General features: G+C 46.8%; 2 protein-coding genes and 1 long non-coding RNA gene across 4 annotated transcripts; 2 read left to right on the plus strand and 1 right to left on the minus strand.

Moving 5' to 3' along the window:
• The first annotated feature begins 11,229 nt into the window (after positions 1-11,229).
• BBC3 (BCL2 binding component 3) lies at positions 11,230-18,278 on the plus strand. 2 transcript variants are annotated; one of them, XM_059904127.1, is made up of 4 exons: positions 11,230-11,317; positions 14,060-14,348; positions 15,751-15,941; positions 18,061-18,278. In XM_059904127.1, exons 2-4 carry the CDS (start codon positions 14,075-14,077, stop codon positions 18,175-18,177), a joined length of 582 nt encoding a protein of 193 aa, XP_059760110.1. In that variant the 5' UTR covers positions 11,230-11,317; positions 14,060-14,074; the 3' UTR covers positions 18,178-18,278. The 2 variants fall into 2 exon arrangements, with proteins under 2 accessions (XP_059760110.1, XP_059760111.1); XM_059904128.1 differs by lacking the exon at positions 11,230-11,317 and adding an exon at positions 13,366-13,656.
• Positions 18,279-24,434: 6,156 nt separating this feature from the next.
• Positions 24,435-94,627, minus strand: SAE1 (SUMO1 activating enzyme subunit 1). The gene is made up of 9 exons (XM_059904801.1): positions 94,428-94,627; positions 81,443-81,554; positions 76,805-76,978; positions 74,485-74,627; positions 73,126-73,225; positions 62,260-62,365; positions 36,443-36,587; positions 29,074-29,143; positions 24,435-25,453 (listed from the first exon to the last, which is right to left on the minus strand). Exons 1-9 carry the CDS (start codon positions 94,523-94,525, stop codon positions 25,361-25,363), a joined length of 1,041 nt encoding a protein of 346 aa, XP_059760784.1. The 5' UTR covers positions 94,526-94,627; the 3' UTR covers positions 24,435-25,360.
• A 146-nt stretch (positions 94,628-94,773) lies between these two features.
• Positions 94,774-113,658, plus strand: LOC132353743 (uncharacterized). The gene is made up of 3 exons (XR_009499081.1): positions 94,774-94,838; positions 109,255-109,535; positions 113,562-113,658. It is a non-coding gene; the product is annotated as an uncharacterized LOC132353743 (long non-coding RNA).
• Positions 113,659-117,540: the final 3,882 nt, after the last annotated feature.

The raw sequence follows: 117,540 nt of genomic DNA on the forward strand, positions 1-117,540 counted from the left end.
AGGGAAGGTCCTAGGGAGCTTGTAAGGTCTGTTTCTTAGACCACCACCCCCCGCCCCACGCCCTCAGCCCAGGTAAGCAGTGATTACCTGGAGCTTTACATTTGGGATTTCTGGGTCTTACAAAAGTATGGAAGTTATGCCTCAGGTGAAACAACGTTTTAAAGTATTTTAAAAGTAAAATTTGAAAGTTCAAAAAATAATCGTAAACAATACTTTGTGTTTAATGTGAAATGGAGTTCAGTTCTAGCATTAGTACATAGGTAATATCGGGCTACCCGAAGATAATGTACGAAATTTGCTAGCCGTGCAGGCGACTTTCGCGGTGCGAGTTTCCCACTCGCCACCAGGGGGCGGTGTAGCGCACTCCCTGCCGCTTGAGACCCCAGACGCATTCATTCAACAAATAGTCCTTGAACCATGAAACCTGCTTTGCAGAGCCTTGGTCTGGTTTTTCACTGTGTGAAATGGGGATTAGAAGGTACCGCTATGCTGGAGGCATGTCCCTGCCGCCATGGAGCTCACTTTCAACAAAAGGAAACAGACAGTAAGTAGCTAAACAAATGAATATGTAAAAGGAGCGCTGTGGAGCAAAATTAGGCAGAGTGAGGGGACAGAGATGGTCCTAGAAGCCTTCTCTGAGGAGGTGACATTTCAGCAGAGACCGGAGTGAAACATGGGGGCAAGCTAGGTGAATACAGGCGTGTCCCAGGTGGAGAAAGGGAATATGGTGGCTCCATTCCCCAGCTGTAAGACAGAAAGGGAGGCTGAGGCAGGCCCAGCCAGGCCCAATAGGAGGCAAAGGGCGGCACATTCCCTGACACAAGCAGTGCAGGCTGAGGTGCAGACAAGATGAGCTCCTATGAGCCTGGGGAGGCAGGGAGGCAATCAGGGGGTCCTGCCTGGAGGAGTCATCACAAGACTCAAACCTTGTAGGCCCTCTGAAGTGACTGACTGAATATTTGTTTTATCATGATTGTTTTCAGGTCCTGCCTATCTCAGTAGCCCCAGCCCTTAAAGAGAGTCTGTACTAACATTTAAAGAGCATTTTCTACTTCTGGGGTTCACTTTTTTTTTTTTCATGGCTGCGTTGGGTCTTCGTTTCTGTGCAAGAGCTTTCTCCAGTTGCGGCGAGCGGGGGCCACTCTTCATCGCGGTGCGCGGGCCTCTCACTGTCGCGGCCTCTCCCTTAGCGGAGCACAGGCTCCAGACAAGCAGGCTCAGTAGTTGTGGCTCACGGGCTTAGTTGCTCCGCGGCATGTGGGATCTTCCCAGACCAGGGCTCGAACCCGTGTCCCCTACATTGGCAGGCAGATTCTTAACCACTGCGCCACCAGGGAAGCCCCCTGGGGTTCACTTTTGTTCTTCATGAACTCATCACAAAAGCCCAGTGTCAACAGTACTCCTGCAATCTCCATTTTACAAAGCGGGATACCAAAGCCCAGAGTCCCTGTAAGCTGTCCAAGGTCACATGTCCAGCCGGGATTTGAACCCAGAGAGATCCTTCTGACTCCTGGAGCCCACTCTACCACCTCTATAGTAAATTATTGTAATTATTAATTGCATTGTGCTTAGGCAAGGGACTTAATCTTTCTTGCCTCGGTTTCCCCCTGTGTAAAATTCTGCTAATCATGGCAGGCTGCGAGGATTAAATAAGATGATATAGTTAAAGCGCTGTGAGAACATGCCAGACACACACTCTATTTGTAGGTTATTATTGTTATTATCCATGAAAGCCACACATAGTTACTGAGAAAATCATGTAGACTCTACTTGCAAAATAAAATCTCAGTAAATCCAGAATCCTACATCACCCACCTCCAGCTCTGGCCTCTCGGGATGGTTGTAAGGATTTAACGACGTCAGGTGTGTAAAGCAGTGAGTTGGCACAGAGCTTGGCACATAGGTGCACAGAATGTGAGAACTGCCATTATTATTACCATCATCATCGTCCTGGCCCTTTTATCTTTCCAGCTGCTCAGGCGGAAACCGGGAAACCCCTAAACTCCTCTCTTTCGCACACGTCCGCACCCAATGCCTCAGCCAATCCCATCGGCTCCACGTTCAACCTGACCCCACAGTATCCACTCTGGTCCAGTCTCCAGCACCTCAACCTATGTTATTAAAATCGCCTCCTCCCTGGGTTCACAGCTCTCTCTGCCCACGACCTGTTTCCCACTTGGCCGCCAGGGGGCGCCTTAAGAACTAGGTCAGCTCACGTCCCCTCTTCTGCTCAGAACTCTCCAGTGGCTCCCACCTGACTCAGAGTAAAAAGTAAAGTCCTCACCACGATCTAATCCTGTATCGGAGTTCACCTCCCCCCCGCCTTGCTCACTCCCTTCCAGCCCTTCCAGCCTCCAAAGGGCTCCATTCATCAGCAATGAGACCTCAGACGGCCGACCTCAAGTCTCTGACCTCAGTTTCCCAGTTGTAAGTGGGATTTAAAATCATCTCTATCTCATGGGGTTGTCGTGAGGGTGAAATGGGTTCGTATTTGCAGCGCTCGTGAGCTGGTGACATCGTGAACTGCAGAGGTGGGATTTTTACGCGGCGCCTGCGCTTCCTCCTTTCGCCGCTGGGCGGCAGCAGGCTCCCGGCGGATTCGTCCGCTCGGCCCGCGCGGGATGAGGAGCGGGGGCAACTCCGGCAGAGGAAGCTGATGAAATCCAAGCCAACTTACAGTGAGCTCATCCCGCTCGGGCGCCTCCGGAAGCCACGGGGCCTCCGGGGCTCCGCCTGGCCCAAGCGATAAAACTCCGGTGCTGAACCAGGGCGGGAAGTCCTTCCTGAAGTCTGACCTGCGTGAGGCCTGCTGGCAGAAGCCTGGGCGTGCGGGGAGGGGCGAGGGTGAAGTAGCGAATGGTCCCCTGGCTGTCTCCACAGAATGAAAAGTGAATTCTGAGCTTGGCTGTGGGAGTGAGAGAGAGAGGGGACGGGGAAGGGAGGGAGACAGAGCCAAGAAGCGGAAAGACACAAAGATGGGGAGACTGAGGCAGAGGAGGGGGAGACAGAGACAGAGCGACGGAGAGAAAGCCCGAGAAAGTCTCTAGAGGGACAGAGGTGGAGAGACAGAGAAAAGAAGAGAGAGATGGGTAGAGAGATCAAGGAGAGACAGAGATGGTGGAGGGACAGGGAGAGACAGAGCTGGGACGCGGGAGACAGAGACAAGAGAAAGAGAGAGGCAGGGACACAGAGATAGGGAGAGACAAACAGGGGTGACACAGAGGCGGAGAGAGAGTGCTAGCGAGTGCAGAGATGGGGAAGCAGAAGCCGAGAGGCAGAGGTGAGGGAGAAGGAGTCAGGGCTGTAGAGACGGAGGTGAGGTTGGGGAGCCGGTGGGGTGAGGGGGATCCGGGAGGGGCACTCGGGGTTAGGGTCGCCTGCAGGGGCGGGCCCTGCGGGATATGGGCGGGGCCCCTCGGCGGGGCCCCTCCCAACCACCCCATCCCAGCGGCGGCGGCGGCGGCGGCGGCGGCGGCGGCCGAGTTACCGAGTTACCAAGTTACCGCAGGATTCGGAAGCTTTTCACTGGCGAGGCCGCAGCCAATCAGAGAGCAGCGTCGCTGTTCTCGGGCAGGAGGCCTGGAGATGCACCTTCCCCCGACACCCAGTGAAGCACGCTGCCACACAGTCACAGTGGCTCACACACACTGTCCCAGGGACACGCAGCATCACCTCACACACACACACAATCACAGTGACACACACAGTGTCATACACAGTCCCAGGAACACACAGAGACACACAGCATCACACAGACACACAACATCTCGGGGCACAGACGTTGTTCCAGGACACACAGCACTGCCCAGACCCACAATCACAATGACACACAGCATTACCCTAACACACAACCACAATGACACCCAGTGTCGCCCAGACCCATGCAATCTCCATGCGTTAGTCCCTAAGACACACAATATTAGTGACACACACAGTCTCAGTGACACCTCATAATCCCACAGCCAGTTGGTCCTGACACACTATCACGGTGGCACACACAATCACAACAATGGCTCAATCACAGTGACACACAACATTGCACAAACACAATCTCATTAACATACAGTCCCATGGACACACAACATCACACTGACAAACACAATCACAGTGACACACAATTACAATGACACACACAATCACAAGGACACATAGCACTGCACTGACGCACATACCCTCAGTAACACAGTCCCACAGACACACAACATTTGAGATACAATGACAGTGTTACACACACAATCCCACTATACACAGCATTGTCCAGACACAATCATAGTGACACAACCACATTGACACAGTGTTACACTGATACATACAACCACACTAACCCAACAGTAAGACACAGCATGTCCACAAACATTTCTGCTAACACACAACATCATTCCAACCCTGTCACACAAACACAATCACATGGACACACATCATCTCACCCATGCACACAAGCACATTGCACAAAACAGCACATGGACACTAACACACAGATACACCATCACACTCACACACAGCATGCCCAACTATCATACATTAGCACACTGACACACAATCACATAGTCACAGCCATCCCATGGGACAAATGCTGACACACAACATCATCCCACTGACACAACCAACTGATACACAACAGTACACTGACACAACCACACATCGCACCCTGACACAACCACAACTCTCATAAGTCAACCCCCGACACACAGCACACTGGCCCAGCAGACTTAGAGAACTCTCCAGCACACACACAGTCACACAAACACCCACACACACATCCCTGCCCTTGCCCCAGTCAGATGTGTGTGATGTGGGGTGCTGCAGGGGGAAGGGGGAGATGCTGAGTGGGCTTGTGTGTGTGTGTGTGCTTATGCCTCCCTCTCCCGGCCCTTGGGGGGGGGGGCAGGGCCGTGCGGCAGCCGCTGTTACCGGGTAAACTTCCCCGCCCCCCCCAGCGCGGCCGTTAGTCAACCCCCCCCCAAGGATGATGTCATCGTCTCATTCTGGAGGCTGAGTAATCCTTGACTCCGCCCCCCCACCCCCCCAGGTACCAGGGTAGGGGCGGGCCGCACCTGGATTCAACCAGGGTCTGGAGCTGGGGGCTCCGCTGCCTGGGTCTCCCGGGGGTGGGGACTGAGGAATCTGAGCCTCTCTGGAGTGGCCGGGGAGCTCACATCAGGGCCCCTTGAGGCTGGAGGCTCCCAGTCCTGGATCCCCGGTGGCCAACTGAAGGCACTGGGAGACTGGATCTACCAGATCTAGGGTCTTGGGCATCCCAGGGCCCCAGGACGGGGAAGGGGCCCCCTGCACACGGTGAGGGGCTGGGTCACCTCGCCAGGTGTCTGGATGGGGCGTCTGAGACACTTGGGGCTTAGACTCCTGGGTCTTTGGCATGTGTGTGGGCAGGGGGAGGGGTGTAGGTTGAGTACTAGGGAGGAGAGGGAGTGGCTGTGGGGTCAGATGCCTGTTTCCTGGGAGATCAACAAGCTAGACCCTGGGGGAAATGACTCAGAGGGGAGGGGAGCTGGAAGTCCACACCTTGGGGCTAGGCAGGTGGTCCTCTGGATGAACTGGACACCTGAGGGTCTGGTAACTGGTGTATGTGTGGGGTCTTCCAGTATCAATACGGTGAGGGACCAGGATGCCCAGAGGCTCTGAGGCATCTTATGCTTTGGGGCCCAAAGGCTTGAGCCCCTGTTTCCTGTGGGGGTGGAGTGCTTAGTTCTAACTTTCCCAAAATCAGACCTGCTTGGGTCCCCTTCTGGGGGCATCCTCAACCCTTCTTTCCAGGGACTGGGAAACTAGCATCCCCTTGGGGGGAGATGGTTCATATCTCTGTTGTCACAAGACAGGGCACCCTGAGTCCTTTGGGGGGGACCCCTATTTTTATGGGCTCAGGACACCTGAGTCCTTTTCTGGTGGGGGATCCTCAGCCCGTTTTTAAAAGTCACGATGCCTGAATCCTGTTTGGAGCGCGTGGTGGGGGGCATGTTGTGCGGACAACCAGCCCCTGTCTTCACGAGGTCAGGATGCCCAGGACTCCTTCTGGGAGGGGAACACTTGCTCCCTGTTTTCACAAGGCCATCTCTAGCGTACCTTGCTGGGGAGGGATGGGAGGCGCAGCCTCTCTTTCCAGCCCATCCCAAGTGCCCATCCTCGCCCGAGAGTGCGAGTATGGGGCGGGGTGGGGGGAGGGTGGACAGTGCCCAGTCCGGGCCTCACCCCAGCCGGCCGCAGGCTTGCAGGCAGTGAGCCTGGCAGCTCCCCGGGGCCCGGCTCCCCGCCCCCCGCGCCGAGGGCTCCCCCAGATTCGGGCGGGCGGGCGCTGCGGCGGCCAATGAGCGCGCTCGCCGTCTCCGGGAGCCGGGCCGGCTCTGCCCGCCTGGCATTGGGCACGCGGTGGGCAGCGGCGGGCGGGGCCTGGGGGGTCCTCGCGCCTGGTTGGGCCAGGCTTGTTGCTGGGTAACGGGGCGGCGAGTTTCCCCTGGCAACGGCGGCGGGTACCGCTCACTGGCTGGCCGGGAAGGAGGGGGGGCGCGGGCGCAGGCAGGCCCCGCAGACCCCAGCAACAGCGCGCGGCCCCCGCCCCGCCAGGGAACGGTAACCTTCACACGCGCCGGCCGCTCGGACCCCGCGGACACCGGCGCCCCCGCCCAGCTCCCACCAGGCTCCCGTCCAGCCTCCGGGCCTGGGAGGCCGGCTGCACTGAGGGGACCCAGGAGGCCCCCTCCCCACCGCGGAAAGCCAGGACTCAGAGCCTGCAGTGAAAAGTTAAGTCCTTCCCAACTCCCTCTGCCGTGCTGAGAAATCTACTTCCCCGGAACAGCATTCAAGACATTAGGGAAGGTTATGGGGCTACAGTAAACTAGCTGGGACATTTCTTTTCTCTAAGCAGGACTTCACATGGAGCCAGTTGCTGCCGGACACTCTTCTACGTGCGTTACGAATAGGGACTCATTTAATCTTCACGTTTCATTTGGGGGTCCAACAGTGATCCCCTTTGTACACCTGTGGAAACTGAGGCTCAGAGAGAGGAAGCTACTTCCTCACGTTCATCATTTGAACCCACGCGTCCTGGCTCCGAAGTCTGGAAGCTCTATCTCTTCACTGTGTTGAATGTCCCTTTGAGAGGCATTAATATTCAAAATGAGAAACTGTGCCGGCCCAGAGAAACACCTTAGTGGCTGGCCTGCGGGCCCGGTTTGAAACCCCTGCCCCAACCTGAGGGTCTTAGCTTGAAGACCTTGATTGTATTCTCAGAGAGTCAATAGCCCCCCACACTGGTAGTAGTAATGATGGGTAACATGTATTAAAGACCCACGAGGCCCCAGTGCTTTATTTTTACTGACTTTCTTACTCTGCAAAATCCTATGAGTTAGGGACCTGTGCTGTCCCAACTCACAGGTGAGGAAATTGAGGCACAGAGACGTGACCACTTGCCCAATGTCACACAGCCAGAAGGTGGCCGAGCTGGGGATTCTAGGTCAGACCCTCAAGTCCCCAGAGCTCCGGCTCTTGGGTGAGCTTTTGTGTAGGCTTTGGGGGGGTTGAGACACAGTTATGGAGACCCTGACGGATTTCTTTTAGCCAATGGTTCTCAACCTGGGGTGATTTTGCCTCCCCCAGGGCACATCTGGCAGTGTTTGGAGACATTTTGGATTGTCACAGAGGGAGGGGGTGCTACTGGCATCTAGTGGATAGAGGTCAGGGTGACTGCTGAACATCCTACAAAGCACAAGACAACAGGGAATCATCCGGCCTCAAATGTCAGTAGACAAGAGATTAAGAAACTGCCCTAGGGACTTCCCTGGTGGTCCAGTGGTTAGGACTTCGTGCTTCCACTGCAAGGGGCTCGGGTTCAATCCCTGGTCAGGGAACTAAGATCCTGCATGCCAGCAGCCCAAAACAACAACAACAAAAACAGAAACAACCAAAAAAACAACCTCCGCTCTCTGCCAAGCCTGACTGCCAACTTCAGCCAAGCCATCCCTCCATCCCTGACCCCTCTCATTTTCTCTCCATCTGGTCTCTCCCTCTCTCTTTCTGACTCCCTCCGCTCCCCTCATCTGACTCCTCCTCTGTCTGTTTGTACCTCTATTCGCCTCTGTTTCTCACCCTCTATCAGAGGTATTGGTGCCCCCTCAGATCTTCAGAGCCTCTCGTCCCCTCTCCAGGGGAGCAGGGACCAGAGGCAGGGTTGGAGGGAGGCCCAGAATGCTCCTCCAAGAACTTAGAGGAGGAAGTCCCTTGGTCCCTCAGGAGACCTGCTGGTGTAGGGGTGGAGGGGAATTTAGTCTGGAAGACAGAGGCTGGGGCTTCTCCTTCCTTGGGCGCCTAGGGTAGGGGGTCTCAAAAAGGCAGCCCTTCAGCCAGTCACAATATAGTTTTTAATTTTGACTTTGTATGCCTCTAGGAGGCACACGCTTTCTCTACTTATCCACAGTCCCCACCATGCCCTTTTGTCTTACACTGGACTCACTTCTCTCATTTATTTCATATTGGCTCTTGAGTTTGAGATCCCTGGTCTGGGGGTGAGAGGATGCCAGAATTTGGAACAGGGTCTGGACTACATAGTGGGGAGGATCTTGACTGGTGCCAATGCTTATGGCCTGGTAGATTCTTGGCCCTCTCCTCTCCCACTCCTACCCACCAAAGCCAGATTCCTTCACACTCATTTTCTTCTCAGAAGAACATTCCAGCACATCTGGCCTCCTGGTGTCCAGTCCTAAACTAGGCAGCTTTAGGGCACTGATCAGTGAGTAAGGGGTACAGGCTGGTCCGTGAGCCTCTCTCCCACCGTGATCACTGCCAGGCACAGAGCAAACACTGACAATAATTAGTTATACTAGTGATAGTAGCCAACATTTATTAGGCACTTATACATGTAAGACACTGTATTCAGTGGCTTCCATGAATGATCTCATTTAATAAATGTCTAAAGCAGCATCCCTCAAGCGCCGTTAACTTCGATCTACAGTCAGCAATACATCCATTTTCTTTGTGGCTTGGTATTTATCCACTACACATAAAATTTTCAGGAAACAGTATTTCCTCTGACTACATAATTTTTTTAAATGATATTCTGTTTTGTTTTGTTTTGTTTTAAGTCGGGTCAAGAGCCGCTAAAGTTGCAGGTAGAAGGGACTGACTATAAAGAGGCACACGGGAAGTTTTGGGGGATGATAGAAATGGTCCAAATCTCAATTGTGGTGGTGTACAGTAGCGTACATTTGTCCCAACTCACCAAACTATACACCTAAAAAGAGTGAATTTTATGGCATGTAACTATATCTCAATGAACTTCAATAAAACAGAGTAAGATCCACACAAGTGATTTCACAGTCCATGGTTTGCTCGTGTGGGTCATGACCCATAGTTTGAAAAACACCAGACGGGGAATTCCCCAGTGGTCCAGTGGTTAGGACTCCGCGCTTTCACTGCTGAGAACTCAGGTTCAATCCCTTAGTCAGGGAACTAAGATCCTACAAGCTGGAAAGTGCAGCCAAAAAAGTTAAAATAAATATTTTAAAAGATTAAAAAAAAAAACACTGGAGGGAAGGAAGGAAGGGGAAATGAATGAATGAGGGAAGGAAAGGGAAGGAGAGAGGGAGGCTGAATTAGTCCCCAGTATTTAAAGTAGGGAGATTACCCGTGAGATCTGTGTTTTCTGCTCTTCAGAAATCGAAGGGTCTGGCCCTGGAGGGAGCCAAATTTGAGAACCTGGACACGCCCACCTTTGCTGGGGTCTGGCACCCCTTCTCGGCTAGCCCAGAGCTGGGCACTCAGAGGCTACTTGCCCTGTGATGACACAGTTTGGTTTGCGGTGTGACATAGAGGAAATGGAAAGTGGAAGGTGCAGGGGAGACAGAACCCCAGAGTCTTTAGGGGAGGGCAGGACACCACCTAGTGACCGCATCAGAGTGGGGGAAGGAGTGACAATGGGAAACTGAGAAAGGAAAGGGAACTGAAAGGCAGAAAACCCGGGTGAGAGTCACTGCAGGGACTGCCCGGGCATGTCCCGTGCCAGGTGCCCGGGGCTTTCTTATAGCCCTCGTTCCCCCGCCAGACTCGTGGCGAGTGTGGTCAGATGTGCACGCTTCTGGAGTGTCCCATCAGTGGGCCAGTTAGCAGGAACCTGTCACAGATGTGACTTTGTGACTGTCTGTTGGTGGGGGGAGTCAGTCTTTTTATGTCTGACTTGATCTGTGTCTGTGAGGGTCAATTTCTGACAATTTTAATGTGTCAGCTGTGAGCTGGGGTGGGTGTGTTTGTGTGTGTGTGTGTCTCTGTAGGAGTTTCATCGAGATCAAGCTGTGTGTCCAAGTGTCCCTGTGACAGGTGTTGTGTGTGTGTTCAGCTGAGCCTATCAGGAAGTTTCTATTTCCTGAGAAGCTCTCAGCCTGTGTCTATGTGGGCCCGCGACTGTGTGTGTGTTGTGGGTACCTGCTCAGTGGGCATGCTTGTGAACCTGATAGGTTTGTGGGTCTACGTGTGCTCAGCAGTGTGGGTGTTTGTGCAACTGTGTGTGTCCCTGACATTATGTCAGTCTGTGCGTCCCAGTGACCCTGTTAGCAAGTCAGGTTATGTATTTGTGTCTGGATGTGTGAGTGCTCCGTCAGCGTGTGAGTTTGTGCGTCCACGCCTCTGTCCAGGGTGTGCATTTGTGTGTCTGCGAGTCGGCTTGTCCCCGAGGCCCTGTCAGCACGTGACTTTGTGTACCCTGGAGCGCCAGACGGTCAGTCTGCGTACACGTCTCTGGGTGTGTGTGTCTGTGGGTCCCAGTCAGTGTGTCAATGTGTGTGTCCGGCTGTCCCGCTGTCTGGGCGGCCGATCAGCGCGCCTCCGAGCCCCAGGCCAGGCCCTGCCCCGCCCCCGGCTGCAGGGAAACCCCCCGCGCCGAGGTTGGGGGCGCGGCGCGCGCCAGCAAGTCCCGACTTGTCCGCGGCTGGCGGGCGGGGCAGTGGCGTCACGCGGGGGCGGGGCGTGGGACCCGCCAGGCGGGGGCGGGGCGGGGCGGGGCGGGGCTGCCGCCGAGCGGGCCCGGGATCCGCCGGGCGGCCTGAGACGCGGCGCGAGCCACATGCGAGCGGGTGCCTGGTGGCGGCGGCGGCAGCGAAACCAGCAGCAGCGGCGGCCAGGACGCGGACGCGCCTGCGGCCCGAGGAGCAGCCGAGGCAGCAACAGCAACGGCAACAGCGGCAGCCACTGCAGTTAGAGCAGCAGCAGCAGCAGCCACAGCAGCAGCCGCAGCGAGCGGCGCTCGGCGGGCGCGCCCTCCTGAAGGAAGCCGCCCGCCCCCCATCACCGTCCCCTCCGGCGTGTTCATGCCCCCGGGGTGAGTGTGCGCGCCCCAAGTCCCAGCCAGCGGCGATTGGCCAGGCCGGGTGGGCTCCCTGGAGGAGGTGGCGGGAGTGCACTCGGAGAGCAGTGGGGGGGCGCTGAGTCCCTACACCGTGCCTCCCTCTCTCCCTGCCCTCCCCACCCCCCATGAGGCTGGTGTCGCTGGGCGGGAGGCACTGAGGGTCCGAGAGCGCAGGTGCCTCAGCGGTCTGACGGGTTTGTTTACAAACAATGGGGTGCGGGCTCGGCAGCGCCCCCTGGCGGCCAGTGCGGCCCCGGGGAAGTGAGTCGACCCCGACTGCCCCGGCCCCTGCAGTCCGGGAGGGGCGGGGGGTAGGGGGGGACGGCGTGGAGGGGCGGCCACACCCCGGGCGCGCGCGCCCGCCGGGGGCGGCGACAGGGGGCGGCTCGCGGGCCGTGAAGTCTGCGGCTCCTGCGGGCGGGGGCTGCGCCCCAGCAACAGCCTGTTATTGGCCCCGCGCTCGCCTGGCGGGCGGGGCGGGCGCACGTGGCGGCGGCGGGGTTGGGGGGGGGGGTTGTGACAGCGCAGGGGGGCTTCTGGGCCCGCCGTGGGAGCGCGCGTGTGCGGGGTTGTGGATCTGCAGGTGTCTCGCCTGGGTGTGTGCGTGTGTCTGGCTCCGAGTTTGTGCTGGGGTCTGCAGGGAGTGCTTGTGTCAGTCCCGGGGAATGGTGGGGCTGTGGCCCGTCGTGGTGTGCGCGCCGTCCCCATGCGTGTTTGTGTGGGGTTCTGTCTGTGTACGCCGCGCCTGAAGGCGGGTGCTCTGTTTATGTGTGGTGTACCTGTGTTGTGTCCTCTGTGAGAGTTGTCTGTGTGTGCTGTTTGGGGGTGATTCTGTGGGTCTGTATTGCCTGCCTGTGTTATAGTGTGTGGTTGTAGTGTGTTGGTGTGTTGCTTGAGTGAGCTGTTTGTGTTTACATGTGTGTGTCTTGCCCGATGTGCTGTGTTTGTGTATGCTTGTGTGTCTTGCCTGTGTGTACTGTCTGTGACTGTCTGTGTATATCTCCAGGGCATGTGGCTCAGCTAAGCGTTTGTGATGGTGTGCCTGCCCAGTGCCGATGTCTGTTTTCTCTCCAGGTGTCTGTGTGAGTTCTGCGTGGTGTGTGTGTCTGTGTGTGTGTGTGCTGGGGGTTGTCTGGTCTGTGTTTGCCTTGTGTGTCTGGCATCGGCGTCTGGGAATTGAGGAGCTGGGCTCTGGGGGGTCTGAGCAGAGCAGTCAGTGGATGTTGCTGGCAGCCTCTTGTATGGGGCTGTGTCTGAGCCCGTGTGTGTGTGTGTGTGTGTGTGTGTGTGTGTGTGTGTTGGGTCTGAGGGGCTTGTCTCTGATCGGCTGGCTCATGTGTGTCATGTGGGCTGCGTGTGTGTAGTGTTTATGTCAGTCACGTGAGACCAGTGTTTTCTGTGGGTGCTTTAGGTGTGCGCGCTGCCAGGGCAGTGTAGGATTAGAGTTAGCTGTAGTGTGTGTGTGTGTGTGTGTGTGTGTGCGCGCGCGCACGCGTGCATTTGCGCGTGTGTCCGGGGCTGACAGTTGGTGATGGTGTTTGCAGGTTGGGGGAGGAGGGAGGGTTGACGTCTGCTGTTCTGTTGCGTCTCTGTGTTGTTGCCGGCATGTGGTGATGCATCTGGGTCTGATGACATGTGTCTGTGTGTGCCAGCTTTACATGTGTCCTGGGGTCTGAGAGTTGGTGACAAGTGGGTGTGTTTCGGTTGTGTCGGTCCGTGTGTGTGTCCATGGAGGTCTGTTTTGTGTTGATATGTGTGTGAGTCCTGAGGTGTGTAGGTCTTATCTATTGCGTGTGTGTTGTCGGGAGGGGCATGTGTGTTTGAGAAGTGTGGCAGTGCCTATTTGGTGTGTGTTTCTGTCTGTGCTTCTGATGGCTGCATAGTGTGTACGTGTGTGTCTGTGGGCCTATTAACAGTGGCTCAGCGGGTGAGATCCTGACAGTTTGTATATGTGTGTGTATGGGGTGGAGGGGATGGGTTGTGCCGGCCAGTACGCCTTGTGTGGATAGTTCTTCCTGTGGTCTGTGTGTATGTGTGTGTCCACGTTTTGGTCAGTGTTTGTATGTGTGTGTCCTGGGACATCTCAATGTTTTTGTGCAAATGGGAGACGAGGTGGGAGGTCTGGCTGGCCAGTCCTGCGTTGGCCTTTGTGTGTGTGTTGTGTACCCTCCACACACACCCCTTTGGGTCCTGTGTGAGTCCCCGTGTGTGTTGCGAGGCATCACAGTGCCTGGCTGCCCTCCCTGTGTGCCCATCACTGTGTTCCGGAAGTTAATCCCACCAGCCCAGGCCCTGTGTGAGTCCCACGTTGGGTGAGTTTGTGTTGCGGGGCTGTCAGCCCTCATACACACACACACGCCTGACAGACCCACAAGTCTGGGTCCTGCCTGAGCCCTTGTCCTTGCTGTGACAGCCATCCTGTGCCTCCTTGTCCCTCATGTGTGCCCATCACCATGTGCACGGGAGGCTATTCCGGCCAGCCCCGGCCTCGGGTCAGCCCCTGCGGAAGGGTGTGTCTTGAGGGGCCATCACGCACACCTACGGTCCCCTCCGTCTGGGCCCTGCGTGTGTTGTGGGCGCCAGCCCTGGGCTGCCTGGCCTGCCATGCGTACAGGAGTGGGGTGCCCTGTGTACCCCGGGTGGGGTGGGTGCGTCGTGGGGCCCTGCGCCCCCTGCACTTCCCGGCTGACCGCACCCCTCTGCCCTGTCCTGCAGGCCCCAGGGAGCGCCATGGCCCGAGCACGCCAGGAGGGCAGCTCTCCCGAGCCCGTAGAGGGCCTGGCCCGCGACGGCCCGCGTCCCTTCCCCCTCAGCCGCCTGGTGCCCTCGGCCGTATCCTGCGGCCTCTGCGAACCCGGCCTGCCTGCCGCCCCCGCCGCCCCCGCCCTGCTGCCCGCCGCCTACCTCTGCGCCCCCACCGCCCCGCCCGCCGTCACCGCCGCCCTGGGGGCCCCCCGCTGGCCTGGGGGTCCTCGCAGCCGGCCCCGAGGCCCGCGCCCCGACGGTGAGTGCCCGCCCCGCACCAGGGATGCTGGGAGCCGGGAAAGAGAGACACGGAGGAACCGGAAAAGTGGGAGCGAGTGGGGGGGAGGTGGCGAGCCGGCCGGGCCACGGGGAGGGTGTGGCCAGTGTGGTCTTTGTGTTGCAAGAAGCAGGAAGACTGAGTGGGAGGCAGGGGGTGGGGGGAGGCCGAATGGGAAGTCCCTCCTGGAATCTGACTGCAGTCCCCGAGTTGCAGCCCACGGTCTTTTCCGGGCCTGGGGCAACAGCTGTTTCCAAGCCCCCTTCTCCCGGTCTGGGTCCCCTGAAGCCCCCTGAGGGCTGTAGCTGGAGAGAGTGGGCAGAGATGACTGTCACTTCTGGACAGTGGGGAGGGGTCGAGTGTGGCCTTTTGCCTTTTATCTGCATCTCTTTGGCCAGGGCCCGCCCTCTCTGCAGTCCGGCCGGAGGAAGGAGAGGGGGAGGGGCAATGGTATGGGGAAAGGGTGGGAGACGGGTCTTGGGGAGGGAAGGGTTAAAGGTCCCCTGCCTGATGGGCTGTTAACTCCGTGGTGCCCGGCTAGCCCCATCCCAGCCGGCACACTCGGTGGCAATGGAAAGATTGTCCCGGTTTCCCTCCCTACCCCGTCCCCGGACCCCAGAGAGATCAGGAGAGAGAAAACTTCCCCGGCTCTGTTCCCTGGCAGCAGAGGCAAGAGGAGACCCGATTTCTAGACCAGAGTCACAGGTGTGGAAACTGAGGCCCTGATTTTAGGTCTCAGGGATCCCTCGTGCCAGGACCTGGCGTGACAGAAGGGAGGAAGAGACGCCAGGGGAGCTCAGAATGTGCCTGTGGGGAGGAGGCAGGAAGGCATCTCCCGCATCCCAGCCCCCAGGCCCCTGCTCAGAGGCAGCCACAGTCTGGCCTTCTGGTTTCCAGGCCTCGGCCACATCCGGGGGTGTGGCTTCACTGTGGTTGGACACTAGAGGGCAGGAGACCTGAGGCTTGTGACTCTGGGTGTAGTCAGTCACCGTAGCCCTGTGTGACCTTGGGCCACTTCTTAGGGTGAGCCTCAGTTTCCCCATCTGTTGAGTGGAGCAGTCAAAATTTGGCACCGTTTTGGAAGGGAAGTATTTAGGTAGGATAAGAGGAAGCACTTCCAGACTCACACGGGTAGTGAGGTGGTAGCTGGCTAGACAGGTGACCCCAGGAAGGCCTCCCCAGGACTTCTTTTTTGCCTGGGGAGTAGGAGCTGAGAAATCTGGCTCTTAAAGGGGAAAACAGAATCTCTAAAATGAGGTGGGGAGCAGGAGAGAAATCAGGCGGCTGGAAAAGGGAGAAGTAGGCCCTGGATAACTGGTTCCCCCGGGACACCTCAGGGCCTAGAGGGGTGGTGGGTGTGACCACGGCCCTCGGCTTTTCCCAGGTCCTCAGCCCTCACTCTCGCCCGCGGAGCAGCACCTGGAATCGCCAGTGCCCAGCGCCCCGGGGGCCCTGGCGGGCGGCCCCACCCAAGCGGCCCCGGGAGTCCGGGGGGAGGAGGAGCAGTGGGCCCGAGAGATCGGGGCCCAGCTGCGGCGGATGGCGGACGATCTCAACGCGCTGTACGAGCGGCGGGTGAGTGCTGGGGGAGGGGTAGACGGCAGGTGGGACTTCCCGCCGGGGAGGGGGCTGCGGCAGCCCAGCCAGATGTGCGGCAGCTGCCGCCCTGCGCGGCGGGGTCGCGCTGGGGACAGGCAGGTGGGAGGGACGGCGTGTCCGCGGAGCCGCCGTAGGGCTAGGGCCCGCGCCGCGGCTGTCATGGCCCGGGGGAGGGCCGGGGCCGGGGTATCCGCGAGCCCTGCTGCGCGCCCGGGGTCCGCGGCCGCGGGGACTGAGGGCGGCGCTCGACTGAGCGGCTCATATATCCCGGGCTATTTATAGCCGGTGAGTCAGCAGCGGCGGCGCGGCCGCGCCCGCCCCTCCCACCCGCCCGCGCTGCTGCGGCGCGCCACCCCGCTTCCCGGGCGGGCCGGGGGCGGGCCCGGGAGCCCCGCCCCGCCGGAAGCCCCGCCCCGTTGGAGGCCCCGCCCCCAAGGCCCACAGCCAGGCCTCTCATTAAAGCAAAATATTTGAAGCCTGCAGCAGTGAACAGAGAATAACAAACACCAGGGCGCCCACCACCCAGATCTGTCCAACCTGAACATTACACCCACACTGCTTGCTTATTCAAAGAAAAAACAAAAACCGGATGTTGTGAAGCTCCTTGTTTCCCTCCCTGACCCTCTTCCCCTCACCCCTTCCAAAGGAAACCTCTCAAACCTCTCAAATTGGCCTGTCCATTCCTCTGCAGGTGTTGATTCTTTTACTACATATTTACCAGGTCACAAACAATGCTTAGGATTGTGGGGCGTTTCAGACTTAATATACGTGATATAGTATGTGTTCCTCTCCAAACTCCCCGCTTCTCAGTGTTATGCTTGAGATTCATCCATATGGGCAAAGGAGCTTTAATTCATTCGTTTTCACGGCCATGTAGCATTTTATTGGATCGACATGTAGTATCCTTGTTCATTTTCTCATTGGTGGGTATTTAGGACTTTCCAGAAATGTCTCAAAATTTTATTTACTTATTTATTTATTTTTGTTGGTTGGTTGGTTTGGGTTTTTTTTTTTTTTTTTTTTTTTTTTTGGCTCTTCCAAAAAATACACATCTCCAGGTGCACGCATGTGTCTCCAGAGCAGATACCTGGCTGGTCTGCCGGCCCTCAGCCTTAGTAAATGATAGCCTGCTCACCAAGGTGACTGTGCCAGGTGGCACTCCACAGCAGTGAAACAGCGGCAGGCTTTTAAATTTCTGCCAATCTGATGTGCCCCCTTGGCCACCTTCTCCTGGCTGCAGAGTTTAGTGGGGAGTGATACGGAGGCAGGCTGGTACCAGGCAGCCCACCCCCAGCCACCCATTAGGATCATTAGGATGGTTTATCTGACCTTCTTGTTCACATCTATAAAATGGGTTTCTCCTTCCCACCTTGTGGGGATGAGATTAGGTGGGCCCTGCTAACTAGCACCGGATTTAGCCCTGCATTCAGTACAGGGAGTGGAGAGTACTATAGATATTCATAAGTTTTTTAGTATTGTTAATCTTTATTGGTGGGAAGTCTTTTCTTGTATCTAGCTTCCTTCGTTTCTAACACTGTGGAACTGAGATGGTCCTAGAGGCTACCCCCAGCCTTCATCCTGCCACTGAGGAAAGGTTAGCTTTACCTCGACATACTTCCGTGCAGCTTCAGTGCAGATGGTGAACCATTCCCAGTTCTTCCACGGATTGTTCTAGAATTGCTGATACTATGGGCTCCCTGCTCCCTTCTGTGTGGCTCACCAGCCTTTTATAGGAGGGCAGATGGGCTGCAATCCAGCCCCACCCCTCAGCCCCGTGTGACTTTGGTTGGGTAACTTTCTCATCTGGAGACCAGGGACTAGGAGACCACAGCTAATATGTGCAGGCCCTGTGCTGAAGACGCTGTCTGCATCCCTTCCGTCCTAGTCTCATGTTCCAGAGGCCCTTGGCCCAAGGTGGGCAGAGAAATGTATCTGGACCCGATGAACAATAATGATAGTACCGACCTCAGAGGGTTGGTTGAGGGCGTAGCTCACTCTTAGAACCGTGCCTCGTTCCTCGCTGCCCTTCGACCCGACCACCTAGGCGCCCCAATCTCAAGCCCACTCTAACTTGGTCTTCGCTCTCTTTCCCTAGAGACAAGAGGAGCAGCAGCGACACCGCCCCTCCCCCTGGAGGGTCCTGTACAATCTCATCATGGGACTCCTGCCCTTACCCAGGGGCCGCGGAGCCCCGGAGATGGAGCCCAATTAGGTGCCTGCACCCGCCCGGTGGACGTCGGGGACGTGGGGGGCAGGACCCTCCCACCTCCTGACGCCCTGGCCAGTGCGGGGGACTTTTTCTGCACCATGTAGCATACTGGACTACCAGCCCTGCCTGTCCCAGGGGCGGGCCAGGGCAGCCACTCCAGACCCAGCCCCGGCCTAGCCTGGGGGGCACTGACGGAGATGTGGACTCCTGGGTCCCTGGCTTAGGAGCCAGGGGAGAGAGGGCTGACGGACTCAGAGTCTGAAGGCGGCGGTGACCGAGGCGGTGGGGACTGAGCCGCCCGCCTCTGCCGCCCATCACCATCTCAGGAAAGGCTGCTGGTGCTGGCTGCCCGTTCCAGCTGCAGGGGTGACACTGGTGGGGGGGGGGTCTCTCTCTCTCTCTCCCAGTGCTCCTTCACTTTGGGCCTGGCCTCAGGCCCCTGGTGCTTCCCCCCCTCCTCCCGGGGAGGGGGCCCGTGAAGAGCAAATGAGCCAAACGTGACCACTAGCCTCCTGGAGCCAGAGAGTGGGGTGCGTGTGACGGCCGCCCCAGCCCAGCGCCCAGCCATCTTCCCTGAGCCAGCCGGCGGGTGGTGGGCATGCCCGCCTCACCTTCATCTGGGGGTGGCCAGGAGGGGCCCAGACTGTGAATCCTGTGCTCTGCCCGAGACCACCCCCCGCCCCCCCCATCAATCCCATTGCATAGGTTTAGAAGAGAGCACGTGTGACCACTGGCATTCATTTGGGGGGTGGGATATTTTGGCGGAAACCGCCCCAGCCTTAGTCCCCAGGGCGAAGCGCTGGGGGGAAACGGGGAGTCAGGGAGGGGGGGAATCTCAGAAGAGGGAGGAGTCTGGGAGCGGGGAGGGATGGCCCAGCCTGTAAGATACTGTATATGCGCTGCTGTAGATACCGGAATGAATTTTCTGTACATGTTTGGTTAATTTTTTTTGTACATGATTTTTGTATGTTTCCTTTTCAATAAAATCAGATTGGAACAGTGGATACTCTTCCTGCTCTCCTTCCCTGCAGAGGGGCCTGCGCAGAATCTGTGAGCCCTGTCTCGGAGGAGGTGCGGGGCAGTGCGCAGATCCCCCTGAGGTGTGTGTCCTTGTGTTTAAAGGACGGCTCCGGGGGACTTCCCTGGTGGCGCAGGGGTTAAGAATCCACCTGCCAATGCAGGGGACACGGGTTCAAGCCCTGGTCCAGGAAGATCCCACATGCCACGGAGCTACTAAGCCCGTGCGCCACAACTACTGAGCCCGAGTGCCACAATTACTGAAGCCCGCGAGCCTAGAGCCCGTGCTCCGCAACAAGAGAAGCCACCGCAATGAGAAGCCCGCACACCGCAACGAAAAGAGTAGCCCCCGCTCACCGCAACTAGAGAAAGCCCACGCGCAGCAACGAAGCCCCAGTGCAGCCAAAAATAAATAAATAAAAATTAAAAAAAAAGGACAGCCCCGGTGCCACTGTGTGCACCCAGCCTTCATGCACCCCTCGTCAGCTCCCACTAAAAGCTAAGCCCCTGAGGACAGGGCCTTTTTGGGTGTTTTCTCCTCACTTTATCCCCACTGGATAAAGTATGTCAGGGGGGCTTGATATTTACGGAATAAATGAATGACCTATAACTTACTCAGAAGTCCCACTGGGAGGAGTCCTGGGGAACTGTCGGTCATGAGACGGACCTGGTCCCTGCCCTCAGGGAGACAGAGGTGACATCTGGGATCAAGGTGAAACTTCACCCACGTAGCCACCCGAGCATACTCTTAACCGTAAGGCCTAGCATTAAAAACCTGTGTTGAATTAATACAAGAAGGGGAGGGAATTCCCTGGAGGTCCAGGGGTTAGGACTTAGTGCTTTCACTGTCAAGGGCCCAGTTTCAATCCCTGGTGGGGGAACTAAAATCCTACAAGCCACGCGGCGTGGCCAAAAAATTAGAACACCAAACAAGAAGGGGAGCTTCTACCATGATCTTCGGGAAAATAGGGCAACCAGCCGAATGCTTCCCCTGTGTTGTCTTCCATACAGGACTGCCCCAGACAGAGGTTCAGACCCAGCTCTGCCCCTTCTCCTGGCTGTCCTCACTGGTAAAGGGGCAGTTCAGAGGCAATGGCCCTTCTAAAAGGCCAGGCCGAGGGAAACGGGAACCATCATTTTGGAGAGGAATTTGGCAAAACTTTGAGGATGTACATACCTATGGCAGCAAGTGCCTTCCTGGCTGTGTCTCCCTTAGAAGTGAACGTGCACAGGTGTCCAAGAGTTGGCAACGCGCAAAGCCACCACCTAAGTACCAACAGCGGTTGGAAGGGTAAATCAAGTCTGCTGTTGTACAACAGGACAATAGAGAGTAGTGAACTGGAATGAACTAGAACTTTATCCCTATGAATAAACAACAAATAATAGCAAGAACAGCAAGTAGCAAAATGATGGTGGGTACTGGGTGTATATCCTATGGTATTATTCCATATTTTCGTCATGCTTACATACTTGTGCATGGGGCCCAAGGCCCTGAGGTGGGGTGGGAGGTGGTGTGCCCACCCAACCGTCTGGCAGGGAAGCTCTACTTGGTCCTCACTGCTCCCCTGGCAAAGAATGCACCCTCCTCCTGCCACCAACAGCCTCCCCTGTCCAGGAGCAGTTTGCTGAACTAATTTTTTTTTTCTTTTGGCCGTGCCACACAGCTTGTGGGATCCCGATTCCCGGACCAGGGATTAAACCCAGGCCCCCTGCAGTGGAAGCCCTGAGTCCTAACTACTGAACTGCCAGGGAATTCCTGTCGCTGAATCATTGATCTGGTTGGATTAGGTCACGATTTTATTGTTTTCTCTTCGTCAGATTTTTGTTTCTGCTTCCTCTCTCCTGCCTTCTCTTGGATTATTTGAATACTTTTTAAGAATTCTTTTAAATGTATCTTTTGGTGTTTCAGCATTTTTTTAGGACTGCTCTAGGGATTACAAACTCATCTTTAACCTATCTGCTATGTGTCTATTGTACCACATCACTTAAAATACAGAAGCTCTGCCACTGCACATCCCTGCTGACCCTCTACTTCTCCATGAAATGATGGATTTCATGCTATAGTTGTCATACGGATCACATCTGCACACCTTAACTTCCGCAAGACATGTATTAACTTTTGCTTTATTTATTTATGTATTTATTTTTGGCTGCTCTGTGCACGTGGGATCTTCCCAGACCAGGGCTCGCACCCGTGTCCCCTGCATTGGCAGGCGGATTCTTAACCACTGTGCCACAAGGGAAGCCCTGTATTTTCTTTTTAATAGAACCAAACCTACCATTTTTAAGGACTGAAAGTGGGGAATTCCACCCTATCATCCAGGTTGGAGGGAAAGAAGCAGAGACCCAGGGATAATCGAGGCCAAGAGAAGGCCACATTTTGTTAGCAAAGTCCAAAGGGCTCCCAGAAAAACAAAGGAGGGATCAGTCGTTCAGAGGGAAACACCTGAAGTCATCTGTGTGGCCTTCGCTCTCGGAACCCAGGTGCCGAGTGGTTCTGCAACGTAGCAGAGTCGAGGCTCAGAGGACCTGGCAATGAAGCCCTCAGCTAATACACTGCCACCTGCAAACCGTGCAGCCTCCAGCAAGGTAATCCCAAACTTGAACTGACAAGGCTTCCAAGACACAGTGAGGAAAAGCAAAATGCAGAAAAATCGTTATTTTGTGAATCTGCGTAATAGCAGCTAACACGGAGCGATTTCTACTCAAAGAATATATTCAGTCATTTAATCCCAACATATCAGAGGAATGTTCTACTATTACCATCTTACAGATGGGGCGACTGAGGTACAAAAACGTCACTTGCCCAAGGTCATGTGGCTAGGTGGTAGAGTCCAGGTTTGAACCTGACAGTCTGGAAGGATTCACTCTCAGTGGCTGCCAGGGTGCCCTCTGGGAGGTAAATATGAAAAGGGATACAGCTAACATCTACAAAAAGCATCTCACATTTCTCTCCAAAATCAAGTTTAGCTGTTAAGTCAGCTGCTCCTGCTATGTGGCCAACGCTGAGCTGACAGGCATGGGAAGAGGAATCTTTTGACTCTTAGACTTGTACAAATATTGCTTGAATGTTTATTACTAGAAGCTTAAAAACAAAAGCCACTCTCTTCTGGACTCAGCTGAAGGCTGAGCACCTGGGCCTGACTGATGGTTTTCAGGGGTGACTCCTAGGTCTCAGGACCTTGGGAAGGAAAAGCCAGAGTTTTCTTGTCTTCACCAAGATCACAAGAAGCTGAGCCACTAAATGAATGTTTACTAGGTGTCCTGTACAGAAGCCTTCCCCCTCTGCCCACATTCCACCCTTGATTTGTTGGGTGAGGCTCTTTCTTCACCTGCAATATGGGCACGACAGTATCTACCCTCATGGAGTTGCTGTGAGGATTCAAACCATTTAGCTAAAGTACAAGTATTTTGAAAGGTATCAGGCAAGCAGTGTGAGCATGTAAGCTATTATTTTAAACTCTTTTGCTTGCCAACTACAACCTAAACTTCCGTTTCCCCACCTGTAAAGGGGCAAATAGGTGATACCTCAATAGATATACATTTATACTTACCAAAAAGAAAAAAAAAGCAAGAAACTGACAAAAAGTGTCTGCACTGCAAAGGGAAATCATGGAACGTGGGGCTGCGATGGGACCAAGAGCGTTTTTTTTCGTTTTGAGTAGCACCTGTTCACTAGAACGTTCTGTCTGAAACTTCAACCATTGAGCACCTAATGAAGTTTGGCTGCTACACATACCAGAGACAAGAGAAGTGGGGTACAGAGTAGAGAAGGCTGGCAGCCCCAAAGAGAACCCATTTCCTTTCATTTAATAACTCCAGCACACCCAAAATATTTGCTACCTTCTCAGCTCAGATCCCCTTTCTCAAGTGGGCTACATTATCTCCTGAGGTGCTAGAAAGCACAGGATAATCACTGTGGACTTCCTGGAGACTTAGGGAAATCCATTCTTATGATAACACCAACATGTAATATGGGAAAATATGAAATTTGGAGCAAAGAGAATAAAGACATTTCCTGCCCAGGGCTGGCAGCTTCCAGCACCACCCCCCAGGTTCCCAAGGGGTCCTTTTGGGATCACTCAATCTCTGCCATTACAGGTACAGGGGTGGAAAAGTTTGAAAGAATCTTCAGAGAAGATTCAACAATTTTGTTTTTAATCCATGCAGACCCGCCTGCTCCCCCTTGTGACCAAGGCCCCACATTGCAAAGTAAAGGGTGTAATTAGCTCAAATTTTCTGAGACCCTGCAAGATTCATGCAAGGATTCCCTGACTCAACACTAATAGGGCCCAGAAAGGGGCAGCTCCAAAAATGCAGCCCTAGCTTCACCTAGGGTGGGAGCAGAGGTGACCAGGAGGGTTGGGGGAATTGAGTTCTTCCTCTCAGAGGAGATCAGTTTTTTTTTCACTGACTGCAACAGGGCTGAAATAGGAAAGGAGCTGATTTAGTCATTCAAACCAGCCAGACGATTTACATCGTGGAAAAGCCAAGTGAGGGTAAGGAGACTTGGAACGTGCTGCTGAGTCAAGACAAACCTGGCGCTCCAACGACAGCTCTGACCCGTCCAGCTGTGGGACTTGGGGCATTTTACTTAAGTGTCACTTAACCGTTATGAGAACATCGCTCACTTTTTTTTTTTAATTAAATTTGTATTATTTATTTTTGGCTGCGTTGGGTCCTCGTTCCTGCGCGCGGGCTTTCTCCAGTCACGGTGAGCGGGAGCTACTCTTTGCCGCGGTGTGCGGGCTTCTCATTGTGGTGGATTCTCTTCTTGCGGAGCACGAGCTCTAGAGTGCGGGGGCTTCACTAGTTGCAGCACGTGGGCTCAGCAGTTGCGGCGCGTGGGCTCAGTAGTTGTGGCACACAGGCTTAGTTGCTCCAAAGCACGTGGAATCTTAGCGGTCCAGGGCTCGAACCCACGTCACCTGCACTGGCAGGCAGATTCTTAACTATCACTCACTTTTACTCCTTTTCCACTATTATTACAATTGCTATCCCTGAGAACAGCCACTACTTAACTGAATTATTCAACAGACAATAAGAATCAGAAGCTTCTGCATGCTAGAATATGAGCACTCTCTTGCTGCATTGCCCAGAAAAACGGTGGCAGGAATGGCGACGGAGGGGAGGATCTTTGTGTCATGTTAAAGCATCCAGGGACATTTCTTCAGGTTTAGGCAATTGTTGGATCGCTCCCTGTCAGAGGAAGAAGTTTCTAATGTGGAAGAAAAACAAACAAATCCTAAAGCAAATAACTTTATTTCAATCATTCCTTTTTAAAGAACCAAGGAAATATAGAAAATATTAAAAAAACACGAACAGCTGCAATTCAGGGGGGTAAATGAAGGGCCGATACAGCCCTTAACACGCGACAGCCTCCAGAGCGAGGGTCGGTACGGCATCGGCATGGGGCTCCGTGGGAAGGGCGGTCTCCTCTGTCCCAGCTCGCGGCCAAGGAGTCAGAATCCCCAGGGGGTGGGACCAGGGAATCTGTCTTTTTAAAATGAGCTTTCCCGCTAATATTCCATTTGCAAGGTCTCACCCTCATACCCAAGAGGACTTGGTGATATTTCCTCTCGTCCAAAATCCAGGCTGGAACTCAACTAATCCTAAACTAAAACTCAAGAATAGCACACCAGATGCCACCTGTTGTTTTTCAGAGTCTCAAACTTTGGAGGAAATACATTCCGCCTGCCATGTTTTTTCCTCTCTAAGGGCACCTGTCGGCATTTGGAACTGTGGTTCCACTAGTGTTTCATCGGTCCTAGGCCTTATTCCCCACCTGAAGTCATGCTCCTCTCTGTGTGACAACAGGCGGAGACTAAGGCCGAGAAGGTGGCAAGAGGCTCCTAAGCAACAAGGCGTGCTGGCTCGTGGCCGGGGGGACTGGCGACGCCGTGACGAGGAGTCAGAGGAGGCTGTCAGGTGCTGGCCGCGCAGGCCTGGGACGGGAACGGCGACAGCCAGGACCTACGCCCCTTGCTTAGCAGCCCCGGGCGCTGAGAAGCAGCACATCTGTACGACCTCACTGCTCACAGGAAACGGTTTGCATGGGTTCAGTGACTTCACTCTCCCTCGCCTGGAGAGGGCCGTCACGGGGGAAGGGGACAAGGATCACATGTGAGCAAGCCGCGGGCAGCATCGCCGCGGCTGCCAAGTCTTGGGTTCACTTGGGGCCGAGGCACTCCACAATCCCGTTCCCCTTCATGCCATCAAAGAAGAAGAAGTTGTTGTGAGGAGGGTCCCTTTGAGACAGGGCCTGGGGAGTGAAACAAGAAGAGGGTTCAGCTCAAGTGCTTTAAAAGGGATAAAATGGAGAAAAGAGAATAAACCCCCAAGCTGAAATCTTCTAAAAGCAACGTGGGCAGTGGGTCGCAAGAGACGTTGATTTTGCTCCCCAGGGGCTATTTGGCTATGTTGGGAAACACTTCTGATTGTAATTGTCATGTCCCTTTGCTCTGTCCCTTACCAGCTGTGTGTCCTTGAGCAGATCATTTAGCCTCTCTGACCTTTACTTTCCCCATGTAAAAGGAAAATAACAAATGTTTTCTCCTAGGGATTAAAAAAGATGCTGTACCTCAAATGTCTAAAACAATGCCTAACATGGAGAAGCACCGCTTGGCTAACGGCAGCAATAATTATTTATGACTATTCAACTGAGAAAGGCACTGATTCAGTCCAACACGTCTGAGGCTGCAGCCTCCGTCACCTGGAGGGACGCTCACTGATGCAGAAGCGGCGCTTCCACGAGAAGGCGGTGCTGCCTGCCCTCCACGGGACAGGCCAGGGCTGGGGTCCAGAGGGCCTGGGACATGCCAGTCAGCCATGAAAATGATGATTATCTCGTGGGGTTAACAGAAGTTCACAGCACTGTTAGAGATGGAGTTAAGGGTCCCTGAAATTACATGCTGAACCATGTGTGTACCTGTGTGTACTGGGGAAAGGTCCATAGGCGATAGTGGACATTTTCAACGCAAGAAGGGTTACTGTTTAAAGAGGAAGACATCACCCACGCAGACTGCTAGGCAGGCTGTCACGGTTTCCGGGAGCACCGTGCTGTCGTCCCTAAGGCAGGACCTCTTTACAAGGTTGGGAGTGTGCTCTAAACATCCCGAACCTCTCCTCCTTGCACTGAGTGCCAATCCCAATCCACTTTCTCATCTGTAAAATGGAGACAATTATACCTATTCCGAGTGGTTATTCCGTAAATAACCATTCTTCTGAGGAAAATGTATTGAGCATCTACTCTGTGTCAGGTATTGTGCTAGATATTAAGGATTCTGAAGTCCCTCCCTGCCTGGGGCTTGGATCAGAGGTTTGCTTCTCTGGGCTGGCATATGAAATGGCAAATAAATGGCCCCTGCCTGCTAGGGCCCCTGGTGAGTATGAAATGCGATCAAGCTTGTAATGTGTCGGGCATGTAGTAAATTCTCAATAAATGGGAGCTGCTATGACTAACGGGGGCCAGAGGTCCTTTCCCAATATCTGAGGCCCCAAGCACTCAGCCAGGTGGAAGGGCCCAAGAGCCCACAGGTGGATCTTAGACCTGAGAACCCAAGTTCCAGGAGGTGACACAAGGCGTTTTCACGTGGAGCTTGATAAGGCTGCTGCTGTCACTCTCACCTCTAGTACTCTAGGTGGGGAGACCGACCGCGGACAGTGGGGAGAGAAAAGAAGGATGATTAAACCCAAGGAAGCGGGACATGACAGAGGACATGGATAGAACATGTGGTGTCTGGAATGATGCAAGGAAGGAGGGAAACAAAGATGATTCCAAGGGAACAGACTTATACATTTGCCCCCCTCATCTCCCGATGTTTACTTTTTACGGGTGGTCAGATGGTCCCACCAGGGAAAAGGGGGAGGTCTACGGCCCTCAGATTGTAGGCCTTTACCGCCAGCTGGCCGAAGCTGGAACGGTGTTAAGTAAGGGGGAGTGGCGGGGACAAGACAGCAGGGCATGGGGTGAACATGGGGCAAAAGGTAAAGTGCTTCCCAAGCAAGATGGGGGTAGGAGGAGATTCCAAACACACCCAGCAACCAAGAATGCAGAGTACTCTGGCTATCTGGGATAAACAGAAACAAGATGCTGGGCGACAGCTGTCCCCTGCAGGCAGGAAGGAGGGGGCTGCACTAGAGGTTAGGCCTGGGACGCAGAGAAGCCCCTGCACACAGTGGGGTCAAGGCCGCCTGCCTGACCCACCGTCTCCAGCCCACGTGAAAAACGCAGGGAGCAGCTTCTCAGTGGGAGGTATGGAGGTGAGGCTAAGGGCGCAAGGACGGTGGCCCCGGGTCCACACAGAGCCCCGCCGGACGGGAGGGCCTTTAGGGAGGGCACCTGAGGCCTGATGGCAGAGCACAGGCTCAGAAACCAGATGGCACGGGCTCCAGTCCCGGCTCCGCCGCTTCCCTGCACCTCAGTGCCCCCTTCACACAGCAGGGATCACCAGCTCCTACCTCTTGGGTTGTCGTAAGGATCAAATGAGTCTATCCACGTAGGGAACACGGTCTCTGTGCGGTAGGTACGCACTGAGCTTTCAATAAATGTTATCTACTATTGTCGTCGTCACTGTAGGCTACAAAAAATATATGATGTTCCCATTGCCCCCCTTATTGTTCCATCACTGTTCTCTTTCCTGCCTCAGAATCCTTCTCAACACAGTCCTCTGGGCAGCCAACTTCTCAGACTGGGGACATAGCTGAACCTTTTTATCAGCCTGGGTTAAGCAGAAGGCAAGAGCAAGAAAGCAGGCACGGCATCCCATGCTTCTCCTCTTCTCCCACGGCACCTCCTCGGTGCTCACCCCTGCTGCCTAGGACATAGAAAGTTAGATTTAGGGAAAGAACAGATCCAGAGAGAAGGAGCAGGAAAGAAGAGAGAAAAAAAAGGCCTTGAGAGGATGGTGGGACCATCAAATTGAGTCAAATGTTTCCAGAGCAGGACAAAGTAGTGAGAGCTGGTCTCCAAATCGTCCTCCTAAGCTCAAACCTGACGTGTAAATGGACGTGGAGAATTATTTGACCAGGCACGACTCTGCTCCATGAAAGAAAAGGACACCCCATCACTGCAAGTCCACTAAAGCAGTTAAGAACCTGCAAAAGGCAAATTCAATATCTTTGGGCAAATATCAAAGTCCCCAAAGAAAGTAAAATACATCTGGGGGTATGCTATAGTTCTGGCAACTCAAACGTTCCAGAAGAGACTCAAAAGGCTGTGCTAGTTACTTGGTTACCTCATGACCCTACATGAAATGCTTCCCTTCTGAGAGGGACAACGGCACCTGCCTAACGTGGGCACAGGTCACCCTGGATAGAGCCTTGTGGGGCTCCTGGCACAGTGCACGGGCCCCACTGGTACTGATCTCCCCCTGCTCTATACACGCCCATGGTGTGTGCAGTAACGAGAGGGTGCTTTGACGCCATGGCCATGGGTGGAGAGAAACTGTGAAGCAGAGGTGGAGAAGTACAGGTCGTGGAATCCCTTCTCTGGGCCTCGGTGTCCACCCCCTAAATGGGGGTCAGGACAGTGCCCATTTCATAGAGCTGTAAGAGGCAGAATACCTGACAAATATCATAAGCACCAGATAACTGGTTGGTATAGTTAGGGGACGGTGCACAGCACCTCACAAGCTCTTTGTCTAGCTCTGAGTAGGCAGGCACTCAAAGACCATTTGCTGCAGGCCCACCTGGATGGGCTGGAGAGAAGAGGATGGGGTGGAAAAAGGAAGGAAGGAAGGCAATGGGGAGGGCAGGAGACAGGGTGAGTGGAGTCAGAGAAGCCAGGCAGCTCTCTAAGACAGTCCTGGGTTCCCTCTGTTGGCACATCCAAGGTCATGGTGCACAGGGTCAACGATCTTCTATGCCACAGTGACTTTTTACCTTCACAATTTCCTGGGCCAGGATCCCTCCAACCACTGCACACACTGGGGCCATCTCAGAGAAGCAGTACCTAAAAGAGAAGACAAATGAAATGGAGCACCGAGGAACAGGAAGGCTGGTAAGGACATCTGGAAAAGGTCAGTAGTGGGTTCACCTGAATGAAAACATCTCCTACCAGGAGGAGTCAATTCAGACAGCAATGCTAATGCTGGCAACTAGGCGTGAAAATTAAATCTGATCCAGGTTAGTAGGTGGCTGGGAATGACCTCTGAACCTTGGCAGGCAAGAATTGTTTCACAACTTTTTTTTTTTTTTAAGTTAAAGGAAAGGCTATATCTGTGCGTCCTAAAAATAAAGTCCTACAAATATCAGATGTTTCAGTGCCCTGGTCACATTCTCGCAATTCTCTCCTGACCCACAATGGGCAGTGGGTTCTATATGCTATTCCCAGACAAATGTCAGGAGTAGGCCTGTGTTAACATGCAGGAGGCATGGGAAAGTCGGGGCCTGAGATTAAAGCACGGGAGCAGAAAAAAGCCTTCACTACCCACGTAGATACCAACCCTTCCGGGCCAGGATGGCCATCCAGAGGACAAATTTTAGCTAATATTGTCACCTGCCCCAATCACCCATCCTGGACAGCCAAACGCTTTCTCCCCCCACCTCCCCAGAGGAACCATGCCTCGCCAGTTCCCATCCCTGAACACAAAAGGGTTTTTTAAATGAGCAAATTGAGGTGCAGGCAAGTTAAAAGGAAAGCTTCCCTACGGAACCCTACCACGAGGAGACCACCTCCCGTCTTCTTGGTTTGGTACATACCCTTCTAGACATTTTTAAAAGGGCACATATCTAAATATATATAATTTAAAACCCAAGTCATAGCAGCTATTATTCATTGTGCCCTGTAACCTACTGATGGATATTTAAGCTGTTCAACATTGTGACCATACATCTTGGCAGTGGTGTCCAAACAATTCCTTATGGCAAATTCCCAAATATAGAATTGTTGAGTCCTGATATATTTTGCCAAAATGCCCTCCAGAAAGGCTATACCCATTCAGCTCGCATCAACTGTGCTTGGGGATGCCCATCTCCTCACCCCCTGGCCGGGCCCAGCACTCCCATCTGTCCATCCACAGAGGCAGCTCTTCCTCCCGCGTACCAAGGTTCACTGCAGAACTATAAAATACGCAGAGAACTATACCAAAGAGAAACTAGTCACCATAATTCTACTACTCAAAGACAGTCAAATGTGGGAATATTTTTCCTTTAAAAAAAATTCACCTACATTCTATGTGATCGTACAATACAAATTTAACATTCTGCTTTTTTTTATCATCTCAACAAAATGCTAGCAAACCAAACCAGCAACATATAGACACATGATCACTTCAACAGACACAGAAAAAGCATGAGACAAAATCCAGCACCTCTTCAAGATAAAAACACTCAACAAACTGGGAAGAGAAGGAAATTTCTTTAAACTGATAAAGGGCATCTACGAAAAATCCACAGCTAACATCTTACTTAACGGCAAAAGACTGAAAGATCAGGAACAAAACAAGGATGTCTGCTATCACCACTTCTATTCAACATTGTACTGGAGGCTCTAGCCAGGGCATTTAAGGAAGGAAGGAAAAAGAAATAAGGGGCATCCAGACTGGAAAGAAGAAGTAATACATATATTCATAGATGACATGATCTGGTATATAGAAAATTCTAAGGAAACCACAGAAAAATTATTTGAACTATTAAATTCAGCAAGGCTGCAGAAGACAAGATTAACATACAAAAATCAATCTACTTCTATACATGCGCAATGAACATCCTTAAAATGAAATTAAGAATTTGACTTACAATAGCATCCAACAGAATAAAATATTTCAGAATAAATTTAACAATAAATGTGTAAAACTTATACTCTGAAGACCACAAAACATTGTTGAAAGAAATAAAAGACTTAGGGCTTCCCTGGTGGAGCAGTGGTTAAGAATCCGCCTGCCAATGCAGGGAACACGGGTTCGATTCCTGGCCTGGGAAGATCCCGCATGCCGCGGAGCAACTAAGCCCGTGTGCCACAACTACTGAGCCTGCGCTCTAGAGCCCGCGAGCCACAACTCCTGAAGCCCGCGCGCCTAGAGCCCGTGCTCCACAACAAGAGAAGCCACCGCAATGAGAAGCCCATGAACCGCAACGAAGAGTAGCCCCCGCTCGCCACAACTAGAGAAAGCCCACGCACAGCAATGAAGACCCAAAACAGCCAAAAATAAATAAAATAAATAAATTAAAAAAAAAAAAAAAAAGAAATAAAAGACTTAAATAAATGGAAAGATATCCCCAAGTTCATGGATCAGAAGACTTAATATTGTTAAGATGGCGATACTCTCCAAATGTTACTCGGACAACTGGGTCTCTAAAGGCAAAAGAATTAATGTGGACCCCTACTTCACATCATGTACAAAAGTTAATTCAAAAATGGATCACAGACCTAAATGCAAAAGCTAAAACTGTAAAACTCTTCAGACGAGAACATACATGTAAAAACGGGGGAAAAAAAGATAAATTATATTTCATAAAAGTTAAACATTTCTACTTCAAAGGATACTATCAGGAAAGTGAAAAGACAACCCACAGAATCGGAGAAAATTTTTACAAATCATGTATCTGACAAAAGGACTTGTATCCAGGGACCCCTTACAATTTAACAATAAAAAGATAACCCAATTTAAGAATGGGCAAATGATCTAAATAGACATTTCTCTAAGAACATATACAAATGGCCAGTAGGCACATGAAAAGATGCTCTACATCATTAGTCATCAGGGAAATGCAAATCAAAACCACAGTGAGATGCAACTCATTACCCACTAACACTGAAACAGACAGACAATAACACTTGTCGGCAAGGATGTGGAGAAATTGGAACCTGGATAAAGTGCTGGTGGGATGGTAAAGTGGTGTGCCCACTGTGAAAGAGAGTTCAAATTGTTAAACAGAGTTACCATATGAGCCATCAATTCCACCCTTTGGTATACATATCCAAGAGAAATGAAAACTTATGTTCACACAAAAACACATGAATGTTTATACTGGCTTTAGTCACAATTGCCAAAAACTGGGAACAACCCAAATGTCCTTCATCTGGTGCATAAACTGTGGTACGTCCATACAGTGGACTACTACTCGCAATAAGAAGAAATGAGCTATCGATTCACACAATATGGATGAATCTCAAAGGTATTAGGCTAAGGGAAAGAAGCCAGACTCGAAAAGACTACACATGCTGTATGATTCCATTTATATTACATTATTGAAAAAGGCAGAACTACAGGGACAGAGAACAGGTCAGTGGTTGCAGGTACGGAAGGGGCTGATTACTCCAAGGCAGCATGAGGGAATTTGGGGGGTGGGGGGGTGTGTGACAAAACTTTTCCATATCTTGTTTGTGGTGGTAGTTTCACAACTCTGTGTCTTCGTAAAATTTTACGGAACTTTAAAACAAAACACACAAACAACTCACAGTACCGCATAACAAAAAAGAATAAATTTGACTGTATGTAAATTTAAAAAAAAAAAACACCATGAGGAAACAAGAACAAATTTCACTGTATAAGTCTAAGTAATAAAAACTAAACAAGACAAAAACAAGCATCATCTCAAGACATAATCAGACAAGTCCAGAATATGGGATATTCTACAATATAACTGGCCTGAACTCCTAAAAAAAAAGGCAGTAAACTGTTCTAGATCAGGAGTTGGAAAACTTTCTTTGTAAAGAACCAGACATTGACATTCTGCTTTAAAGCCAAATAATTTTTTGGCTTTATAGGCCATATGGTCTCTGTTTAAACTCTTTGTAAAAACTCTACAAAAGCTGTCACAAATAATACACAAATGAGTAGGTGTGGAATAAAACTTTATTTACAAAAGCAGGTGGCAAGGAACAGTTTGCCAACTCCCAGATTAAAAGAAGCACAGAACCAAACGCAACAGATGAACTCTGATGCATTCTTAAGCATCATGTCATCATTCTGCCCCCCTCCCCAAAATAAAAAAGCAAAATATTAACAACTGAATCTAACTGAGTGGTATATAGATGTTTACTACTGTTCACTATTCTTGCCATTTTTCTGTATGCTTGACGTTTTTCATATCATTTTTAATCTGTGTATTTGCATTTGCTCTGTAGTATTAACTCTCTAATGCCTTTCCAATTTCTCTTTCTTATAAATATGATAATGAATATCTTCTGTACATAAGTATTTGCTCACATTATTTCTTTCGGGTATATTCTCATTATCAAGGAGCAGAATTACTGGGCTAAAGAGGGAACACTTAAATGACTCTCGATACTTATTTCCAAACCGCCTCCTTAAAAGGTTGTACCTTTTCCCATCATGCTTACTAACAGTGAATTTTTTTTTTTTAATCTACAAAGGATTTTTGTTGATTTTACATAATCTCTGATAAAAAATATAATAACAAATGCAGTGATTTTCTCTGGTTTACGGAATTATGAGTAATTTTCATTTTCCTCTTTCTAAATTGTTTAAATTTTTTATACAATTTTTAAAAGTTACTTTCCATTCAGTTATTACAAAATATTAGCTATACATGGTGCAGCCAAAATAAATAAATAAATATTGGTTCTATTCCCTGTGTTGTACAATACATCCTTGAGCCTATCTTACACCCAATAGTCTGTGCCTCCCACTCCTCCTCATTTTCATCTTTGAATTTATTCCACACTATCTGATTTTTCCATAAGATATATATTATCTCTGAAACTTAAAAACCAGTAAGTTCACCAAAGGACAAATATTGTATAATTCCACTTATACAAGATACGTAGAACAATCAAATTCATAGAGACAGAAAGTAGAATAGAGGTTATCAGGGGCTGGGGCAACACAATGGGAAGTTAGTGTTTGACAGGGACAGAGTTTCAGTTTGGGATGATGAAAAAGTACTGGAGATGGATAATAGTGACAGGTGCACAACAATGTGAATGTACTTAATGCCACTGACCTGTCCATTTATGAATGGTTAAAATGGCATAATTTATGTTGTGTGTATTTCACCACAATAAAAAAATTTTTTTGAAACAGTAAAAGTTATATTACACATACAAATTATGAATGTTCATCACAAGTGTTTATAATAGTGAAAAACTATAAATAACTCACATACCCACCAATAAGGTAATGGCTAAATAAATAACCATATGGCAGACAATGAAACATTATGCAGCACAAGTGAAGTTATGGATCTGTATTTGTGACACAAACAAGTCCATGATATGCTGGAAAAAGAAGGCTATCACATGAAAGGTACAATCTCATTTTGATATTTAAAAAGAGAAAAAACATGAATAAATACACATACTGATGTCTGTGAGGCTAAACCCCCAAATTAAACCCCAAGTTAGCAGTGGCTACTTCTCACTGGGAGGACTATGGATGATCCTTTTCTTCCCTTTTATATTTGCTGGCAATGGGCATCTGTTACTTTCATAATCAGAAAAGCAATAAAGCTCTCTGTAAAGAGAATAAATAACATAACGTGAAGGGACAGGACAAGCAGATCACAGACAGATGAGGGAAATGGAGACTTGGGCACAGCTTTCCCTACTCAAGCAAGCACACCCTGCTCGGAGATGGCAGTGGGTAATTTGTGAGGGTAGCTCAGCTGCCAGACGGCGGCTCATTTCCTCGCCGCATCCTTATCCCATCTCCACCAGCCTCATCTCCACCAGCCACAGACGGACTTCGAGAGGCCGTCAACCACCTCTTACTTAAAAGGCAATAGAGAGGGAGCGCCTGAGCACATGAGGCGTAGTCACGGGAAAGCGGTTTCTGCAAAGGGGTAGGGGGGACACTTTGGAGAGGAAACTAGCCGGCAGCTCGTCCGGCTGTTAGCAGTTAGGCTGTGGCTTTCTCCTTCTGGGAAGCGGGGCCTCTGCCACTGGCTGGCGATGCAGAGGCAGGCCGTTCATCACTCTAAACACCCAAATCAGTCACTCGGCGGCTTCTCAGGCCCGGCACGCGGCACTGGGTGTGCTCGGCGGCCCTGCGGCCTGGCTACGTCCACTGAAGCTGGAGCCCTGCAGAGCCTGCCCGCCTCCTGCCATGAAGCGCAGAGCAGGCACCACTTGCTCCTCCACCAAGAGAAGTGTGCCCGCTGTTAGCCCGAAACAGGGACCCCGTCCCAGCCTGCAGTGTCATCAGCCCCGACCTCCCACTGCTAATTTACAAAAGCACCTTGTAGACAGCTGCCTCTTTCTGGCTGAGGGCCCGGCAGGGGATTCAAAGCCCACTGCTGGTCTTAAATCGGCTGAGGTTTGCTGGTGTCTAAGCGAGGCTCCCAGCCACGAGTGAACAAGGAAAGGACTAGGGAATGAAGGGACTCCGATTTACTTTACTGCTGAAAAGGAACCAAGGTACTGTGCTGTTACCAGCGATTAGCAGTGTGGTGAGATCTTGGTTGGCTACTTACTAAAACCTTGGACAAGTGACTATCTTTCTGAGCCTCAGTTTCTTCACTTAACTCATGGGAAAATAATAATACACACTTTGAGGATTATTGTAACAATTAAACGTGGCTGTGTTGGTAAAGCACAGAAAGTCTTCAATACGTGGTGCTGTTGTTATTAGCTGTATAACCCCATACTAGTCACTGAACTTCTCTGAGCTCTAAATTAACTTTCCCTCTCCTATAAAATGGGCTGTTGTCAAGAGAGAGCATGTACAGAAAGCAACTACCACAATGCCTGGTGTTATAACAGCTGCTCAGTAAATTCTAGCCATCATTATTACTGCTACAAGCTGGAGCACAGCAAAGCAGTTTAGGGAGCCCCCCAAATACAGCAAAAGAGAGTGAGAGTAATGAGATGACCCCAGAACTGCTTGGAAGGGGTTCCTGACCCAGTCTCCCTTTGGACCGATCCAATCAAATCCTAAACCTGATTGTGTATAAGAGCAAAAGACTGGTCGCCTAAGGTGAAAGCATCCCAGCGCCTAAGGGCGAGGACGCGGGGAACAGGGATGCCTTTGCTGCTGAGGGTATAAACTGGTAGGTCATCAGTGGGGGCAATGGGGCGATGTCTACCAAATGATTAACCCGTTCTCCTGACCCCGCCACTCCATTTATCGTGCAGTTATACCTGCACACATACAAGGTCACCTCGATTTTTCATATACTGCTGTTGTACCAACAGAAGGACAGAGGGCCACAGGAGGTGGCAGAACGTGGCAAAGGAGGCTCTCCTCAGGGTTTTTGGTCTTAATAAAGCATCTCCCCAAATTAAGGCAAATACTGAAAACAGACATTTATCAATCCAGGCTAAACTGTGATAAGTACTGAGACCAACCTGACAAAGTCTTCGGGAAGCAGGTCAGGATTAACACCCAGGGAGTCAAGCACATCGTTTCGAATCTGAAGCAACAACTCAGAATCTTCCCCAAAGGTATCAGAACTAGGATCTCTTCCTTTATCTGTGCGGAACTTCAGGAGCACTGGGAAAGGAAGAAGACAGGTTAAAAAGCAAGTCTTTTCACAATCTACAGACTGGGAGAAAATATTTGCAAATAATGTGACCAAAAACGGCTTAATTTCCAAAATATACAAACAGCTCATACAACTCAACAACGAAAAAACAAACAACCCAATTGAAAAATGGGCAGAAGACCTAAATAGACATTTCTCCAGACAAGACATAAAGATGGCCAACAGGCTCATGAAAAGATGCTCAATATCGCTAATTATTAGAGAAATGCAAATCAAAACTACAATGAGGTACCACCTCACACGGGTCAGAATGGCCATCATAAAAAAAATCTACAAATAACAAATGCTGAAGAGGGCGTGGAGAAAAGGGAATCCTCCTACACTGTTGGTGGGAATGTAAACTGGTGCAGCCATTATGGAGAACAATATGAAGGTTCCTCAAAAAACTAAAAACAGAGTTGCCATATGATCCGGCAATCCTACTCCTAGGCATATATCCAGACAAAACTATAATTCAAAAAGATACACGCATCCCTATGTTCACAGCAGCACTATTCACAATAGCCAAGACATGGGAACAACCTAAATGTCCATCGACAGATGAATGGATAAAGAAGAGGTGGTATATATATACAATGGAATACTACTCAGCCATAAAAAGAATGAAATAGGTGGTGCAGTGGTTAAGAATCTGCCTGCTGATGTGGGGGACACAGGTTCGAGCCCTGGTGCAGGAAGATCCCACATGCTGTGGAGCAACTAAGCCTGTGCGCCACAACTACTGAGCACACGCGCCACAACTACTGAAGCCCACGCACCTAGGGCCCGTGCTCCACAACAAGAGAAGCCACCACAATGAGAAGCCCGCGTACTGCAACCAAGAATAGCCCCCGCTCGCCGCAACTAGAGAAAGCCTGCGCACAGCAACGAAGACCCAACGCAGCCATAAATAAATAAGTAAATAAGTAAATAAATTTATTTTAAAAAAATGAAATAAAGCCATTTGCAGCAACATGGATGGACCTAGAGATTATCATACTGAGTGAAGTCAGAAAGAGAAAGACAAATACCATATGATATCACTTATATGTGGAATCTAAAATATGACACAAATGAACTTATCTATGAAATAGAAACAGACTCACAGACATAGAGAACAGACTTGTGGTTGCCAAGGTGTTTGGGGGAGGGAAGGATTGGGAGTTTGGGATTAATAGATGCCAACTATTATATATAGGATGGATAAACAACAAGGTCCTACTGTATAGCACAAGAGAACTATATTCAACACCCTGTGATAAACCATAATGGAAAAGAATATGAAAAAGAATGTCTATATATGTATAACTGAATCACTTTGCTGTACAGCAGAAATTAAGACTTTTTTTTTGGCATCACATCTCTCTTTATTGGTGAATTCTATTTTAAAGACTAGAACTATCTGCAAACACAATATCAAGACAGCAACTAAACATAGACTAGTGGAAAGTATTAGAATTGAGGCTGACATAAATTAGCAATGATTATGGTACTATCATTTTATTTATTTATTTATTTATTTATTTAAAAAATTTTTTTAACATCTTTATTGGAGTATAATTGCTTTACATTGTTGTGTTAGTTTCTGCTGTGTAACAAAGTGAATCAGCTATATGTATACATGTATCCCCATATCCCCTCCCTCTCACCCTCCCTATCCCACCCCTCTAGGTGGTCACAAAGCACAAAGCTGAGCTCCCTGTGGGATGCAGCCGCTTCCCACTAGCCATCTATTTTACATTTGGTAGTGTATATATGTCACTTCATCCCAGCTTACCCTTCCCCCTTCCCGTGTCCTCAAGTCCATTCTCTACGTCTGTGTCTTTATTCCTGCCCTGCTCCTCGGTTCATCAGAACCATTTCTTTTTTTTTAGATTCCATACATATCTAACACAACATTTTAAATCAACTATACTTCATTCAATAAAATAAATTTTTTAAAAAGCAAGCCTTTTCATAATAAATAAATCCTTATAGATGTTGATAATTAAACACATTTTTTTCATTCTACAGGAAGTAGTACATTAATTAAAATGTGGGGGCTTCCCTGGTGGCTCAGTGCTTAAGAATCTGCCTGCCAACGCAGGGGACACGGGTTCGAGCCCTGGTCCGGGAAGATCCCACATGCCGCGGAGCAACTAAGCCCATGCGCGACAACTACTGAGCCTGTGCTCTAGAGCCCGCCTGCCACAACTACTGAGCCCACGTGACACAACTACTGAAGCCCGCGTGCCTAGAGCCTGTGCTCTGCAACAAGAGAAGCCACCGCAATGAGAAGCCCGCGCACCGCAACGAAGAGTAGCCCCCGCTTGCCGCAACTAGAGAAAGCCCGCGTGCAGCAACGAAGACCCAATGCAGCCAAAAATAAACACATAAATAAATAAATAAATAAATAAATAAATATAAAAATTAAAATGTGGGCCAAGTGAAAGGTAATACTTTTCATTTATTCAACAAGTATAGTCAGAAAGGTAATCGAATATTGCAAAAATGACTATAATTACTGTGATGAGTGCCATGACAGTACAACAGAGGATGTGACATCCTCTATAGGGTGCTGTCAAGTAAAGATTCCCTGAGGAAGCAACATGAGCGAAGTATGTGTGGGCTTGGGAAGAAGGGTGGGGGCAACTTCCAGCAGAGGGAAAAGAGAGGTCAGGTGGAGGAGGCATGCATTCCAGGCATCAGTTCAAAGGACGAACTGCTTCAGCCAGAAAGGCCAGCCAAGTGCTCAGACTCATCAGACAGGCAGATCATTACAAACAAAACCTCCCTTACTTACTACAACCATTATGTCAACCTCCAGAAACGGACGTTTTGTTCCGGATGTGAACCAGAGGAAAGGTTCAGATGATGGCAGCAAATCAGCACTACTGTATAACAAGACCCTAACAAGGCTTGAAATTGTAGCGCAAACGAAAAGACACAGGCAGAAGCAGAAGACTGATCAAAATACAAGCACCTTCTACCGCCACAATGCCTTGTCTGGGTGCCCACTGCAGGCTGGCTGGGTGGCATTCTTGTTCCCCACATGCCCCCCAAGGCAGGCGCACAGTCAGCCTGGAGCCTCGTCTCTAGGGCAGTCCTCCTCCCATACCACACGGGCTGTTCCGGAGCAGAGGTAGAGCGGGGTAGATCCCCGGGTGCCCTGGGAGAGCCCCTCACGCTCACAGTTCACAAACTGCTTCCATTTAAGTCTCATCAGCATTTGCTGACTGAAAAAGTGAACTTATCCAGCAAGTTACACTCTCCCTCAGTACAAGGGGCTCTTCCCTAAAAGATAAGGTGGACTGAAAACTCAGGCAATTGTTGTGAGGCTCTTTAAAAACGCAAGTATTGGGCTTCCCTGGTGGTGCAGTGGTTGAGAGTCTGCCTGCCAATGCAGAGGACACGGGTTCGAGCCCTGGTCTGGGAGGATCCCACATGCCGTGGAGCAACTAGGCCCGTGAGCCACAACTACTGAGCCTGCGCGTCTGGAGCCTGTGCTCCGCAGCAGGAGAGGCCCTGATGGTGAGAGGCCAGTGCACCGCAATGAAGAGTGGCCCCCGCTCGCCACAACTAGAGAAAGCCCTCGCACAGAAACGAAGACCCAACACAACTAAAAATAAATAAATTAATTAATTTAAAAAAAAAAAAAAAAAACGCAAGTATTTGGAACTTGCCCCAGACTAAGGAATCATTGTCCTTCTCTTTGTTTTCTTAAGACTCACAGTTTTGGTGACGAGCAGTGCGGTGAGAACCGCCCTCCAAGAAGCAGTAGGAATTCATTCATTCACCTGCACGAGCGAGCACTCAGTGTGCGCGGCTGACCTACGTGCCGAAGGTCCGATGGTGAGCAAGGGAGTCTTGGTCTCTGCAGTCTGAAAGCGATGGCGGGGGAGGATGGGGAATTTAGGGGTCAAGACAGATGGCTCCACTGAAGCCTGAGAGAAGTTCATCAGTGGGCTACACAGTGTTCTGAGAAGATCCCAAAACGTGGAGGCCCAGGTAGAAGAAGACGCAACCTGCTTCTGGGCTATGCTTTTCTCCGTGCCGGTGTCAGAGGAAGATCGCTTGTCATGTGCCCAGCATAGGGCTCTGCACATCAGAGGTTTTCTATTCTTTATTTTAAAAAGGTTCCAGAACACCTGTTTTGAATACTGTTTGCTGTCTGGGACTGTTACTCTCCTCTCGTTTTCAAGAACACAGCTTCTACAACCCTCAATTCTACCTGACCACTTGGCAGACAACTCAAAAGTCGATGACAATTTGGATGCTGGCTAACGCAGACCTGCCATCACCTAAGCTCAACTTCTAACTCTGCAGATGTGTCACTGGGATTCCAATTTGGAGTAAACAAATGCAATCAAGCAAGCATTTGGGGACAGGGTGGAGAAAAGACTGCAGAGTGGCAGGTCATCGCTGTTTACACCAAGCCTCTTTCCCAACAATGTCCTGTGAAGACAAAGGAACCTGGAAATCTGCTAGTCTAGTCAAAAGAGGATAATACTTCGAGCGGACTGTATCGAATGTCAGCACTAATTCTGTCAATCACTCCTGAGAAGATGGACCCAGAATGTGCATCAGTGTTGCCTGAGCAGATGACGGAGGCAGTGCCAAGGGCAGGCCGCTTGAAATGCACAGTCCGAGGCCCAGTGGCAAGCACGTGGGAACGGAAGGAGGCTGCTGGACAGCAGCAGGAGTCCCGCCCTAGCTGCCTCCTGTGCAGTCCTCTTATTTCTGTGCCACTGGGACAGAAGCACCAACTGTCACAAGGCACAGAGGAGAGAGGATCATTTTTTCAGCCCTCACCACAAAACTTTTCATCTTTTGGTTATGAAACACAGCTCCTGAAGCATACTCAAACAATTATAACAACTGCAAAACAAACAATGCCTACTCCATGCCAGGCACCATTCTAAACCTTTTACATCCACAATAACCCAGGGAGGTAGGTAGGTCCGAATGCTCTTCCTACTTTACAGGTGAAGAAACCGAAGTCCAGAGATTGAGCGGCTTGTTCAGTGGGACGGCCAATGAGTAGTGGCGTAGAAATGCCAATGCTGGCATTCGGAATCTGTGCTTCTTGATCCAGGAGAAAGCCAGGACCATCAGGAATGCAGCCCAGGGATTCCAAGTGGTCTGGCTCTTTGCCCCCCACCTCAGGAAGACTCCTATTCGACATTTCTGTGAGATGCATTTTCATGACGGGGCCCTGCCCTCTCTCAACTGGTCCTTTTTAAAAAAATAAAAAATAAATAAATTTATTTATTTATTTATTTATGGCTGAGTTGGGTCTTTGTTGCTGCGCACAGGCTTTCTCTAGTCGTGGCGAGCAGGCTTCTCATTGCGGTGGCTTCTCTTGTTGCGGAGCACGGGCTCTAAGCACATGGGCTCAGTAGTTGTGGCACATGGGCTTAGTTGCTCCGCGGCATGTGGGATCTTCCCGGACCAGGGCTCGAACCCGTGTCTCCTGCATTGGCAGGCAGATTCTTAACCACTGCGCCAGCAGGGAAGCCCCTGGTCCATTAATTTTAAGTTACTAGTTCAGTGGGTGAGAAGTGGAGGTGGAGGCCGTACGAAACCTTGCCCATCAATCTTCAGAGGGTAAGACCAGTTTCATCTCAGAAAGAAATAAGACGGCACTCAGAGGAGGAGCAGAGGCAGCCAGCAGCTGGCCCCGCTGTTCCTCTGGGCCCCTTGCCTGTTCCTGGTGCAGGCCGCCTGGACGTGGGCCGGCAGCCTGGCACCGTCCAGATACCTTGCTGACCACATCTGAAGTCCGCTCAGGGCCTCCGGGAAGGGGGCCAGTCAGTCCGGCCACTTATTTGCAGCAAAGCAAACAGAGGCTGTATTTTGCACTCTTTTTCTAATGTCAGCACTCCAGTTAGCAGGGGTGGAGGGGGGGTGGGAAGAAGCCCAGTGCTCTAGACGGGCAGCAGCCTCAGAACTGACCCTAGCCCTGAACGAGTTCTCGCTTATTAAATTCTCCTCTTTGTTCTGCTGTCCGCCCTCCCAAATAGCCAGACACACACATACCACTGTTGACTGTGCATTTCTGAAGAGCACCTCCCCACCAGTTTCCAGATTATGAAACTATTCCATGAAGATCAAATACTGTCAGGGATGCCAAAAGATGACTCATTGAAACATATTAAAACACTGCACAAAATAAGAGTTCCAAACTTGATTAACTTCATCTGCACCTTTTAATTAACTCAGGTTGCAGAAGTCCGGGGGGGATGACATTCACCGCTACGGAGGATAGGCTGGGGTCTCTGCTATAGTTCAGGACTTGCCCATGTAACAGAGAAGACAAACTTTGAAAAGGGGAAACCAAGCACCTTTTCATGGATTAGAAGAAAAACTGCGTACGTGTGAATAAACTACTACTTTTGCAAAAAGAAATTAACTCAAATTCAATCTGAATCAGAATACCAGATTAGTGTTATAACAGGAATTTGGGAAGCAATGTTATTAATCACTCTATTTCTTTCTAAACATTTCTTATTGCATTTAAATGGCATGATTATATTTAGCATAATCACTAAGGCCATCCAAAGACTCCAGTATTTTTATAGGAAAAAAATGAAATCAATGTTGCAAACTAGCTCCAACCCAACTGCTGTTTCCCAAAACAGTTCAACTGAGACAAAGTCAAATCTATATAAAATTGCCTGGCTGATGCCTAAAGCTGTTCTGTGCCAGACACCCTCGCCCCATCTCTCTGGTGCTCCCCACCCATTCTCCCCAAAGTGGCTCACTTAATGGCGACTCATTATCTCTGGGAATGGCCTGGAAATCAGATCCACTCCTGGGTGACATAAACTTCCAAGAAAATGAAAAATAGAGTTATCCTCTTAGCTGGTAGCTTATCTGCTCAGGCAAGACGCTAGGTCTCACATTTAGTCAACTGTTCATTCAATGAATACGTAGCGAGCACGGACTCTGTGCTGGGCCTGAGCTGGGCAGGGGAGAGCAAGATGCATGCTCTGCCTCTCAGAGCATTTCATGAGGGTGACAAACAAAAACTACCTATGAAATAACAAAAGGTGGGAACTGGAAAAGGAGCTCTGAGAGAGCGTGATGGGGTAGAAGGGAGTGGTCTCACCAAGCAGCCTGCCAAGCTCCCTCCCCAGTGGGCGGAACCACCTCATCTTCACAGGCCCCCAGCCCCAAACGCTGAGCCTCCCCACCTCTCGCCCTCAGCACGCTCACATGCTGCTTGCCAGGGCCTGCTGCGCCTTCTCTCTGCAAAGCCCTGCCTAGGCCTGGGGAGCTTTGGAATCCGCGGGCAGCAGAGTGCAGCAGCGAGGAGCACAGCTCTGGATCCCCTATTTTCCTACTTACTGTGACCCTGGACAAGTGACAACGACGCCGAGCCTCCTCTGTGAAATGGGAATCGTAAGAGCACTGACCTTATTAAGGGGCTTAAGGATTAAGGGAACTGATAAACGTAAAGCACCTCGGACAGTGCCAGGTAAGCATCAGGTAAATGGCGCTACTCCAGAACTGCCAATGCTTGTCCGCACCTCCATAAATCCAGCTTGCACGGATGGCCCTTAGAGAAGCTGACACACTTGTTCATGCTGTGATTCCTCATGTGACTGTGTGACCACCACTAACTCAGCAGTGAGCTCCGGGGACTACAGCGCCTCGGCTCTGAACTATACTCTTTATTCTCCGCACCCTGTTCTTTCCCTCAGGGTCTTAATCTCAATTTGTGATTTCACAGTCATCTGTGTAAATTCACTTGTATAAGGACTGACTTGTCTCCTCCACCAGATTTTGGTGCTCCGTGGGGCAGAGACCATATCTGTTTTGTTCACTATTATCTACTTAATGCCTAGCACAGGGCTTGCCCCATAGTAGGCACTGAGAAAGTATCTGTTCCACGGGAAGCTTCAATGTTTGGAGAAGGAAGGAAAATCATCACACGGGTGGGGAGAAGGCTCACAACAAAGCGACACAAGGCCCTCACAGATCCTAACCAGGCCTGCTCTATTACTAATCGAATTGAATGGAGTCCTCAAGATACCGAGGATGGATCTGTTTCTCTTATCAACTATTTACAAACATGCTTAACATGGAATATCCAGCAAGAAACAAAAAAAAGATACACAGTGTACCACATCTGCCCTCAAGAGGGAAACAAGATAGAAGCCTGGCTTTCAAGGCTGTATCCGAGGGCTAAAGGTACAGAACTGCCAGCCCACGGGGGTGAAGCTCAAAGGAGGGACACAGCTGGACTGAGGAAGGCGGGGCATTTCCAGGAAGCCACCATGAGTTCTGCTGGCTCTCAGCCTCTCACCTCTTGCGGCGTCTGGCCATCTGCTCAGCTCAGCTCCACACCACTCCCCCCTTCATCTACCTCACTCTTAGTTTTTCTCTTTAACCCAGAAACTTAAAAGTATGCATGTGCATATACTCATTCATTCATTTTTTCATCCACAAACATTTCCTGAGCACCTGCACTCCACCCCCACCGCCTGTGCTGAGCTGTGCTGGGGACCAGAAGGCAGAGCTCACGATCCACGGAGGGCACTCGCATAAGCCCCCGTCTGTCACCACGGCCACACAGTCCTTTGACTTCTTTCTCAGAGAACTTCACCTCCAGACTGGCCTCCCCTGAAGACTTTTTCTGAAACACCCCTTCTAAGCACCAAGCCCTGCCCACCCTTTCACCCCTCCTATGAAGGCCAGTCTCTGATCTCATCACTATCAGCTCAAAACAGAGAAAGAAAGTTGCCTCTTGTTATTTACAGCTCACTCTCTTCTGAAAAGAACCTGAGGCAGCTGGATGAAAGTTGTTGATGGGAGAAAGGAGAGTCCCACTTCTCAGAAATGAGCTGCCGGTTTTTGCCTACCAAATGAAAGACCACGATTACTCAACCTGAGCGAGAGGCAGAGGCGCTGGCTCTGTCACCCAGAGCTGGTGGGAGTGAGAATGCTCACCAAACCATGTGAAGATGTGGTATCGAGGATCTTTACAAAAGGTCATGCTCCTTGGCCAGTGATTTAATTATGTGTAAGCGGTCGCTGCCATGTTATTTATGTGTATTTCAAAAAATCTGGAAATAATCTCATATCCAATAACACGATGATTACATGAAACATGATAGATTGACAGAATGGAATATTATTCAGCTATTAAAATTATGTTTAAGCAGTTTTTAGTCACATTTTAAAATTTTAATAGCATTTAGGTTTAAAAAAAGGGGGGGCATAAATAACCTATATTCAGAATGAGCTCTCCTATGTAAAATAAAATAGAATGAATTAGGGCTTCCCTGATGGCACAGTGGTTAAGAATCTGCCTGCCAATGCAGGCGACACGGGTTCGAGCCCTGGTCCAGGAAGATCCCACACGCCGCGGAGCAACTAAGCCCGCGCACCACAACTACTGAGCCTGCACTCTAGAGCCCACGAGCCACAACTACTGAAGCCCACACGCCTAGAGCCCGTGCTCCGCAGCAAAAGAAGCCACCGCAGTGAGAAGCCCGTGCACCGCAACGAAGAGTAGCCCCTGCTCACCGCAACTAAAGAAAGCCCGCGTAGCAACAAAGACCCAACTCAGCCAAAAATCAATAAATAAATTAAAAAAAAAAAAATGAAGTAGGTACAATTGTTACCATCCTCATTTTAGAGGTGGGAAACTGAGGCTCAGGATCACGATGGACTCCAAAGTCAGCACACTTCTAAGCAGAAAGAAGATAGAAGACAGGCTAGTTTAAAAAAAGAAAAGAAAAAAGAAAATCACTTCAAGTGACCTTAGTTTCCCACCTTAGAGTCCACCAGTTTGGAATAATGCAAACCACCCATTCAAACTCTAGTCTGACCAAATATTCTAGTTCTCCTCTTAAAAAAAAAAAAAAAAGTCTAATGATTCCCAAGCTTGACTCTCACCTTTAAAGTGGAACATTCGGGACTTCCCTGGTGGCACAGTGGTTAAGAATTCGCCTGCCAATGCAGGGGACACAGTTCTATCCCTGGTCTGGGAAGATCCCACATGCCACAAAGCATCTAAGCCCGCAAGCCACAACTACTGAGCCCGCGTGCCACAACTACTGAGCCCGCACGCCTAGAGCCCATGCTCCGCAACAAGAGAAGCCGCCACAATGAGAAGCACAGGCACCTCAACAAAGTGTAGTCCCCGCTCGCCGCAACTAGAGAAAAGCCCGCGTGCAGCAACGAAGACCCAACGCAGCCAAAAATAAATAAATAAATTTATTTATTTAAATAAAAATAAAGTGGAACATCCTGAAAAGTCTGTAATTTACAAAGAGAACGGGACAAAAACATTCTAAAATGCAGAGGCAGATGATGTAGAGGCCAAGTATGGACATCGCTGGTCCCCTACTGCAAGGGCCCCTATCTACTAGCTTTGCCAGCCGCACCCTCCGCTTACAGAGCTATTCTGACAAAGCCCTTTCCATTCACACTCACCCTGCCTGGTCACAAGCAGCAGAGAGACAGGGTCTTTTCTCCAGGCCAGCACTTGAGTGGCACATGACCTTGACTGTGGGCATCTGCTGCTCTCTGCCAACCGCTCTTACCCAGGGAAGATGGCACAGGACATTCCCGTGACTGTTGTCTGACAGTCAGAGAAAAGATGTGAGGCTTTAAACAAGAATTGCAGCTGGGCTTGGGGCCCGAGAACAGCTCAAACATAGGCTACTGCGGGGGTGGGGGAGATGTGGGCCTGCAAAGAAGAAAACAAGGCAGCCTGCTGACAGTGTTGCCCATTATTACAATCTGGTCTCGGTGGGCCTCAGTTTCCCATCTGCAAAAGTGGAATAAGAGAATGTCACAGGGCTCTTGTGAGGTTCAGACTTGAAAAATGGACATAATGCTATTAGTACTAGTAAGGCTAATAATTAAAGTCTGACTGAGCGCTTTGAGAGACGGGGTATTGGGCAACGCTTAAACACTTACTAGGTTTGGTGACAAATGACTTAGCTTCTCCAAGACTCAATCTCCTCCTGTGAAAATGACATGATCATAGTAGATCTGCTCTCGCGAGGGTGCTGTGAAGACGTAATGTGATCACGATGGATACAAAGCACTTAATCAACAATTGCTAATGCACAAGATGTGCCCGGCCATCGTTTAATCCCTGTGACCCTACGTGGCAGACTTGGGGTCATGCCTCTTTTTCAGGTTGAGGCGTGGAGCATGAGCCTCACCACACCTGGTTCTCTGACCAGACTCTACACCTGCTGACGGCGGTAAAGCCCAGAACTGCACTTATGGGTCACCTCTGCCCTTCCCCTCACCTCTCTTCTCTGCACGGCAGTGCCTTCTTCCTTTCTGAATGACTGTGGTCTGTGTTTTGTACCTCTGATAAGGCAGTGGCACCAGAAAAAAAAACAAACAAAAAAAGAAACACAACAAAACCCACTGCTTTTTTCTTCCTCCTACCCTACATATTATTTTTAAACATTTGTGGTTATGACAGCAGCAAATCAACAAGCACTCAGCTGACGCCCCATTATCGGAACCCATTTCCCTGTGGCTGTCTCTGCCTCAGCAGTTCTTGTCATTGCTGGACACCAAAACACCCGCTGGGGAACGCCAGGCCCAAGTGGCAATGGCTGGTTTGCAAAGGTTACAAGTTCTAAAATAAGAAGTTCCTTCTGAAGAGAACTGATCACCCAATCAAGCTGAGGTCTAGAGAGAAAGTCAATTAAAAAATCATAAAATTTCCCTGCGGTGAGCGCAGGGAAAATTGAGGAAGGAGGAATCAAACTAAGTTTTCTAACAGTAAAAAAGTTATAAAGTGTCCACCATTAAGAAATCTTGAGAGAGAATCCTTGCAGTGATGAGGAAGAATGAGGTACAAAATACTAGAAAGTTCTGGAAGAATACACAAGAAATGGCAGTTTCCTCTGAGGTATCTGAATATTTTACTAAGAAGATGTCTTACTTTTACAATTAAAAGAAGGAGAAAATAGGGCTATTTCTAAGGCTCTCCTATACATGGTCACTGGGAGGAGATTATCAACATCTCCCTCATTTCTATAAAAGAAAACAGAGGCCACAAGGCAAAGAGGCTTGCTCAAGGCCTGGCAGTATATGACAGAGTGGGACCGAAATGCCTTTCTTTCAAATCCAAAGCTGGAGACATCAAGGTTCTAGTGGCAGGAGAAAGTAGACATGAACTCCAAACTTGTTTGGCTAGATTTATGAACCAAGAACAATCAGCCATCTTAGAAAAGATTCGAATTCCTCCCTTGGAGGGCCCTAGGTCTGACTTTGCCAGCACCTAGGAGAGATAGGAGCTTCCAGACATTAATAAGCCCTTGTTCCCCGCACATGGGGAGTTAAAGGAAAGTGGAAGGGCTCCCCGATCCTTTGGATTTAGGCACAGTCCTACAGCCAGGTCTGGGGCTTTGAGGTACTGTGTGTCTTGTGGCACAGTAGGGAAAAGGCCAAAGGCCAACTATGCAAATTAGCACCACCTAGATGGCTTTACAGGGGCGTAAAATAAATGAATGAAGCCACAGGTTAAGAACAGGCAAGATTCTCCAAGCTTGGGACAGGTGGCCGCAGCAATCAATCAATCCACATTTAGCAAGGCCCTGCTCTGCATCAGGCCCAGTCAAGAGATGGTGAGCTGTGGTCCTTGCCCTCAAGTGACTCTGTTGTCCAGGGGATGGTATGGGATCACAGAGGAAGGAAACCCAACTCACATCAGGGGAGCTACATTCCTGGAGGTCACATCAGAGTGAGCAGTGAGGATAAGTGGGAAGGGACGAAGCAGGATATTCCAAGCAGAAGGAATAAAAACATGTGGAAGCGAGGGACTGACAGGTGTCTGGGGACAGCAATGTGAGCACAGGGTTCATGGAGGGCGGAAGGGAGTGGAAAGGAGAAAAGGAGGTCAGTGGGCCCCGGGTCTGGGATGCCAATCCAGGAAGTCTAAATGGTATCCTGAAGGCAAAAGAGAATCATGGAAGGGTTTTAGTTTTTAGACAGATCGGACTAGTGACTGAAAATGGATTAGAAGGAAGAGATCTGGGGACTTCCCTGGTGGCGCAGTGGTTAAGACTCTACGCTCCCAACGCAGGGGGCCCGGGTTCGCTTCCCAATCAGAGAACTAGATCCCACATGCATGCCACAACTAAGGAGTCGGCGAGCCTCAACTAAGGAGCCCACCTGCCACAACTAAGACCTGGTGCAACCAAATAAATAAATACTAAAAAAAAAAAAAAAAAAAGAAGGAAGAGATCTGAAGGAGGAGGCTGGTAAAGGGCTAAGCCACCAATGAAGGCTGAGGGTGAGAGGCAGCCCCACGGGAGGACTCATGGTCATGTCTAGGCTGAACTCCAGTCCCAGCGAGCCCCATACAGAGTGCTTTCTGGGTGAAAGGAGAGGCCAGTCAAGTTCTTGAACTTGATGAATGCTGTGCAGAAGAGAAAATGGCAAATGCGTCAGAAGAGCTCCGCTGGTTTCCAACACAGGCAGCATATTAAGAGCTCTGACAGCTCCTCTTTAATCCGCCCAACAACCAACCATGAGGCTCAGCAGGGGAAAGTGACTCGGAAGAGGCCACCCCTTCACCCTCCATACCCCTAGTACCCGCCTCCAAGCCACCATTTGTATTTGTTCCTAGTAAGGTCCTGCTTGGCTCTACATGAAAGCTGAAGACGGGTTAAGTGTTTCTATGCAAATACACCCCCTACAGTCTGCCCAACACTACTGCCTGGAAGAGGAAATTCCTTTTGCAGAGCAAGGACCCTAAGTGGAGACCACCCCAGGCTGGCTCAGCAGGGAGGTGCTATTTACTATACTATCTCCTGCCTGAGCAGGAAGGCTTTCTGTTCTCAGTCACAGAGGTGTGCTGTTCCTCCCACAGCAGAGGTCTCCAGGCGCCCTTGAACATCTGGGGGAACGCTATGGCTCCTTTGCAGAGGAACTGTGCCTGTGGGGAGGTGATGAGGATGTGCTGTTACACGCGCCCTTCCTATGGGCCCAGCACTGACAGAGCCCTTTGCAGGTACTACTCACCAGCCGTCAATATCGGGATTTTTCCGGGGGCTGAGAATTGGGGTTTCTGGAGGTTGTTTTTGTTTTTCGTTATTTTAATTTTTATTTTGAAATAATTTTAGACTTAACAGAAAACCTGTATGCAGAATTGCTGCATAATTTCACCTAGTTCCCCAAATGCTAACATTCTACCACATTTGTCATTATTTCTTTATATCTATAAATACACATTTTTTTAACTGATTTGAAATTTGCCCCTGAATACTTCACTATGTATTTCCCCCAAACAAGAATATTCTCACAGGGGCTTCCCTGGCAGCGCAGTGGTTAAGAATCCGCCTGCCAATGCAGGGGACACGGGTTCGAGCCCTGGTCCAGGAAGATCCCACGTGCTGCGGAGCAACTAAGCCCAGGCGCCACAACTACTGAGCCTGAGCGCCTAGAGCCCGTGCTCCGCAACAAGAGGAGCCACGACAATGAGAAGCCCCCGCTCTCCACAACTAGAGAAAAGCCCGCGCGTAGCAATGAAGACCCAACGCAGCCAAAAATAAATAAATAAAATAAATAAATTTATTAAAAAAAAAAAAAAAGAATATTCTCACAGAACCACAAAACAATGACCAAAACTGTGAAATTAACATGGATGGAGTACTACCATCTAATCTACAGACCTTTTTCAAATTTTACAAACTGTCCCACTGATGTCTTTGAGAGCAAAAGAAAAAAAAAAAAATCTCCTGCTCTCAGATCCAATCTGGGAGGTCTATGTTCCACTGAGCTATCATGTCTCTTCATTCTCCTTTAATCTGAAATGGAGTTCCTGGGTCCTTGAGGAGTACAGGCCATTTACTTTCTAGAGTCTTATTCAATCCAAGCGTGTCCGATGTTTCCTCATAATTAGGCTGAGATTACCCACTTTGGGCAGGGAACCAGAGCGGTGGCGTGTCTTGCTCAGTGCATCCTATCAGGACGCATGAGACCTACTGTCCTATTCTTGGAATGTTAACTGTGATCTCTTGGTTGAGGAACAATCTGCCAGGGTTCTCTAGTCTTTCTTTGCAACTAATTAAAACATATCTTGAGAAGACATCTACCCTGTTTCACAGTGAACTTTCTCATTAGTTTTAGCATCCATCAATAATTCTTAAAACAATTTTTACTACTATGATGATGGCCAAATACAGATTTTTGAAAATCTTCATCATTCCTGCTTTATTTATTGTTGTTATTCTGTAAAAAAAAAAAAAAAAAAAAAAAAAGAACTTTCCCCTTTCCCTCATTCACTTATTCAATAATCAGTATAGACTCATGGGTTCTTGTTTTAGTCTATGGGTTACAATCTATTACTATCATTTATCTGATCCTCAAACTGTCCCAGATTTGACCAATAGGAGCCCTTTCAAGTTGACTCCTGTGACCTTCTGACATGACCCATCTTTCTTTGAGCACTTCCTTACTTTCAGGCACAGCAGGATGTTCCAAACTCACCTGTAAATTTCCTACCCCAGCCCCGGAATCAGCCATTTCTCCAAGGACTCCTGGATCCTTGGATATTAGCAATCATGATCTGGGCATGAAGTCTGTTCATTGCTACTAGAGTGTTTTTGTTCCTCAGCCCCCTCAACAGCCAGAGCTAGGAAATACATACGTATGAATGTAAATACACGGACATACACACATCTATTTCTGTACCTACATCTAAAAAACCATGAGTTCATCCAGATGACTGCAATACCAATCCAACCCCACAGGGCTCCTTCTAGCCTTTCCCACCTTCCGTATTTACAGAAACTAACTAACTCCCTTTTCTGGCAATAAAAAAGTCCGAGTCTCATCATCCACAATATATTTGCCTATTTGCTCAATCCTAGAATAAGTAGTAAATAGTTTCAGAATTGCTAACCCACACCACTGTAAAAAACAAACCAACTTACTAGACTTCATATTTGTTTACAGTTTTTTTTTTAATCTGAGGGTACACAGTCAAAATTCTGTATTCAAGAGCTACATGGGGACTTCCCTGGTGGCACAGTGGTTAAGAATCTGCCTGCCAATGCAGGGGACATGAGTTCGAGCCCTGGTCCAGGAAAATCACACATGCCGCAGAGCAACTAAGCCCTTGTGCCACAACTACTGAGCCTGCGCTCTAGAGCCCGCAAGCCACAACTACTGAGCCCTCATGCCACAACTACTGAAGCCCGCACGCCTAGAGCCTGTGCTCCGCAACAAGAGAAGCCACCACAATTAGAAGCACGCACACCACAACAAAGAGTAGCCCCTGCTTGCCGCAACTAGAGAAAGCCTACACACAGCAACAAAGACCCAACACAGCCAAAAATAAATAAATAAAAATAAATTTATTAATTAAAAAAAACACATTCAGTAATTTTAAAAAAAAACAGCTACATGGGTTATCTCCTTCTTACCCCTGCATCAGTCATGCCCTCATCTGAAATACAGTACTTAACACATTTTAAAAAACCCCACACATGAGTGAATCATGGCTTTGACACAGGACATGGGTTCCTTTTCTCCTTATGGCAGTGGTTTCCCTCTAATTGGCTGATCCTTCAGAAACCTGGGAGGTTTACAAAAATGCAGATTCCAGCCACTCCTAATTATTTTGATTCAGTAAATCTGAGCTAGAAACAGGGAATCTGTATTTTTCAAATGTTCCACGAGTGAGCCTGACATCCTCTTAGTTGGGAAACCACTGGCTGTAAGAATAAAAACCTAAAAAAAGCAAGGCCCTGATCTCATCTCTGATCGGCACCCACCAAGCTCCAGCCTCGTTGTGCCATGGTCTCTGCACCGCTGGCCGCCTGCCAGCACTGCTTCTCTGCCGGCAACACTCTCACCTCCCTGTACCACCTGGCCAATACCTATTCTTTAAAATCCAGCTCAGATGTCTCCTCCTCTCTGAAGACTTCCCAACTCCCCAGACAGCCAGACCCTCAGTTCCCTGAGCTCCCATAACAGTTTGCTTTTGATGGTAGAATAATTCACACATATTGAAAAACAGACCAGCACAACACGACAGCTTTGTCAATAGCTCTCTGTTACAGCTCTCCTCACAAGGAGTAGAATTATTTGTGATTGAGTTTTGCATTGGCAAGGAGATGACTTCTTCTTCCCGTGATGATTCCCAGGCACGGGATCTGACACGTATCAGGTGCTCCAAAAATGGTCTAAGATTATTTTCAGCTTTAATTCTGTGGCTCAAACATGGACTAAGTACTTTTCCACGACTCGTCAGAACAGACTGAGAAAGTTAAGATTGCCAAGGATTCTCTGCTAAGTAGTTCACATCTTGAGATGAAGCCCATTTCTTCCTTGCTCTGGACTAAACCTGTGTGTTATTATTCATGCTGGAAAGTGAATGCTGTTTCCATACTAGACCCGATATTTTTAGCACTCCTGTTATGATAAACTCACAGTAACCTCAAAAAGAACAAATCAAAGTCAACTTTTTGCCACAGGAAACCAGCTCACACTTAATGTTTTGCAACATGCCATGGGAGAATAATAAAAAGATGAGACTTTTGGCTCACAGATGGTGAGGCCGACTCTCAAGATGGTGGAAAAATGCAGCAGGAAGCGTTCGGTCTGGCCACCATCTTATTAAGTAAACTGGAAAAACACTCAACACCCAAACAAGGCACACACATGCACATGGACAACACACGCACATGGACGGCAGGGCAGCTGCTTCACAATTCAGTTGAATGGGGCAGAAAGAACCATCTACGTGCGAGGGGCAGTCCAGGACCAAGGTGACACTGGGATCAAAATCCTGACAAGTGCTCGGGGAAGTAGGCAGGAAAGAGGAGCCTGCAGGGACACGAGTGGGCAGGCTGCTCTCTCTCTAGGGTGAAGAAATGACCAGACAAGCAAACCAGTCACTCACGCAAAAGCTATTTATCGAGCACCCAATTATTTATCGAGCACCTACTAAGTGTTCCATTAGGCAATGGTGAAACAAAGGTATTCTCGTGTGTATCACAGCCAAGCACCCTGACTTCATGAGGAATTCCTAAGGCGTCATCAGGTATATTAGTCACATTCCCAGAAAGTCTCTTGGGAACAAATTTCAAGGACTGAGAAAAACTGAAAACAACCTACATTTGATGAGACTGGTCACAAATGATAGTACACTCAAAGAAATACATTTTGCAGCCAACAAGACAAATGAGGTCACTCTATATATGCTCCAAGATCTTTTCCAAAGCAAACATGAAAACTAGAGTACTGCCTAAAAAAGTTGATCATTCAAGTTGGATATTCCCCAAGGCCATCCCACAGCCCGAAGTTATTGGGTTGGCCAAAAGGTTCGTTCGGTTTTTTTCTGTAAGATGGCTCTAGTAGCACTTAGTCGTCTTTAACTTCATTAGAAACAATTTTGTTAGATTGTATGTGACAGCTGTCATATCAGCGTGCATTTTTAAAAAGACTTATCAAAATTGGTGAATTTTTGTGTAGCCACTTTAATACTGAAGATGGAAGAAAAAAGCAACATTTTTGGCATATTATGCTTTATTATTTCAAAAAAGGTAAAAACGGAACTGAAATGCAAAAAAAGATTTGTGCAGTGTATGGAGAAGGTGCTGTGACTGATCAAACATGTCAAAAGTGTTTTGCGAAGTTTTGTGTTAGAGATTTTCTCACTGGACGTTGCTCCAGAGTCAGGTAGACTAGGTGAAGTGGATAGAGATCAAATTGAGACATTAATTGAGAACAATCAATGTTGTACCACACAGGAGACAGTTAACATACTCAAAATATCCAAATCAAGCGTTGAAAATCATTTGCACCAGCTTAGTTATGTTAATCGCTTTTATGTTTGAGTTCCACATTAAGTTAAGCGAAAATAACCTTCTTGACCGTATTTCCGCACGCGATTCTCTACTTAAATGTAATGAAAACGTTCTATTTTTAAAACAAATTGTGACGGGTGATAAAAAGTGGATACTGTACGGGCTTCCCTGGTGGCGCAGTGGTTAAGAATCTGCCTGCCAATGCAGGGGACACAGGTTCGAGCCCTGGTCCGGGAAGATCCCACATGCCGTGGAGCAGCTAAGTAAGCTCTTGCGCCACAACTACTGAGCCTGTGCTCTAGAGCCTGTTAGCCACAGCTGCTGAGCCTGTGTGCCACAACTACTGAAGCCCACATGCCTAGAGCCCACGTTCCGCAACAGCAGAAGCCACTGCATTGAGAAGCACATGCACTGCAACGAAGAGCAGCCCCCGCTCGCCGCAACTGGAGGAAGCCCGCATGCAGCAACGAGGACCCAAAGCAGCCAAAAATAAATAAAATAAAATTAATTAATTAATAAAAAAAAAAGTGGATACTGTACAATAATGTGGAATGGAAGAGATCATGGGCCAGGCGAAATGAACCACCACCAACCACACCAAAGGTCTTCATCCAAAGAAGATGATGTTGTGTATATGGTGGGATCGGAAGGGAGTCCTCTATTATGAGCTCCTTCTGGAAAACCAAACGATTATTTCCAACAAGTACTGCTTCCAATTAGACCAATGAAAGCAGCACTCGACGAAAAGCGTCCAGAATTAGTCAACAGAAAACGCATAATCTTCCATCAGGATAACACAAGACTGCATGTTTCTTTGATGGCCAGGCAAAAACTGTTAACAGCTTGGCTGGGAAGCTCTAATTCATCCGCCGTATTCACCAGACATTGTGCCTTCGGATTTCCATTTATTTCGGTCTTTACAAAATTCTCTTAATGGAAAAAATTTCAATTCCCTGGAAGACTGTAAAAGGCACCTGGAACAGTTCTTTGCTCAAAAAGATAAAAAGTTTTGGGAAGATGGAATTATGAAGTTGCCTGAAAAATGGCAGAAGGTAGTGGAACAAAAGGGTGAATACATTGTTCAATAAAGTTCTTGGTGAAAATGAAAAATGTGTCTTTTATTTTTACTTAAAAACCAAAGGTACTTTTTGGCCAACCCAGTAGAATGTTACCAATGTTTGACTTGAATAACAAAATCAAGGCCACTTTTTAAATTATATCAATTTCAGGTAGGAGCTGGGACCTGCGCTCAACTCTGGTAGTCCCCAAAGCCCGTCTTTTTCCCTGACACAAGACTGCCCACTACTCTACTTGGACTACACTTCCACTGCTATGGCTGACCATCAAAACTGGCTGGGCAAAACTACAGTTAGACCTTAGGACAAACTGGAGGACATTTTGTTCAAATTCACGAAATAATTTCTAGAAATTTTAAAAAGAAATACACTTAAAATGAGTAAATTTTCTGGCATAAATCACACCTCAGTCAAGTTGTCAAAAGTGCAAAAATTAAAAATACAGAAACACAAGACACAAGGAGGAACTTTTATTTTATTAGAGCCACTGACTACCTAGAACGAGAAGAGGTTTTAGAAACAGGCAGGCTAACTCAGTCCTAACACCTCACAGGTGAGGAAACAAAAGCCTAGCGCCAAACTGACTTACCTAACCAAAGTCGCAAAGACAGTTGACGGCAAGTATATTTGGCAAAAGGCAACTTCACGCGTTGGAAGCTACTATGCTCTCCTAGATAACCAGTGAAGTCAAATTACAGGAGGATCTCACAGCTAGTTATATGAATGGCCCCACAGCAAGTCAAAAGAAGTATTTCTGAATATAAGAATAAGGTGATACCATACACAAAAATAATCTCAAAATGGATTAGAGACCTAAATGTAAGACTGGACACTATAAAACTCTTAGAGGAAAACATAGGAAGAACACTCTTTGACATAAATCACAGCAAGATCTTTTTTGATCCACCTCCTAGAGTAATGGAAATAAAAACGAAAATAAACAAATGGGACCTCATGAAACTTAAAAGCTTTTGCACAGCAAAGGAAACCATAAACAAGACGAAAAGACAATCCTCAGAATGGGAGAAAATATTTGCAAACAAATCAACAGACAAAGGATTAATCTCCAAAATATATAAACAGCTCATGCAGCTCAATATTAAAGAGACAAACAACCCAATCCAAAAATGGGCAGAAGACCTAAATAGACATTTCTCCAAAGAAGACATACAGATGGCCAAGAAGCACATGAAAAGCTGCTCAACATCACTAATTATTAGAGAAATGCAAATCAAAACTACAATGGGGTATCACCTCTCACCAGTTAGAATGGGCATCATCAGAAAATCTACAAACAACAAATGCTGGAGAGGGTGTGGAGAAAAGGGAACCCTCTTGCACTGTTGGTGGGAATGTAAATTGATACTGCCACTATGGAGAACAGTATGGAGGTTCCTTAAAAAACAAAAAATAGAATTACCATATGACTCAGCAATCCCACTACTGGGCATATACCCAGAGAAAACCATAATTCAAAAAGACGCATGCACCCCAATGTTCACTGCAGCACTATTTACAATAGCCAGGTCATGGAAGCAACCTAAATGCCCATCGACAGACGAATGGATAAAGAAGTTGTGGTACATATATACAATGGACTATTACTCAGCCATAAAAAGGAACGAAACTGGGTCATTTGTTGAGACGTGGATGGATCTAGAGACTGTCATACAGAGTGAAGTAAGTCAGAAAGAGAAAAACAAATATCGTATATTAACGCATGTATGTGGAACCTAGAAAAATCGTACAGATGAACTGGTTTGCAGGGCAGAAATTGAGACACAGATGTAGAGAACAAACGTATGGACACCAAGGAGGGAAAGCCGTGGGGGGGTGGGGATGGTGGTGTGATGAATTGGGCGATTGGGATTGACATGTATACACTGATGTGTATAAAATTAATGACTAATAAGAACCTGCTGTATAAAAAAATAAATAAAATAAAATTCAAACATTAAAAAAAAAAAAGAAGAAGGTGATATGCTCAGAAAGTCAGCTTAATACTTACAAGCTGAATTCTGGCAGAAGTCTAAGCTGCCGGCAGGACCCAGGGAAAGAGATCACGAGAGCCATTTCCCTCTACTTCCAGAAGCTTAGTCCAGTCCCTAGTCAAAGGAGTTAATCAAATATACACCAGGAGAAAAACTCCCAGACCGCAAAGCAGGCCCTCATGCTCACTGCATTTGGAACACTCCTTATACTTCCAGTTGCAGCACCTCTGGAAAGACACACAGAGCTCAGAACGACCCAAGAGGGCAAAAAGAATATCATCAGGAATATGCATATGACGCCACGCAAGAAAAGTTAGGACATGTCATCTGCTACAAACAGAAAAGCCCAGGAAAGGCTATGCTGGATATCCAAAAAACTCAGGAAGAACACTGGGGATGGTGTAAAAAGAACTAGATCCTGGAAGAATCAGGAGACTTGGGGTTTAGACCTAGGCCATGGGGAGTCACTTCCCTTCTAGGCCTCATTCTTATAAGGAGAGAGTTAGCTTAATTTGTATTTGTATGCCAAATCAGAGAGGGAACTGCAGGCAGTGCTGTTTAAAGGATCCCAAGGCTATGAGAAAAGTGGCCAGCCAATGATGAGGCCTTATTAGCCACGTCTGCCACAGGTGAGGGATGGAGGGGAGAGTGGGAAGCGCCCAGCTGCCAGCCTTGGTCTAGACGGTATGATATGTGGGGCTGCCTCCTTTTAAAATTCTCTATTACAGGGACACTTCCCTGGTGGTGCAGTGGTTAAGAATTCACCTGTCAACGCAAGGGACACGGGTTCGATCCCTGGTCCGGGAAGATCCCACATGCCGCGGAGCAACTAAGCCCGTGCACCACAACTACTGAGCCTGCGCACCTAGAGCCTGTGCTCTGCAACGAGAGAAGCCACTGCAATGAGAAGCCTGTGCACCACAACGAAGAGTAGCCCCCACTCGCCACAACTAGAGAAAGCCCGCGCGTAGCAATGAAGACCCAATGCAGCCAAAAATAAATTAAATAAATAAATTTATATATATATTAAAAAAAGTCTGCAAAAAAAATAAAAAGAAAAAGAAAATAAAATTCTCTATTACAAAACTATACACATAAAAATGGTTAAGATGGTAAACTTTATGGTATGTGGTTTTTACCATAACAAAGAAATAGTCATAATTAATGACTATTAATTATGAACAGGTTTTTTTTTAATTAATTTTTATTGGAGTATAGTTGCTTTATGAACATAGTTTCAATCACCAAATCCAAAGCCCTGGAACTTGAAACTAAAAAGATAATTAGTACCATTTAGAAAGAGAAGTAAACCATTGTAAAGCAATTATACTCCAATAAAAACGTTAAAAAAAAATTGAAAAATTAAAAAAAATAAATAAAAAAGAAAAGAGAAGTAAACATATGGAGTATATTATCCAACAAAGTGTCACAGGCAAAAAACTAAAATCCAATAGGATTGCTGCTATGATAATACTTACTCAAGTATGGAATTAAGGGTAAATTGAGGGACTTCCCTGGTGGCGCAGTGGTTAGGAATCCGCCTGCCAATGCAGGGAACACGGGTTTAAGCCCTCCTCTGAGACGATCCCACATGCCGCGGAGCAACTAAGCCCACGCGCCACAACTACCGATTCTGCGCTCTAGAACCTGCAAGCCACAACTACTGAGCCTGCGTGTTGCAACTACTGAAGCCCGTGTGCCTAGAGCCCGTGCTCCGCAACAAGAGAAGCCACTGCAATGAGAAGCCCGTGCACCGTAATGAAGAGCAGCCCCCATTCACCGCAACTAGAGAAAGCCCGCATGCAGCAACGAAGACCCAACGCAGCCAAAAAAATTTTTTTAAATAAATAAATTTTTTTTAAAAAGGGTAAATTGAGTCAATCCTAAAATTCTACTGCACAGTTGCGAAGTACCTCCCATCTCCAAGCACATAACTGGATTAGGTCTCTAGGACTTGCTGCGTGCTAAGCCCCTTGCGTGTGTGTCATGCAAGCCTCACAAAAGCCCTCTGAGGCAAGCGCTATTAACACCCCCACGGTCAGAGGGGAATCTGAGGGAGCCTCAGGGAATTTAAGTCTGTGGCTCAACATCACTCACCTAAGAAAATGACAGAGCCAGGACTGAAAGGCAGGTCTGTTTTGATTCCAGAGCACTAGTTCTGAACTGTGTACCACTGCCTGCCATCTGGGTCACAATATTAAAGCTCCTGCTTCTGCCTCACGACCTGTCTACTCCCCAGCCCCTTGTAACTTCTGATAGCGATGGTCAGCAGAATCTATCTGGATTCAATAAACATTTTCCCCCACACTGTCTCCAGGCCATTAGTTTTGCCTCCCCATCTCAATGATGGGCTCCTGAGGGCAGGGGTGGCCACACGCCTGTGTCTTCATCAATCTATACCTTTTAAAACGCCTATAAGTGGGGGTACAGCAGCTACTTCATGTGAATGTGGTGAGGATCCAACGAGGTAATACCCACAGAGCACTGAGAATGGAGCCCGGATGCTTTCATTACCTGGTACCTCTCACAGTATTTAATTAATTAGACTTCAAAGACCTGGGCTGCTCTTTTGCCATCTGCATTCTGTGTCCTCAGGCAAAACATGAGCCTCTCTGGGACTCTGTCTCTTCATCCCAAGAAACCGAACTGGGGATAATTCCCACCTTGTCCACCTCATAAGGGAGCTGTGATGATGAGATGGACAAGAAAATACTCTGGAAACTGCAAAGGGTCAGATCAGGGTTTCTCAACCTCAGCGCTATCGACACTGGCAGCCAGATAACTCTTTGTCATGGGGGGGCTGTCCTGTGCCATGTGTCATAGGATATTAAACAACATCCCTGCCCTCTCCCCATCCCACCCCAGTCATAACAACCAAAAATGTCTCCAGACACTGCCAGTGTTCCCTGGAGGACAAGACTGCCCCTGGCTGAGAACCGCCAGGTTATGGTAAACTCAAATACTGGTTGACTCCTTTTATAAGCAGCAGTTAGAAATGCTCAGGCTATACCCCAAACCTTTCCATATTAATAGCTGTTTACTGAGGGCTTTCTATGTGCCAACATGGGGGGGGGGAGAAGCTGGGAAGCACATCCCCAAAAGTACAAAAATGTCGAGGTGACTTCTTTTGCTTTTTTTCTGGTATTTTCTATAACAAATATGGATTATTTTTACACTTATTAACAAACCGATGTTATTTATACACTTACTTGGCTTACTGTGAGAACACGAGCAACCTTAATCTCTCTGTGCCTCAGTCTCCTTGTCTGTGAAGTAGGGATAGTAATAGCATCAACTCCCAATGGCTCTGGCTAGTAAGCACTCAATGTTTATGATTATTATAAAAATAATATTAAAAAATAAAAGTGCCAGGCACAAGAACACTGAGACGGCAACCAATACCTAGCTAATGCTTCCTGAACACCAGCAATGATGGTGAGAGTGGGGGAAAAGACTTCAGGAGAGGAAGACTGGTTTTAAGGCCCAGGAAGAACTCTGAAGAGGGAAAGCAGTGATGAAAAGAGCTTGATTTCTGGCACTGTTATCTCAGGCTCAACTTTAGAGGGCAGTTCACTTCAACAAATAATAAAAAAAGCAAAAATCGTTAAGAAACCAGAGCTCGGTGATAGGCCTCCTCTCCATTCACTCTGTTGTTCTAAGTGGCCACTGAGAACCAGCTAAGGGGGAACTCCACGCACGGCAAACCTCAAGAAATCTTCTGGCCTCGGCAGCCACATGTGCAGAAATCAAAGCACAGATGGCTCGCTGGGAAGCTCTGCTTCCAGCCCTCACCTTGAAGGAGAAAGTAATCCGGAGTCGTGCGCTTGAGAGCTGCCTTTGCTCTATCACCGCTCCAGTCCACTTCCAGCGCTTCTTTGATGGAGCAGAAGACCACCTTCTGTTGAAAAAAGACAAAACTGCTTAGGGATAAAATATGTTGGCTTTAAATCACAAGGCAGTAACTCTTCACCATTTCTAGGAGAAATGTCATTCTATAAGGTTTACTGTTCATTAAAAGAAGCTGAGGCCCACTCAAATCCAATAAGTGTTTATTGAGCACTTACTGTGTGTTCCTCTGGGCACTGGGGACACAGAAATCAATGATATGTACTCCCTGCACTGAAGAAAGACAGAGCAAAGCTAAAGACCTAGTTCCATTCTGGCTCTTTCTTGAACTCTGGTGGTATTTACGCCACAGAAATACCTTCATAAGTGACCAAGAATGTGTGTCTAAAGATATTCAATAAATTTTCTTTGTATTAGTAAACAGAAACAAACAACAATATCCGTAAATCACAGCAAGAAAAACAAGCAAAGGGGATGGAATGAAATCTCCAGGCTGTGGAAATGGAAATGGCATTTGCAAAAGCTCTGTGGTAGGAGGAAATATGGTTGAAACCTATTAAGCGAAATCAAATTTTCTCAAAAAAATGCCATGAGACAGTTATATTTTTAAATATAAACAACTAAATATGAATGAGAAAATGGTTTTCCTTTCCCTTTCCTAAACAATTAAGTCCAAAAGCCATTTGCTGAGACTGAGGAAGGGCAGGGAAACAGTGTTGTGTGTGGAGGGGCTGGGTGGCCTGGCTGGAGGGGACAGAGCAGGGCAGGGTAAGAAGGGCATCCCCAAAGGGCAGCAACAGGAGGCTGATCACATCCGAGGACTTGATGCAACAAGAAATTACACTGAGAATCTGGGGAGCCAGGTTTCTCACCGTCAGAGAAGAAGAGAATTAGGAATATGGAAAAGGAGAAAAGTAGAATGAAGCCTGTGGTGAGAGTTATTGGCATGAACTCGTTTTCTATATATATAGGCAGATAAAGAAATAAATGTAGATGCAAGTGTGTGTATGTGTACACATACAAATATTTTTCCCTGCTGTGTCCACTGAGAAGGTCTAAAAGCAATGATACTCTGATAGCAATGAGCACATCTAACACCCAGATTTTGGTTTCTAATCACCACTACGAGAAACATTTCTCCTTGGAGATATGACTGATTTCAAAACTGGGGCAGCAGGAACACAAGAAGAGCCTGAAACAAGGAAAGTCCTCAAAGAATGATGGGCCATGTCAAGAGGTAATAGGAGCCAGCTTAAAGAAGCTTCCACTGGTCGAATTTGAGGATAAATATACTAAAACAATTTGAGGATAAAAATAGATTATATTACTTTAAGTAAACTATAATCCATTAGTCCACAGACCTAAAATTAACTAATTAATAAAGTTTGATAGGAATGGGGTATTTACATATTTTCAAAATACTCCTCCACAGAATACCTATTAGTCACACAGGGAAAAAAACTGTTTTCAAAGGAGCATTCTGGCAAACAATCTTACTCAAATGATCAAAGTTAACATTACCAGTAAAGGGGCATGTGAGAACCATGCACCAGACCACAGGATGCAATGAGAAGCATCCACGTCGTGATATTTTTGCCAAAGATGTGTAGCTAGAGTCTAATCACGAGGGAACATCAGATGAACCTAAACTAAGGGACATTTTACAAAATAACTGGCTTGCAACCTTCAGGTGTCATGAAAATCTAGATGCACACATGATTCTGAACTGGATCCTTTTGCTGTTAAGGACATGATTGGAACAACTAGTAAAACCTGAATGGGGTCTGAGGATTAGATGGCAGCGACGTACCCATGTGTATTTCCTGATTTTGAGGGTTGGTTTCTGATTAAGGAGAATGCCTTGTTTGAGAAAATACAGACTGAAATATTTGGGAGTAAGGTGGTAGCACCTTACTCTCAAATTTTTGTCAGTACTAGCTACTTTTTACCAAGTTTAAGATGGTATATGTGTGTAAGTGTATAAATAATTTCAAACTTACAGAGCTGTGCGTCTTTCTTCCTGTCTTCTCTACACACACACACATCAGATATTTTAAAAATAAAAGAGAAAAAAGACAACAAAGGTACAATTTAGCAGGCTAAGTGAACCAAGATCTATCAGCTACCAGGCAGCTTGCTGAAGACCATAACGGATTTGAAAGATGAAAGTTCAAATTGCTGGTGAAGATAAAACAGTCGTGGTTTTCAAGGTGGCTTTCTGCCTCCCCATAATCACTCCTTTGGGGTCTGGATCCATTGTAAAAGCTAGCATACAAGATGTTTGTATTGCCCTCAAACCTTTTGGTCAATGGGTCTGTTTGACCTTAACAGGTAAGTCACGTAGTTAGCGGAGTGACATTTAGTGCCTGATACAGACTTGCCAGACCCTTCTTAGCAAGGCTTACAATGCAGATCAAGCCATCAGCAGTATGGTCTGGAAATGCCATCACAATAAGAAAACAGTCTTAACCAGGCTTCAGAAACTACCAAGACCTTAATTCAGAATTTTTGTAGTTTGTCTGGCAAAGACCAATGCTAAGCATCCACTGATTCGTTAGGCCATTATATGACAAATGAAGGGAAAAAAAGTTGTTTTTACAGTCTTAGTCCCAGGCAGGCCCACCTCTAACACTTTCAGGGACTGAGGGTAAGAATACAAATGAAAACCCATGTCTACATATTTAGTTATAAATCACACTAATAAGTTATTAAGTATATTATATTCTCCTGCATTGACAAATAAACCTTCTTCATAACCACCTGGAAGACCAGGTTCAAATTTGGAATTCTCACAATCCTTGGGAGTACTGTGCCAGAACGAGATACCCTGGGAAGGCCATACCCACACCCTTTCCTCGCTCTGGCTCTGACCCAAAATGCAAGGGGCTTTGCACTTAACTTGGCAAAAGGCTTTGCCCATCCTTCCCCCCCAAAACATCCACCCCTCAGGCCTAGGCATGCAGACATTGTGGCAAGGTCTGTACTCCAGAGGCAGATCAGGGAAGGAAGCCCACAAAAGCCCGGGAAGTAGCCTGGGGTTATCTGGGCAGGAGATTCCAGGGGTCCAGGTATGCAGAATGTGGTCTAGAACTGGAGGAAGGCTACAAGATCCAGGCAGATGCATCTCCTTCATCCCATGGGATCCTTACCCTGCGAGGGGAATAGCTGGAGGAAGGCCAGAGTGGGACCTTCTATAGCACCAGGGCCAAGGATAGAGGCCCTTTTCCCTCCTCAACTCTAAGGGCAGAATTAGACTCAGTTCTGCCACTAACTTGTGACCTTAGGCAAATGAATTAACCTCTCTTGGGCCTGTCTGTGGCTGACAACTTTTAGAGAAGTTTCCTGGTATCTGAGGAGGAGGCCCCCTGTGGCCTTGTCTTTAATGTGTACCAGTCCTCCAGCCACAGGTGACAAAGCCAGGGGTGGACACATGACCCAAGCCAGACCCATCAGGTTGTTTCTCCTGGGAATCGAGAGTATGAAAGTTGGAAATGGAGACACATTAATGTCAGAGCTCTAAAGAGAAAGGCCAAATTCCGGCTGCCTCCGAGGCTCCCCAGCTGCCCTGGTCTTTCCCCTTCTCAGATCACAGGAGCTACTCCATGCTTCTTGTGCTACTCCAGCCTGCCTTCAATTAACGCCCCCTTTTCTGGTTCAAGGTACCCAACATCTACTATCATGGCTCATAACTATTAAAAATAAAACAAAACTTAACCAAGCTGCCTAATCTGTAGTAGCACAGATGCAAAAGGTGGTGCTTGCCTTACCGACCTCACTGGCATTGAGTTTACAAAGAGAAAAGCCCGCTCGACGGTGCTTTCAAGGAATGAAGAGCCTTTCAGACGAAGCAGCCGGCAGCGCCTGCCAGGCAGTAGCAACCACCACCCCCCTGGATGAAGGTAACTTTCACACCTCGCTCATCCCTCCCGCTCCTCCATGCCCTTGGCTCATGGATCCCTCTGCCTTGAATGCCTAACCCACTCCCCTCCACTGTCCATTTTCTCCCCTGACGATTCTGGGCCTTGAGGATTTCAATCTGAGAGTCTAGTTAAGACTAATATTGAGCTCCCTCACACCGTTAACGGATCCCCTCTCCTCAGATGGGTAGCAGCTTCCTGAGGCAGGGACCACAGTGAAAGGCACAGCATTGAATGGACTAGATTTTCAGTAAATACCCTTGAGCTGATAGGACCTACCTGCTTTTCATTTGCCGAAAAGCCCAACAATAAATATAAAGATGAATTCTCCACACAGTCTATCAGCTATCAAATTAAGGGGTTGTGCTGGGCCATTTAGAACAGTGGGAGACTGCAATAACCTCTATGCAATAGGAAACTGGCTCAATAGATCATGGCAAGGCAAAAAGGGGAAGACCGACACATACAGCCATTTAAAATCATGTGCTCCAATTGTACACCAACCATATGTCAATAAAAAATAAAAAGAATAGAATAGAATCATGCTCTCCAAAGTAGACATAAAGATTTGAGGAGTGCTTATGAAAATATATGAAGTGAAGAAAGGAAAAGACAATACACATATATGTCACATATTACATTAGCTCATTATACATGTCTTGCATGTACTGATATATATTAATTAGTGCTCTAATTTATTATGTACATGCATAAAAGGAATACTGACATCACTGGGTAACAGGGTTCACATTTTCTCAACTTTTTCTGTATTTTCCACACTTGGGACTTGTGAACCTACTTTACTTTTTATATCAGGCTGAACATCTATAACAAGTGATACAGATCTGGATGTAAAGCTGAATGTAAATCAGAATTGAAACAACTTTCAAACTACAGATTTCTAGGTCTAATTTCCACAACTACTCATGGGAGACTATAGTTTTCAAAAGCATTTTAACAACTGACAACCACAACCCGAGACAGTTTTCACACTCTGCAGAGTGGCAAAAGAGCCTGAAGTTACCAAATGTTACTGTTACATGCTGCTGGGTTTGGAATGTAAATTGAGGAAACTACTTGAGAGTTATTTTTCGGGGTCTGGTAAAGTTGAAGATGTGCACATCCTAAATCTCCTATATCCTAGAGAAATCACACACTTACCCAAGGAGATTATCTACCCCCACACACACACAAACACACACACACACAATGACTGCAGCACAATTTGTAAGAGCAAAAACTTATATACCTAAATGCCCATTAATAGGAGAATAAATAAATAGTAATGTTTTCACACAACAAATACTCTATGGTCAAAACAAAAACAAAACAAACAAAAAAAACTGCAGTGCTTGCTATCCAAGAGAACTTGCAACGATGACAAGAACATTCTGCATGTTGGTGCTTTGCAATATGGATGCCACCAGCCGCTTGTGGTTACTGAGCATGTGAAATGTGGCTGGTGAGACTGAAGAACTGAATTTTTAATTTAATTTAAATTTCATTAATTTTAATTTAAATAGCCACATGCGGACGGTGGCTACCATAATGGACAGCGAAGCCCCAGAACCACACACAAACACAGATGGCCTCACAAACATAAAGCTGCTCTTAAAAAGCACATGGCAGCATACATAAAATGCAAAACCAATTTTTAAGAAGTTAAAAAGCATACCAAACAATTCTATATTACTTGGAAAAACAAACATGTGCAGTAAGAAGAAATGCCCAGAATAAGAACCACAACTGAGGACAGTGGTTACTCATGCTGGCGAGCGATAACCAGGGGGCCTCGATCACATCAGTAAAGTCTTATGCTTTAAACTGGGTGGTGGGTACACGGTGGTTAGCTCTATCGTTCTTAATTTCATTTTTAATTTACACCTACAACACCACCTAATAAGCTTTATTCCATTGTTTAGATTTACAAACACATGACAAAACACCATGCCAAGCAGGGCTATATCCACCCCTTCTGGATACCTTATTAAATCCACACAAATGTACCAGCAGCCCTGAGAAGACAGAGAAAGAACACCCAGATTGGTACAACAGTACTGGGAACGTTTTGGTTTTTAAGTTGGATAGTATTTGTTTTACCGTCATGCTCCATAACTTGCATTGATGTCGCGTGATTTTTGTATATTGAATCTCTCTCTCTCTCTCTCTCTCTCTCTCTCTCTCTCTCTCACACACACACACATACACACAAGACTAGACTGTGCTGTGATGATGGGAGGGACTCCTTTTCCTCATCCGTAGAGCCAAGAAACTTCTCTCGGGTGAGACAAGGCACCACCAGCACCCACCCCACACTCCACAACTGTCCTACCTGCAAAACCTACTATCAGCAGTCCACCAAATTCTCTGCGATTTGCACCCTGCACCTCCCTGCCTGCTCCCGTCCCCCGAACCAAGTGATTCTCTGACAATTTAGTTTTGAACCTCTCTGGCATGCAGGTTCTGGTCTAGGCAACCCAATGACTTACTTCTACATATTCCTAGCCAAGAACCTTCTCTTCTTTAAAAGTCTGTTCTCTCAGCTCAGCTCAAATAACCTAAACTATGAGAACTAATGTACTACAACATTAATCCATTTATTTGATCACAAAGAAAGTTAACTGAATAAATCCTTTTTACAATGACAATAATCTCCTCCAGAGTTGGGTCACATTATGATGCTGGAACAGCCACAACTACACTGAACAAACATTTCCTGGGGACTTCCCTGGTGGCGCAGTGGTTAAGAATCCACCTGCCAATGCAGGGGACATGAGTTCGAGCCCTGGTCCGGGAAGATCCCACATGCTGCGGAGCAACTAAGCCCGTGCGCCACAGCTACTGAGCCTGCGCTCTAGAGCCCGCGAGCAACCCACAGCTACTGAGCCCGCGAGCCACAACTGAGCCTGCGTGCCACAACTACTGAAGCCCACGTGCCTAGAGCCCATGCTCCGCAACAAGAGAAGCCACTGCAATGAGAAGCCCACGCACCGCAACAAAGAGTACCCACCGCTCGCTGCAATAAGAGGAAACCCATGCGCAGCAATGAAGACCCAAGGCAGCCAAAAATAAGTAGATAAATTTATTTAAAAAAAAATCTCCTGAACACAAGTGTGCAGGGCACCGCACCAGAAACAGAGCAGCGAACAGAACTGCCCAGCCCGTATGGAGCTTCAACTCTAATGAGGGAGACCCTGACAAGTAATCTGAGGTGTAACCAGCGTTACAAATCAACGTGCCACAGAAAAGAGGAGGAACTACACTAGTCAGTCATCAGGAATGCTGCTTTAAGGATGGGGGTGAGAGGAGGTACTACACTAGTCAGTCATCAGGAATGCTGCTTTAAGGATGGGGGTGAGAGGAGGATGAGAGAGTTGTCAACAAATTGCTCAGAAAGGGGGAAATCAAAATAATGAATCACTCCTCAACTGTGGAATTTCACAACTAATTCATGAAAAAAGGATTACCAGTGCCCAAATTAGTCACCCACTACATCAGAAGCAGTGGTAAAATTAAATCTGTAGTTTCTTAGCATGTCAGAAGCAAATCCTACTTCATGTTTAACCTTTAAAGAGCTATTATGGAGAGTACCCACCACCAGGCATCTATCCACTCCTATCTGGCAGCCCCCTAACAATAAAGAAATACGAGCGGCAGCACGGGAGCACACTGGTGGCTTTTCATCCTCAAAGTTTTCTGGAGTGATCCCAATTTCCACGTATTTCATCCCACCATCCTCACAAAACTTCAAGTTATCCTAGAAACTCCAAGGGGATTCACCTTGTGGGTGGTAAGGTGCGCCTGCGCCCTTCGCCACTGCCTATGCTCTCTCCCCACCTACTCCTTCCTTCTTACGCTGCTGGGTGATCTTGGGCAGGTTCCTTAGCTTCTCTTGGCTTTAGTGTCAGCTGTAAACGGAGACAAGAGGGCTAATTTGCTTCCCTGCACCCAATACAGTGGTGCCTTGTCCACAGTAGGCATTTTGCAACTCGCAGATACAGAAAGGGCTCGTTGCTTGGAGTGAGGGAAGCCAGAGTCACTCTGTCTCGACAGCTGTGCTTTTTCTTGACCCTATTTCCTGTGACTGGATGCCGGTCCTGGCTTTGGTGCTTGGCAGACTGTCCTTCACATGCCAACTCTAACAATTCTTCCTCTGGGAAGCCTTTCCGGACACTTCCTCATCACAAAACCACTGCAATCTCCTTTATCTACTGCATACTAGAGCCCACATCAGGTCTATGCCCAAGACCTGTTTCTGACGAAATCTGTCTCATCACTTCTCCTGGGCACCAAAGGAAGCAAACAATCTACTACTGCACCCCTATCTCTGGGCTGGGAATTTTCCCACTGCCGTATTTATCATGATGGCACAGGTGCTAGAAAGGCCCAGCCAGTGTCTTCCTAGACAGTGTGAAAACCACAAGCTCTGTTTTTCCTTTGTTTTTTAACGTTTCTAATTTAGGAGCACAATGTGTACCTTGAAGCAAAAGTGGCTTTACAACACTGGGTTGAACCTAAGGAAAAGGGGGAGGGGAAGGGAACCCTAACCAGAAGCCTTTCACAGGAAACGGGAAGTGGTTGCTTCCCCACCCCCATCCTGCACGCTGAGCATAACCCAACTAGTTGAAAGGGCAGAATCTAAATCAAGGGATTTCTGAATTGGAGGGAAACTTCGAAATCGTGGAGCAGTCACTGCCAAAATGGAGTTGGCGTGTTATTGCAAGGTGGCAAAGCCAAGGCCCAGACCCTGCTCAGCCCGGTCCTTCCACAGCGCTCGCGGTGAGGCCGCACAAAGACAAGGTTTGGAATCCCAGGGATTGTCATCAGGAATGCACTGAATGCCTCCGAACCTTAAGGGCTCAGGGTTGGAATCCAAGCCTGAATTGTCCCAGTGAAACAGCTGACTAACAATGTCAGCTGGGGAATATTTTGATACCTTCAAATTGGGCCCCATGTAGGAAGAGGCCGCACAAAGAGCTGTGTGACTGAAGAGCCCTAGGAATGGTACACGAAGGCCGCCGAGTGCCTGCCAGGGCTGCCCACATTCTCCTCATAGCTAGCTAAAGTGGCTCCCAAAAGAGGTTTCCAGATCTGCCCCAGTGGGCACCATCAGAATTGACTCCCAGGAAACTTCCAGCTGTGAAGGGCAAACAAAGCTAGGGCTCTCTCCATTTGAATGTGAAAGACCTGCCCCAATCAGAGAAGGCCCTTAAGCCATAAAACCCTTCACACCAAGGCCAAGTGTCACACTTGTAAGAGGGTGTGATTTATAAATTGACAGCACCCACAAAGCTGCTTTTGTACTCCTCCCTTAGTTAACAATTTATCTCCCCCCACCAAACTCACGGAGCTATTCAGATAAAGCTTGACTGGGCCTCAAAAAGAAAGAAAGAAAGGAAGAAAGAAAAAGACCCAAGTTTTGGCCAAAACACCAGTGTTCACTCTGGATAATTATGGTCCTGTGAATAGACACTAAAATTAGGGCTTAATAATTCCTCTGTATTACACTCACAGCATCAAACTATTCCAATACAAACATAAAGAGCAAGAAAAAGAAAATCTCCAACGCAGTCTTGCTGGAAACTCAAAAGAGTTCCACTTTTGTGGTTTTCTGCAGTCTCTTTTGTGGTTTCTGCACTCTTAGAATCCCCCCTTTAGAGCAGTTTTAACTCGAGGCCCTGACCAGCTGTTTTTCTTTCTCAACATTTAGATCTACAAAGCAAAGAGTAAATAAGGGCTTGGCCATGTCTTTCCTCTCGGTTCAACAAAACCAATTCTGGCCACTTCATCTTGTTTTTTTCCCCGATCGCATGAATTCCCTTCTCAAATTACAACGCTAGCTACAAAACCATCATCTGTCTACTGATTCCCTTCCCACTCCTCTTTCTATAAAATGAATTTACAGCACCAATCCTAGTAGAGACTAAGCCCCTAACGTAAACTACACTAAAATATATATATATGTGTGTGTATATATATATACACATCTGATAACACTTGTCAACATTGAGACCTTTCTTCTTAAAAGGTTATTTGGTGGGAAAAAACCAAAAACTTTATTTTAAAAAAGCAAAAAAGCAATTAAGCAATTCAAGTTTAAACTGTCTCCCTGCCCACTTAGGACCTTACTAAATTGTCTATCAATCTGAAAAAAAAAAAAAAATTTTGTATAAGAGTGGGGACTTCCCTGGTGGTCCAGGGGTTAAGAATCCGCCTTCCAATGCAGGGGACGTGGTTCCATCCCTGGTGGGGAAACTAAGATCCCACATGCTCTGGGGCAACTAAGCCCGCGCGCCTCAACTACTGAGCCTGCGCTCTAGAGCCCACGTGCCACAGAGAGAAGTCCGTGCGCCGCAACAAAAGATCCCGCATGCCACAACTAAGACCTGACTCAGCCAAATAAATAAATTAATAATAAAAAAATAGATGTAGCAATAATAAAAGTGACCTAAGTTAAAAAAAAGAGTCAGGGCCTGTGCTCAAAAACAGTCTTTCTGATGCTGCACCATACACCAGAGGTGCAAATCTGTGGCCCACAGAGCAGGTAAGTCTTGCAGGCATGTCCTCTTTAGTCTCTACAGGGTGGATGGAAACAGCATGCAAAAAGGTTGCCGGTATTAAAAAGTTTGGGACAGAGCATATTAAAAAAAATCTTTCTTTCTCATTCTCTTGAAAAATCACATCTGACATCACTAGGTCCACATTCCCTCACAGCAACAGCCAACTGGCACCAAGCACAGCTGCCCCTTTAAATGGGACAAGCGCTGGCCTAGTCTGTCCAGACTCCTCCCTTCAGGACTACATGCTTGCTTCCCTTGCTGGCAATGGTTATGGCCCGTAGCCTACAAGGCCCCAGGGCTTCTGACCCTTGACACCACCCCTCTCCTCCACATACCTTTTTGACCATGGTTGTTTCAGATGAATCAAGTTTGGCTCTCTTGGTATCAGGTCCATCTTCTACTCCTTGACTAACTTTGGCAACTTTGGTTTTCTCCCTAGAGGGTGACAAGGGGAGGGAATCGAGTTCTACCCTATGAATCATGCCATGAGAACAAAAAGAGCATCAGTGGCTCACTGAATAGGATGGTGGTTAAGAGCAAAAGCTCATACAGATCTGGCTCAAATCCCAGCCCGGCCACTGATTACCTGATGCCTCACTTACCTGCTATGTGGGAATAATAATCCCTGAAGAATTATTAGAAGAGAAATAACAAATTGCTTAGCACACTGCCTAGCACATAGTATACTCTCAATAAACTTTGTAAATGTTCCACCTGAATCACGAAATAAAGAGCTGAACTCAATTCCTCCTCTCTGCCATGGGGAGCTCACATTAAAATAATCTGGCCTTCTTTTCTCTACTGTGACTTCTTTATCCATTTATAAGGTGCCCAAAAAACTAGATTTTCTTAAAGCCATAAAACATTAGAGATACAAGAGATTTTGAACATGTTTGTCCTTCCCCCATCTCGACTTTACAGGCAAGAAACTTGCAGACTGGACAAAGTTCAGTGACTTGCCTAAGAGGCTGAACAAAAGAAAGTAGTTCTTGACTCTTGGTAGGAGGCTTCACCTACCACACAGGGTCTCTCTTTACCTCTCATCGGCAAGGGTGGTGGTCAAAGTTACAGCCCCAAAACCAACTCTTGTAGTTTTACAGTACTGGTATCATCTGCCATCTTTCATCTAGAAGCTACAAGTTCAAAACACCGCAGGTCTCATTACGTGAGAATCACCATGGTCTGTAACCTCAATGTTCAAAATGAGAGGAGGTCTGTTTGTTCCACCAGAGCAGTCTCTAGACCTTGGAGCTTTTCCAAGGTAGACTCTGGCTGAGCGTGCCTACAGAGTTGCCCATCTAACTAGGACTCATTTTACCATCTCTCAACCTGAACACACGCAAGCCCCAGCTGGGGAACAAATGTTTACAATCCGAGCAGGTTGTCCCTGAATAGAAAGTGTGGCTTCACCACCTGAAGTCCAAACTGATCAGATACCCACGTGGTGTGTTTCGATCGCCTTAGAACTGCTTTCCTAATGCTCTAGAGGAGACCATCAATTTGGAAGGCAGGGGCCACATCTCCTATAATTCTGAGCACACAATCTATATATTTAGTAAGCTGTTAATGAATTGGTTTCCCAAAGTTCTAAGTATTATAGTTAAATACTTTCCTTAAATGGTTCATTTCCTACCAGTAAATAGGACTACATTTTGAAAAGGCTTTATGTTCTCTCCTCCTCTCCCCAGACTTACTCTACAAATTCATGCTCTCCGAGATTGGCAAACGTGTATCCGTGGTAGCCAAAAACATCTCCTGTAAAGAACTTGATGCTATTTTTGTGACAGATCTGGTCAACTTTAACTATGATATCCCTGGAGCAGCAAGTCAGACATACCTGCAGAAAGAAAGAAAGTGGCTGTATGTGAGTTGTGCAGACTGTGAATCACCGCCCTGATGTCTAAATACACCTTAATGAACAGTCTCTCTGGGCATGGATAAAGCCAGTTTCAAACTGGTACAACAGGTTCTTTGGATGCTATGGTTAGAAGACAAAAGAAAAGTTGCAGGTTTCAGTGTGTAGAAAATGTAAATCATGAGACGGTCACTTCACCTTCTGCAACCAAAATGAAACGTGTTTAGCTATTAAGTAAAAGGCACTCGATGAATTTGTTTCCCCTAAACCATGAACATATATAAACCACATTTCACAGTTTTCAGGAAAAGGAAAAGACAGTAATATAACTTAGAGGAAGTTATTTCTAAATCATTAAACCTATTAATATCTGAATAAGCTACGGCAAGAAACAAAACCAGTTTTTAAAATTTACCCAAAGGTCATGTTTAAATACAACGGCATTTTTCCCCCTTCTTTTGACTGATATGTTAAGATAAAGAAAATAAACAAGTCCTGTTGAGATTATTTTTCCACAGTTTTCGATGTGAAACTTTATCTGAATTTAAGGACAAAAGAAAAGGTTACAGCCCAAGTGACCTCCCATTCAGACTTAGACAATGAGACGGTGATTCACTCAGTGGAATTATCAATGTTGCTCTGAGGCCTCTAAGTTGTGTTCCAGTAAGTTGAGGTATTAGACATGGCTAAGTTTTACTGCACAGAACACAGAACACCTTTTCGGGAGAAGCTTTGTGATCAGGGGCAAGAAGACAACTTCTAAATTGCACGTGTTTTCTTCTGAACATAGAAAGTTGGAGAAGGATTTTCATTTGATAAACCTCTTGCTGTTCTCTGGCAGCCTGAATATTGAAATAACGCTCACAGAGCAACGTGTGTCTCTGCTGCCATTCAAAGGATGCAGTCACCCGAGGAAAAGTCAAATCGAAAAGATAAGACAGGTGCAGCTGAACATGCAATCAACTGACCGAATGGAGCCCTGCAGTCAAAACTGAGCGTGAAAACCTATGAAGACCAGTCAAACGTGACTCAAATATGAGGAAGTCACGCCTGCCCTGTGCACATGCGTTATACAAGCAACAGCCCCATGCTTCAGTTCTAACAAAGCTTCTAGTTGCTAGAAGTTCAAAGGACACCTAGAGTAAACCAAATGTGGTTACTACGGATAAAGAAATGAAGAGATGACTTACGTCCAAATGGAAAATGTTCCAATACCTGGACTTACAAAATAGAATAAAAAAAAATTTTTAAGGGACAAAATGCACAGATGATCCATCGTTCCAAGCCCACATTTGAACAGATGCACATATGAAATACAACAGTGTGAAAAACAGAACTACCAGACCCAATTTCTAACCTCTCACGTAATGGGTCCTTCATTTAAAAAACAAGTAGATCATCTGTGACTATTGCACGGTTATCCAACATTTGTTAAGCTTTTCCAGGGTACAGGGAGCCATGTCTGAAAGGTCACAGACACTGAAACAGAATTTAACTTATCCTTTCACCTCTGCAAAGAGTTGGCAGTGAAATCAAATGAGGCTGGATATGCCTCGTTTGGCTTAAGACTACAGTGATTTTGTCTAGTTATCCATGGCAACGTGGTCAAAGTGGCTGTGTGCAAGAAAGAGACAGAGACAGACCAAGATCAGGTGTGCTCTTTTTAAAGACAAAACACAAGCTGTAGTTTGGTATTTCTAACAACAAAAAAAAGACTCTGCTACAGAAATTCACCAACTTGTTAAGTTTTCAGAAGAAAACATTTGCAATAAAATGTAATAGAAGCTCTGTGCAAAAATTCTGGAAGGAAGACAAAACACCAATGATAAAACCTGGTCTTGGGAAAAATATGCCCAAAGAAGAAACCAAAAGGCAGCAACTCACAAGCAGCTAGAGCAGATTCAACAGACTGGATCTGCCTACCAACACACTCAGCATACTAAGGCAATACACTAATAAGGCATATACACTAAGGCAATATAAGACTTCAATCTACTAGGGCAATATATTAAAACTAAAGAATGGAACAGCTTAAAAACTTAATTGGGAAAAAGCTCAGATGTGAGATTCTAATGCTCCAGTGTACCTAGTATACATACAACTAGTGCTTTAATTTGCTGAATTCCTGAAGCAGATTTTACATTCTCTATGAAACTTACAGCATCAAATTGGGTGAAAAATGACTCAGGTTTCTTTTCTATATTCTCAGTGTCCACCTTCACATCCACCATGGGGTTGAGATTCTGTGCGCGCTCCAAAGAGGCTTCGGCCCTGTTTCGGCCAACAGACCCAGTACGGATCAGGAACTGGGCTCCGGGGTCTTCTGGAGATACCTAGGAATAATTTTTTTTTTTTTAATACTTGAATTTGGGGGGAAAAACAAATGAACTTTTCCATTTTAAAGAATAACTAAAATATCTACCATCTAATTGTAGTACTACTGTTCCTATAGGAATCTGCCCAATGCAGACTCCCTATACTCTTTCCTTCTGAGGCTTTAAAACAGACATTTAACTTTTTTTTTTTTTTTAACTGGGCACTGATGGTTAAAGAGCACCCCCTTGTGTTTATAATGAAAATTCACTCTAAACAAAAGAAGTCCATGCTTTCTTAAGTAAATTCTTAACTGCTAACAAAATGACATAATCATCAGTGCTAAGAGTTGACCAAATCCCTACCATGTGCCCAATTCTAAGCAATCAGAGAGAGACATTAAGTAATTTAAAGGATATAGTCCCTGCCTACAAGTGGTTTAAAATCAGACCAACACAAAAATTAGACACAATTAAGAATGTTTGAAACGAACTGTTAAATTCAATTAAAACTCAGAAAGGAGGACAGCTGAGCGGAGGTTGGAGCAGAGGGATAATTCCACTCGTAAGGCTGGACGTCAGCAGAAGAGAGCCTCAAAGACAGACAATATAATCACCTGACAGCCACCAGTAGGATTACAGATTCCACTGTTCAAAATGCATTTCTTCACACATCAGACATCTAATTTAATCATGAATCTCCATGTATGACCCCGCCACCTTCACCAAGACTGGGTTCAACAGCAGTAATCCTCCTCTCCTGCCAACTATCCACAGTATACACTCTCCCTCACTATCTTTCCTCCAAGCAAATGAGCTGGTCCTCCTCCCGTTCAAGGCCAGCCCTCTAACAGTATGCTTGACCCGACCCGACCCATCCCATCTCGTCCCAGGGATCTCACCACACGCAGAGAGATAGTACATCATAGTGGTTAAAAGCCATGCTCTGGGATAATTCAGGTTGGATTCACAGCTGTGATTTGAATCCTGGCTCAACCACCTAAATGTGTGACCTTGAGTGAGTATGAGGGAATCACATGTAAAATGAGGATGTTACTAAAAGTGATGCACTACTAATCACTCCGCCAGGGGAGTCAGTACTACCTGTGCCCCACTCCTTGGCCTCACAGCTCCCGGCTCTCCTTCTCCCCCGCTGGACATTCCAGTTTCTGTATGGGCCCTCTTAGGTCCAGCTGTTCTCAGGATTCTACCTCGGAATCATTCATCTTTTCACTCTATATAGCTCCATAAACCAACTCCATGCCTCATAGTTTCTACCAAAATCCGCTGTTATTTCTCAAATTGCTCTTACTGGTACAGATTGCTTCCTGATCCATCTTGAGTCTTATATTAAATTGCCCACCAGAAAGTTCCCCCTGGAGATCCCATGGGCCAATCATAATCCGATTCCTATGTTTGTTGTCTCTGTTAACAAACAGAGACATCTCTGACGCATCCAGTCACCAGAGCCAGAAACCTGGCCTTCCTATCCTCTGCATTTCCTTGATAGCAGCCACCAGGTGACGTGGCTAAGCGCACGGCCTCTGCCAGGAGTCGGACTGCCTGGGTCCTGGTGGTACCACTAACCGCTGTGACCTTGGGCGGGCCAATACTTCACTTCCTTTTCCTCCGTTTTCTTATGTGTAAAACAGGAATGATAATCCCTACATCTCAGAGTTATTTTGAGGCCTAAATGAGATACTACAACTACAGCTCCTAGAACAGCGTCCAGCACTTGCAGTAAGTGTCAGCTGTTGTACTTCCTCCTTGCTTTCCCATATAGAATCCTACTGACTATACCACCGAAGCATCTCTCACCTCTCGGTGCTTCTCGCCATCTCTGTCCCCACTGTCATTCCGCAGACCCTTTTCATCTCTCACCTAAACTATTAAAGCAGCCTTCTAAGTAGTCTTCTGCCCCATATCTTGTGCCAACCACAGTCTACACAGTATTAGTGATCTACAGAAAGCCCAAAGCTGAAGTCACCCCTCGCCCATCTGAAACTCTTCAATGACTCCTCACCACCTAGAGAATTAAGTAAGTTTACAGCAGAGCTTACCAGCTGGCCCTTCGTGACTTGGACCTCACCTGCAATCTGCAACGTCCCCGCACCGCGGGCTTCACACTCTAAAAACACCAAACTGTTATATTCAATTTCTACCACGCTGTCTTGTGCTAATGTCCCCTGCCTAAAACACAGGTCCTCAAACCCTGAAAAAACTCTGCTTGTTTTTTAAGACTCAGCTCAGCACTCCAGGAAGTCTCTCTCATGTCCCCATGCCACAACCTGAGTCAGGTAGCCTGCTCTGGTTTCTGGAAAAAAATTGAGGATGGGAAGCAAATCTTGTGCATTTTTCTATCACTAGTACCTAGACTACTTCAGGGTAGGCAGCAGGTGCTCTTGGATGCTTGCTGACATAAACGAAATGAAAAACTCTAAGGGGCAGGAATTATCATCTTCATTTTATAGATGAACAAGCTAAGTCTCTGTGAGGTTAATTCCCTTTCCCAGCTTCAGAAGGTGTGATCTGAGCCCAAGCCTTCACGATTCCAAAGCTTCTGCATAATGCAGCCCCATCTTCCTGGGACGTTCCTAGTCAGGGACAAAAGCACAAGCAAACTACAAAAGGCAGAACCACCAGAGAGTGTTCATGAACTATGAAATTTATGAGATGGGAGTCAGGCTGGGTAAGCTGACTGGAACCAGGTTATATGAAGCCAGTGGTTCTCAACCCTCCCTGACTTTTAGACTCACCTGGAGAACTTTTATTTTTAAATAACTCCCCAAATATTCTAAAGCACAGATGGGATTGAGAACCACTGTGTCAGGCTTTGAAAACCAGTCAGAGGAGTCAGGCCTTACAGCAGAAGGCAAGCAGAAGGCACTATCAGTCTTTAAACTGAAGAGGCAACGGTTGACTCCAGCTCTGGGTGGCATTTGTCCCGGCGCTGAGGCAGTGAGGGAACCACATCACACGCCCTCAGTGTTCTCTCATCCCCACTCTCAGATTACCCAACCAAATGAGGAAGCTACCATCCCATTGTGGTTTCGTTTTTCCACACCAAGGGCCTCCAGGTTTTGGAACTATCCTTCCTTGGGTCTCCACTCTTACCCTCTCTACACAAGGCAAACAAATTCTTCCCCTGGATGGGGTGTTCCTGTCACTAGGGGGTACTGTGGCTGGTGGGCGGGGGGATGTCAAAGCTGGGTGGGTTCAGTTAATTATCTGGCAGCTTGCTCGCAGGGATTTTCTTTCCTTAGAAAGTTTTGAATTCAAGTCAAAAATCAATTTGTGACTGTGATATTAAGTGAGCCAACCTATGTGTCTCTTCGTATTGCAGGAGAATTAAAACAACAAAAATTCTAGATATTATTTTCTCCTGAAACTCCAAACAAGGTGAGCTTTTAAAAATTTCATTAACATTTACTTTTGTCTACAGAGCCTATACCTCACACTGTGTGTGCTAGTTACTTAGCATGAGACAGGACCCCTGTTCATTGCCTAAAAGGAAAAAAAGACACAAATAATATCATGTGACAACACAATTTTTGAAATATTTTTAACTAAAAAAATACATGATTAAAAAAAAAAAAAAAATACATGATTTCTGGAATTTGCTTTAAAAAACTGTCCCAAAAAATACAGGGGAAAAGATAAATAAAAAGATCAACAAAACATTGGTATCTGTAGAAGCCAAGTAGGTGGGGTATCAAATATTATTCTACTTCTGTATATATTTGAAATTTTCCATAAAAGAAAACCAAAATGTCATTGAGGCATGAGAATGTAGACAAAGCAGCAGTTATTTTCACTTTAGAGAAAAGACAGGTCAGAGAAAGCCACATAGGAGTTGGGCACTATGGTTCTATTATCAATTAAATAACATTTTATCATATAATTAACAATTGGAGGCTTATTACATACAGGCACTACATTAAGTGGTCCATATACATTCTCTCTGATCCAACATTTCCCAAGGTAATGCCTGTGAAGCATCTCCATCAAGATCTCCTGAGATACCTTTGTTTTTCTTCTGAGATACCTTTTAAATGTATATATTCCTGAGCCTTATCTCAGACTTTATAAAGTAGAATCATTAGGGGTGAAAGCTACACCAAAATAAAGCCCCGAGGCAATTCTGCATTTTAAATGAGTGATTCAGGTGATTTATGGGTACAAGTTGGAAAAGCACTCCTCTACTCCTCACAATCACCCTCCAAGGGAGATGCTAACTCCACTTTACAGACAGGCAAGACCAGCGAGGAGACGAGAGCCTCCACTGGTTGATCACGTAGGATATGGTGGAGCTGAATTCAAACCCGGTGCTGGCGCTGTCAGTCTCCAAGGGCTACAGTGCCACGGACGCCAGCCCTCCTCTTTCACAGCCCAGAAGGGGCAAGTAGGAAGGCACGAAATCTCCACGTGTTTATACTAAAGAGGGGAGATGGCGAAGGAGAGTGATAAGGCAGCAGAACATCTCACCTGCTCGTGATCCAGCATGGTCAGTCCTTTCACTCCGGCCAGGATGAGATTCTTGGCGATTTCAGCCCCGAGTCCCTTCATGCCAACAAGAAGCACCCGGGAGGCCCGCAGCCTACAAGGCAGATATTGTCAACGGATGAAAGAGGACAGTGGAAGCTCCCCGAATCATTGAAGAACAAGACAAGACAAAAACAGGGAAATGATCTTGGATTTCATTAACTGCACTTAAGCATCCAGGCCTCAAATCTTGAAAAAGAGACAGGCTCCTATCTATCCTGCTGAGAACAATTCGTTCAACAAATATTTATTGAACACCTATTATGCCAGGCCCCCCTCCAAGGTGTGGAAATACAGCAGTGAATAAACAGACACAATTCCTGCCCTCAGAGCTTGTATTTTGTAAAGACAGACAAACAAATAGAGATATGTAATATCTCAAAAAGTGAAGAAAATCAAGCATGGTATGGATCAGGAATGATGGAGGATGTGACTTTAGTCAGACTGATCGTGAAGGCCTTTCCACGGAGGTGCTGAGCAAAAATCAAAATGAAATGAAGGACATACATACAGATACTTGGGAGAGGAACATTCCAGGTAGAGAAAAAAGCAAGTGCAAAAGCCCCGAAGCACAGGAGTGCTTGGCATATTCCAGGAGCAGGAAGGCAGAAAGAGCAGCTGAAGAGCAGTGAGCAAAGGGAAGAATGGGGGACTTCCCTGGCAGTCCAGTGGTTAAGACTTCACCTTCCAATGCAGGGGGTGCAGGGTTTGATCCCTGGTCAGGGAACTAAGGTCCCACATGCCTCCCTGCCAAAACACCAAAACATAAAACAGAAGCAATAATGTAACAAATTCAATAAAGACTTTTAAAATGGTCCACATCAAAAAAATCTTAAAAAAGGGAAGAATGGTAGATGAGGCTGTAGACAGAGTCAGGGGCCACATCATGAAGGCTCTTACAGGCACTGTCAGGATTCTGGATTTTATTCTAAACATGACGGAAAGCCATGCGGTGGGGGCGGGGTTGCGATTGGAAGGGGAAGAGTGTCACAGTTAAGGTGAGAGAGGATGACGGCTTGGACTAGTGTGACAGCAGAAGAGAAGGGGAGAAGGGGTACTATTTAAGCTATAACACACAAGGTGGCACGAAAGAGGGCGCATCTGGGAAGCGTTTAGCTCATTCTGAGCCTGTAGAGTGACAGAAGATGAGGCTTAAAAAAAAAAATGGTAGGGCTTCCCTGGTGGCGCAGTGGTTGGGAATCCGCCTGCCAATGCAGGGGACACGGGTTCGAGCCCTGGTCCGAGAAGATGCCACATGCTGCGGAGCAACTAAGCCCGTGCGCCACAACCACTGAGCCTGCGCTCTAGAGCCCACGTGCCACAACTACTGAAGCCCGCGCACCTAGAGCCCATGCTCCGCAACAAGAGAAGCCACCGCAATGAAAAGCCCGCACACCGCAATGAAGAGCAGCCCACGCACACAACTAGAGAAAGCCCACACACAGCAAGGAAGACCCAATGCAGCCAAAAATAAATAAATTAAATAAATAAATTAAAAAAAAAAAAAGTAGTCAGAGAAGTCTGGACTTAACTCTGAGGTCAGCAGAAAGCAGTATAGGTCCACAATACCTTATTCGAAATCCCTTGAACCAGAAGTGTTTCAGAATCAGAATTTTTCATATTTGAAAAAGGAAATAAAGGGAATTCCCTTTGGGTCCAGTGGTTAGGACTCCGTGCTTTCACTGCTGAGGGCCCGGGTTCAATCCCTGGTTGGGGAACTAAGATCCCACAAGCCGTGCCGTAGGCCAAAAAAAGAAAACAAGAAAAAAAAAAAGGAAATAAAGAGTCTGCATCATATATCATGAAAAACCCCATCAGGATCTTAGGCAGCACCTTGTAATCAAACTCATTAATATTTTTGCAGCAAATGTATGATTATTCACACTGAAAAGCATTAGTAAGAACTAAGAATAGTCTCACCTAAATTCAAGTTCTGCTGACCAATGAGTTTGCTCCTAATTTATGAAATGAGTCCATTCTCATCAAGTACCACTACTAAGGAGAACATGCAGAAACTCTTTTCCAAAAATGGTTCTAATAATTATGGACACTTGCATGTCATCAGGCTAGAAGTCTTTAATGGGAATGATGGCTGATAAAATCGAGTCCTGCATTGATTCTTTTTTTTTTTTTTTTTAATTTTTTACTGCATTGGGCCTTCATTGCTGCACACGGGCTTTCTCTAGTTGCGGTGAGCAGGGGTTACTCTTCGTTGCGGTGCGCGGGCTTCTCATTGCGGTGGCTTCTCTTGTTCCTGCACTGATTCTTGATGCTAGCAGATTTGGGATTTCCTTCAGTGATATGACCAAAGGGTAAAATAGCGGGGGATGGGGGGGAGGGAGAGAACATTGACATAGGCATATGTCTGGGGCTCAGCTTCTCCATTATTGCTTTTTCTACACGGCCCTTCCACTACCAACCATAGCCTAGCTGACAGGAGCCTTTCAAGTGACAATTCCACTTCACCAGAATAATTGGGCAGAGGGCTTAGGGCATACAAGCAAGGTAAATAACAGAGATGCTAGCAATGAGCAGGTCTCTTATCACAGATTGATAGCATTACACCAGCAGAGGGGAGAAGGAAGGAAGCCACGCAGCCTTCCAGAGTCACTCCAATCCCTTGAGAATCAGCACATATAATAAATAAGCAATGTTTCCAAAGACAACATCGTGCACATACCAAACCTGTGGCATTAGAAAGGCTGAACAGCCGTGCATTTAGCTGTACCTTCCAGGTCTCTGCTCTCACTGTTAGCCTGCGAGCCCTCCCTTCACCTGGTCCTAACACTGATGTGCCTGGAACTCCAGGTTCCACGGTCCCTCTCAGTCTGAATGACAGTCTTTTGCTGTTTGACTGCTGTATCTACCTCAAGGATACAGCTAGACCGGCCCCACTCACTTCTGGGAAATCTGTACCCTCAAACGTTACCAATGGCCCCCTCATCTCCAAACCCACTAACTTCTCCTCAGGCTCTGTTTTCCTTGCTGCTCCTTCAGCAACGGGCAGGGCCCATCACTAATGCCCTCCAGGTGTGAAGACTTGGGCTTGACTTCTGGCTCTGCCACTTCCTAACTGGGTGACCCGGGCAAACTGCACGACCTCTCTGACCTTCAGTCTATTCATCTGTAAAATGGAGATACCAATTCTGACTTCATGATTTAATCTCCTCGACGACCTGGTCAAACATGTATGCAAAACCACCTGGCATCCTCCCATCACAGAACAGGTGCTCCATAAAAGTTACTTGAGGGGCTTCCCTGGTGGCGCAGTGGTTGAGAATCTGCCTGCCAATGCAGGGGACGTGGGTTCGAGCCCTGGTCCGGGAAGATCCCACATGCCGCGGAGCAACTTGGCCCGTGAGCCACAATTACTGAGCCTCTGCGTCTGGAGCCTGTGCTCCGCAACGAGAGGCCGCAATAGTGAGAGGCCCGCGCAACGCGATGAAGAGTGGCCCCCGCTCGCCACAACTAGAGAAAGCCCTCACACAGAAACGAAGACCCAACACAGCCATAATTAATTAATTAATTAATTAATTTAAAAAACAGACAAACAAAAAAAAAACCCTCAAATGTGTATGTGTGTGTGTCTTTAAAAAAAAAAAAAGAATCAGTGCAGGAACAAGAGAAGCTATTTATTCATTCATTCAGTCAGTCATTCATTTATTTTTAGCTGCGTTGGGTCTTCGCTGCTGTGCACAGGCTTTCTCTAGTTGCAGCGAGCGGGGGCTACTCTTCGTTGCGGTGTGCGGGCTTCTCATTGTGGTGGCTTCTCTTGTTGTGGAGCACAGGCTCTAGGCGCGCGGGCTTCAGTAGTTGTGGCACATGGGCTCAGTAGTTGTGGCTCGCGGGCTCTAGAGCGCAGGCTCAGTAGTTGTGGCGCACGGGCTTAGTTGCTCCGCGGCATGTGGGATCTTCCCGGACCTGGGCTCGAACCCATGTCCCCTGCGTTGGCAGGCAGATTCTTAACCCCTGCACCACCAGGAAGCCCCTCAAGTAACATTTATGGAGCACCTGTTCTATGATGGGGAGGATGCCAGGTGGTTTTGCATACATGTTTGCCAGCTGCAAACTTTAAATCAGACTTTAAACCCTGCAGACTTTAAAACACAACGTTCCACACACCTGAAACGCACCCTGTCTTCCTCTCTCTGCCTAGTCAAGCCTTTCCTCCAGACTTCAAACCCCAACTCGAATGCCATTTCCTCAAAAAGTCCTTATCATGGCAGACTCAGGCGAGTACCCTCTAAACTCTTCAAGCAACTGCTCCACATAAATGCCTCTGACATAAATCACATGCAGCCCATGGCCTCTCTAGGATCCCTCCATCCTAGAGAGCTCCATAGACTCTGACTGCTCGGGAGGGTTTTGGGGTTCTGTTTGTTTGTTTTGTTTCGTTTTTGTGGCCATGCCTCGTAGCATGCCAGATCTTAGTTCCCCGACCAGGTATCAAACCCATGCCCCCTGCAGTGGAAGCTTGGAGGCTTAACCACTGGACCGCCAGGGAAGTCCCTTGGGAGGTTTTTTAATTCAACTGCCAACAAACACTGAATATCATGTTTATGTTTTTAATCCTTAACCATTCTAGGGGCCCTGAGATTACTGCTTATTTATGGCTCAATTACATGAAAAGCACTTAAAATAGTACCTGGCACATAGTCAGCACTGAAGGATGTTGGCTATCATTACTCAGACTCTAATGCAGCAATTCCCTTCTTGGAATCAATCCTACAGAAATACTCACGTGGGCACAAAAATCATGTACAATGCTATTCACAGCAGCGTCGTCCACCACTTCCCTCCATCTTCACAGCCACACAGCCCTACTCTGAGCCACCATTTCTCACCTATAAAACCACAAGAGCCTGACACCTGGCTTCCCTGCTTCCAATTCCTGCCCCCCAACAATCCACTGTCCCCATCTCAGGTAGAGAGCTTCTAAACCTGACCACGCCACTCTCCTGCTCAGACCTTTCAATGGTTCCCATGCAAGCTCCTTACCAACAGCCCTGCATACCACTCCTGCCTGTCTCATCCTACTCTCGCCCCGGTAACTTGCCTACAGCTGGGCTGGCCTTCCTTGATCCCAGAAAGTGCCACATTTGCTCCCACCGTAGGACTCTAGCATTAGCTGTTCTCTCTGCTTCTTCCCCTAACTCTTCACATGACCCATTCTTTAGGTCTCAGCTCAACTGCCCCTCCTTAAAAAAAGTCCACACTGGCCACCTAATCCAAAATAGGTCTACATCTTTTCTATCTGGAATTTTGCTACTTGTTTATGTGTTCATTGCTCGTTCCTCCATTATAATGTCAGTAAGCTCCAGAAACCATGGTATCTCTAGCATCTATGACTGTGCTCGGGACTTACCACACTGTTACTCCAATTGCTATTGAATTAATAGATACACCAGGACTTCCCTGGTGGTGCAGTGGTTAAGAATCCGCCTGCCAATGCAGGGGACACGGGTTTGAGACCTGGTCTGGGAAGATCCAACGTGCCGTGGAGCCACTAAGCCCAGGCGCCACAACTACTGAGCCTGCGTTCTAGAGCCCGTGAGCCGCAACTACTGAGCCCATGCGCCGCAACTACTGAGCCCATGCGCCGCAACTACTGAGCCTGCGCACCTAGAGCCCATGCTCCGCAACAAGAGAAGCCACTGCGAGGAGCAGCCCGCGCTGCAACGAAGAGTAGCCCCCGCTCGCCACAACTAGAGAAAACCCACACACAGCAATGAAGACCCAACGCAGCCATAAATAAATAAATAAATAAAATTTATTTTAAAAAAAATACACCATGGGGCTTCCCTGGTGGCGCAGTGGTTGAGAGTCTGCCTGCCAATGCAGGGGACACGGGTTCGAGCCCTGGTCTGGGAAGATCCCACATGCCGCGGAGCAACTGGGCCCGTGTGCCACAACTACTTAGCCTGCGCGTCTGGAGCCTGTGCTCTGCAGCAAGAGAGGCAGTGATAGTGAGAGGCCCGCGCACTGCGATGAAGAGCGGCCCCTGCTTGCCGCAACTGGAGAAAGCCCTCGCACAGAAACGAAGGCCCAACACACCCAAAAATAAATAAATAAATAAATAAATAAATAAATAAATTTATAAAAAAATTACACTGTGACATACTGGGTCTATTGGTAACAACAGTGACAGTAATTACCAACCACAGAGGGCTAAGTTCCAGGCACTGAGCTAGGTACAGTACATACAGTGCCTCACTGAAACCTTGATTATGGTTCTTCACCGTTTTCCTCTCAGAAAAAAAGCACACATCCTAAATGTTGCATACAATTTCTCTCCCTAAAAGGCCAAGTGGCTCCACAGGCTCCCAATTAGGCCATCACGTTTCCATAGGAAAGGATCCACGTCTGCCTTGAGAAAGGAAAAAAACTGAGGTTCAGAAAAGGTGTCTAAGCTCTCACAGCTAATGGGTGCCAGAGCTGGGATCCCAAATTCAATTCTAACCAGGATCTGTGATTTTTTTTTTCCCTCTCTCAATGTCTCCCCCATGCTGCCTTGCATATAGTAGCTTCTAAATAAATACTTGCTGATTTACTCTCCTCTCTACTTCTGCTGCCATGGGAATACCTTTTCAATTTCTGGGAAGGAACCAGTCTTTACACCACAATCTGAATTCACAATACATACTGTAAGGTAAGTCAAGCCAATGAATTCCACTCATGATTAAAAATTCTGAAGACGACCAAATTCATATTCCAACCACATTGAGAGTCTAATGCGTGAGAGTGAGTCATGCAAAAATCCTGTATAAGATGATTTCGAGTAGGGCAAGCACAACGTCCCCGAGGCCAGAGAGAGCTTTAGCATATTTGAGGAACATAAAGATACAAGCAGCTTGAATGGAGTGAGCCAGGGAGATGCAGGCAAGGTCGGACAAGGCAGGGCAAGAAAGGCAACGGATCTTAAAATATCTGAGTATACAGGAAATCACTGGAAGGCTTTAAGCAGGACTGCTGTGATCTGTTTTTTAAATTTAAATCAGTTTGGCTGCTGTGTGGAGGATGGATTATAAAGAGTCACACGTGGAACAGGGGAGACCAGGGAGGAACTGTTGAGGTGATCTGAGACGATGGGTGTAGCTTGGACTAAGAAAGGAGAATGAGACAGAGCTTGAAGCAGAGCCTCGAGGAATTCCCAATAGACTGGATGTGGACAGAAAGGACAGAGGCTCCTAGGTTTCTGGTCACTGTGACCAGAAAAATGATGGGGCCACTTGGAAGATCTGACCATTTTCTCCTTCTAAAAATACTCTTCTTCACTTACAGTACAGTACTTTTCACTTAAATCTACAATCCTGCTCCATCCAACTGCCCATTCATTTTACTTACTTAAATGTCCTGTCAGAATCCAAGACAGAACTTAAGACTGTTCCTCACCTCGATCTGCTTGGGCAAATCTGCTCCTCCTACAGTCTTCCTTGTCCTTTTGGAGTTTCCACTCATCCCACTGACGCCTACTTTATCTCACTTATCTCAACCTATTTCCTATTTAGTTTCCCTTATTTTGTGGCTGGTGATTTATACTTGTCAAATAATGGTAGCTATAACTTACTGAATGCTTTCTGTGCGTAGACTCTATTCATGCATAATCTCATTTCTTTCTCAATAATCTTATGATGCAGATTCTGTTATTTCCATTTGATAAGTGAGAAAACTGAAGCACAGAGAAGTTAAGAAACGTATCCAAGGTTAGATAACTATGAAGTTCTGGAGCTGAGATTCAAACTCAACTATTAACCACTAAAAAATTGATCCTTATATGAAACAACCAGGATTGGCCTCCAGTACACGCTCAGTCACTTTCATGGCAAGTAGGTGCCTATGGAACCAACTGAAGCACTGTCTGAACAGCAGCAGTGTAGGGTAATGAGTGCCTGAAAACAGGGAAGTTTCTGGAGCCCCTTTCCTGTAAAGTCAAAACTTCAGTTGAGTCCTTAAAGATTTAGTCTCACTCACCCCTCCTTTTTTGCAGATGTGGAACCTAAGGCCAAGAAACTGTTGGGGCTTCCCTGGTGGCGCAGTGGTTGAGAATCTGCCTGCTAATGCAGGGGACACGGGTTCGAGCCCTGGTCTGGGAAAATCCCACATGCCGCGGAGCAACTAGGCCCGTGAGCCACAACTACTGAGCCTGCACATCTGGAGCCTGTGCTCCGCAACAAGACAGGCCACGATAGTGAGAGGCCCGCGCACCGCGATGAAGAGTGGTCCCCGCTTGCTACAACTAGAGAAAGCCCGCGCACAGAAACGAAGACCCAATACGGCCAAAAATTAATTAATTAATTAAATAATTTAAAAAAAAAAGAAACTGTTGTGACTCACCCAGGGTCAGAGAGCTAGTTAGCAGAGCTGGGAAATGAACCCAGGTTTCTGAACTTCCTAGGTCTTTGCAGTGTACAATCATTTCATCCACTCAACAAATATCTGAATGTTTACATACTTGCAGGCACTGGGAATTTAATAGAGACCAGTCAAACCCCACATCTTAGTTACTGGACATTTATAAAGTGCTTGTCCTCATGGAGCTTATCCTCTACTTCTCTCTTCTCAGTCACCCTCCTTTCTCCCTCTTAGATAGGGGATAAATGACCGCTGAGTGGAAGGAGAAAAATTAGACATGGCTTTGTCGTGAAAGTCGGTGCAAAAACTGCTGAAGCACGCAGTCTGAGAACATACAGGGCTGCCAGCTTCAACACTCTCCTTTATGTTCATTTGATTGAAAGAATGAGCCTCCCATTGTGGCAAATGGGCTATTGTGGAAATAGCAGTGAACCTGAAGTTAGTGGCTTAGATTCAAGTCCTCCTTCTTCTATGTACTTGGTGTGTGACCTTGGGACAGGTGGCTCCCTTCCCTGAACCTCATCCACAAAATGGGCTCGGCGCCACAGCAAGAGATGCAAACTCACGTGCTTACAGGGGCCAGGCAATTCTATCAATGAGTGAAGCAGAGCTGCGGGAGACAACGGCCAAGTAGAGAGCCCAGGCTCTGTGTAAAAGAGCCTCGGGACTTCCCTGGCGGTCCAGTGGTTAAGACTCTGCGCTTCCAATGCAGGTGACGCAGGTTCGATCCCTGGTTGGGGAACTAAGATCCCGCATCCTCGCGGTGCGGCCAAAAAAAAGAGGCAGCCTCTGCTTAGCTCCAACCAATGTGGAGATGTCTGACCTTACTATTTTTCAAAAGACAGAAATCAGAAACTGTGAAATCTCCATATGTGGGGAGGGTGGGGGTTGGTTGGGAGGGAGACAGACACATCTTTCCAACTTCTCATTATGAAAAATTTCAAACATACAGAAAAATAGAAAGAACCGTTAACATTTTGCCCTACTGGCTTTACCCATATGCCGACATCACAGCACTTCACACCTTTAGCACGCAGCTCCAAAAATATGACATTCTCCTTCATAACCACACTATTAGCACATCTAGAAAATAATTCCCAAATATCATCTAACAGGACTGAATACTCAAATTTCCCCTATTGCCTAAAAGATGTTTTTTAGGGAAGTTTTCTTTTTGAACCAGGATCCAGTCAGGGTTACACCTTGCACTTGGCTCCACCCTTTACTCTCTTAATCTAGAACAGTCCCTTTGCTTGTTTTTTCCATGACATTGACTTCTGGAAGAGAACCAGGGCAGTCGTCTTGTAAAATGTCCCACATTCTGGACATCTCATCATTACCTCAATGGTGTCCTTTAATTTGTTCCTCTGTTCTGTGAAAACATGATATCTAGGCAGAAAACATTGAAGATGATGCACTGAGGTTCTTATTTCATTACATCAGAAGACACATTATTAAATATTTCTAAGTGAAGTCGATTTTATTCCTTCTGATGCTCAAACTGTCCCAAATTTGGCCAATTCTCTAGATTTTTAAATGCTGGCAACTAATTTCAAAAAACTTAAAACATTGTATGAGAGATACACACCAGTTTTTAACCTCCAGACTGTATGAGTTCCCTTGAAGACCCTTTTTATTATTATTTGTCTCCCTTCCAATTCTCTTGGTCCAACATTATAGAGTCAGAGGCAAAACTGTAGCCAGAATGCAGTCTGTTGATTCCCAGGCTGCTTTCTACTTCACAAGGAACCCCAGTCCCCGAAGTTCTCCTATCCCACCTGGAGTTCCCTTAGAGACAAGTCAATTTGCTTTGTGGAGCCTCCTTCCTTTCTGTACAGAGGAGGAAATCACTGCCTTTCCTTCTCCAAAGAGCTGCTATGAGACTCAGCTGAAAAAGGGACAATAGAGCACTTTAATCAACTCTGTAAGACTGTATACAAATCTATAGATTCCAAATTATAGCTAACCCCTTCCTACCCTCCCAGGACCCTCAGCCAATCCTTTTTAGGTTCTCCGCTGAGTTCTAGACATCTTCACTTCCTCAGAATAACTCCCACCTCCCAAGAATTCCATACCCCGACTTTGACTTGCCCCTTAGGTCACCTCTCCCTCAGGAGCCCTCCATCCATTCTTTAATGCTCCTCAGATAAATCATTCATTCCTACCCCTCTGACAGCTCCCTCACTAATTCCAGTTTAATCCTCACCAACTTTACCCTACCTCAAACAAAACCACCTGCTGCCCCCAACGCCTGGGATCAACCCTTCTAGTACACTTAGGATACCCTTCTCAACCCTTCAGGAACCCCTAACATTCCTTCAAACGGCAGTTCCTAGACTCATTCGACACTATGTCTTCAGGCCCATTCTCATCATTTAATCCCCAGTCTTCTATTTCAGGTGCCTTCAACCCTCAGACCAGTGCTTGCTAATGCCTCCTAATGCGCCCTCCTCCCCAGTCACAGAAGGCTCCATACACCTGAAATGAGCCTGAAGTAACCCCCACCTCACCCCACCCACCACACACGCTCTCTCACCAAAAAGTTCTAGAAGCTCCCGCCCCTCAAACCTCTTGACCTGCCTGCCTCCCCAACCCTTCGATCAATTAATTCTGCCCTCTGTACTCACGCACATCACATAACCACCCCCCATCACCCAGACCTCATCACTGAACTCAACCACTCACATATTTCTACTTACATGTATAGTAAACAGCTAAAACGTTAAGTCCGAAAGAGAACTGCTGATTCTTCCCCCACCTCAGTCAGTAAAGGCACTTCCATCTTTCCAATTGCTTCGGCCAAAAACCTTGGAGGCAACCTTGAGTTCTGCCTCTCCCACTCCACACATTTAATCCTTCAGCAAAGCCTGTCCCCTCTATCTTCAAATTATATCCAGAATCTATATCTGACCCCTTCCCTAGAGTTCCAAGCCACCATTACTTGCATCTCAAGGAGATTACCGCAGCAGCCTCCTAAGCGGAATCCTTATTTCCACTTCTGCCCACTTCCACCTGTTCTCCACGCAGCAAGAGCAATCCTTTTCAAACACAACTCAGATCGTGTTACTCCTCTGCTCAAAACTCTCCAACAGGTTTCCCAGCACACTTAGAATTCAAAAGCTACCTCCTGGGACTTCCCTGGTGGCGCAGTGGTTAAGAATCCACCTGCCAATGCAGGGGACACGGGTTCGAGCCCTGGTCCGGGAAGATCCCACATGCCGTGGAGAAACTAAGCCCGCGCACCACAACTACTGAGCCCACGTGCCACAACTACTGAAACCTACACGCCTAGAGCCTGTGCTCCGCAACAAGAGAAGCCACTGCAATGAGAATCCCACGCACCGCAATCAACAGTAGCCCCCGCTCGCCGCAACTAGAGAAAAGCCCGCGCGCAGCTATGAAGACCCAACGCAGCCAAAAATAAATCAATTAATTAATCTAAAACAGAAAAAAAAAAAAAAGCTACCCCTCATTTGGTTCCAGCCACCCTGTTGCTCTCATTTGTCAAGCATGCTCTGTCTGGCCTCTAGGATTTTACACTTGTCCCCGATGCTAGAAAGGTCTTCCCAGATGGCCACACGGCTTTTCCTTTCATACAGGTCCAAAGCTCAATGTTACCTCTTCAGAGGCCTCCCCTGGCCTCCCTATCAAAATAGCTCTCCCACCTCACCATCCTTTATTGATCCTCTTTCCCTGCTTTATTTCTTCTCCCTAGCACTTGCATTGCCTAATATGTTATTATTTCTTTATGTGTATTGCCTCCCCCACCGGAACGTAAGCTCCAAGTGGGCAAGGAGTCTGCCTAGTTCATTAATACCCGCTCAGCGCCGGTGGCAGGTGCTCAATAAATATCTGATCATATCGACCACCTCTTTCAAAGACCTCATCCCCTCCTAAAATTACTCCCCCATGCCCAAGGTATCCCCAGTCCTGTCCTCTCGGGACACACCCCCAGATCTAGACACAAGCAATCTCTTCGGGTACCTCCAGCCCCGCCAGACTCTCCGAGCCTCTCAGGAACCTCACTTGAAATTACTTGCTCCAAAACTCCTCGAAAAAAACCCTCACTCTTTCAGACTGGCCCACCCCTTAGAGGCCACAAGAATGAATGTAAGCTCGCATCTGTTGGGCTCGCCAGTCTCTCCAGCATCCAGCAGAGAACAGGTTTCCACTACCTATGAATGAATGAACTATGCCCCCCCACTTTCATCGTTTCCATGCATTCCTGGCCCCCCCTTTTCCCTAAGTCCCCAACCCCGATCCAAACGCCACCATCGCTCCCTTCGGCGTCGAGTTCCTGAGTCTGCATCCTCCGGATCTCTCAGAACTCCCCCAGCTCCCCTTCTAGAGGTCGCCAATTCCTCGGAACGGCCCTCCCACCACCTAGGACGTTCCCTCTTCCCATACCTTCCGGGGAAACATCCCAAATCAACCCCTCCAGTCCTCTCATGAAGGCGACCACGGCCGGGTACACGATTCCCGCCTCCTCTCTTCAAATTAAACCCTCCGGCTCCCCAACGCCTCAGGCCAGACCACCCTCCAAACCCTCAGTCCCGCAAGCCGCACCGGCCCTGACCGTTTCTGGGCCTCCAATCCCCAGAGACGGATCTGCCGGTCATACTGAGCCGCCTCCTCCTCGCTGATACCGCCGCCCGCCTCCTCCTTCTCCACCATGGCGCCGGCTCTCGCCGCCGGAGCTCTGGTCTTGCTCACGGCAACCGCCCGCCGGCCCCACAAGCCGCCAACCGCCGCGGGCCGCGCGCCCAGGCCGCATCTGCGCCTGCGCCAGGGATCGCGCCTGCGCAGTACCTTCTCCAAGCCCCGCCCGCTCCTGGACCCTGGAACCACGTGGACCTCCTTAGCCTCCGAGGTGGGCGGGCATCAGCCAGTCACGTGATGGAGTCTCCTGCCAATCCTGGCCAAAAATCCGCGCGGCTTCTGGCCCCACAAGGATACCCAAGTGGTCGTTTATGAGGCCTTCAATTCAGTAAGTAAAATGGAGCGTCTGCGGAAATCCCGGTAACGGGGATGTTGTGAAATAGGGTGGCGAGTAAAATAGATAAAATCCTGCCCTCATGGAACTTACGTTCCCTTGAGGAGGGCCCAAAGGAAAAAATATATAAATCAGGCTCTCAATAAATGTTTTGGAGAAAATTAAAACAGGATATGGGACTACAGGGTGAGAAGTGACTGTTGAGCAGAGATCTGAAGGAACCGTAGAAACAAGCTGGGTAGATAACTGGGAAATGTAGCATTCCTGGATGGAACAGCAGCTGCAAAGGCCCTGAGGCTGGCACATGCTAATGTAATTGAGGAGCTGTGGAGAGGGCAGGGTGGCTGGAGCAGAGTGAGAGGGTGGCAAGAGATTAAATCATAATATGAAGCAGGTGGGGAATCTTGTAGGTTAGTAATAGCTAATATGTATTTTCCCTAGACAAAATACCTTTTTATTATTCATTCAACAAATACTTATTAGGAACTTGTTTGGGAATTCTCTGGCAGTCCAGGGTTAGGACTCTGTGCTCCCACTACCGAGGGCCCTGGTTCAGTCCCTGGTCAGGGAACTAAGATCCCACAAGCCTCTTGGCACAGGCCTCTCCCCCCGAAAAAAAAAAAAAAAAAGTGCTTGTCAACCATCAGTCTCTGTGCTAGGGATAGAGCAGTAAAAAAATTTTTTTTAAATTTTTAAATAAGAATTAAAAATAGCTGCCCTCTCATGGAGTTTAAATGGGTTTTACATGGATTATTTCTCTAACCCTTGCAAGAGTGGATAAATTCCTTAATATTCCCATTTCACAGCTAAAGAATCTGAGGTCCAGCAAAGTTAAGTATCGATATTAGTGGCCTGAACAAAGTCTTATATCTTAGAAGTAGTGAAGCTAGGATTCAAATGCAGGCCCACGTGCTTCCTCAGGAGGTTATACTGCTGGTGGTACATTAAGCTCCTACTATGTGCTCTGACCTTGTCCAGTGAGGTACATACCCTATGAACCTCAGAGATAAGATATTTCCTCCCCTTTTACAGTATGACTCTGAGAATCAGAAAAGGGTAGCAATTCATCAGAGGTCAAAATATCATTCAAGGGACTTCCCTGGTAGTCCAGTGGTTAAGACTCCACACTCCCAATGCAGGGGGCCTGGGTTCGATCCCTGGTCAGGGAACTAGATCCCACATGCTGCAGCCAAGAGATCACATGCCACACGTAAACATCCCTCATGCTACAACTGAAACCCGGCACAGCCAAATAAATAAATAAATATTTTTAAAAAATATATCATTCAAAAAAATATGGAGGGACTTCCCTGGTGGCACAGTGGTTAAGAATCTACCTGCTTGGGCTTCCCTGGTGGCGCAGTGGTTGAGAATCTGCCTGCCAATGCAGGGGACACGGCTTCAAGCCCTGGTCTGGGAAGATCCCACATGCCACGGAGCAACTAGGCCCGTGTGCCACAGCTACTGAGCCTGCGCGTCTGGAGCCTGTGCCCCGCAGCAAGAGAGGCCGGGACAGTGAAAGGCCCGCGCACCGCGATGAAGAGTGGCCCCCGCTTGCCGCAACTAGAGAAGGCCCTCGCACAGAAACGAAGACCCAACACAGCCAAAAATAAAAATAAATAAATAAAAATTAAGACAGATAATGAAACTGAAGTAATTTATATAAAAAAAAAAAAGAATCCACCTGCCTATGCAGGGGACATGGGTTCGAGCCCTGGTCCAGGAAGATCCCACATGCCGCAGAGCAACTAAGCCGGTGAGCCACAACTACTGAGACCGCGTGCCACAGCTGCTGAAGCCCACGCGCCTAGAGGCCATGCTCCGCGACAAGAGAAGCCACCGCAATGAGAAGCCCGCACACTGCAACGAAGAGTAGTCCCCGCTCAGCACAACTAGAGAAAACCCACGCGCAGCAACAAAGACCCAACACAGCCAAAATATATATATATATATATATATATATATATATATATATATATGGATATGGAATAAATTATATAAACATTTAGGGACTGAAAACAACAATAAATATTTATAATCTCTTAGAGTTTCTGTGAATTGGGAATTCAGGAGCTGTTTGGCTGGGCAGTTCTGGCTCAGGGTTTCCCATGGGGATGTGGTCAGATGACACGTGGGACTACAGTGTTCTGATGGCATGGTCGCGGTGGTGGGGCAGCTCCCCTTCCAAAGCGACTCACTCACATGGCTGGCGAGTTGATATTGGCTGGTGGCTGGGGACCTCAATTCCTCTCCCTCTGGGCCTAACCACCAGGTTGCTGGAGTGTCCTCTTGACGTGGCGTTGGCATCCCCCAGAGCAAGTGATCCTCAGAGTAAGCTGAGAGCGGGAATGCTTTTTATACCTCAGCCTTGAAACTCACACATTGTCACCAATATCATATTGGCCACACACTGGCCAGCTCTGTTCATCATGGGAGGGGATGACAAGAAGGGTGTTACTACTAGAGGGCAAGGATCATTTGGGGACCATCTTGAAGGCAAGTTACCCCATCGACTATGCATCGTGCCCGGTGAAAATAAGGTGAACAAGGGAAACAGATCTGCCCTGAGTGGTGCTGACACTCTAGTAGCGGAGACAGACAGTTCTTCATCAGTCAAAGACTTATTCACAAACTCAGCTACTCAACAAATATTTACCAAATCCCGACTATGCATTGGACTTTGTGCCAGGCCCTGGGGATACAGTCATGATAAAAATGGACACTCTCCTGCTTAAGAGGCAGTCACAGCCCAGTAGGAGAGATAAATTAGTCGAATAAAAATGAAGGGGAAAAAAAAAAAAATGAAGGGGGACTTCCCTGGTGGTCCAGTGGTTAAGACTCTGCACTTCCACTGCAGGGGGTGCGGGTTCCATCCCTGGGAACTAAGATCCCACATGCCACACAGCACAGCCAAAAAAACAGTAAAGGGGGGATGGGGCAAGGGGAGGAAGGGATAAATTAGGAGTTTGGGGTTAACATATACACACTACTATATGTAAAGTAGATAAACAACAAGGACCTACTGAATAGCACAGGGAAATATATTCAGTATCTTGTAATAACCTATAATACAAAAGAATCTGAAAAAGAATATATATATGTATATATATATATATATATATATATATATATATATATATATAACTGAGTCACTTTGCTGTACATATGAAACTAACACAACATTGTAAATCAACTATACTTCAATTAAGAAAAAAAAGAAATAGAAACTTTGAGAAGTGTTGTCAGGAAAAAGAAGAGGGAGCTATGACAGTGTCTGGCTTAATGTAGGAGTCAGGAAAAGATATTCTGAGAATGTAAACTCTCAGCTGAGCTTTACAGAGTCAATAAAGGTTAAAACTACCAAAGCAGGGAAAGAACCCCAGGCAGAGAGCATGGGCTGCACCTGCCAAGACCCAGAGTTTAAGTTCGTCCTCTTTGTCTGACTCTGCCTCCCTGAGGGTCTCTTCTTGGCCCTCACCACCACCCCTCCCTCCCAGACTCTCTGTGGGAGGTTTAAAACGTCCTCAAATCCTTTGATAATCTTCATTTGTATGGGGGGGGGGGCAGGAATCTATGTCCCCTGTCTTTGAATCTGTCCTCTATGACTGCTTGATCAATAGAATATGATAGGACTTCCCTGGTGGCGCAGTGGTTAAGAATCTGCCTGCCAGTGCAGGGGACACGGGTTTGAGCCCTGGTCCGGGAAGATCTCACATGCCGCAGAGCAACTAAGCCCGTGCACCACAACTACTGAGGCTGCGCTCTAGAGCCCATGAGCCACAACTACTGAGCCCACATGCCACAACTACTGAAACCCGTGCGCCTAGAGCCTGTGCTCCATGACAAGAGAAGCCACCGCAATGAGAAGCTGGCACCACAATGAAGAGTATTCCCTGCTCGCCACAACTAGAGGAAGCCCGCGTGCAGCAACAAGGACCCAACGTAGCCAAAAATAAATAAGTAAATAAATAAATTTTTTTAAAAATAGAATATGATAGAAGTGAATGCTGGGCCAATTTCTGAGTCCAGCCCTTAAAAAATGGGCAGCCTCCCCTCAAAAAGCTAAACATCGAATTATCATAGGACCCAGCAATTCCACTCTTAGGCATATACCCAAAGAATTGAAAGCAGAGACTCAAACAGATATTTGTATGCCAATCATCATGACAACATTATTCACAATAGCCAAATGTGACACAACCAAATCCATCCATCAGGTGATGAATGGATAAATAAAATGTGGTAAATCAATACAATGGAATAATATTCACCCATAAAAGAGGATGAAGCACTGATACATGCCACAATTTGGATGAACCTTGAAAACATTATGCTAAGTGAAAGAACCCAGATACGAAAGGTGATGAAAAAAGAAGTAGGTAGTGGTGATGGTTGCATGACACTGTGAATGTACTTAATACCACTGAATTGTTCACTTAAAAATGGTTAAAATGGTGGATTGTATGTTATACATTTTTACCACAATATTTAAAAAATTAATAATGTAATATACCCAAAATGACTGAATTGTACACTTTAAATGAGTGAATTGCATGGTCTGCAAATATCTCAGTGAAGCTGTTTTTAAAAAAAGGAAGTGGTCAGCTTCCACTTTCTGTTTCTTGGGACACTTGCTCTTAACCCCAGCCTCCATACTAGCACAAGACAAAGCACCTTATGGAGACGTCCACATGGAGAGGAACCAAAGCTTCTGACCCTCAGCCTGGCCAACAGCCCCAGCCAACAGCCAGCACCGTCTTGCTGGCCACGTGAGTGAGCCGTCTTGGAAGGAGATCCTCTGGCAGACAGTCAAGTCACCCCAGAGGGAGGAGAGAGAAGCCATTCTTGCCAAGCCATGCCCAAAGTGCTGATCTGTAAGCAAAATAATTGTTTGCTGCGAATTCCCTGGTGGTCCAGTGGTTAGGACTTGGCCTCTTTCACTGCTGGGGCCCCAGTTCCCCTGGTTGGGGAACTAAGAACCAGCAAGCCCTGTGGCGCAAGGTTGCTGATCACTTGCTACAGAGCATTAGATAACCCGAATATTCTCCCCACCCAATTCTCTCTTCTATTCTCTCCGTTTTTGCCCAACCCCAATTCTCTTTCTCTCCCTGACTTTAGTTCCTTTCTCTGCTGAAAGTGGCAGAAAAATAAACAGAAACTTTGAGAAGTGCTGTCAAGGAAAAGAAGGAGCTATGCCAGTGTCTGGCTTAGTGTAGGAGTCGGGAAATAATATTCTGAGAATGTGAACTCATTCTCCATTTTTCTGAATTTAGTCTCTCTGATAGTTTCATTCATTTACATTTCCCTGAGGACGTCCTCAATGCCCAGCCCTGTGCTAGGCAATATATAACCTCTAGGGGGAGTATTTTGTACTGTGGTTTCAGGGAACATCTCTCAGAGGAAGTAATGACCAAACAGACTCGGGAGGAACGAAAAGAAGTCAGGTGACTGTGCCATGGTGACCCCAGGGGACAAAGGGATCATTGAGAAACCAGATCATGAATTTTTTAAGAACTGAGATATAATTGACATATAACATTGGATTAGTTTTGTGTATGGTCTTTTTATTTTATTTTTTCATAAATTTATTTATGTATTTATTTATTTTTGGCTGCGTTGGGTCTTGCTGCACACGGGCTTTCTCTAATTGCAACGCGCAGGGGCTACTCTTCGTTGAGGTGTGTGGGCTTCTCACTGTGGTGGCTTCTCGTGTTATGGAGTACGGGCTCTAGGTGCACAGGCTTCAGTAGTTGTGGCACAGGGGCTCAGTAGTTGTGGCTCACGGGCTCTAGAGCGCAGGCTCAGTAGTTGTGGTGCACAGGCTTAGTAGCCCTGCGGTATGTGGGATCTTCCCGGACCAGGGCTCGAACCCATGTCCCCTGCACTGGCAGGCAGATTCTTAACCACTGCACCACTAGGGAAGTCCCTTTATTTTTTTTTAAGCCTGGAAATCTATTTGATAATTGCAATAGTGTGATCATTGTACTTTGAGGCAAATAGAGAATGTAAAAAATTCAGGATCCTAGGGAATTCCCTGGCGGTCCAGTGGTTAGGACTCTGTGCTTTCACTGCGGAGGGCCCAGGTTCAATCCCTGGTTGGGGAACTAAGATCCTGCAAGCCACTGGCTCAGCAAAAAAAAAAAAAAAAAAAAAAAAAAAAAAAAAAAAAAATTCAGGATCCTGAGCACTAAAGATGCAAGTCAACTCTTCCAGAATGAGCACTGCTTTGCTTAGAATAATTTGACGCTGTCTTTGAAATGAGCAAGTTTGGGAAGCACATGCCTCTTCAGATTTGTCATGTTTCTTCCAAATATTGCTGGGCCCCCTAGGAAAGGCCCTTTCCTAACTGCTTTCCTGACCCCCAATTCAGCCTCCAATCATGACCTTACCCCTTATCTTACTCTAGAGGATGAGATGCAGGTGCAGACGGTTTGAAGTTCAGGGACAGAATGAGAAGAGCCATTTGATCATTTTAATTTTATTTTATTCTGTCAAAAATTTTTATTTTATATTTGGGACTTTTAATGGGCCCTTTTTTGTCCTATGAGTTATAGTATACTGTATCTTCATAATTAGTTAAGTTATGGTTTATGATATTGATTTATATAACTGATATGTTTGTATCATTATAGTTAATTTTTAATTCTAATGAAGGGAAAAAGTGACACCAATAAATCAAAGATGAAGTTAACCAATTAAAAAAACTTGGATCTTCAAGCTTAAAAAAAAAAAAATCTTCAAGCTTACAGAAAGTAGTCGAGGGCTTCCCTGGTGGCACAGTGGTTAAGAATCCGCCTGCCAACGCAGGGGACACGGGTCTGAGACCTGGTCCGGGAAGATATCACATGCCGCAGAGCAACTAAGCCCATGAGCCACAACTACTGAGCCTGCACTGTAGAGCCCGCGAGCCACAACTACTGAAGCCCACATGCCACAGCTACTGAAGCCCGCATGCCTAGAGCCCATGCTCTGCAACAAGAAAAGCCACCGCAATGAGAAGCCCACGCACTGCAATGAAGAGGAGCCCCCCTCGCCGCAACTAGAGAAAGCCCATGCGCAGCAACAAAGACCCAACGCAGCCAAAAATAAATAAAAATAAAATAAATTTATAAAAAAAAGAAATAGTCCAATGAATATTTACATAACTTTATGTAGATTCATTAATTTTAAGTTTTGACACGTTTATTCTCTCTCACATGCACACACACATTATATATATATTTATATATATATAATTTTTTTTTTGCTAAACCATTTTAGAGTTAGTCATCCCAGGTCTTTAAATAAATGCAGGGAAAAGTTTTGAGAATTTTTTTTGAGAACTACAGATCTCACCAGGAAACTCTGAAAGGCCAGATTCTCTTAAACATTTCTGGTACATAAAAAACCAAATATGCACAAATTCCTTAAACCAAAAGATTCATTCCTGGGACTTCCCTGGTGGCGCAGTGGTTAAGAATCCGTCTCCCAGTGCAGGGGACACAGGTTTGAGCCCTGGTCTGGGAAGATCCCACGTGCCACGGAGCAGCTAAGCCCATGTGCCACAACTATTGAGCCTGTGCTCTAGAGCCCACGAGCCACAACTACTGAGCCTGCATGCTGCAACTACTGAGCCCGCATGCCTTGAGCCCATGCTCCGCAAAAAGAGAAGCCACCACAATGAGAAGCCGGCGTACTGCAACAAAGAGTAGCCCCCCCTCAGCCACAACTAGAGAAAGCCCGTGCACAGCAACGAAGACCCAATGCAGCCAAAAATAAATAAATTAATTAATTTTAAAAAATTCATTCCTGAGGTCTGGATCACTTGAACATTTCTATATTTAACTCCAGATATTCCCCAGGGTTAAATGATTTCAACTAGGGAAAAAATTATGGCGACAAGGGGATTCACTAAGTTCTCTTTTTTTTTTAAATCAATATTTATTTATTTATTATTTTTGGCTGCATCTGGTCTTAGTTGCAGCATGCAGGCCTCTTTCTAATTGTGGCACACAGGCTCCAGAGCACCTGGGCTCTGTGGTTGAGGCACACCGGCTCTCTAGTTGTGGCACGCGGGCTCAGTAGTTGCGGTGCGCAGGCTTAGCTGCTCCGTGGCATGTGAGATCTTAGTTTCCCAAGCAGGGATGGAACCCACATCCCCTAGATTACCAGGGAAGTCCCTCACTAAGTTGTCTTGATCATCACTGTGGCTGATGGCATTTTGCAAAGATGGGTACAATAATATCTCTCATCCTACATACTCTTCTCGCAACATTCCTGTGACACTACTCCCATTGAAGGAGTGGGAGGTCTATGTTTCCTGCCTTGAAACTGGACTGGATTTGGCGACTGTTTGACCAATAGAATGTGGCAAAAGGGACACTGCTTAACTTCCGAGCTAAGTCAGGAAAGAGGAGGCCACTTCCACCCTGTTCATGAGAACACTTGAGTTTGAGCCCTGAACTGCCAGATAAGCAGTCCTACTGCGCTGAGGCCACCATGTTGAGAGGAAGCCCAACCAGCCCCATGAGGAGACACCGTGTGGAGAAACCCTGAAACTACACAAAGATGGAGAGGTCCCTGCCCAGCCCCTAGCTCTCCATTCATCCACTGTTCCAGTTCTAATCATATGATCTGCAGTCATATGAGAAGTCCCAGGCCAGAATCAGCCATCCTGAATTCCTGACTCACAAATACTGTAACAGATAATAAAATGAAATTGGTGCAGCCACTATGGAAAACATCATGGAGGTTCCTTAAAAAACTAAAAATAGAGTTACCATACGATCCAGCAATCCCACTCCTGGGCATATATGTGGAAAAGATGAAAACTCTAATTCGAAAAGATACATGCACCCCAATGTTCATAGCAGCACTATTTACAATAGCCAAGACATAGACGCAACCTAAATGTTCATCGACAGAGGAATGGGTAAAGAAGATGTGGTACAAATATACAATGGAATATTACTCAGCCATAAAAGAAGAATGATGCAATGCCATTTGCAGCAACATGAATGGACCTAGAGATTATCATACTAAGTGAAGCAAGTCAGACAGAGAAAGACAAATATCATATGATATCACTTATATGTGGAATCTAAAAAAAGATACAAATGAACTTATTTGCAAAACAGAAATAGACTCATAGACATAGAAAACAAACTTATGGTTACCAAAGGGAGAAGGGGGGAAGGGATAAATTAGGAGTATGGGATTAAAATATACACACTACTATATATAAAATAAACAAGAGTCTACTGTGTAGCACAGGGAACTATATTCAATATTTTGTAGTAACCTATAATGGAAAAGAATCTGAGAAAGAATATATACGTATAACTGAATCACTTTGCTGTACAAGTGAAACTAATACCTCATTGTAAATCAACTATACTTCAATAAAAATTGTCTTGAAAAAAAAGAATAAATGTCAGCCACCTTAAAAAAAAAAAAGATAATCAAATGATTGTTGCCACTTCAAGCCACTAAACTTCAGGGAAGTTTTTTTTTTAATTGTGGTAAAATGCACATCACATAAAATGTACTAGCTCACCCATTTCTAAGTGTACAGTTTGGTATTGTTCAGTATGTTTACCTCATCGTGCTACCAATCTCCAGAAATTTTTCATCTTGCAAAACTGGAACTCTATACCCATTAAACAATTCTCCATTTTCCCCTCCACCCAGCCCCTGGCAACCACCATTCTACTTTTAGTTTCTATGAATTTGACTACTCTAGATACCTCATATAAGTGAAATCATACAGTATTTATCATTTTGTGACTGACTTATTTCATTTAGCATAAGGTCCACAAGGTTCATCCATGTGTAGCATGTGTCAGAATTTCCTTCCTTTTTTTTTTTTTTTTTTTTTAAATGGAGACTTTCATTTGGATTTTCCTACAGGATGGTAGTTATTATTAGTAGCTCACACTTATTTTTTTTTTTAATTAATTCATTTATTTATTTATTTTTGGCTGTGTTGGGTCTTTGTTTCTGTGCGAGGGCTTTCTCTAGTTGCGGCCAGCGGGGGCCACTCTTCATCACGGTGCGCGGGCCTCTCACTGTCGCGGCCTCTCTTGGTGCAGAGCACAGGCTCCAGACGCGCAGGCTCAGTAGTTGTGGCTCACGGGCCTAGTTGCTCCACGGCATGTGGGATCTTCCCAGACCAGGGCTCGAACCCGTGTCCCCTGCATTAGCAGGCAGATTCTCCACCACTGCGCCACCAGGGAAGCCCAGAATTTCCTTCCTTTTTAAGGCTGAATATATTGCACTGTAAGTATGTACCACATTTTGTTTATCCATTCATCCATCAATAGACATTTGGGTTGTTTCTACCTTTTCCACTAGGATGAATAGTGCTGCTGTGAACACGGGTGCACAAATATCTCTTTGAGACAGCTTTCACTTCTCTTGGATATACACCCATGGGCAGTTTGGTTTTTAGCAACAGCTAATCAGAACAGCTGCCCAAACTGAGACTGTGTAACTTAAAAGGGTTGGAGACCAGTGATTCAGTAGAGCAGGCTCCTGGGTTTAAGGATTACATAATTACTTCCACCCAGGTGACTGCTCACCGTTAACCAAGGCAGCGGTTCTCACCCACCTGCACATTAGCATCATCTGGAGAGCTTTTTAGCAAAGGCAGTGCCCAGGCCCCACCTTCAGAGACTGCTTAATTGGTCCGGGGTGGAGCTGAGACATTGGGATTTTTACAAAATGCTCCCCAGATGATTCTAAATTGCAGTCACTGTGGAGAACAGTGGAAGAAAGATCTGAGTCCTGCTTCATTCTAGCCTGAATTCTTTTCCTGTTCTTCCTGTTAGAACCATGTAACCCTTAGGGCTATTTAAAAGACACTGGGGGGACTTCCCCGGTGGCGCAGTGGTTAGGAATCCGCCTGGCAGTGCAGGGGGCACAGGTTGGAGCCCTAGTCCAGGAAGAGTCCACGTGCCACAGAGCAACTAAGACTGTGAGCCACAACTACCGAGCCTGTGCTCTAGAGCCTGCGTGCCACAACTACTGAAGCCTGTGCACCTAGAGCCGGTGCTTTGCGTCAAGAGAAGCCACTGCAATGAGAAGCCCGCACGATGCAAGGAAGAGTAGCCCCCGCTCACCGCAACTAGAGAAAGCCCACGAGCAGCAATGAAGACCCAATACAGCCAAAAATAAAAAAATAAGTAAATTTATATAAATAAATAAATAAATAAATAAATAAATAAAGACACTGGGGGGAATTCCCTGGCGGTCCAGTAGTTAGAACTCAGCACTTTCACTGCCGTGGGCCCAGGTTCGATCCCCGGTCAGGGAACTAAGATTCTGCAAGCCGCGTGGCAAGGCCATAAAAAAAGAAAAATTAACTAAACAAAAAAAAAAAGACATTGGATTGGGGGCATAAATTAAGAGTTTGGGATTAACATATACACACTACTAAATAAAAACTAGATAACCAACAAGAACCTACTGTATAGCACAGGGAACTATACTCAATATCTTGTAATAATCTATAAGCGAAAACATTCTCCAAAAAAGTGTATAACTGAATCACTTTGCTGTGCACCTGAAACTAATACAACATTGTAAACCAACTATACGTTGATTAAAAAAAAAAACGACATTGGCTTAAGCTCTGGGTATCTCTCATGGGTCTGCTTTTTAAAAAAATTTTTTTTAAATTTATATTTATTTTGGTTCCACCAGGTCATAGTTGCAGCACATGGGACCTTTTAATTGCGGCATGCATGTGGGATTTAGTTCTTGGATCAGGGGTCGAACCTGGGCCCCCTGCATTGGGAGTGCAGTGTCTTACCCACTGAACCACCAGGAAGTTACGGGTCAATACACTTTCTGAGCCACTCTGTACACACGGTCTGCTGTTTAGAAGCTATGAGAGTCAAATAATACATGGAGATTTAGAAACTAATTTTTTAAAATAAATTTATTTTTTTTTCGGCTGCGTTGAGTCTTCATTGCTGCACGTGGGCTTTCTCTAGTTGCAGCGAGCGGGGGCTAATGTTCGTTGGGGTGCACGGGCTTCTCATTGTGGTGTCTTCTCTTGTTGCAGAGCAGGGCTTTGCGCATTGGGCTTCAGTAGTTGTGGCATGCAGACTCAGTAGTTGTGGCACGTGGGCTCTAGAGTGCAGGCTCAGTAATTGTGGCGCAGGGGCTTAGTTGCTCCGCGGCATGTGGGATCTTCCCAGACCAGGGCTCGAACCCGTGCCCCCCCCCACCCCGGCACTGGCAGGCGGACTCCCAACCACTGCGTCACCAGGGAAGTCCCCAAAAATAATATGTTTTAATAAAAGTATAATATGATAAAGTACATACATTTCATTATACAGATTGATGAATTCACATCTGTATGAAGTGTTATGGGTCAAAATGTGTCCCCTAAGATATGTTCAAGTCCCAATCCCTGCTTCGTATGAATGTGACCTTACTTGGAAATAGGGTCTTTGCAGATGTAATCAAATTAAGATGAAATCATTAGGGTGGGCCCTAATCCAATAGGACTGGTGTCTTTCTTCCTTCCTTCCTTTCTTTCTTTCTTCCTTCCTTCCTTCCTTTCTTTCTTAATTGAAATATAGTTGATTTACAATGTTGTGTTAGTTTCTGGTGTACAGCGAAGTGATTCTGAATATATATATATATATATATATATATATATATATATATATATATATTCTCTTTCAGATTCTTTTCCATTACAGTTTTCTATGTCTGTGAGTCTCTGTTTTGTAAATAAGTTCATTTGTATCATTTTTTACATACATATATATCTATTTTTTTCAGATTCTGTTCCCTTATAAGTTATTACAAAATATTGAGTATAGTTCCTGTGCTCTACAGTAGGTCCTTGTTGGTTATCTGGCTATGAGTTTATAATTGTTGAAGTTGGATGATGGGGACATGAGGGTTCATTTTACTCTTCCCTTTATTTTTGTGTATCTTTGAATTTTTCCATAATAAAAAGGTTTTGGGTTTTTTTTTAACTTTTTTCAAAGTTCTGATCTAAAGCTATCGAACTATGCCATGCTCCTATTTCCAATCACAGGATCAAATGATCCAATGACAGGATCAAATAATCTCTGTGCAGGAAAGACTTTTAGAAGTCATGGAATGACTGGGCAGCAGAGGGCTATATCAAGTATCTTTTGCATAAACCTTTGGAAATAAACACTTTTGCTGAGTTGCCTTATATTATTAAAGAGAAATGTAAATGGATCATAGAAAGGAAAATAAAGGAGTCAATCTCTTTTGAAGAGCGAAAACAGATCCTTAGCGTTGAATGATTTGTTAATATGTTGACCTTGAAATTGACCTTAAAGATCCATGGCATGTACTCATTTGCATTTGGTTACGGAGTGACCTGAGTCTTTACCTGTGAGTATTTAGTAACTCTTGTCAAATGATCACTTTGTTAAAAAGAGCCCTGAAAAGTAAAGCTAACTGCTCTATAAATTATTTTCTCTGCACTTCTAGACTCATTCAACATCTAAAAGTGTCCCCTTTCCCTCTTTCCCCTTATACTTTTCTAAAGCTTATAGAGAAATTTCAATGTAATGATATATTCTCAAATTTATATCTATTTAAACTTTTTTTTACAGAAGTGAAATTCACATAACATAAAATTAGCCATTTTATTTTATTTTTTGGCCGCCCCATGTCATGCAGGATCTTATTTTCCTAACCAGGGATCGAACCCGTGCCCCTTGCAGTGGAAGCCCAGAGTCTTAACCACTGGACTGGGAGGGAAGTCCCTAAAATTAACCATTTTAAAGTGACCAGTTCAGTGGCATTTAGTACAACCACCATTGGCAACCACCATCTCTATCAAGTTCCAAAACATTTTATTACCCCAAACATAGTGGTATACATTTTGTAAATTTCCAGGAGTCTACCATGACTTTGCTATGCACACAATTCCAAAAGAACTGGAAAAGTTCAGCATGACAGCTTAATATACCTTAGTGTAAGCTGTTCTTTCCATTATTTATGAACTATCTTTAACTGCGTTCATTAGGTAATCATTCATTACCAATGTAATGTTGCAGGACATCCTATCATCCCCACTCCCTATCCTCTAGTGCCGGTAACAACCTCCTCATTATTGTGATGTCCCAAAAGTTCACGCAAATTTCCAAAACACCCCCAAGGGAGCAATATTGTCCCCTTGAGAATCAGTTGACAACCGAAAATAATTTCCCTCCATAATTTTCAAAATGTCCTCTAGGGGGCGACATCATCTCCTCAAGAACTAGGTAGACCAAGGATCACCTCCTAAACTGGACTTCTTTACCTCCGACCTCCCCAATAAATCCAAGGTTGGATTAGCAAGAAAGGTGGAAATCGCTATTGGGTTGGCAATCAGTAGGATCCAACACACCATAATGTCTCTCTTTGGCCAATGGTCTCCTTTTTTCCCCAGGGTTTCCAGAGGTTGGAGCCAGCTTCTGGTGCTGCTTCTACACCGTGTGATGTGTCTTCTCTCTAAAGGGCTGCTCATCCGTGGCGCAAAGAACCCATCCTAGAGCCACCCCAGGAACTAGAAAAAACAAATCTTTTGCCAGAATTATGATATTCCAAGAGTACAATGAAACAGGTGCTGTGGAGGCATTGGTTAGACTTATGGGCATTACAGAAGGCTCTGTCTCAGAAAAATACAGGAACCTGCCAGCTCAAAGATGTTTTGGAGATCCAAAAGAAGAGGTATGTTGGAATGCAATTTTTGTTCCAAAACAAAAGGCGAGTTGCTGAAACTTGTGTCTCCCCCACCCACGCACTACAAAAAAGCCAAAATGTTTGGAGGCCTTCTTGGAGTTTTGGAGGCAATTTGCATCATGGTTGGGAAACTTGCTCTCACTCATCAGCAAAGAAAACTCTAAAGCTTCTGAGCCCCATGCAAGAGGAGGTTCTCTAGCTGGTCCAAGATATAGTGTATGGGAGAGGGGAAATTTCCCTCTTCACCTCTCTTGAGTTCTTGTGGCTGGATTAGTAATAAAATTGACACAAAACAGATTAACAGGAGAAAAAGAGACACATTTTAATCCTTGCCCATGGAGGTCTCATAGAAATGGAACCTAAGAAGTGGCCAAAACAGGCAACTTCTAGACAAAATTGTTTCTTTTAGACAAAGAAACAGTAAATTGCAGAGAAATTGACAAAACAAAGAAACTTAGGTTTGGGTGCTTCATTACTAAGGAATTTAAGCAAAGTTTGGGCTTGGGTAGTAAATTAGTAAAGAAGTAACTGTTTATATTGTTTATATAGCCTTCTTGGCCCTGAATTTCCTGTCTCTGGTGATAAGGGAGTCTTTCTACCTCTCAGTACAGGGAAGACACCTTTTACGTGGGAGATATATTTCCTGTTTTCAGGGAGACAGAGAGGAAGGTCAAAGTGTCCTTCTTGTATCAGTCATTTTTTCAGTAACTTTCATTCGAAATAATATGCTGTTGAGGTATATTTTGAGATGGCCTGCCCTAGGTCCCTACAAGTGCAAAGGACTCTGCCATTTGGGTCTTATAATGCAGTGATCCAGGGGCTCTCAAAAGTGGTGACTACACTACAATTTGTCTGGTTTACTATTGATGTGCATTTAGGAAGTTTCCAGTTAGGGGCTCTTTCGAATAGTGCTGCTGTAAGCATTCTTGTTTGTACCTTTAAAAAAAAATTTTTTTTTAATTGAAGTATAGTTGATTTACAGTGTTGTGTTAATTTCTGCTGTACAGCAAAGTGACTGTTTTATATATATGTTATTTTTTTTTTAAATTTATTTATTTATTTTAGTTTTGGCTGCTTTGGGTCTTTGCTAAGCACGGGCTTTCTTTAATTCCTGCGAGCGGGGGCTACGCTTCGTTGCAGTGCGTGGGCCTCTCGTTGCAGTGGCTTCTCTTATTGCGGAGCACTGGCTCTAGGTGCAAAGGCTTCAGTAGTTGTGGCACGCGGGCTCAGTAGCTGTGGCACACGGGCTTAGTTGCTCCACGGCATGTGAGATCTTCCCGGACCAGGTCTCAAACCCGTGTCCCCTGCGTTGGCAGGCAGATTCTTAACCACTGCGCCACCAGGGAAGCCCTATACTTTTTATATTCTCAGTTTTAGATGTTTTTCATTATGGTTTATCACACTGAATATAGTTCCCTGTGCTATACCATAGGACCTTATTGTCCATCCATTCTATATGTAATAGTTTGCATTTACTAACCCTAATCTTGTTTGTGCCTTTTGTATGCACTTGTTGGATATATACTTTGGGGTTTGTCAATGAAAAAAATTAATCAGTTGATCTAGGAAAGAAATGGAAAATTTTATTTGAGCCAAATGGAAGATTATAACCTGGGAACAGCCTCTCAGAAAGCTCTGATAACTGTTCCACCCATTACAGGTCAAAGCACAGTTATACAGGTTTTTGAGACAGAAGACTGTACATTAAATGACATAGATAGTTTGCACAATCCACATCTGTGAGTACAAAGTGGTGTGTCATGTGGCCCCTTACAAGATCCAGAAGGAATGTTATCTTTTAAGGAGTTGTCTTGTTGATGCCTGGAGAATGTTTCTCTTTATGGTAGAGCAGGTATTTCTGCCAATGGGGGAGGTTTGGTCGATGCCTAATGCAGATACACAGTGCGCTGCAGAGGGGAGAGAGGAGGCCAAAGGGCAGAGAAAAAAATTTTTATGTTTAAATTTTTCTTATCTTGCCATAAAACATGAATTTTATTTCACAGGTTGGAATTGCTGTATCTTGGTGTAGGTGTATGTTCAGCTGTAGTTGATAACTGCCAGCCTATTTTTCAAAGTGGCTCTAAGGAAACTCCTGTGTTTCTCCACTACTAGAATACTTCTGTATTTTGGTCACCAAATGCGTGGAGGTTTTCCCACACCAAGCAATTCTCCAACCGGCATGGGGTCCTACACTTCAATTCAGTTCTGACACTAGCTGGAGTTAGCATGAGATCCTGCAAGTTAAGGGCTCGTTGCAGGAAGGGGGACACCTTCCAGGGCCCGAGAGAGGGCTCTTGTCTAACACTTGGAAATGAATTGTCCGAGGAGACACACGTGCTGACAAAAGCAAAAGACTTTATTGGGAAGGGGCACCTGGGTGGAGAGCAACAGGGTAAGGGAACCCAGGAGAACTGCTCTGTCACATGGTTCGCAGTCTCAAGTTTTACAGTGATGGGGTTAGTTTCCGATTGTCTCTGGCCAACTATTCTGACTCAGGGTCCTTCCTGGAGGCGCACACATCTCTCAGCCAAGATGGATTCCAGCGTGAGGCTTTCTGGGAGGTTGGCAGGACATATCATCTCCTCCCTCCTCCTTTTGGCCCCTCCTGAATTCTTCTGGGTTAGTTTTACAAGACATACTATGGGCTGGCGTGTCCTCCCTCCTTTGGGCCCCTCCCGCATTCTCCCAGTTAGTTTTCGGTGGCAGCGCCCTGATCCTTACTGGGACCTCTTGCTGCGAAACAACTCATGCAAGTGGTTATCGTCATGTCTAGCCAAGGCGGGCGGTTTCGGTCAACGATTCCCTAACAGGCTCAGTTCCAGGAGACGGCCCACCTGCAACTTCAAGTGAAGTTGGCAAGTACCTACAGATTGGAGGTTCCCACAATCCCTTCTTCCAGTTCAATTAATTTGCTAGAGTGGCTCACGGAACTCAGGAAAACAGTTTACTTAGAAGATTACCAGTTTATTACAAAGGATATGAAAGAATGCTAACAGAACAGGTAGATGAAGGGATGCATAGGGCAAGGTCCAGAAGGATCCAGAGCACAGAACACAGAAGCTTCAGGAATTCCCTGGTGGTCCAGTGGTTAGGACTCCGCGCTTTCACTGCCGAGAGTGCGGGTTCAATCTTTAATCCCCGTTTGGGGAACTAAGATCCCTCAAGCCATGTGGAGAGGCCAAAAAACAAACAAACAAACAAAAAAACCCACAACACAGAAGCTTCCTAACCCTTGAAGTTTGGAGTGTACCACCTTCTGGGAACATGGATGTTTTCTTATTCACCAACCCAGAAGTTCTCCAAACCCCAGAGCTCAGGGATTTTTAGGGAGGTGTCACTATATAGGCACGATTGATTAGATTAGATCATTGGCCATTGGTGATTAAGCTAATCTCCAGCCCTTCTCCTTTCTCCTAGGGGTTGGGGAGTAGGACTAAAAGTTGCAAACCTCTTATGTCCTGATTGGTTCCCCTGGCAACCAGCTTTGTGGCTTTCCAAAAGTCACCTCATTAACATAAACTCAGGTGTGGTTGAAAGGGGCTTGTATGAATAAGAAAAGGCACCTTTATCTATAGCTCTTATCACTTAGGAAAGTCCTAGGGCTTTAGGAGCTCAGTGCAAGGTACAGGGACAAAGGCCAAATATGTATTTCTTAATATAAATCACAATACACACGGTTAGACCAATTCATAGTCCTCTCAGCAGTGTAGGAGAGTTCTAGTTGCTCCTCATTAGCACCAATACCTGGTTTAGTCACACTGTGCCATACTACACAGAAATGAGAATGAATGAACTTCAACTAAATGTCACAAATCTAATGTTGAGTGAAGGAAGCCAGATACCAAAGAGTATAGGTTAGAAGTCAGAAGGGTTATTACCCTGGGAAGAGGTAGTGACTAGATGGGGACAGGAGGAGACTCTGGATTGGCTTATCATTTTCCGTTTTCTTTTTTCTTGTTTGTTTTTTCCACCCTACCCCCTTTTAAAAAAATAATTTTCCGTTTCTTGATTTAGGTGCTGATTACACGGCATGTTCACTTCATGTAAACCTATCAAGCTGTATAATGCTGAACTAAAACCAATAAAACACCGGGTTATTTTATCACCAAAATGGGTTTATCCAGGAACAGAAGAATTGCAATTCCGTGGTCATAACCTATGAGGAACTACAGGCAAGTCTAGAGAGCAAAGGAAGGGAGTCTGCTTTTATAGGGAAAAGGGGGGAGTTGGGAGGGGGTGTTCTACATGAAAATTCGTTGGAGGAAAGTAGGAGTTCAGGGGTGGCAATGACTTCTCATTGGCGGGGCTGTAACATTTCTCATTGGCTGGGCTGTTGCTAAGCGAGGAGAAATTCTTCCTTTGGTATAGTAAAGCAGTCGCCCCTCCTGTTTGGGAGTGCAAGGTAGTTTCTTTCCGTGGGGTACACAATTGGCATCAAGGAGCAGGGCATGAGAGCTCCCCCTTCTGGACTCTTGATGCCATCTTTTCTTTTTTTATAAATTTATTTATTTTTGGCTGCGCTGGGTCTTCGTTGCTGCCCTGGGCTTTCTCTGGTTGTGGCGAGCGGGGGCTGCTCTTCGTTGCGGTGCGCGGACTTATTGTGGCGACGTCTCTTGTTGCGGAGCACGGGCTCTAGGCACGTGGGCTTCAGTAGTTGTGGTACGCGGGCTCAGTAGTTGTGGTGTATGGGCTTAGTTGCTCCGCGGCACGCGGGATCTTCCCGGACCAGGGCTCGAACCCATGTCCCCTGCATTGCAGGCAGATTCTTTTTTTTTTTTTTTAAAGTTGAATTCATACTGTATTTTCAGGTTTTTTTTTTTAACTTTGGGTTTATTTATTTATTTATGGCTGTGTTGGGTCTTCGTTTCTGTGCGCGGGCTTTCTCTAGTTGCGGCAAGTGGGGGCCACTCTTCATCGCGATGCGCGGGCCTCTCATTATCGCGGCCTCTCTTGTTGCGGAGCACAGGCTCCAGACGCGCAGGCTCAGTAATTGTGGCTCACGGGCCTAGTTGCTCCGCGGCATGTGGGATCTTCCCAGACCAGGGCTCAAACCCGTGTCCCCCGCATTGGCAGGCGGATTCTCAACCACTGCGCCACCAGGGAAGTCCCTGACTCCATCTTAAATGAGGTTTCTGTTTATTAATTTTCACAACACTTGTGATTATATTTTTTCTGTATGTATGCTAGTCTTCAATAAAGTAATAAAAATAAAAATAAGGGTAGTCTGTGGACCTCTGGTAAGCCTCAAGGAGAAATAAACCTTGGGGTTTTACAAAAAGCCATGGTCTGTCTGGTGATTGATTCTTCTAGTACTAATAATCAGCTCTTGGCATATTCATGGGTTCTGTGAAGACCACTGACTGGCCACAGAATCCCAGGTGATGGTGCATTATCTGAGGCACCAAGAGATGAAGTGGGCAGGCCCAGCATCTAGTGAAAGTATTATATTGGGGACTGAACCCAAGCTGGTCCTCAAGGCACAAGTAGTTCTGTGAAAAGGTCTCACACTTACCAGCCACTGGTGGCAGATTGTTTACCTTGGATCCTTTCAAATTGGAAGGGTCATCAACTCCCCTTCATTGGAATAATGATTGTCATCACTGTTGGGAACTTTTTTTTTTTTTTTGCCTCTGCCCTATTTCTGCCAACATCACCATCCCTGAACTTTACTACCTGTTTTCACAGTATACATTTTTAAAAGTTAAAAACATCACCCTCACACAAAACCATGGTGAGCACGTATCAAAGATGTTAGTTAACTTATCAATGGGGGAACTAGCAGAGAAATAAAGCTGGTTCAAGGGAGGACATGAGATATGAATATGTACAGACAGTGGGGAAAAAATGCTGGAATTAAGTTGGAAAGTTTGATACAAAACTGGTTAATGTCTTTCAGGGTTGTCTTTTCTGGCAGAAAAAAATCACTTTGAAACATGAGAATCTTCCATAACTTTACTGAGTCTGGACCCTAATCAACAATTAAATATTAAGTCCAAGTGTCATCTAGAATGTCAGAAGCTCGTGGTGGACAACGTTGTAGTATGACACTGAAAAAGCATGGAGAAATCTTGCTTCCTGGGATTCGCTGATATTTTCATTTTCCTCATTACCTAAAAGCAGATGGCCCTCAAAAGCAGATAGCCCTCTAGAATTGTTGCTTATTGAAGCTTCAGAAATGATGCCAACTGGAGACCACATCTTGAAAAGACGGTACCATCTTCCTAGACGTGGTCTGTGGTCTCACCTAGTATTGTTTTGTCTATAACTAGAATACACGGGGTTCAGAAATCAAGGCATAGAAGGGGAATGGCACCTTTCACAATTACACATAATGACCCACTTCTGTGCTTTTCCTTTCCATTCTCACAATCCTGCTCTACTAGCTCTCCGTGTGTTAAAAAAAGAAAACCTTGTTTGGACAATTTAGTTATGAGCATGTGCCAATGTTTTATTACAATCATGCATGCAAGGAAAAAAGGTCTCTTGTAGGCCAACTGAAACATTTTCTCTTGGTAAGGTCATTTTATAGAAGAGAATTGTTAAATAACCCTATTAGACTACAGATTAGATCCAGGAAGAAAAGATGATCCGGTTAAAGATAGCAGATTCTTGGCTGGCAGTCAGCTGACTGTTAACTGGGTGGGCCACTGATTTCCCAGAAGTTTCATTCCATCAAAATTCAATAGAAAATGGCTTAATCATTTCACTTTATCAGGAATGCCAATTTCTTCCCTGAAAGAGATTGTAAATTACCCACACGAAGAGCTTGTGTCCCAGACCAGGTTTGGGACATTTTAAATTTTATAGTAAGATTAATATAGCGGGTGATCTGGCGCCTCTGTCTCCAGGGTTTTCTCTGTTCCTGGAAACTAAGTGGTCCTTGCCTTGTTTCAGGGCCTGAAATAAGCTATTTCTTCTGCCTGGAATTATCTCTTCTTCATGTCTCAGCTTAAACAACCCTGTCCCCCAGTATAATAGGAGCCCCGGCTTACTCTTCAACCTAGAGTTTCTTTCCCCTGGGGCATTATCAGTTTCTAAGCTCCAAAAAGAAACTATGTTCCATTCGCCCATCACAGAACTTGGCACTGTACAAGGAGCTCACAAAAGCATCGAATGAAGATCCTCTCTTGTAAACAGTACTGAACAGAATTTTTGCAGGAGGCAATGGAATACTAGCTCTGATTAAAAATCTTGTTATGCTCCTTAAAGCTAATCCTATGATCTTGAGCCAATTACCTAGACACCGCGAGGTTCAGTCTGCACCCATTAAACGGGCAGCTTGGACTTCCCTGGTGGCACAGTGGTTAAGAATCTCCCTGCCGATGCAGGGAACACGGGTTCGAACCCTGGTCCGGGAAGATCTCACACACCGCGGAGCAACTAGGCCCGTGCGCCACAACTACTGAGCCCGCGTGCTGCAACTACTGAAGCCGGCGCGCCTAGAGCCCGCGCTCCGCAGCAAGAGAAGCCACCGCAATGAGAAGCCCGCGCACCACAACGAAGAGTAGCCCCGCTCGCCGCAACTAGAGAAAGCCCGCGTGCAGCAACGAAGACCCAAAGCAGCCAATAAATAAATAAATAAATAAAATAATTCTCACTTAAAAAAAAAAAAAGGGCAGCCAATAGTAGCTTCCCTTAGTACAGTTGTGAGGATCAAAAGATTTTACGTTTTTATACTCGAACCCAGTCAGTGCTCCCATGTCCAGCATTTAAGATCTTCCACCTACTAAGCGAGCTCTAGGTTCTTAACTCCTCCAAAGCACTACCAAGGACCGCCCTCCCCGCCCACCCGCACCGCCCAAGGATAACATCATCAACCCAGGTCTCTAATGATGTCATCTCCGGGCCTGTTCAGCTTCATCCTCCGGAAACCTACAACTCCAGGCAACCGGTCTCCAGCCTTCGGTTATTTTTTTCTCTCCATAGCCCGAATTCCTTCTTTCCCATTCTTCCACTTAAAACTTTCGACTCTTCCCGCCTTCCCTCAAGGTAG

The sequence above is a fragment of the Balaenoptera ricei genome, chromosome 19, assembly GCF_028023285.1.
Source record: "Balaenoptera ricei isolate mBalRic1 chromosome 19, mBalRic1.hap2, whole genome shotgun sequence".
Classification (NCBI taxonomy): domain Eukaryota; kingdom Metazoa; phylum Chordata; class Mammalia; order Artiodactyla; family Balaenopteridae; genus Balaenoptera; species Balaenoptera ricei.

Bases quoted from the DNA above. Each gene is read 5' to 3' on its own strand.
- BBC3 (XM_059904127.1), top strand. From the start codon at position 14,075: ATGGCCCGAGCACGCCAGGAGGGCAGCTCTCCCGAGCCCGTAGAGGGC. The intron at 14,349-15,750 runs GTGAGTGCCCGC...GGCTTTTCCCAG, and splicing joins CCGAGGCCCGCGCCCCGACG to GTCCTCAGCCCTCACTCTCG. The intron at 15,942-18,060 runs GTGAGTGCTGGG...CTCTTTCCCTAG, and splicing joins ACGCGCTGTACGAGCGGCGG to AGACAAGAGGAGCAGCAGCG.
- SAE1 (XM_059904801.1), bottom strand. From the start codon at position 94,525: ATGGTGGAGAAGGAGGAGGCGGGCGGCGGTATCAGCGAGGAGGAGGCG. The intron at 76,979-81,442 runs GTGAGATGTTCT...AATTATTCCTAG, and splicing joins CCATGCTGGATCACGAGCAG to GTATCTCCAGAAGACCCCGG. The intron at 73,226-74,484 runs GTAAGTCTGGGG...GTCACCCTCTAG, and splicing joins GGAGAGCATGAATTTGTAGA to GGAGAAAACCAAAGTTGCCA.